At 36.1% G+C, this 144,179-nt stretch overlaps 1 protein-coding gene, 2 long non-coding RNA genes and 2 pseudogenes across 16 annotated transcripts, besides 4 other annotated features; 3 read left to right on the top strand and 2 right to left on the bottom strand.

Annotated features, from left to right (window-relative positions):
• Positions 6,439-7,638: an enhancer, noted in NCBI's record as "MED14-independent group 3 enhancer chr11:104839101-104840300 (GRCh37/hg19 assembly coordinates)". NCBI's record gives its function as "activates an origin of replication core promoter dependent on BRD2, BRD4, P300/CBP and CDK7 cofactors, and independent of MED14, by STARR-seq in HCT116 cells {active_cell/tissue: HCT116}" and the evidence as "EXISTENCE:reporter gene assay evidence [ECO:0000049][PMID:35650434]".
• LOC124902813 (uncharacterized) lies at positions 7,432-15,569 on the bottom strand. Its single transcript, XR_007062986.1, has 2 exons — positions 7,852-15,569; positions 7,432-7,727 (listed from the first exon to the last, which is right to left on the bottom strand). It is a non-coding gene; the product is annotated as an uncharacterized LOC124902813 (long non-coding RNA).
• CASP4 (caspase 4) lies at positions 7,438-33,146 on the top strand. Of its 3 annotated transcripts, NM_033306.3 has the most exons (10): positions 7,438-7,493; positions 19,317-19,415; positions 21,011-21,265; positions 24,007-24,116; positions 24,914-25,087; positions 26,235-26,469; positions 27,336-27,479; positions 28,820-28,929; positions 31,161-31,264; positions 33,039-33,146. In NM_033306.3, the coding sequence occupies exons 3-9, from the start codon at positions 21,172-21,174 to the stop codon at positions 31,257-31,259; spliced, it is 966 nt and encodes a 321-aa protein (NP_150649.1). In that variant the 5' UTR covers positions 7,438-7,493; positions 19,317-19,415; positions 21,011-21,171; the 3' UTR covers positions 31,260-31,264; positions 33,039-33,146. The 3 variants fall into 3 exon arrangements, with proteins under 3 accessions (NP_150649.1, NP_001216.1, XP_011541321.1); NM_001225.4 differs by lacking the exon at positions 19,317-19,415; XM_011543019.2 differs by lacking the exons at positions 7,438-7,493; positions 19,317-19,415 and having other exon boundaries at positions 21,188-21,265; positions 23,949-24,116.
• A 24,690-nt stretch (positions 33,147-57,836) lies between these two features.
• Positions 57,837-74,463, top strand: CASP4LP (caspase 4 like, pseudogene; annotated as a pseudogene). 2 transcript variants are annotated; one of them, NR_034079.1, is made up of 5 exons: positions 57,837-57,899; positions 67,004-67,177; positions 70,455-70,564; positions 72,461-72,621; positions 74,356-74,463. The product of NR_034079.1 is annotated as a caspase 4 like, pseudogene, transcript variant 2 (transcript). The 2 variants fall into 2 exon arrangements; NR_034078.1 differs by having other exon boundaries at positions 74,353-74,463.
• Positions 77,552-92,726, top strand: CASP12 (caspase 12 (gene/pseudogene); annotated as a pseudogene). Of its 9 annotated transcripts, NR_034070.4 has the most exons (9): positions 77,552-77,604; positions 78,544-78,795; positions 83,021-83,115; positions 83,509-83,681; positions 84,608-84,842; positions 85,489-85,638; positions 88,707-88,816; positions 89,200-89,319; positions 89,910-92,726. The product of NR_034070.4 is annotated as a caspase 12 (gene/pseudogene), transcript variant 9 (transcript). The 9 variants fall into 9 exon arrangements; NR_034061.4 differs by lacking the exon at positions 83,021-83,115; NR_034071.4 differs by lacking the exon at positions 84,608-84,842.
• Positions 80,792-81,320: an enhancer, noted in NCBI's record as "NANOG hESC enhancer chr11:104765419-104765947 (GRCh37/hg19 assembly coordinates)". NCBI's record gives its function as "activates a minimal SCP1, AML or CMV promoter by ChIP-STARR-seq in naive H9 embryonic stem cells {active_cell/tissue: H9 hESC(naive)}" and the evidence as "EXISTENCE:reporter gene assay evidence [ECO:0000049][PMID:30033119]".
• Positions 94,417-94,486: an enhancer, noted in NCBI's record as "active region_5459". NCBI's record gives its function as "activates an Ori minimal core promoter by ATAC-STARR-seq in GM12878 lymphoblastoid cells {active_cell/tissue: GM12878}" and the evidence as "EXISTENCE:reporter gene assay evidence [ECO:0000049][PMID:35858748]".
• Positions 98,687-98,776: a silencer, noted in NCBI's record as "silent region_3867". NCBI's record gives its function as "represses an Ori minimal core promoter by ATAC-STARR-seq in GM12878 lymphoblastoid cells {active_cell/tissue: GM12878}" and the evidence as "EXISTENCE:reporter gene assay evidence [ECO:0000049][PMID:35858748]".
• LOC107984380 (uncharacterized) lies at positions 100,444-102,797 on the bottom strand. The gene is made up of 3 exons (XR_007062985.1): positions 102,597-102,797; positions 101,831-102,039; positions 100,444-100,737 (listed from the first exon to the last, which is right to left on the bottom strand). It is a non-coding gene; the product is annotated as an uncharacterized LOC107984380 (long non-coding RNA).
• Positions 102,798-144,179: the final 41,382 nt, after the last annotated feature.

Here is a 144,179-nt window from a genome sequence, read left to right as displayed (position 1 = left end):
AAGTTTTATCATACACAGAGACAATGGTAATGGCTTTCATATTCCTAAATTATGTTAGAAAGCTTAGTTGTAGGACCAGAGAATATAATCTCTTCATAATCTAAAATCCAAATTTGCCATTGGAGGATGCCGGATGCTACATGTTCTCTTATAACATAAGGATTATTCAGCTAAAGCCTGGTATAACTTAATTGGGGAGTGTTTTATTAACTCAATAATGCTTCCTTCTCTCTATATCTCTGGATGATTTCCTATAACACTTTCTTCCCTTTTCTCCAAACTAAGACTAAAATTTTTCTTGCCTCTCCATTGTTCATCATAAAATTCCTTAAGAAATCCCTTATGTATTTATTTATTTGATTTCTAAGGTGCCATGATAGTGAATTACACAGTCCAAAATCAGTGGTATAGTGCCTTTTAGGAGATGACTACAGAGCTGAAGGCATTTGCTCATTGCCCAGAGCACAGGACCTCTGACAGCACTTTCCTGGTGTTCACGTCTCATGGTATTTGGGAAGGCATTTGTAGGAAAAAATACTCTGAGTAACTCCCAAATATATTAGAAGTCAATGAAATTTTCCAAATGTTGAATACCAGGAACTGTCCAAGTTTGAAGGACAAACCCAAGGTGATCTTCATCCAGGCCTGCTGCGGTGGTGAGTGCTAATGTCTTTAAGAACACCAGACATTCAACCACTGACTTCATCTGTATGCATCCAGGATTTTTCAGTTTCTTTATGTCTGTCTTTTAATGTCAAAGAACTCATACTGTCAGTACTGAAGATTGTGGCTTCTGTGAATTAGATGGCTGGCTGGTAGATATTCGTTCTGATGACTTTATCTTGCCCAAATTCCTATCTAAGGGGTCTGGGGAGCCAGGCCCTACAAACCATAAATTCTCATCAGATGGATTTTCTTTAACCCTGTGTATCGTGACTTTAGAATCTCACCCTGGCATATCATTATGTGACAAGGAGGAAAGTCAAAATATTTTACCCCAAAACATGTTTCTTTGCTATATTTTGAAATGGCCCTGCAAAGTTGTCCTTTGTGCCGGAAAATTTGCATCTGTAAAGAATCTCTGTTAACATAGCTAGATCATTTTCTTCCAGGCTTTCCTAATCCTGAAGAGATTAACTAAGAGTCTAGCACCTTTTAAAGGTCTGAATAGGAAACATTTGTCATCTGTTTTCTCTAAGGCCCGTCACTACAAGACTTCAAAAGAACCTTGGTCTCCACAATCTTTTATCTTAACCTGAGCATTTTCTTTCTATCGATTTTAAGTCTTTAGGCAAACTCAACCAATTATCAACCAGAAAATGTCTAAATTTACCTGTAGCCTGTAGTCCCACACTTTGAGTTGCCCCAACTTTTTGGACCAAATGAATGTATTTCTTAAATGTATTTAATTGATATCTCATGCCTCCCTAAAATGTATAAAACCAAGCTGTACCCCAACTACCTTGGGCATATGTTCTCAGGACCTCCTTGAGGGCCTGTGTCATGGGCCATGGTCACTCATATTTGGCTAAGAATAAATTTGTTCAAACATTTTACAGAGTTTTACTCTTTTCATTGACAATAATTTGGTGATCAAACATGTGGCACCTCAGAGAAGACTCAGGACCCGGAAGGAGTTGCCCAAATATGGAGCTATGGTAGTAGCAGGGCCCATTGAAGCCTACATGACTTCAAGCTTCTCATCTGGTGGAACTGGTAAGTCCTCCTGAGCCCCCGACTTCTCTTTGGTTGATGGTCTTTGATTTATCTTAGCTGGTTTTTCTCCTAGAAAGTTGTAGTTTCAGGATTTTAATTATAGTTTGGAGATGATTTTCAAGGAATTCTCTCTATTGCTTTGTCTCCCAAAATTAATCTTAATTCACTTTGCACATTTGCATGAGGAACTGAATTGTTGATTTCACCGGTTAATGAGAAACTGAGTTTTCTCAACTTTTTTTGAAGAGAAAGGGCATTTGCTCCTCCTAGCCAAAAGGCACCCCTGGGTATGTCTGGGGGTTGACCCCCTTGTGACATGCAGTAGCCCTGTAGGAAAATCCCCAACAAAAATTAATTATAAAAATGGCTTGTCCAGGAAATGAATATCAGGCTGATTACCCAGTGTTTTGAGCCCTCTCAGAGTTTGTAGAACTCTGGAGAGAGAAACTGAGACATGTACAAGGGTAGACCTGACTCAATGGTGACACACTGTAGAGTCCTGCCCACGAGCAGTACAAATCGATCCACCACACAAAAACCCTAGGCCACAGCTCAGTTTCTCCTTTTAAGAAAAAAAAAAAAAAGCAGGAAACAAATAATCTAAGAATGAGTAGAAAACAAGGAGGAAAAGCCTATTTTGAGCACTTTGTAGGTTTTTTTGGCACCTCTACTTGCCAGAGCATTGGGGGAAACCCATCCCTGATAATTCTTTGTGGGCACTTATCTATTTCCCTAAGTGTCGGCCAGTCTGAGAAATAAAGGGAAAGAGTACAAAAGAGAGAAATTTTAAAGCTGGGTGTCCGGGGTAGACATCACATGTCGGCAGGTTCCATGATGCCCCCTGAGCCACAAAACCAGCAAGTTTTTGTTAGTGATTTTCAAAAGGGGAGGGAGTGTACGAATAGGGTGTGGGTCACAGAGATCACGTGCTTCACAAGGTAGTAAAATATCACAAGGCAAATGGAGGCAGGGTGAGATCACAGAACCAGGGTGAAATTAAAATTGCTAATGAAGCTTTGGGCACGCATTGTCATTGATAACATCTTATCATGAGACAGGGTTTGAGAGCAGACAACCAGTCTGACCAAAATTTATTAGGTGGGAATTTCCTCATCCTAATAAGCCTGGGAGCACTATAGGAGACCGGGGCTTATTTCATTCCTTATGACAACCGTAAAAGACAGACATCCCTAGAGCAGCCATTTTAGAGACCTCCCCCTAGGAACGCATTCTGTTCCTTGCTGAGAAAAAGAATTCAGCAATATTTCTCCTATTTGCTTTTGAAAGAAGAGAAATACGGCTCTGTTCCGCCCAGCTCTCAGGCAGCCAGACCTAATGGTTATCTCCCTTGTTCCCTGAACGTCGCTCTTATCTTGTTCTTTTTTCAAGGTGCCCAGATTTCATATTGTTTAAACAATTTGTGCAGTTAACGCAATTATCACAGGGTCCTAAGGCGACATACACCCTCAGCTTACAAAGATGATGGGATGAAGAGATTAAAGTAAAGACAGGCATAGGAAATCACAAGAATATTGATTGGGGAAGTGATAAGTGTCCATGAAATCTCCACAATTTATGTTCAGAGATTGCAGTAAAGACAGGCATAAGAAATTATAAAAGTATTAATTTGGGGAACTAATAAGTGTCCATGAAATCTTCACAATTTATGTTCTTCTGCCATGGCTTTAGCCGGTCCCTCTGTTCAGGGTCCCTGACTTCCCACAACACCAGAGTTTATGTGAAATGGAAGTAAATCATCTTTGTGCACATTTACATTAAGAAGAAAGAGCCCAAAGGTTGAACCACAAACTATAGAGTTCCTAGGTCCTATTATCTTTTCTGCCTGCTTTAAATCTACCATTACTTTTCTTCTGAGATAAAAACCACTCTTTGTCTTTGTTTCTGTTAGACCGCTTTTCATTTCTGTATTGAGTATCTTAAGTACTGTAGAAAAGATGTCACTTCTTCCTTTAAGGCTGTCTTGTAATATATATAAGGACTGGAATTGTGTTTCTAAAGAAAAGCATTCAAGTATGACAATATACTACCTGTGTTTTCACCATTAAAAGTGCTGTTTAGTAGTTTAAACTTAAACTATTTAATGTCATTTAATAAAGTGACCAAAATGTGTTCTTTATTGTATTTTCACAGCTTTGAAAAAATAAATAATTCAACCATATATCCCTAATATTTCACAGCCTCCTTAAGAATGTATAACAGTCAACAAACATAAAAGAAATAGCAGACAGAGTATGAGATGCTGAAGAAACACTACAGTGCACTGAATGCAAAATTATGCACTTGTGTTGTGCAGGGGAAATAGTTTGGGGTTAAATCAGTCACTCAGTGATGTGAAGATTTTGAAGAACTGGAAGAACTACAAATTCAGTTGCAATCATGAGCCTTTTCTAATCCCAAACTCATTAAAAGTGAAGGCGAATTTCTGACCTCTTGCAATCCTTCAATGTTAAGCTTCATACTGCCATTTTATTTTAATATTTTTTTAAGTTCTGGAATACATGTGCAGGATGCGCAGTTTGTTACATAGGTAAACGTGTGCCATGGTGGTTTGCTGCACAGATCAACCCATCACCTAGTTATTAAGCCAAGCATGCATTATCTCTTTTCCTTAATGCTCTCTCGCATCCCCCATCCTCTTATCTGGCCTCCATGTGTGTTGTTCCCTTCCCTGAGTCCATGTGTTCTTATTGTTCAGCTCCCACTTATAAGTGAGAACATGCAGTGTTTGGTTTTCTGTTCCTGCATTAGTCTGCTGCGGATAACATCTTCCAGCTTCATTCTTGTCCTTGCAAAGGACATGATCTCATTCATTTTTATGGCTGCATTGTATTCCATGGTGTATATGTGTCACATTTTCTCTATCCAGCCTACCATTGATGGGCATTTTGATTGATTTCATGTCTTTGCTATTGTGAATAGTGCTGCAATGAACATATGCATGTATGTAATGTATCTTTATAATAGAATGATTTATATTCTTCTGGGTGTATACCCAGTAATGGTATTTCTTGGTCAAATGGTATTTCTGTTCTAAATGACTCACCACACACTCTTCCACAATCATTGACCTAATTTACATTCTCACCAACAGTGTCTCTTGAATACAGCACACTGATGAGTCCTGTCTTTTTGTCCAGCTTGCCATTGTGTGTCTTTTAATTGGGGAATTTGGCCCATTTATTTTAAGGTTAATATTGGTATGTGTGAATTTGATTCTGTCATCATGATGTTGCCTGGTTAATTTTGCAGACTTGTTAATGTAGTTGCTTCATAGTGTCATGGGCCTGTGTATTTTAGTGTGTTTTTATAGTGGCTGCTAACAGATTTTCCTTTCCATGACTACTGTTTCCTACAGGATGTCTTTCAAGGCAAGCCTGGTGGTGACAAAATCCCTCAGCATTTGCTTGTCTGAAAAGGATTTTATTTCTCCTTCACTTATGAAGCTTAGTTTGGCCAGACATTAAATTCTGGGTTGGAAATTATTTTCTTTATTAATGTTGAATATTGGTCTCCAGTCTTTTCTGGCTTGTAGGATTTCTGCTGAGAATTCCACTGCTAGTCTGATGGGCTTCCCTCTGTAGGTGACCTGGCCTCTCTCTCTGGCTGCCCTTAACATTTTTTCCTTTCATTTCAACCTTGGAGAATCTGACGATTATGTGTCTTGGGATTGATCTTCTTGTGGAGTATCTTACTGGGACTGTCTGAATTTCCTGAATTTGAATGTTGACCTGTCTTGCTAGGTTGGGGATGTTCTCCTGGATGATATCCTGAAGTGTGTTTTTTGACTTGGCTCCATTCTCCACATCTCTTTCAGGTACTTCAATCAGTCATAGGTTTGGTCTTTTTACATAGTCCCATAGTTCTGGAAGGTATTGTTCATTGCTTTTTATTTTTTTCTGTAATCTTTTCTACCTGCCTTATTTTAGCAAGATAGTCTTCAAGCTCTGATACTCTTTCTTCTGCCTGGTTGATTTGGCTATTGATACTTGTGTTTGAATCATGAAGCTCTCACGCTGTGTTTCTCAGCTCCATCATGTCATTTGTATTCCTCTCTAAACTGGTTATTCTAATTAACAGTTCCTGTAATCTTTTATCACGGTTCTTAGCTTCTTTGCCTTGGGTTAGAATATAATCCTTTAGCTCAGCAAAGTTTGTCATTACACACTTTCTGATACCTACTTCTGTCAGTTCATCCATCTCAGCTTCAGCCCTGTTTTGTGCCCTTGCTGGAGAAGTGTTGAAATCATTTGAGGAGAAAAGGCATTCCAGCTTTTGGAATTTTCAGCGGTTTTGCGTTGGTTTTTCGTCATCTTTGTGGATTTATCTACCTTTAATCTTTAAAGCTGTTGACCTTTGGATGGGATTTTTGTAGGGTCTTTTTTGTTGATGCTGTGTTATTGTTGTTTTATTTTTTTTTGTTTTTCTTCCAACATTCAGGCCCTTCCTCTGCAGGTCTGCTGCAGTGTGCTGAGGATCTACTCCAGACACTGTTCACCTATGTATCACCAATGGAGGCTGCAGAACAGCAAAGAGTGCTGCCTCCTCCTTCCTCCGGAAGCTTCTTCCCAGAGGATCACTGACCTGACGCCTGTTGGAACTCTCCTGTATGAGGTGTCTGGCAACCCCTGTTGAATGGTCTAACCCAGTCAGGAGGCCCAGGATCAGGAACTCACTTAAGGAAAGAGTCTGGCTATCCCTTAGCAGAGATGGTGCACTGGGCTGGGGGAATCCCCCTTGTCTGGATCGCTGATACTCTTCAGAGCCAGCAGGCAGGAAAGATTAAGTTGGCTGAACCTGAGACCGCAGCTGCCCCTCTCCGCAGGTGCTCTGTACCAGGGAAATGAGAGCTCTGTCTGTAAACTCTAGGTGGAGTTGCTGAAATTCCTGCAAGCATTTCTTGCCGGGAGAGGAGGGATGGATCCCGGTCCCACCTAAAGAAGCAGTCTGGCCATGATCTGCCACAGCGGCTGTGCTGCACTGTGAAGACTGCTGCCCAGTCCAATCTGCCCAGCCTCCCTAGCACTGGTAGGGAAAAACCGCTGACTAGAGCTGCAGTAATGGCAGTCGCCCCTCCCCTGGGGAACTCGGTCATCTCTGGCGTACTCCAGGCTGCTATGCTGGCTAGTGGGGATTCTAATCCAGCGGATCTAAGCTTGCAGGCTTCTGTGAGAATGGACCTGCTGCAAGGCCATTTTGCTCCCTGGCTTCAGCCCCCTTTCCATGGGAGTGGACGGGACTCCTGCCTCACTAGAGTTCCGGGAGCTGCTGGACTATGTAAAAACTCCTGCAGCTCAGTGCCTGCCCAAAAAGCTGGAAATATGAACTATTGGGTTAATTCTTATCAGGAAATGAAAAAGAGTTGTTAGATTAAACTTCTTCAGTCATTGTCGTTCTTTGTAATCAGAGAAAGAAAAACTGAGAGATCAGGAAGAGAAGAGACAGATGGATAGAAGAAGTTTGGGTGGCCACAGGAAACAAGAAAAGAAACAAGCTGAGGTGTCAACCCACAGGATAATATTTTGTCATTTTCATTTTTTTCCCCCAAGTCAGAAACTAAATTCCAGTAATTGGATGCCAATTTGCTGATGACAAGGCACTTCCTGATAATGAGTCTGGAATTCTGAGCAGCAGTTTCACAATCTGTAATTACACGTTTCCGCCCTTTGCAATAAGGAAATACATAGTTTACTTTCATTTTTGACTCTGAGGCTCTTTCCAACGCTGTAAAAAAGGACAGAGGCTGTTCCCTATGGCAGGTGAGTCCTTTTCTGACTAGGAGTTTGGGAGTAGGAACTTAGAAAACACTTGATTTATTGCTCTGAAATAAACACAAGAAAGGAAGTGAGCCGATAGCACACATGTTGAATTCCTTTTCTTACTGATTGTGTGTAGTTTGAATCATGGGACCTGGTGTTAGAGATATTGACGGAGGTCATATGTTTTCCAGATGTCTTTGAGCCAGAAAGAAGTTAATTCCTTTCTTTCAGCTTCTGGTAATCAAAGGGAGGGTAAAGAAAGCCAGAGGAAGTTATTTGTGTGAGACAATTCTAGAAGTTTCGAAATGCACTCTGAAATCTTTCTTTTGATTCCAAATTAATTGCCCAGATCACAAACCTTTTTCGCAGAATCAGATCTGAGAGCCTCTGAATTGTTATCTTCTTCGACATCTCTTATTGTGAATTACATTCTTGGTCTGTTTAAAGTGATTCAATTTTTTCCTCTTTCTCGTTGGTCCTGATACTGACTACTTTAATATAATATTTCATGGGTTAATATCACAGTTGTTTTGTTTTGCCGTTGTTATTGTTTTTAACTGGTATCCTTCCCTCCAGGACTTAACTCTCCAATCCATTCTGCACACAACTTTTAGGTCACCTGTCTTATACACAGAAGCTGAAAAAGCCTAAGGGATAGAGTTACTTAGGCAGCTAGTATTCCAGCAGGTCATAACGCTTCTTTGGCTTCATTCTCCTCACAGGAAAAGGAAGAAATTGGACTAGATCAGTGAATTCTAAACCTTATAACATATCGCAGCAATCTGTAGTCATATAAAAAAAGTCAGATGACTACCCCCTTCCTCACCGCGAATAGCTCAATCTTAAATACCCTGCAGGCATTTATTACCTTTGAAGATCGTCACATAATTCTTATGAAACTGACTTGACATAGGTTTGTTCTATTAGGAAAGTTGACCAGTTAGTTAACACTCTCTGCTTATCTGCTAGTGATCTATTAATGTAATTAACTTTGCTCAGGGACATACAGTGGCTCCCTATTGCCTTTTCTCTTTTTTACTATCTGAACTTTCAGACAATTTTTTCTACCTTTTGAAACATGTGTATCCAGTTTTTCCATTAATCTTTGTAAAGCATGATTTCAACTTCATAAAAAAATACTGTATTTACTTCACTCATATTACCTTGTTGTTGTTTCTTTACTCCTTTGATTCTCCCTATAGAACAATTCTCTCCGGGGTTTATGTCTAACTTCACAACATTTAACTTAAGCTCTGGAATCAAGGGATCATTAGATAAAGATAGGGTAAATTGAAAGCCACTAGTCAAAAACAAGTCGTGGTTTGATAATTATAAACAACCAAATGTAGACAGCTATTATTACCTTAAACTCTTGAGGAATTGTATCCTGTAATGTGTTTAAGCATTACATCACTTTGCCTGGAACCAAAACTGTGGTCCTGATAAGTTTTTTCCTCTAATTGATTCCTGCCATTTTTATTATCACTGCAGCTTTCATTCAGTGATTATTATAATAACAAAAAATAATCTATAGTAACCATTTCTTTAAAAAATACTTACCATATGATAGCTAATTCATGCACTCTCTCTGATTTAATATTTAACATCAATCAATACAGTTGTGCTATTATTTCCATATTGTAGTTGAAGGGGATACTTAGAGAATGCCTCCAAAATATGCTTTAGGTCAAAAGTCTGTTGAGAGGAGTGGTCTCAGGTTGGCATGACTCTCAAACTCTGCCATTAATCTAACTTTCTGCAAACATCTTCAAATACTTGCCCTGTCTCTGATCACTGCCACTTCAGTCCTGGCCTCACATTTCTATTCCTTCTAAAGCCCAGCTCTCCCAGTTTTCTGGTTACACGAGACACCCTCAAGCCTTTGTGCTTTTTTCCTTACTGCTCTCTGCCAAAAGACCAGCTCCTAGTTTTCCAGGGGACAAATTCCTACCAGTCCTTCAGGTCTCAGTGCCAAGCCCTCCCTTCTCTGGACAGCTGTACCTGAGACACACTTTGCTTATGCTTTTCTTGAGCTTCTGCTAATTATTTACATTCTTATAATATTTTTCATTTTACTTATTTGCATATGTATTTTTCCACTTGACTGCAAACTTCAAAGTGTACAGACATGCTGCCAAAGTGGTACCCCCAATAACAGCAGAGTAAGTTTCAAGAATTTATGCTCATTAAATATACCTGAATGGATAGGGGAATGAACATGCCTTCCTTCTGTTGAAATATCCAACATGCAACTATCATCTATTAAATGAAATCAAACTTACCTGGTTTGCTATTAAGAATTTGTAATCACCAGGTGGGTTCACCTTGCCCACTGCTTAGACAGAGCCAATTTATCAAGACAGGGGAATTGCAATGGCGTAAGAGTAATTCACGCAGATCCGGCTGTTCTGGAGAGGGTAGTGTTATTATTACTTAAATCAGTCTCCCCGAGCATTCAGAAATAAGAACGTTTAAAGATAATTTGGCAGCTAGGGGCTTGGGAAGTAGGAAGTGCTGATTACTCAGGTGGGAGATGGAATCATAGGGTGTCAAAGTGAGGTTTTCTTGCTGTGTTCTCTTCCTGGGTGTGATGGCAGAACTGGTTGGGTTAGATTACTGGTTTGGGTGGTGTCAGCTGATCCATTGAGTGCAGCGTCTGAAAAATATCTTAAGTGCTGATATTAGATTTTATAAAGTGATATTATCCCTGGGAGCACAATGGGGACATTCCAATTCTAGGAGCCAGAGGCTGCATGTCCCTTACATTGTAATTTTTAGTCTTGTAGCTAATTTGTTAGTCCTGCAAAGGGAGACTGGACCCCAGGCAAGAAGAGGGTCTTTTCGAGAAAAGGCTGTTACCGGTTTTGTTTCAGTCAAACCATGAACTGAATTCCTTCCCAAAGTCAGTTCGGCCTATGCCCAGGAATGAATAAGAACAGCTTAAGGGATAGAAGCAAGATAGAGTTGGTTAGGTCTTATTTCTTTCACTGTCGTAATTACCTCAGTTATAATATTGCAAAGGCAGTTTCAATCCCTCTGTTTGGGTTTTCTAATAGCTTAATCTTAAGGTGTAGGCTATGAAGATGGGAAAAGGCTGTCGATCACTCTGGCTTCTTCCTGCTGACAGGAGACATAGTGGAAATTAGAGTGAACCCCAAGGTGAGAAGAATGTAACCACTTTGCAACTGTCTGAGCATACTCATGCAGGACTGGCTGGGCTTCCAATGCTTGCAATGCAAAAACATTAGTACTCTCCTCTGTAGTTTTGCTATAATATTTAAGCCAACAGCCTCCTGTAAGGTAAATAACAAATCCTAGGATGAGGAGTACAATTCTCAATTTTAAAAGCAAAGATTGGAAAGCATTAATTTGGGGACTTCTAATCCACAAAGAATTTAGGATTTAGTCCAAACTGTAGGAAAAAACTCAAACAAAACTAACAATGGGTATATTATATGTTTTCTTTTGAAGCATAATTTTTCTCTCCAGACCCTATTTTTATTAAAAGTAAATTATAATAGAACTAATCTGTTTACCAAAATAAGCTTTAGTCTTACTGTACTTGGCCTGATTATTTGCATGAAGTGCAACAAGAATAATTATTTTTTATTTAGGCTGTTTTTTGTTTAAATTGGCTTTGATGGAACTCTGTTCCATGAGGAATCTCAGATAAGACTTTTTAAGAGCCAATCCCAGCCATGCATTTGTACCCTTAAATACCTATGAGTTGGGTAAATTCCTCTCCTCTCAAGGTCCCAAGATAACTTGGAGCTCATGAACCTGTTAGAAAGTGATATTCTTTACTTACTACAGATCAAGAACCTTGTACAAGGACTCTGTGTAGACAAGGTATGAAGCCAGATTCCCCAAGGGGCTTTTATTGGCTCTGTAAGTCAACTTCGATTCTTTAAGGGAAGAGTGCCATTCCAGTCAAAGCCTTGGTAAAATAACCAATTTCTCCAATTGTGTCATGTTACAAAAGAAAACAGATTTTTATTGTGCTTATGGAATTAACCATGCTGCCATAAATTGAGAATACTTACAAAGAGTTTCCAAATTCTGGAGAAATCAGGTAGAGAGAAACAAATATGCTTCAAAATTTTTTCACAGGAGTGTATTTTACCTACTTGTTAAAAGTTGCAAATATCTCTAAAGAAATAAGTTATCTTGACTGTGAAAACTGAAGGATTGGTGACATTTAAGACATCAGCTCTTCATGAGAGTCCTGGAAGTTTTGTTTTTTTCCTCTATTCCAATAGCACAATTTTTAAAGTTATCTGAGACCTGCACTCAGAGTCCTATACCTGATTATAAACTGCCTTTTGAAAACGACCAAAGCAAGACAAAATGTCTGTGGATGACAAAAGTCTATAGACACTATTAAAGCTATAATTGACTAGGAATTTTGCTTACTTCTGTGGCATCCAACAATTTTGTATAACAATTATAATTACTAATAATGTACAGTAAATTTTATCAGAATTATAGAAGTTTATATAAATACACAGACAGACAGAAAATTCAGCACTTGTAAGATTTTTTATTTGCCAGTTGTTAACTGGACTACTGGCTTCAGAGTGGAGCCCTTGGAGGAACAGGGCCAGGAAAGCATGCATTTTTTTTCCAAGCTAAATAAGCAGGCACAGCTGAAGGCAAAGACAGATCTCCAAAATGAAGGATGCCATTTTATACTGGATCCCAGATCCCCAAAAGGAAGGAAATACTACTGGAGAAGAGAGTGCAGTGCTTCTAACCTGCATTTTATTGCAAGGCAACCTAAAGCCAATCAACCCATTTTGAAATCAGCCCATCCCCCATGGAAGTCTCATCTCTCAGTCAGGCATGGGGATGTTTCCGTATCTTCCAGGTGGCCCAGAGCATGCTTCTCTGACCCAAGTGTGCGAAGAGCCAAGTTTCCCTCTGAAAATACTATTAGCCATCCCTTAAAGTATATTTCCTACCTAGTTATTACATACCAAAGCTATCTCATAATGCAAAGTAATTTCTGATATCCCCAAAATTCAAACTGTCAGATAACACAATGCAAAACAGAACAGAGCCTTTGATTTTGAGAGTGATCCATCTACTTTTAATTCCTTGGTTGTCATGAAGAAAACAGAGGGTTTTTTGTTTGTTTCTTGTTGTTTGTTTTTCCCAAAATGGGGTCTGTGGTGCTTCCTCTGTTTTTCTCAAGGAGTCTCAGGCTACCAAAAGTTATCTTAGTGCCTCTTATGTGTGCATTAAGAGTGGCAAGACAAAAAATGGAGAAAAATAATTCAGTTTACTAAGAAGAAAAAACCCTCTTTTACAGAAAAACGAGATCCAAGAAGAGAAAAACATAAAGGTCTTTTAAATGTATCCATAACTTGTTTATTCACTTTTAATTAAGCTGACTTTTAACCTTAGTGCTCTTAACAAAATCCTTTTAAATTTCGTATTACCCAACTTTAGCCATGCGGCCAACATTTCTGGCTTTTGAACTTTATCAAAAGTAACTTCCCAGGTGCTTCAAAGGTGTGGTAAGCAGTTTCTTTTTACAAGATTTAGAATTTCCCCAAGGTAGTCCAGAGAAAGGAAAATTCAAGAGAGGAAATCAGAAGCTATCCATGGGGTTGTGGGGGAACCTCATTAAATGGCAAAGTTATGCAAATAGCAAACCAGAAGGAAATTGTTCCAGAAGCCAAGAATAGAGCCTGAGCCTCTATGTCAAAAGGCAAAGTCTTAGCTACTGAATTACAGCATTGAGCAGTTTCTATTGCTATTCCAAGAAGGAGACTAGAGAAGCCACTTTTAACCTTGCCAAGGCTTTTAACTGCTCAAGAAAAATTTTTAGGGCTGGATGGTATAAACCAAAAGGAAGTATCCACATATGGTCACAAGATTAAGCTCTTAAGGAGGCCAAACAAGACAGAGAAATTTCATACAGTATTGGTTTCAGGGACCCATTATAATTGGCCAGCCTGCTGAGCTGGCTTGAAAAGCAGGCTTATAGGGGTCCTAAACCCATGTTCTATCTTGTGATACCCCTCTTTCCATTACAGAACACTGAAAGACAAATTCTTAGCAAAAATACACCAGATTTGCTATAGGCTAAGACTAGTCTTGTAAATTCTTTTTTCTATTAATCAAAACTTTACAGAGAAACATATAGTGATGTTTACTGTTTACACAGATGGAGAAAGAGAGAGAGACCAGAAACCTAGCTGGTAAGAATTTCTTACACTTTTTGCTGGCATACCAGATTTCTGGGTGCCTTTTCTCTGTAACTTCCAGAAGAACGGAACGGCTTCTGATCAGCCTGCTCACCTCACCATAGTTGTGGGGTTCAAGCCACTTTACAAGAAAAAAGTCACCATTTTCTGTTTTATGGAAACATAGGCAAGATTCTTAAAATGCAAGATGCTGCCCAACCAGCTGCATGGGGAACCATTTAACATTTTCTATCCCAGCAGAATTCACATAACAAAACAGACACTAGTCACCTCGTTCAGCACCCAATATCAACCTGGCAAAGCTCAGACTTTTTTCTGTTCGTCCCTGTTGTCTTTGATCCACTCCAGGTGGGGAGGGACGACCTCAGAACAGTAATTCACAATGGGGTCTCTGGGTAAGGCAAAGAGCAGATAGTCACCATGAGACAGGCCTATTGAACTTTCTCCAGGGCTCATCGAATGTAACCAAATAAGAAGAGTCCTCTGAGTTAGGCCTGCTGGACTTCCTTCAGCAATTCCTTCTGAGATTCCCTCCACATATACAAACACACACGAAGATGAGACAGACAGAAGGCCTTCCAAATCAGATGATCCCTAAACAGGAACTCCAAGAGTATCCCTTCCAAACTATCCTCCTATTCTCTGTCTGAGAAATCTCAAAATTGTCCTGATTGAGGACAAGTCTCGTGAACCAAGACTCTTCCTACTAGTTAGAGCCAACCAAGACCCCAGTGGAGCCGAACAGATACCCCGTGGTGGAGCTACAAACAGACACCCTGCAATGGGGCTACAGACACCCTGCAATGGGGCTACAGACACCCCATCATAGAGCTACAGACAAGTCGAGAGAAGGAAGGAGGCATTAGCAGTGCCTAGTAGATTCACCAATCCTAACACCCTGCAATGGGGCTACAGACAGACACCCCACTATGGGGCCACAGAACCAGTCAGGAGAAGGAAGGAGGCATTGGCAGCACCTAGGATACTCACCAATCCAGACACCCTTCAATGCAGCTACAGACGGAAACCCTGTGATAGGGCCACAGTTAGAGGACATCTCTCCAGGATTATTTCTCCGTTGCAATTAAATGCATGCACATTGGGTTGGCAGTGCCTGCCAGTGGAGAGAGTACCAGAGCCAGCCCCCAGTCCAAGAGAACTAGGCGGCTACTTGGGCTACCTTCTGGATCCATCGCTGGAGCGGGGGCACCAAACCACAAGCAGGTAGCCACAAAGGCTTTCCCAGTCTGATTTCGTTCATTGTTGTAATTTCCTCAGTTATAATTTTGCAAAGGTGGTTTCATATTCCTTAAGAGTTGAGCCACACATAAGTTTTATTCATTTGTTCCTACATGGACTTGACTACTGATTCAGTAAATAATTAGTAAATATTCAGTAAATAACTAGTAAAAAGAATGCCAAAAATAGTGCAGATGTAGTTCATGGCCCCTGTCCTCACAGAGCATAAATTCTAACAGTGGATAGAGATAAGTAGGCTGGGAATCACAATTAAATGGAAAAATAAAAAAAAAGGCTGGATGTGGTGGCTCAGGCCTGTAATCCAATAGCAGCAATTTGGGAGACCAAGATGGGTGGATCACCTGAGGTCAGGAGTTCGAGATCAGCCTGGCCAACATGGTGAATCCCCATCTCTACTAAAAATACAAAAATTAGCCAGGCGTGGTTGTGTGCACCTGTAGTCCTAGCTACTCAGAAGGCTGAGGCAGGAGAATCGCTTGAATCCGGGAGGCAGAGATTGCAGTGAGCCAAGATAGCACCACTGCACTTCAGCCTGGGTGACAGAGTGAGACTCTGTCTCACAAAAATATATAAATACATAAATAAATAAATGGAAAAAAAATGCTACTCTAAGGAGATACAAGGTGCCCTAGGAGCATATATCTCTGATGCTGTCTCCTCTGGAAGAATCAGAGAGGATTCCCTTAAGAAAATACCATCTAATCTGATACTTGAAGGATAGACAGATAGACAGATAGACAGAGAACAGTTCAAAAACCAGAAGAAATTAGAAGCGGGGGTGCTGAAACTATACAGATCCCTAAGTAGAGACTTGATTCCCTGAGAAAGGTGCCATCTAATCTGAGACTTGAAGGTTAGACAGACAGCAGTAGGAAAACAAGAATGAATGAGAAGGTAGGGGCTGGAAATACAGAGACCCCTAAATAGAATCTTTCCAGAAATTAAATGAAGGCAGAACGTTTTGAATGTAATGAGCAAGGTGGGAACAGTATCAGAAAATGAGTGAATGAGAAGGCCTAGATTAGAATAGGCTGAAAGTTTTCATGGTCAAATCTAGATATTGGAACACTCTTCGTTGCAAAGAGTAGAATAGAGGGACGGAGAGTAGATTGATAAAGTTCTTATGAATTTATTTCTTAAGAAAGAAAGGATGTTGGCCCGAATAGAAGTAATGAACAATTAGAATTGAGAGAAGTGGTCAGATTCTGAAAATGTTTAGCAAATAAAATCGATGCAATGTGAATTAAGAAGGGAAATAAGACATAGAGAAGGCCAAAGAGGTTGAATATCACCAGGTATTGCTGCTCTTTTGTACTTGGAGTATAGGTATTATTTACTAGTATATGGAAAAGAGAATGAAGGATGGAAATGAAAAAATGAACAGTTCATCTTTGTAAGTTGAGTTAAATGAGGTTGTGAGATGTAGTTGAGATATCTCATTGTCTATTGAATGTATAGGTTTCAATACCGACATCCACATCTGGGCTGAATCCATAAATTTGAGAATGATTTATTTATTCTTTTAAGCATATAATGGATGCCATCAGAATGTGTAGATTATACCTCAGGCCATACTTTTAATTTACTTATTTATTTATTTGACAAATAAACATTGTACATATTTTCTATGTACAACCTTCTGCTTTTATGAGTTTAACCTGTTTAGAGTCTATGTATAAGTGAGATAATGTGATATTTTGTGTTTTGGTGCCTGGCCTGGCTTATTTTACTTAATATAATGTTCTTCATGTTCATCAATATTGTCAGAAACGATAGGATTTACTTCCATTTAAAAGCTGAATAGTGTTGCATTTTGTATATAATCCACATTTTCTTCATCTATTAATCTGTCCACAGACATTTAGGTTGATTTTATATCTTGGCTATTGTGAATAATGCTGCAATGGAAATAGAAGTTCAGATATCTCCTCGAGACACTGATTTTCCAATTTTTGATATATACTTAATAGTGGGATTGCTTGATCATATCTTTAGCTCTATTTTTAACTTTCAGAGGTGTCTCCATATAGGTTTCCATAAAGACCATGCTAATTTACTCTTTTTTTTTTTTTTTTTTTTTTTTTTTGAGACAGAGTCTCACTCTGTTGCCTAGGCTGGAGGGCAGTCATGGAATCTAGGCTCACTGCAACCTCCGCCTCTAGGGTTCCAGCAATTCTACTGCCTCTGCCTCATGAGTAGCTAAGATTACAGGCGCCCACCACCACGCTCGGCTAATTTTTGTATTTTTACTAGAAGCAGGGTTTTACCATGTTGTCCAGCCTGGTCTAGAACTACTGACCTCAGGTGATCTGCCCGCCTTAACCTCACAAAGTGCTGGGATTACAGTCGTGAGCCACTGCGCAGGGCCTAATTTACGTTTTACCAACAGTGTACAAGAGTTTCTTTTTTTCTACATCCTCTCCACCATTTGTTATCTTTTGTCTTTTTGGTAATAGCCATTCCAACAGGTGCAAAGTGATATTTCATTGTGACTTCAATTTCCCTGGTGGCTAGAGAGGTTGATCATTTTTCATATACATATTCTCTGTATGTCTTCTTTTGAAAAGTGTTTATTCTGGTCCTTTGCTTATTTCTAAATCAGTTTATTTTCTTTCTATTGAATTGTTTGTGTTCTTTGTATTTTGCATATTAATTCTTTATCAGATGTATGGTTTGCAAATCTTCTCTACCATACTGTTGATTATCTCTTTAATCTTTTGATTGTTTCTTTGACTGTGTAAAAGCTTTTTAGTTTGATGTAATTTCATTTGCATATTTTAGCTTTTGTTTCCTGTCCTTTTCTGTCATATCCAAAAATCACTGTCTAGACCAATGTTATGAAGCTGTTCCCCTCTGTTTTCTTCTAGTAGTTTCACAGTTTTGGTTCTTACATTTACATATTTAACTCATTTTGAGTTTATTTTTGTATATGTTTAGAGATTTTTATTCTTCTGCATGTGGTTTTACAATTTTCCCAATATCATTTATTGAAGAATTTGTTCTTTCCCAGTTGTGTGTTCATGAAACCTTTGTTGAAAAGTCAAATTAATGTAAATAATTGGGTTTATTTCTGGGTTTTCTGTCCTGTTCATTTGCTCTCTGTTTCTATTTTTATGCAACTATTGTGCTATTTTGATGACTGTAGTACTTTGTAGTCTATTTTGAACTCAGATAGTGCGATGCCTGCAGCTTTGTTCCCTTTACTCAAAATTGCTTTGCCTATTCAGGGTTTGTTTTTTTGTGTGTGATTCCATATAAATTTTAGGATTTGTTTCTATTTTTGTAAAAGCTGCCATTAGAATTTTGATAGGAATTGCATTGTATCTTTAGATTTCTTTGGGTATTAGGGACATTTTAATAATAGTAATTTTCCAGTCCATCAACTCAAAATACATTTCTACTTATTTTTGTCTTCTTCAGTTTTCCCTATCAATATTTTATAGTTTTGAGATTTGTTATTATTGCTGTTATTTTTGAGACAGGATCTCATTCTGTAGCCAAGACTGGAGTATAGTGTCACAATTATAGCTCACTATAATCTCAAATTCCTGGGCTTAAGCAATCCTCCTACCTCAGACTTCCAAGAAGCAAGGACTATAGACACATGCTACTATGGCCAGCCAACTTTTTAAATTTCTTGTAGAGACATAGTCTCACCATGTTGATCGGGTTGAAGTTTTATACTTTTACGTGTACTTGTTTTTTACCTACTCGGTTAAATTGATTTCTAAGTATTTTTGCAGCAATTTTAAATGGAAATTTATTTATTTTTTAAAGATGGTTTATTGTTATACAGAAACACTACAGATTTTTGTATGTTGATTTTTTTTATCCTGCAATTTTCTTGAATCTGTTTATTTGTTCTAAAAGATTTTTGGTGGATCCTTTAGGGTTTTCCGTATATAAGACCATTTCATCTTTAAACAGGCACAATTAAACTTCTTCCTTTCCAATTTTGATGCCTTTTATTTCTTTTTGTTGGCGAATTGCTCTGGTCAGAACTACGTTGAATGGAAGTGGTAAATGTGAATATCTTTGTCTTCTTCCTGATCTTAGAGAAAGGGTTTTCAACTTTTCACCATTGAGTATGATGTTAGCTGTGTGTTTGTCATATGTGACTTTTTTTGTTAAAAACTCTTCAATTTTATTGCTTATTATATTTCTTCACATATCATTTATTCAGTCAACACTATATTAGTTTACTGAGCACACAAATAAATAAAACAGAAGCCCAGAACTCAGGTAGTTTGGATATCCCACACACTAATCTGTGTACTGTTTGCAAATCACACTGTGTTGCAACATCTGTACCTGATGTTGCAAGACTAACATTTTTGCTACCTCTTCTCAGAAGCCTTTGTGATCTCACCTGTTGGAATGCACTAATGTTTTCTGAGCCCCTTAAATATCTTGTCTACATTCTTTTAAGAAGCTCTTCACCAACTGTCAGGTAATGTAGTTTGATGAATTAAGAATGGGGGCTCTGGATTCTGAACCCCTAGATTTCAATTCTTGTTCCCAGTTACTATATACTCGGTGTTCTTTTACATTATTTGAGTCAATTACTTATTATCTTCCATTTTCCATATAAGAGAGGTTAATATATGTTTTATATGGAATTTTTGTGAAATTTCAGTAATGCACTTGGCATGATGAGGGCTCAATGAATATTAACTATTTTAACTGAACCATATCATGATTAACTATATAGACTATGGTGAAAAAAACAAGATTTGAATCCTAATTCATGTGATGTGACATAAGTTATTATTTAAATGGTGAATATAAAATAGGGAATATAATAACTACCCCACTGGCTTATTGTGAGGGTCCAGTATATTAACATTTGTAAAACCTTTGGTACAGTGATATGTAAATGATAATGATGATTATAATAATGATTTAAATTGTTTTATATGCATTCATTTTTTATTTATAATAAGTACATGGGAGATATTACCCTTTACTAAGTTAATTTATATTATGTAACTTTTTTCCTGGTTTGTAATGTCTAATGTTTTTCTCATAATAGCTGCCCAATAAGCACGTATGAAAATATTAATTCAAGATAACCCAGACAATGAGGCTGGTGCTTCTGTGCCAAAGCTTTTGTGCAATGTCCTGACATGATTTCTTTAGATGTCATTTTCTGTCAGCACTATCCTTACATCTACATGGATTGTATAATTATCTTTGTAGCATTGATTGAGAATTGATAAGATATCCAGCATTTCTGTGTACAATCTGCCGAAATCATATCTGTTGTATTGAAACAAAGGATGTATTACTTTGGTATCTATATTTCCTTATAAATATTCAAATTACTCTAAGGAGTAATACATTAACATGGTGTCAAATTAAACTAATCCACCACACTGGAAGATTAGGAATCAGGTTACTTTCAATTTTAAATTTTCATTGAGAACAAGATTTGAAAGAATTATAAATATGGATGCACTCATCCATTTATTCTTTAATTTATGTATTTAGCAAGCATATTAAGTACTTTTAAACATTTTGAATACAAAGATGTGGGTATAGGATGTAAGTTAAAAAAATGCAAATTCAAAGATATAGTTCTTTCACCAAGAAAACTAAATACAGAAAAGAGTAAAAATCATATAGGAAGTAAAAATCTAGTAGGAAGAATTTATATTCTAGACAAGAGCATTGACTTTCCCGGGAATATATATTTTAGGCAGATCATTATCACTATGGGCCGTGAACCAGTAAAAGAGAAAAATGAATACAGTGGATGACCAGGAAGTTTGCATTAGGTCCAATGCCACAGAAGGAAGTTGAGAAGCTAAAAGAAAAGAAAAGAAAAAAGAACAAAAAAGAAAATAAAAAGTATTTAGTGGCAATAAATTGTTAAACAACCTGGTAGGAATATGATGAATGACAGAACTCTATAGGTACAAGAAGACAGATGGTGAAGTAGGACATACTTTCAGAAGTATTTCACATTATAGAACTATATCTAAAGTGAGGGTGAAACTCTTTAAGCTGTGCCCATAGTTAAAGGAATCTTTCTATTTCTAACAGAAGGCAACCACAGAAAAAAGCCACTTAAGGTGTTGGAATCCCTGGGCAAAGATTTCCTCACTGGTGTTTTGGATAACTTGGTGGAACAAAATGTACTGAACTGGAAGGAAGAGGAAAAAAAGAAATATTACGATGCTAAAACTGAAGACAAAGTTCGGGTCATGGCAGACTCTATGCAAGAGAAGCAACGTATGGCAGGACAAATGCTTCTTCAAACCTTTTTTAACATAGACCAAATATCCCCCAATAAAAAAGGTAAGACTGGATTTTTTACAATGAATGTCTCAATTTTCCCTAAATCTGTTTAACTCCAAGGCCTAAGCAGTGTCTTCTGTGATTCCCCTATCTTTCCCTTCCTAAACTATCATTTTCACTAAACCTATCTTTGTCCTTTTAGAGACCACTTCCCTTTTGTGGGGTGGAATCCAGTTTACAATCAGCTAAAAGGCTGAGTCCTTGTGTTCAGACTGTGTACAAAAATAGTTAATAGTTCACACCTTGTAGTAAGGGACACATAGAACTAAACCTAGATTCTGTCACCTGTGACCTATGTGACATCCTGTAAGTTGCTTAACTTCCCTAGATCCTTAGTTATTAGTCTTACCATCTGTGAAATGAAGACAATTCCAGTACTTTCTCACAAGATCGTCTAAGCCTAGAAACATTATAATGACAGGCACCACACGCCAACAACTCTCAAGATATTAGCTCTCATCCGGAACTCTCTCCTCTGAACTCCAGGATCATTTAGCTCTAGCAACATATTCAACAGGTCTACTTGAGTGTTTTGCTGGCATCACAATACAAATACAGCTAAAATATACACTTTGTTCCCCAGAACAAAACTGTTGCATTTTTATTCCCTTTTCATCTCAGTAGACCGAAACAACATCTACCAAGTTTCTCCCACCAGAATGCAACTGGTTTCTTCACCAATTAATAACAGTAATCAGTAGTTTTCTTGGCACATAGCAGATGCCTAAATAATGTAGGATGAGTAAATAAATAAAGTATATGCATTCAATAAATACTAGTTTTCATAATTATTATGTGGATGCTATGAACTAGACTTTTCCAGTGCTTACTTACTTCTGCGAATTACAAAATATGATAAGGAGAATCTCCATAAAATGTCTAAAATTTTAAAACTTCTTTTTGGAACTTTTGACCCAGATTGAATTACGTATTATTAAAGGTTAAATATTCTCATATTGAAGTTCACCAGAGACAGACTCAATACCCCCCAGAATTTAAGCTGAAATCTTGAGCCATGAAGTATTACAGATTACCAATAATGATAAATAGTGATAAACAAAAGGAAATATAAATTGTTGAGACCTCACTATATCAAATGAGCTTTTTCAATCAGCACTCCTCTATGAAGAAGGGGTGTTCCTACCAACAGGGAGCACATGATAGTATGATAGTTGTCCAAGATTATAAGAAGGTAGCATTCTCATTAATATTTAAACTGGTCCCTTTGCAGGTTTTTAGTTTTTTCTCAAACCTGGATGGCATGGAAACAATCTCCATTTTCAAAAAGTCAGTGATAGTGCAACTAATGGGAATTAGAATAGAAGTAATAGAGGCTTCAGAATGGTTTTAGCAAACCCAGATATCACAATGAGCATTCAAGTCTAAACTGAAGTAATCTATCTGATTAGCAGAGGCTGTGGCAGGAATAAGGCAGCGGCAACCCCTCACAGGAGGGGTCTAGTGTCTCCCTGGGCTCTATCTGCAGTTGGAGTCTCCAGAGCAATCCCAGGAAACTTTAGGTACACTGCCAGTGTACCTAGAGTGTATCCAGCTCTCTTTGGGCAGCAGTCTGCAGTATAATATGTACTATCTTCTAATGAAATGATTTGCTTTCATGCTAATTTTATTATTGGATGTAAGATAGAAATTCTATCTAATTTCTAATTTTACCTGAAAACACTGTATCTCACACACACACATAATGATCATTAGGAGATGACTAAGTTATGAAGTTCTCTAAACCTGTAAGTGAAGTGGAAACAGGAAACTTTGGATTAGAAAACATACCCTCTGACCAGGGAATATCCAGGATCCAGCATGTCTTCACATTGGCAGAATTTTCTGAAATAGGACCGAAGGTCATATATCACTGTGTAATCTATGAAAAGAGATGCTCAGAAGGTTTGATATTCATACACACTCTTACAACTTGTTACATCTCCAGAGCTCAGACTGGCTGGCTTTACAAATAGCTGGCTTTACAATTTGCACAGGGATAATTGAAGTTCATTTCTTCTAGAATCATTAAAAATTAACAGTAAAGTTGCTAAAAAAATAATGCCTTGAAAGTACAAGATTCAATATTCTGTGCTTTGGTGTATGTATGTATTTATCTGTATGTGTAGTGGGGATTAGGAGGGGACGATTACTCCAAAATAGGATTTTGTTCCATCCTGTATGGGATAACTATTAAGCATTTGGCTTGTGGCTAAAAATACATGTTAAAATAATACTTTTTGTATGTTATGTTAAATAAATGTTATTAGAATTAATTTTACCTGTTTAATTTTACTTTTTACATGTGATAGTAGAAATTAAATATTGGACATGGAACACACATTAAATTTGTAGTAGATAGTGTTCTGACAACTATTTACTCAGTATACTCTTGCACAGACACAATAGAAAGTCCACACAGATAAATGAGTATCCTGGAGTAAAACCTTTGGAAAAATCAAATTCTTTTGACGGTATAAGGAAAGGCCAAATTTAACCCCAACATCATTGACATGTTTTCCCCAGAATGATCAGAATATATGATTACATGTTTGGGTGGATCTGCTTTTCTATCTTTTCCAGTAACAATACATCTCCTGATGTAGAATACTAGATATGAGATACAACTAAAACCCCTATATGTGAAGAAATCTTCCCAGGACGTCTTCTCTCTCGATCTTCTTAGGTGATAAATTGGGTCACAGAGGCAGAAATCACAATTTATGTTCTGCAATATCCTGCAGCTCATCCGAATATGGAGGCTGGACCACCTGAGTCAGGAGAATCTACAGATGCCCTCAAGCTTTGTCCTCATGAAGAATTCCTGAGACTATGTAAAGAAAGAGCTGAAGAGGTGCTATGCTATCTATATGAAATAGAAAAAAAAGAAGAGATATCATTGCTTTCCTTCAGTGCACCATTTCTTACAGCACTAAATGATTGGGGGTGGGGATGACAGTAACCATTTTCAATAATGCTTTTACTAAGGGAAAGATTATGTGACTTCACAATGATACCAATCCTTTCTCAATCCATGATGCAGATCATTTTATCATGAGTTGAAAGAAAATTGGTATTTCTATTGCTCCTGTATTTATTCTTGTAATTATTTGGATTTTATGGCAATTGTAGCATTAGCCATGGAATAAACATATTTGGAGGATAATATAGCTGACTTGTAATTGGTTGCACTCTACTTGAAAAGTCTAGACATGAAGGATACTTGGGAAATATAATTAAAGCTTGAAAAACATTATAAATTTATGTGTTAAAAATAGTAACAAAATAGCTATGCTTCCGAAGGCAAAGACTTTTGCTGTATTCATTTTTCACTGGAGTCAACGACAACATCTCGTTTTGTATGAAATTTGACCTGAACTTTGAATGCTAAGAAAGATTGGAGTAGGTGAAGAAGAAAAGGGAGAAGAAAAGGCATAGGAATTATCTAGTTTCCTCAAGATTCTTAATAACAATTTCAGATATGTCCGGTTCTTTCCCTGGGTTCTTGAGAGAGAGAAAGTCAGTGTCTTTTGATACAAGTTAGAGCAGAGAGGAGCTGCATGAAGACTTGAAAAAGCAACACTGATAGGCATAAGGAGGCTGAAAGGAGACTTGAGTAAATTAAATTTATTGCATCTCCATATCCTGCAGATCTATCCAATAAAGGAGAGAAACAACCGCACACGCCTGGCTCTCATCATATGCAATACAGAGTTTGACCATCTGCCTCCGAGGAATGGAGCTGACTTTGACATCACAGGGATGAAGGAGCTACTTGAGGGTCTGGACTATAGTGTAGATGTAGAAGAGAATCTGACAGCCAGGGTAAGAATCCCTCAGCCGCCACAAACACATACATATTCAAGACACATCCTTCTAATAACTACCTAGCTTCAAAGAGCTCAACAAGGTTTAACAACCTTTGGGTGTGTGTGTGTGTGTGTGTGTGTGTATACAAAATAAGAGTACTAGACTGGTAAATCTATGTCTCTTTGGTCCTCCAAATATCCTCAATTCTGGAAAACTAGACTAAACATGATTGACACGTGTTTTCACATTTCTTATTGAATTCCAAAATCATGTGATTGGGATGCAGCCCCGAAAATCCCCAGAAAATTGTAGAGTAATGAATGTTAAATGGCAGTATACTTATAAAACAAATATTGAATCCTAAACTTGGTGCTAAGAGCTATTCCTAACGTTGGGAATAGGTCTGTAAATGAGACAGGAAGTTCCCAGCCAGCATTCATCTAGGTTACAGTAGAGAGAAACAGTGAAATTGTAAGAAAAAAGACAACTTCAAGCACCAGGTGTGCATATGTGTGTCTACAAAACAGCGACAAGACAGCCAAAAGTAAGTAAAAAGAAAATAAAAAGGAAATATGAGACAGAATTGTAGGGTGGGGAGCAACGTTTTTGGGTTGGTTGGAGATGGCTCTGGAAAGACATGAATGCAGCGCCTTCAAAGTAGGAGACGCCACCTGTGAAAGAGCTGAGCTGAAAATGAACCTGGCACACGAGAAGCACAAAGAGAAGACCAGTGTGACTAGAGGTTGAAGGAGAAGGAACATAGTATGAGGGTGGTGTATGGTCAGGCCAGAAGTTTGATTCTATTCTAAGCATAGTGGGATGGATTTTACAAAGAACATGGTGTGTTGCATTTATAACACATGACTTGCTAGGTAAGGAGATAGAAGATTGAGATGGAAAAGAAAAAGTAACATGAGTAACACATAGCAATATACAATATACTAAGAAGACAGTATGTCAGCAGGAAGAGAAAATGGGAATCCACGGCCCCATAAAGAAGGAAAAATAAAACCATTAAACAGCTGTCATGACTGAGTAAGCACTAAGTGAAGCACCACGACCTGGATGTTACATATGTTTCTTGTTTCGCTCATGGTAAATCTAGGAGTCCCCTTTAATTGTGATGCTTCTCTGACTGAAGTTAGACATTGCTCTTTTACAGGATATGGAGTCAGCGCTGAGGGCATTTGCTACCAGACCAGAGCACAAGTCCTCTGACAGCACATTCTTGGTACTCATGTCTCATGGCATCCTGGAGGGAATCTGCGGAACTGTGCATGATGAGAAAAAACCAGATGTGCTGCTTTATGACACCATCTTCCAGATATTCAACAACCGCAACTGCCTCAGTCTGAAGGACAAACCCAAGGTCATCATTGTCCAGGCCTGCAGAGGTGGTGAGTGCTGAGACTGAACATCTAACAGTTATGAAGGTGTATGCAGAGGATTGTGATGTTTGGTTTATATTTAGGGGCAACATTCTTAAACCTCATCCAGTGTAAATAAAGTACATTGAATTCTAAAGAAACTCTACCTAAGGGTCTGGTATAACAAGAAATTGTCTCATCAAAATTAGTGGAGAAATTTCTGTTCAATTTTATCCACAGTAAGTGGTGAAGGAGATCATCAGAATCCCTAAATCAAAGTTAAACAGAAATACTCAAACTTTGGAATGGAATCATTTTCATGATAGCTTGATTTGTAAATGTTTTACAGAAATTTTGACATTGTGTGGTTTGAGAAGAATTTCATTTGAAACTGGGGCCATTATGTAAAACAGCATCCCTTTTTCTTATAATTATTGAGGGGGAAATTAGTAAAGAGATCAGGGGACTGTAGAATGTTGCAGTGCCACTTTGCTCCAAAGATTCAATTGCCTCATGGCTGGCTGAGGATGGTGGCTCATGCCTATAATCCCAACACTTTGGGAGGCCAAGACAGGAGGATGGCTTGAGGCCAGGAATTTGAGACCAATTGTCTGATAGCTCTTGGGAGCTATTTTTCAAAAGAAAACAGATTTTTTTTCTAGAAAATGGTAAATTCAAGATGATTTCACTATCAGTAGGCACATTGTTGAATGACACTGGAGAGAAAGAAAAGTGGTGTGTGTGTGTGTGTGTCTCTCTCTGTGTGTGTTTGTATGTGTGTGGGTCTGTATGTATGAAACTAGTAAGAATGAACATTCAAAAAGAACAAGGTGGGCAACTGTGACAGCCATTCTGTGGGAGGCACAGCAGTGTGCAGAAAGTTAATGTCTCCATAGCAAACCGTGGGGAACTGTGGGTCAGAGACTCTCCAGCATCCTTGGAAGTGGCCTCTTCACAGTCATCTGAGAACCTAGAGGAAGATGCTGTTTACAAGACCCACGTGGAGAAGGACTTCATTGCTTTCTGCTCTTCAACGCCACGTATGTATCTTTCAGTGGCAGTAAGGGATTTGTGGGCCTGAGGCCATCTTTGAATGAATCTAGAAAATCAAGAATCCCTATGAAACAATGATCTGATAGAATGTTGTGTGCTCTCCACATATTTTACATGATCTTATGTGTGCCGTGAGAACAGATTCCTAAAGCAACCCGATACATGGAAACCCATTCACCACTCACCATTTAAACAGATGATGAATTCTGTTTTTTTTATTAAGCCCATTTAACATTTTACATAGTGTTTTTATGGATTCCAGGAATGGCTTCTCTTTCTCAAATGATCAACTTCAAGTCTTCTTTCCATATTTCACATCTGATTCTACAATGAGCAGTGCCATTGCATGCCCTGCTAGAACTGTGGATACCCTTTAAAACAAGTAGAAAATGATAGGGTGGGGCTGATTAGGTCTAATCTCAGGGAACACTGGTTAGTATTTCATGTCTAGGTAATTATCTTAAGGAGCGTACATTTAACTGTTTTTGATTTGTATATTTTTAAATCTTATTTTTTAAAACCACTTTATTGAGGTATGATTGACATACATAATGTTACATATTTAATGTATACAACTTAATGAGTTTGGAGATTTCTATGTACTCCTGAAATCATCACCACTATCTATGCCATAAACATATCTCTCTTCTCCAAAAGATTCTTACACTTCTCTGTTTATTATTATCATCATTCCGTGACTGCGTGTGAGAAGTATACTTAGCATAAAATCTACTCTCTTAACAAATTTCAAGTACATAACACAATGTTGGTTACTACTGGCACCACCCTGTACAATAGATTTTTATCACTTTTTTCAGCTTCTATCACTGAAACTTGTCATGTGTTCATCTATTTCTATTATACGGTGAAAGACAGTGTGGCATAATCTGCAAACAACTTTGGAGCCTGGTGGCAATTTTTTGTTGCTTACTCACTGTGTGAACATGGGGAAGTTCCTTCATCTTTCTGTGCTTCTATTTCTTCCTCTGTAAAGTGGGATAATTCTAGTTATTTCTCAAGCCCCTATAAAAGCTGAGAGAATGAACATGAGTTTTGTAGTAGAAAGCCAATCCCAAGAATCAAAATTTCTTCAATACACAATCTCTTGCAATGCTTACCAACTGCAACTTTTGATCACCTTTTGCTAGGTTTTCTGTTTACGTTCTGTGGAAAGTAGGTAAATGTCAGGTTGTAAGTGCTTCCTACAAATCTGTAAAGATAATTCCCAAGCTATGCTTTTCTTTTTAAAAACATTCTCAAAACAAAAATATGAACAAAAACATAGTGAAAGTCATAGCCCAAGGCATACCCATCTGTATCATTATAGACAACGTGTCCTGGAGAGACAGCACAATGGGCTCTATCTTCATCACACAACTCATCACATGCTTCCAGAAATATTCTTGGTGCTGCCACCTAGAGGAAGTATTTCGGAAGGTAAGTGTCTCTTTTCTAGTTACTCATTTATTTCTTCAGGAAGAATTTGTCATGATTCACTTTTTACTTCACAATGACAATTTTTGTCAGGGAAGTGAAAGTAGAGAGGTACCCAGTTTCTGTCATTCAGTTGTTTAAAATATGGCTAAGGAAAAGACAATTCCAATATATCCCAGCAGAAGATCAAAGTAAAATAAAATAATATCAACCATAAGCTTTATGTTATGGAGCGTAAGTTCTTAAGTTTTAGAGAAGGAAAAATATTTTGAAATAATTTTTATTTCTTAATTTATTAAATGAATAAAATCTGGGTGGTCTGCTAGGTCATGGATTTCCTCCTGGTGACAGAGGGGTAAATGAGGCCTACATGACGTAATCCTATCTAGGACTCACATTTTCGTGGGAGATATGGATACTGAAAATGTGGGTTAACAAACAAATATGTGCTTACAGATTGTGATAGGATCCATAAAGACATGTGAGAGGGAACAAAAAAGAAGTCATTCTTTCAATAAAAAAGTGCAGAAGGAAAGGTTTGCTACTTCTTGCCCAACTTGGGACATTCCTTATTCCCACTACTTCCTATGTTATTTTTCTCCATAGCTCGTACATCTACCCACTCAGCAAATATTAATAGTTTATTTATGTGTCTGGTTTTTTACTTGTATTTACTCACTAACATGCAAACTTCGTGATGGCAGGGATTTGCTCAGCAATTCAACAAACCTGGCACGTAGCAGATATTCAATTAATAATTATTGAATAAATACATGCATAAATACACAGATAAATGCACCCTCTTGTTTAAAGAGAAAATGGGATTGGTATTAACACAGAATAGTATAATTATTAATAAAGTAAAAATTGTAGAGAACAGTAAAACTCCTGCGGGAAAAGAAAGATACACCTCTGGCGTTTATAGAAGAAAGCCATCCAGAACCAGCACAGTCACTCATTCCTGTAATCCCAGCACTCTGGGAGTCCGAAGGAGGGTGGAGTGGCTTGAACCCAGGAATTTGAGGCCAACCTGGGCAACATGGCAAAACCCATCTCTACAAAAAATACAAAAATTAGCCGGGCATATTGACTGGAACCTGTAATCCGAGCTACCTGAGAGCTGAGATGGGAGAATCGCTTGAGCTCAGGAAGCGGAGGTTGCAATGAGCTGAGATTTCACCACTACCCTCTAGCCTGGATGACAGAGTAAGACCCTGTCTTAAAAAAAGAAAAAGAAAGAAAAGTAGTGAAATAAGAAGAAGGAGGAGGAGAAGGAGGAGGAAATGCAGCATAAATTGAGACAGAGCTCCTGTGAATAGAGATCTGGGAAGTTAAATCTTTTAAATCTTCTTGGATAAGTGGGAGTTAGACATTGTACTTTCAAGGATGTTCATAGAAAAAGGAACTAAAAATTCTGGATTTAGGATAAGTAGACTTACCAATTAGTTGATGCAAAAAAACTACAAGATCAGCTTGGTGGTGGAGATATGAAAGTTGTTCAGTGTTTGGGTCTTAAAGATAAGATACTGGGGCTGGGCACGGTGGCTCACGCCTGTAATCCCAGCACTTTGGGAGGCAGAGGCAGGAGGATCATGAGGTCAGGAGTTTGAGACCAGCCTGGACAACATAGTGAAACCACGTCTCTACTAAAAATACAAAAAACCAATTAGCTAGGCGTGGTGGTGGGCACCTGTAACCTCAGCTACTTGGGAGGCTGAGGCAGGAGAATTGCTTGAACTCTGGAGGCGGAGGTTGCAGTGAGCCGAGGTTGCACCATTGCACTCCAGCCTAGGCAACAGTGCAAGACTCCATCTTAAAAAAAAAAAAAAAAAAGAAAGATAAGATACTGGGATTAAATTCTCCTTCAATTGAGGAATCAGCCTTGGTGAGTGTTGAAAGTACAGAGTCCTTCCTTATCTGGTTTTCATGAATAGTTTTCAAGGGATAACTTATTGTCAGATCTGTAGGTCAGAAATGGAAAATAGAGGAAATGAATGTTGAAAGACCTTGGATTAGACATGAGGTGTTTATTTTGATGTAAAGCATACAGTCTGACATGGAGTGGCAATTCTAAGAGGTAGGGTACAATGTTGAGGAGTTAGAATGCCCATGGGCTTGGTTCTATGAAACCTGCAAGCTCACTTCATTCCAGGTGTTGTCTGGTACATGGTGAAAGATGCTTTCTGAGACTTGAAAAGAGTCGTATCTCATCTACAGCCTATTTTCTTTTTCAGGTACAGCAATCATTTGAAACTCCAAGGGCCAAAGCTCAAATGCCCACCATAGAACGACTGTCCATGACAAGATATTTCTACCTCTTTCCTGGCAATTGAAAATGGTTAAGTATTGAGAGTTGTTGGTGGTATGTGAAATAAATAAGAGAGTGATATTGGTGGTTAAGTTCAATGACAAATGACAGCTGAGTACTTGGATGGTCAAATTGGTGTTTTTGTTGATATAGTCTGGTGATTATCTGCTACTTCTTTCCGACTTACATGTATTTGGATTCCTCCAACTCTACAATTAATCAGGCAATCAATCAATCAATCAAGGAGGTAAGGAAAACCGCAGCAGAATGTGATGATGAAAAACCAAGGATAGTAATTATTAAAATAGAAACATGCTCATGCTTCCATTACTATTTATATTCATTTATCTCTCATAGTCTTTCTCTTTTATTCCCCTTTCTTACACACACACACACACACACACACACAGAGAGAGAGAGAGAGAGAGAGAGACACTAAGTAGCCAAACATTGCATCAAACCCTAAACAAAACAGAGTAAACAAAGGAGCTAACTCTGGAGAAAGCAGCATTTTGATCCTCTGAGTGAGGATGTCACAGCAAATACCACATTACTGACATCCAGATACCATTACCAGATGGTACAGAATACATCCTACACTGTAGAGTTTGTGTTGATCCAGGCTCTGGTTCTCAGACTGTTCTCACAATGCAGATCACCAATCACTCAGGGTTGGCTTTTGAATCTTCAATCACAGTCCAGAAGTTCCTTCAAGCTCCCATGTAACTTTTGTTATTATTTTGACCAAAATATTATAGAATGGGTACATTGAGTCTGGACTAAATGATGACTTTCTTCACTCATAATAGCTTTATTTAACACTAGACTATAAGACTATTATCAATCTCCCTCTAAGATACATACTTAAAATTATATTTTATAGTGAAATGTATAAAGTTGTTCTCAATACTTCCAACATTTACCACATAATTTTTACTCTTGGTTTCTGACACTTCAGTCACAATATTGCATCATTTCAGCATAACAGCTTTCAGTGCCTAATCCATCCAGTGGGGCTGCATTTGGACATTGAATTGTTTGTTGACTAATATTTGCCAACACTAACTGTGCACCAGGTTTTGTTCTAGATGCTTGGAATATGCCAATTAACAACGTAAATAGATTTCTTACACTCTGAAAGCTTATATTCTAGTGAGTAGAAACAGACTCTGAAGACATAAAGTGGTAAATATATCACAGGCCGGAGAGCAAAAAAAGATAAAAGGAAAAATAAAGGAAGACAAAGGAAAACACAGAATGATGGATGCTGTACTCCTATAGATATTTCACTCAAAAGCTTTTCTTGAAATAATGAAATCAGAACAAAGAATGGACAGAGTTGGGGAGTGAATAATGTGGTTCTTATGCAGGAAAAGTGTTCCAGCACAGAATACAGCCAGTGCAAATGCCCTGGGATAGCAATGCACTAAACATGTTTAAAGAACTGCAATGAGACAGTGTGACCAAAAGAGAACGTGAGTGGAGAAAATGGCAGAGACAAATTAGGAGAAGCAGTGAGAAGCCAGATCGCGTGGTTCTATGTTATCACATGGTAAACCTTTAAAAATTATTATCTGAGCGAGACAGGAAGCCTTTCTAGTGCTTTAGAAAAAAGAAGTAATATGCTTTAAATTAGGTTTTACAAAGATCACATTTTGGTGAATAGACTAAGATGTCACAGATGGAAGTCAAGGGAAGTGGCAAGAGCACATGGAAGAGGATGCAAGAAGAATCATGATGAGGGATGGGATGAAGGCAGCAAGGGGTAACCATCTTGACCTTCTGTTTTTTCTCTCCCCTGCAGGAAGCCACAAGCAGCCCAGCCCTCCTTAATCAACTTCAAGGAGCACCTTCATTAGTACAGCTTGCATATTTAACATTTTGTATTTCAATAAAAGTGAAGACAAACGAACTGTGTCTTTTTCTAATAGAGAATATAATCTCAATGAAAATGGTGGGTGAGTGGAAATGAAGTGGAGGAAGCTAACTGGATTTTCGAGCTTTATGGCTCATGAAATATCTATACTTGGCTGATGAAGAAAACTGACTGATTTATCCCCAACAATAGGATGAAAGATGTTGCCGAAAACTATAGTGAGATACTGCCTCATACCCATTTGAATGACTCCCATCAAAAAAAGCCCCAAAAAACAGAAAATAACAAGGGTTTGAAGGGATGTAGAATAATTGGAATCCTGTGCTCTATTGGTGAGAATTTCAAATGGTACAGCCACCTTGGAAAACAGTATGGTATTGCCTCATAAAATTAGAAGTAGACTTACCATATGCTCCAGAAACTCCACCTATGGGTACATAACTAAAGTAATTGAAAGCAGGGTCTCAAAGATATATTTATACACCCACATTTATAGCAGCATTGTTCACAATATCTAAAATGTGGAACTATCTGATAACTGATAAATGGATAAGCAAAATGTGGTGTATACACATAATGGAATTTTATTCAGCCTTTAACGAGAAGGAAGTTCTGACATTTGTTACAATATGGATGAACCTTGACATTATGCTATGTGAAATAAGGCAGCAATAGAAAAACACATACTGCATGATTTCACTTACATGAGGTACCTAGGGTATAAAATTCATAGAGACAGAATGTAGAATGGTGATGGCCAGGGACTGTGGGGAGGAGGAAATGGGGAGTTATTAGTTAATGATATAGAATTTGAGCTTTGCCAGACAAAGAGGAATTCTGAAGGTAAATGGGGGTGACACTTATATGACTTTATGAATGGATTTAGTATCAAACACTACATTTAAAAATGTTAAGATGGTCAATTTTGTGGTATGTATTTTTACCACAATAAGACATTGGGGACAAAAGGGATAACTGGAGGTGAGAAAAGATGGAGTAAATTGCACCCGGGAAACTCTGATCAACTTACACAGAAGAGAATTAAGCTACTGTGCAAAACTGATGAAAGAAGAAATGAGAGTAAAGTATATTACTTATTATTTCAAAATGAATCAAGGAAATAATCGGAAATCTCACCACCATCAAATATTATGTAGAACAAGAGAGAGATCTGGCAGTGTGAATGAGCTATATTTCATTTTTCATATAAGACAGTTAACCACTTTTCTACTGTGATAAATCTTAGCAAAACTAGGGGTCCAAGCATATACGTCTTTTTCTCCCCCATATGGTTCATCAAACTGAGTTAGGCAACTTTACTTTCACACACCTGTGATGCCTCAGGAGCCACCTTGACATACACATGTCAAGAAAATTATTAATTCTATATCTGATGATGTCTTGATTCCACTTTCACCATACAAAGCAGAGACCAAAGGTGTCACTCACAGATACTCATCTATTCTGCCTTAGTTGTTAAATAACTGTCTAGTCATTCATGTGAAGACCCTCTTGTTTCCCAAGTGATGTGCATGGTTTCAGGTGACTTACATCTTTAACAGGACTTATTATCAATCAGTCAAGCATGTGGAAAAAAAATTCAGTAAAGAGTATCCAACACATTGGGGTAAAGTTCTCCAGAGAAGGTGAGGCTTTTTCAATGTCCATCTTTCTTTAGGTTCACTATTTGGAAGTTACCTTAACACAGAAGACTCTCAAGCAGTGTATTCTCCCTTCCTAGGTAACAGTGCTTCTAAAAAAATAGCATTGTTTGAATCCCATCTTCCTTGGTATTAATTACATAGGATAAACCCAGGGTGGGAGGGCTATGGGTAATTCTCATAGATTATTAAATCTATGAGAGTATATATAATAGAGTAACCTATGAGTGTATATATAATATATATACACTGAATTAGTAATCATTGAATTCCTCTATAGTACAAAATATTTTCCTTAAACTGTGAGCAATAATAGAGAATTCAGTGGAAAATGATCTATGCTGGAGTACATTAGAATTTGACTCCACATAGAAAAGGTCTGCAATGTTGGGATCATTCAGCAGTCCAATTTGCCCAGACATCAAGTATTTATAGAATAGTGGAAGCAGAGGGCAGAGAAGCAGAAAAACAAGCAAGGCACATTTGGGTCCTACCTTAAAGTGGGTTTTACCTAGAAGTATGAAGTACATAAAACAGAATATATCTGAATAATTGTAAATGTAAGCTTTGGTGTAAGATCCTTGCTTTTATAGACTGACACAGCCACTTAGTACTTGGTAAATTAATTTCATTTATTTAGCTTCTCTGGGCTTTCTTTGAGTTCCTTACTAATAGATGTGAATATAAATATCATTGTTCTAAGGATGTAATGAGTTAATATAGGCAAAATATTTAGCATAGTCCAGAATAAAGAAGGTGTTAAACAACTGCTATCATTAAAGATATTTCTACTTTGTAACTTAACTCAGTTAACTTCCTTATCAAGGTTTAAATAAAAGTCATTTGAATCTTTTCATTCACCATGTTTGGCAGTTTCCTGGGACTTGCATTCTCTTGGTCACCTATGGCCTGAAGGTCTTGGCTCTGCTCATATAGTTAAATTACATATTGTCTATAATGAGATGCCCTCCCTCAGGAGACAGACTGGTTCCACATTGTGCTGACCATATCCTAAGGTAGAATTAACTTTTTCCATGATCAAAAACGATGATACCACACAAAAGACCCAAACATTTCTAGCTTCAGTGTAATTAGTAGACTTTAATATTAGATGGAATTGTTCTTTAAAATCATTTGATCCCAGCCTTCTGCATGACTTTTGCCTCTGTCTTTGCAGCCCTTTGTCGGTCCACTGTTTTCTCAACATCAGTCTTGCTGGTTTCTGTCTCTTTCTTTTCTTTCACTACTTTTTACTCCTCCTTTCCAGATGACTATCAGAAACTCCAATTTAGTTATCTATGACTCCAATATTACACCTAGCTCCACATTCCACTGTGTAAATTCCAATCATATCATGGTGCTCTCCTGAAGAAAAATAACCATCTACTTCCTTAATTTCACAAAATATTTGCAGAGACACCTGTCTCCATCTCATCTCTTACCTACTTTATTTAACTGGAACAAGACTTAGTTAAAAACCTTCCTTTAATTGTGATAGACATGGTTCTATATAGAATTTTAATTTATTATTCAATATATTTTATTACCATTACCATTGACTAAAAGATTGGATTAAAGAAAGTGTCCATGGTTATATACAGAGCTATTTCCATTATTTTTCCCTCACACCTTCCTTTGTATAATATTTATATGTCTTCATTACTTCTGTGTCAACTATGTAATAAATTAATTCTTCTTCAATATTTCTGTTGTCCATAAGAACTTTTTTCCTCCAATATTATGTATTTCTTCCGTAATCAACCCTTTCTAGATTTTCACTTTTGTTCTGTTGTACCATTTTTGTATTTAGTTAAAATTTTGTGTAAATATTTTTGGTGAATATTGTTTAATTCTAATTAAAATTATTTTTGAAGTTGATAAATTGAGAAGCTATTAATAGAATTATACTGTAGAGATTGAGTATTACATATCCTATATTATTCCATACACTTGTGATGCTTCAGATATCTTTTGTGTATGAATTATTATCCTCCCCTTTATAGATGAGGCAATTGCATTTCAGAGCTCATGATTAACTTAAATCAGTTAGTAAATATCACTCTTGAAATGCACATATAGGTATGTCTTTTCCATGGACCAGTCACTTTCCTCTGCCCCATTTTACCTTTCTCTTACTCTCTACTAAATTGATGACTTCTTGAACTCAGGGAATACGCTGCTCTAATATCTGCACCACATACAGCACACTTGTCAAATATCAGTAACAATATACTCACTGAATTTTGAATATATTCACTAGAAATATAATCCAGTGTATAGAAAACAAAGTGAATTCCATTGCATGCCTTAGCTGACTTAGAAAAAAAACAATATTTCTTCTTTTTCTTCAGGCAAGAGCCAGTCTTGGGATTTGTGAGGTGGTTTATTCACAGATGTTTCTTGCCAACATTTCACAAGTGGCTTTTTACTCTGACACTTATCAAACATTGGCAAGAATATCCCTTATCCAGTGAAAAGGAGGATATTTTCTGAAAGGTGGGCTAAAGATGCTTCTACCACTTGACTACCCTGGATGCTAGACTATTGCAGTTGGAAACATAGAAAGCAGATCTGGCCTGCCCTGAAGAGATGGAATGAATGGACTCGAATTTACCTGTATCCTTCATGGCTATCAGATCCAGAGCAGATTTTAAAAACCCCGGGGAGGGTCATTCAATGCTTAGATATGCATGTTGCTATGCTTGTTGCAGGTGAAAGTACTTTTTTATTTTTGTTATTCATTTCGCTGTATTTGTCGCAGTTTTTCTGGCTAAAGATTCTACATCAGAGCAAAGGTCTACAGACTTTCTCTTTTTAGGTCTGATTTTCATTTGAGCTTCCAGATTATAGGGCACAGATGCTCATCACTGAGTGACATTGACAAGATGTTTTTATCTCTTCCTAGGACATTAAAAGAAGTAGGCTGTATGAATGCCTGTGGGCCGATGTGTATGTGTGTTGCGGGGTTGAAGAGGTTGGAGAGGAGTACTGAAACTCCATTCTGGTCAAGGTATCTAGCCCTAAATGTGGTTATTCCTCATCCAAAAATTCAAAATCCAAAATTCTCCCAAACCTAAATTTTTTCCCATTACCTCCCACATTTTTAAATTGAAAAGTTACATTAAGAGGTACATGTGCACTTTTGTGACCTAAGAATATTGCATGATGCTGGGGTTTTGGTGACAATTGGTCCTGTCATCCAAGTCGTGAGCATAGTACACAATAGGTAGTTTTTCAACCCTTGTCTTTCTATCTCCTTCCTTCCTCTAGTAGAACCCAGTGTCCATTGTTTCCCATCTTTCTATCCACGTGTACCTAGCGTTTAGCTCCCACTTATAAATGAGAATACACAGTATTTGGTTTTCTGTTTCTGAGTAAATTTGCTTAGGATAATGTCCTCCAGAAGCATTCATGCCACTCCAAAGGATATGATTTCGTTCTTTTTATAACTGTGTAGTATTCCATGTCGTATATGCACCACATTTTCTTATCCAATCCACCCTTAATGACACCTAGATTGATTCACTGTCTTTGCTATTATGAATAGTGCTGTGATGAATATATGAGTGCATGTGTCTTTTTGAAAGAATGAGTTATTTTCTTTTGGATATATGTTCCATAAGAGGATTCCTAGATTAAATGATAGTCCAGTTTGTTTTTTCTCTCTTTCTTTAATTTTCAATTTTAGGTATATATTTATGTGTATACACATAACATATTTATGGGTTACATGAGATATGTTGATACAGGCATGCAATACATAATAATTACATTGTGAAAAGTGAGGCATCCATACCTCAAGTATTTCTCTTTTGTATTACAAATAATTCAGTTATGCTCTTTTAGTTATTTTTAAATGTACAATTAAATTATTATTGACTTTAGTCACCCTGTTTTGCTAGAAAATACTAGGTCTTAATCCTTCTTTTTAACAGTTTTTGGGGGAAATAACCCTCCCCAATTTCCCTGCACCCCACAGTATGCTTCCTAGCCTCTGGTAACCATTCTTCTTCTCTATATTTCACTGAGTTCAATTATTTTAATTTTCAGTTCCTACAAATAAGTGAGAACACGTGATCTTAGTCCTTCGGTGCCTCACATATTTTACTTAACCTAATGACTTCTAGTTCTATCCATGTTGTTGCCAATGACTGAATCTCATTTTTTTTATGGCTGAATAGTATTCCACTATGAATAAGTACCACATTTTCTTTATTCATTTATCTGTTCATGAACACTTAGTTGGCTTCCAAATCTTGGCTATTGTGAATAGTGCTGCAATATTCATAGGAATGCAGATATCTCTTTGATATACTGATTTCCTTTCTTTTGAGTGTATGCCCAGCAGTGGAATTGCTAGATCACATGGCAGCTTATTTTTAGTTTTCTAAAGAACCTCTAAACTGTTCTTTATAGTGGTTGTACTAACTTACATTATCCCCAACAGTGTATGAGGGTTCCCTTTTTCCACATCCTCGCTAGCACTTGTATTCCCTATCAGATAAAAGCCATTTTAGCTAGCATGAGATAATACCTTATTGTAGTTTTGATTTGCATTTCTCTAATGTTGTGCGCCTTTTCATGTACCTGTTTGCCATTTGTATGTCTTCTTTTAAGAAATGGCTATTCAGAACTTTTGCCCATTTTTAAATCAGATTATTAAAATTTTCTCCTATAGAGTTGTTTTAGCTCCTTATATATTCTGGTTTTTAATCCCTTGTCAGATGAATAGTTTGCAAATTTTTTGCCCATTCTGTGGGTTTTGTCTTTACATTGTTGATTGTTTCCTTTGCTGTGCAGAAGGTATTTAACTTGATATAATTCCATTTGTCCATTTTTGCTTTGGTTGTCTATGCTTCCGTAGTGTTACTCAAAAAATCTTTGCCCAGTCCAAAGGACTGGGGAGTTTCTCCATTTTTTGTTATAGTTCCATAGTTTGAGGTGTTTAAGTCTCTGATTCATTTTGATTTGATTTTTGTATATGGCAAGAGTTGGGGGTCTAGGTTCATTCTTTTTCACATGGATATCTAGTTTCATTTTTCAGCACCATTTATTGAGGAGACTGTCCTCTCACCAACGTATGAATATTCTTGGCACCATTGTCAAAAATGAGTTCACTGTGGATGTATGAATTTATCTCTGAGTTTTGTAATCTGTTCCATTTATTTACATGTCGGTTTTTATGCCAGTACTACGACATTTTGATAACTACAGTGTAATTTAAAGTCAGGTATTGTGATTCCTACAGTTTTGTTATTTTTGCTCAAGATAGCTTTGGCTATTTCAGGTCTTTTGTGGTTTCATACACATTTTAGAATTTTTTTTTGATTCTGTGAAGAATGTCAATGGTATCTTGATAAGGACTGCATTGAATCTGGAGATTGCTTTGGGTAGTACGAACATATTAAAAATATTGATTCTTCCAACCCACGAACAAGGAATTTTTACATTTTTTTCACATCCTCTTTAATTTATTGCATTGATGTTTTATAGTTTTCATTGTGAGGGTCTTCTACTTCTTTGGTTAACGTAATTCCTAGGTATTTAATTTTATTTGTAGCTATTGTAAATGAAATTTTTAAATTTCTTTTTCATATTGTTTACCATTGGCAGATAGAAATGCTACCAATTTTTGTAGATTGATTTTTGTATCCTGCAATCTTACTGAATTTGTCTATCAGCTATTATAGTTTTTTGGTGGAGTCTTCAGGTTTTTCCAAATATAAGAACACATAATATGCAAACAAGGATAATTTGAGTTTTTCCTCTCCCATCTGGATGCCCTTTATTTCTTTATCTTGTCTAATTGCTCTTCCTAGAACTTCCAACGCTATGTTGAATAACAGTGTTGAAAGTGGGCATCCTTGCCATGTTTCTGATCTTAGAGGAGAGGTTTTCAGTTTTTCCAGACTCAGTATAATACTATGTGTGGGTCTGTTGTATATGGTTTTTATTATGCTGAAGTGTTTCTTCTTTACCTGTTTTTTTTGAGAATTTTCATGATGACGGCATTTTTAATCTTGTCAATTGATTTTTCAGAATCAGTTGAAATGATTATATGTTTTTCGTTCTTTCTTCTGTTGATACAGTGTGTTACATTACATTGATTTGCATATGTTGAAGCATTTTTGCATCCCTAGGATAAATCTGACTTGGTCATGATGAACAATTTTTTAATGTGTTGTTGAATTTTGTTTGCTAGTATTTGCATCAATATTCATCAATCATATTGGCCAATAGTTTTCTTTCTTTTTTTTAATGTATCTTGGTTTGGTTTTGGTATCAGAGTAATGCTGTACTTGTAGAGTGAGTTTGGAAGTATTTTTGGCTTCCCTGGCAGTTCTGTTTTAAGTTCTTTTTTTTTTTTTTTCAAGCTATTTTAAGTTCTGGGGTACATGTGCAGGATGTTCACATTTGTTACAAAGGAAATGGTGGTTTCCTGCTGAGATCAACCCATCACATAGGTATTAAGCCCAGCATCCACTAGCTATTCTTCCTGATGCTATCCCTTCCCCTGAGCCCCTCACAAGCCCCAATGTGTCTTGTTTCCCTCCCTGTTGTCCATGTGTTCTTATTGTTCAGATCCCACTTACAAGTGAGAACATACCGTTTTTGGTTGGTTGTTCCTGCATTAGTTTGCTGAGGATAATGACTTCCAGCTCCACCCACGTCCATGTCCCTGCAAAGAACATGATCTCATTCCTGTTTAGGGCTGAAAGTATTCCATGGTGTATATGTACCACCTTTTCTTTATCCATTCTATTATTGATGGGCATTTGGGTTGATTCCATGTCTTTGCTAGTGTGAATAGTGCTGCAATGAACATATGCTTGCATGTATCTTTATAATAGAATGATTTATATTTCTTTGGATATAAAAATCTCCAAACTACTTTCCACATTAGCTGAATTAATTTATGTTCCCACCAACAATGTATAGGCATTCCTTATTTATTTATTTATTTATTTATTTATTTATTTATTTATTTATTTTTGAGATGGAGTCTTACTCTCTCACACAGGCTGGAATGCAGTGGCGCAATCTCGGCTCACTGCAACCTCCATCTCCCAGGTTCAAGTGATTATCCTGCCTCAGCCTCCTGGGTAGCTGGGTCTACAGGCATGTGTCACCACACCCGGCTAAATTTTGTATTTTTAGTAGAGATGGGGTTTCACCATGTTGGCCAGGCTGGTCTTGCACTCCTGACCTCAAGTGATCCACCTGCCTCAGCCTCTCAAAGTGCTGGGATTACAGGCATGAGCCATCGTGCTGGACAGCATTCCTTTTTCTTCACAGCCTTGCCACCATTCATTATGTTTTGACTTTTATTTTCACAAAAATTATAAGAGGAGAAAACACTTCTCAATTTACTTTATGAGACTAATATTATCTTGGTATCAGAACCAGATGAAAATACCACATGTAAAGAATAGTATGGATGATTACTGGGTATATATACCCAAAGGAATATAAATCATTCTATTATAAAGATACATTACATGCATGCTACCAAATTTTGTATACTGGAGGATAGTTTGACTTCTTCTTTTCCTATTTGGATGCCTTTTATTTTCTTCTGTTGCCTGATCACTCTGGCTAGGACTTCCAGTTCTATGTGGAATAGCTGTAGTGAGAGAAGGCATCCTTGTCTTGTGCTGGTTTTCAGAAGGAATGCTTCCACCTTTTCCCCATTCACTATGATTGGCTATGAATTTGGTTATGAGTTTGTCATAGAGGGCTCTTTTTTTCTTTTTTTTGAGACGGAGTCTCGCTCTTTCGCCCAGGTCGGACTGCAGTGGCGCTATCGCGGCTCACTGCAAGCTCCACCTCCCGGGTTCACTCCATTCTCCTGCCTCAGCCTCTCGAGTAGCTGGGACTACAGGCATCCGCCACCGCGCCCGACTAATTTTTTGTATTTTTAGTAGAGATGGGGTTTCACCGTGTTAGCCAAGATGGTCTCGATCTCCTGACCTCGTGATCCACCTGCCTCGGCCTCCCAAAGTGCTGGGATTACAGGAGTGAGCCACCGCGCCCGGCCAGAGGGCTGTTTTAAAATTTTACTTTAAGTTCTCGGGTACATGTACAGTACATGCAGTTTTGTTACATAGGTATACATGTACCATAGTGGTTTGCTGCACATATTGACTTGTCTTCTATGTTCTCTCCCTTTCCCCTTCATGCCCCAAAAGGCCCTGGTGTGTGTTGTTCCCCTCCCTGTGTCCATGTGTTCTCATTGTTCAACTTCCACTTTTGATTGAGAACATGCAGTGTTTGGTTTTCTGTTCTTGTTTTAGTTTGCTGAGGACAATGACTTTCAGCTTCATCCATGTAAAGGGCATGATCTCATTCCTTTTTATGGCTGCATAGTATTCCACGGTGTATGTGTACCACATTTTCTTTATCCAGTCTATCATTGCTGAGCATTTTGGGTTGGTTCCATGACTTTGCTATCATAAATAGTGCTGCAATAAACATATGTGTGCATATGTCTTTATAGTAGATTGATTTATATTCATTTGGGTATATACCCAGTAATGGGATTGCCTGGTCAAATGGTATTTCTGCCTCCAGATCCTTGAGGAATTGCCATACTGTCCTCCACAATGGTTGAACTAATTTACATTCCCACTGGAAAAGCGTTCCTATTTCTCCACAGCCTCACCAGCATCTATTGTTTCTTGACTTTTTAATAATCGCCTTTCTGACTGGCATGAGATTGTATCTCATTGTGGTTTTGATTTGTATTTCTCTAATGATCAGTGATGTTGAGTTTTTTTTCATGCTTGTTGGCTGCATAAATGTCTTCTTTTGAGAAGTGTCTGTTTATATTTTTTGCTCACTTTTTGATGGGGTTGTTTGGTTTTTTCCTTGTAAATTTGTGTAAGTTCCTTGTAAATTCTGGATATTAGACCTTTCTCAGGTGGGTAAATTGCAAAAATTTTCTCCAGTTCTGTAGTTTGCCTGTTCACTCTGTTGATAGTTTCTGTTGCTGTGCAGAAGCTCTTTAGTGTAATTAGATCCCATTTGTCAATTTTGGCTTTTGTTGCAATTGTTTTTTTGGCATTTGCAGCATGAAGTCTTTGCCCGTGTCTATGTCCTGAATGATATTGCCTAGGTTTTCTTCTAAGGTCTTTATGGTTTTGGGTATTACATTTAAGCCTTTAATCCATATTGAGTTAATTTTTGTATAAAGGGTAAGGGACAGGTCCAGTTTCAGTTTTCTGCATATGGCTAGCCAGTTTTCCCAGAACCATTTACTGAACAGGAGATCTTTTCCCCATTCCTTGTTTTTATGAGGTTTGTAGAAGATCAGATGATTGTAGATGTGTGGTATTATTTCTGAGGTCTCTGTTCTGTTGCAGTGGTCTATAAATCTTTTATGGTATGAGTACCATGCTGTTTTGGTTACTGTAGTCTTATAGGATAGTTTGAATTCAGGTAGCATGATGCCTCCAGCTTTGTTCTTTTTGCTTAGGATTGTCTTGGCTATACGGGTCTTCTTTGATTCCATATGAAATTAAAGTAGTATTTTTCTAATTCTGTGAAGAATGTCAATGGTAGTTTGATGGAAATTGCACTGAATCTATAAATTACTTTGGGTAGTATGGCAATTTTCACAATAGTGATTCTTCCTATCCATGAAGATGAAATGTTTTTCCATTTGTTTCTGTCTTCTCTGATTTTCTTGAGCAGGGGTTTGTAGTTCTCCTTGAAGAGGTCCTGAACATCCCTAGTTAGCTTTATTCCTAGGTATTTTATTCTTTTTGTAGCAGTTGTGAATGGGAGTTCATTCACAATTTTGCTCTCTGCTTGTATACTGTTGGTGTAAAGGAATGTTTATGATTTTTCCACATTGGTTTTTGTATCCTGAGACTTTGTTGAAGTTGCTTATCAGCTTAAGGAGTTTTGGGGCTGAGATGATGCGTTTTTCTAAATATAGAATCATGTGATTTGCAAACAGAGATAATTTGACTTTCTGTCTCCCTATTTGAATATCTTTATTTTTTTCTCTTGCCTGACTGCACTTGCCAGAACTTCCAATACTATGTTGAATTGGAGTGGTGAGAGAGGGCATCCTTTCCTTGTACCAGTTTTCAGTGGTAATTCTTCCAGCTTTTGCCCATTTAATATGATACTGGCTGTGGGTTAGTCATGAATAGCTCTTATTATTTTGAGATATGTTCCATCAATACCTACTTTATTGACAGTTTTTAAAATAAAGGGATGTTGAATTTTGTTGAAGGCTATTTCTGCATCTATTGAGATAATCATGTGTTTTTTGTCTTTGTTTCTGTTTATGTGATGGATTTAATTTATTGATTCACATAGGTTGAACAAGCTTTGCATCTCAAGGATGAAGTTGACTTGATATGGTGGATACATTTTTTTATATGCTACTTGATTTGGCTTACCAGTATTTTATTGAGGATTTTTGCATTGATGTTCATCAGGGATATTAGCCTGAAGTTTTCTTTTTTTGTTGTGTCTCTGTCAGGTTTTGGTATCAGGATGATACTGGCTTTATAAAGTGAGTTAGGGAAGAGTCCCTCTTTTTGCAATAGTTTCGGAAGGAATGTTACCAGCTTTTCTTTGTACCTCTGGTAGAATTAGGTTGTGAATCCGTCTGGTCCTGGGCTTTTTTTTGGTTGGTAGGCTATTGATTACTGCCTCAATTTCAGAACTTGTTATTGGTCTATTCTGGAATTCGACTTCTTTCTGGTTTAGTCTTGTGAGAGTGTATGAGTCCAGAAATTTATTCATTTCTTCTTGATTCTAGTTTATTTGCATAGAGGTGTTTATAGTATTCTCTGATGGTACTTTGTATGTCTGTGGGGTCAGTGGTGATATCCCTTTTAACATTTTTTATTGTGTCTATTTGATTCTTCTCTATTTTCTTCTTTATTCTTCCAGCTAGTGGTCTATTTTGTTATTTTTTTCAAAAGAACTAGCTCCTGGATTCATTGACTTTGGGGAAGATTTTTCATGTCTCTATCTCCTTCAATTCTGCTCTGGTCTTAGTTATTTCTAGTCTTCTGCTAACTTTTGGATTAGTTTGCTCTCGCCTCTCTAGCTCTTTTAATTGTGCTATTATGCAGTCATTTTCAGATCTTTCTAGAATTCTGACATGGATATTTAGTGCTACAAATTTTCCTGTTAACACTGCTTTAGCTGTTTCCCAGAGATTCTGATATGCTGTCTCTTTGTCCTCATTAGTTTCAAAGGACTTCTTGTTTCTCCCCTAATTTCATTATTTACCTAGGAGCCATTCAGGAGCAGGTTGTTCAGTTTCCATGAAATTGTGTGGTTTAGAGTGAATGTCTTAATCCTGAGTTCTAATTTGATTGCACTGTGGTCTGAGAGACTGTTTGTTAGATTTCCACTCTTTTGCATTTGCTGAGGAGTATTTTACTTCCAATTATATGGTTGATTTTAGAATAAATGCCATGTGGTGCTGAAAATAATGTATATTCTGTGGATTTGGGGTGAAGAGTTCTACAGATGTCTATTAGGTCCATTTAATCCAGAGCTGAGTTCAAGTCCTGAATATCCTTGTTGATTTTCTATCTTGTTGATTTGTCTAATATTGACAATGGAGTGTTAAAATCTCCCACTATTACTGTGTGGGAGTCTAAGTCTCTTTGTAGGTCTTTAAGAACTTGTTTTATGAATCTGGGTGCTCCTGTATTGGGTGCATATATATTTAGGATAGTTAGCTCTTCTTGTTGAATTGATCCATTTACTACTGTGTAATGTCCTTCTTTGTCTCTTTTGATCTTTGTTGGTTTAAAGTCTGTTTTATCAGAGACTAGCATTGCAACCCCTGCTTTTTGTTTTTTGTTTGTTTGTTTTTTGCTTTCCATTTGCTTGATAAATTTTCTTCCATCCCTTTATTCTGAGCCTATGTGTATCTTTGCATGTGAGATGGGTCTCCTGAATACAGCACACCAATGGGTCTTGACCCTTTATCCAATTTGCCATTCGGTGTCTTTTAATTGGGGCATTTAGCCCATTTACATTTAAGGTTATTATTGTTATGTGTGAATTTGATCCTGTCATCATGATGCTATCTGGCTATTTTGCAAACTAGTTGGTGCACTTTCTTCATAGTGTCATTGTTCTTTATAATTTGCTGTGCTTTTTGCAGTGACTGGTACTGGTTTTTACTTTCCATATTTAGTGCTTCCTTCATAAGCTGTTTTAAGGCAGGCCTGGTGGTGAAGAAATCCCTCAGCATTTGCTTGTCTGGAAAGGATTATGAAGCTTAGTTTGGCTAGATAAGAAATTCTGGGTTGAAAATTCTTTTCTTTAAGAATATTGAATATTTGCCTCTAATCTCTTCTGGCTGGTAGAGTTTCTGCTGAGAGGTCTGCTGTTAGTCTGATGGGCTTCCCTTGGTAGGTTGGCTGGCCTTTTTCTCTAGCTGCCCTTAACATTTTTTCTTTCATTTCGACCTTGGAGAATCTGATGATTATGTGTCTTGGGGTTGATCTTCTCATGGAGTATCTTAATGGTGTTCCCTGTATTTCCTGAATTTGTGTGCTGGCCTGTCTTGTTAGATTAGGGAAGTTCTCCTGGATAATATCCTGAAGTATATTTTCTAGCATGTTTCCATTCTTCTCGTCTCCTTCAGGTACTCCACTCAATCATAGGCTTGGTCTTTTTACTTGGTCCCATATTTCTTGGAGGCTTTGTTCATTCCTTTTCATTTTTTTTTCCTCTAATATTGTCTGGATGCCTTATTTCAGCAAGGTAGTTTTCAAACTCTGATAACCTTTCTTCTTCTAGGTCAATTCAGCTATTGATACTTGTGTATTGTTCACGAAGTTTTCGTGCTGTTTTTCAGCTCCATCAGGTCATTTATGTTCCTCTCTAAACTGGTTATTCTAGTTAGCAGCTCCTCTAACCTTTTATCAAGATTCTTAGCTTCTTTGCATTGGGTTAGAACATGTTCATTTACCTCGGCAGAGTTTTATGTTACCTACCTTCTGAAGCTTACTGCTGTCAATTTGACCATCTTATCTTCCATCCAGTTCTGTGCCCTTGCTGGAGAGGCACTACAATCATTTGGAGGAGAAGAGGCACTTTGACCTTTTGCGTTTTCAGCATTTTTTCATTGATTATTTCTCATCTTCATGAGTTTATCTAGTTTCAATCTTTGAGGCTGCTGACCCTTGGATATGGTTTTTGTGGAGACTTCTGTTTTTCTTGTTGATGCTGTTGTTGTTGCTTTCTGCTATTTGTTTGTTTTTCTTTCAATGGTCAGGTCCTTCTTCTGTAGGGCTGCTGTGATTTGCTGGGGGTTTGGGACCTATTCATCTAGTTTGTCCCCACACCTGATGATGTCACTCAAGGAGGCTGGAGAACAGCAAAGATGGGTGCCTGTTCCTTCTTCTGGGATCTTCTGACCTTGAGGGGCAACAACCTGATAACCGTAGGATTGCTCCTGTATAAAGTGTTGGAGAGTCTCACCCTGATGGAGGGTCTCACCCTGTTGGGTAGCACAGGGAATAGGACCCATTTAACAAAGCACTTTGACTGTCTTTTGGTGGAGGGAGTCTGCTTTGCTGGGGGGAACCGACTCATCTGGGCTGCCTGGATTCCTCAGAACTACCAGTAAAAAAGGCTAAGTCTGCTGGTCCACGGAGACTGCAGCCAGCCTTCCCCCTAGGGGCTCAGGCTCAGGGAGATCAGGGTTCTGTCCCTGAGCCTCTAGCTGGAGTTGTTGGAGTTCTTGCAGGGAGGCCCCTCCCAGTGAGGTGGGATGGGTCAGGGTAAGCCCTGAAGAGGCACTCTGTCCACAGTCTGCCACAGCTGGTGTGTGGGGCTGTGGGAGACACCTATTGGGACTAAGCTGTCCAGCCTCCCTGGCTCCAGCGGGGGGAAAAGCATGGCCTGGAGCTATAGAGATAGATGTGGTCCTTCCCCTGCCTAGGGAGCTGAGCATGTTAGGCAGTTATGAGTCTCAGTGCTGGCTGCCGACCCTCCCCCAAGGAATTCAAATGGCTTAGATAGCAGGCAGCCACAGCTGTGGTGCTAGTCGCCCCTCCCGCTGGAAACTAGGCAAGCTTAAGTTGATTCTAGCTGAGAGGCTTTGAAAATCTGCCCGCTCCAGGTTTGGGACCCTAGGCCCTGGTGGCATGAGTTCATGAGTGAGATCTTTTGACCCATGCGTTGCGCAGGTCCATGGAAAAAACATGGTTACCCTGGCTGTGTAGCATGCTCACTCACCACCTCCCTTGGCTGGGATGTGGGGCTCCCCTGCCCCTTGTGGCTCTCAGGTAGCCTGCCAGACCACATTGGTCTTCCTTCCTCTCTGGGAATCCCGCCAGCCACCTAGTCAGTTCTGATGAGAGAACCTGGATACCTTGGTTGCTGTTGAAGGATTCACATGATAATATGGCTCTTTTCTATGTGAGCCTCTGATTTGCTGCTGCTTCTAGTTGGCCATCTTGGCCCTGCCCACCTAGATGGCTCTTATTATTTTGATATATGTTCTTTGCTGCCTAATTTGTTAACAGTTTTTATCATGAAGGGATATTGGATTTTATCAGCAGCTTTTTCTGTGTCTGGTTTTTGTTTTAAATCCTGTTTATGTGGTGAATCTTATTTATTGACTTGTGTATGCTGAATTAACCTTGCATTCGGGGAATGAAGAGCACTGGACTGTGGTGAACTACCTTTTGAAGTGCTGTTGTATTCAGTTTGCTAGTATTTTGTTGAGCAAAGTAAAACTTTTTTAGTGTTGACATGATATTCAAAGAAAATGCTTATTGAAGATGGCTGAATAGGAACAGCTCCAGTCTGCAGCTCCCAGAGTGATCGATGCAGAAGACAGGTGACTTCTGCATTTCCAACTGAGGTACCTGATTCATCTCACTGGGACAGGTTGGACAGTGGGTGCAGCCCACAGAGGGCAAGCTGAAGCAGGGCAGGACATCGCCTCACCCGGCAAGCACAAGAGTTCAGGGGATTTCCCTTTCCTAGCCAAGGGAAGCCATGACAGACTGTACCTGGAAAAACAGGACACTCCCACCCAAATACTGAGTTTTTCCCATGATCTTAGCAAGCGGCAGACCAGGAGACTCTTTCCCGTGCCTGGGTTGGTATGTTCCACGCCCATGGAGCCTTGCTCACTACTAGCACAGCTGTCTGAGATCGAACTACGAGGCGGAAGCCTGGCTGGGGGAGGGGCATCCACCATTACTGAGGCTTGAGTAGGTAAACAAAGCAGCCAGGAAGCTCAAACTGAACAGAGCCCAGCACAGCTCAGCAAGGCCTACTGGTCTATAGACTCCACCTCTGTGGGGAGGACATAGCTGAACAAAAGGCAGCAGACAACTTCTGCAGACTTAAACATCCCTGGTTGACAGATCTGAAGAGAGCAGTGATTCTCCCAGCATGGCGTCTGAGCTCTGAGAATGGACACACAGACTCCTCAAGTGGGTCCCTGACCCCTGTGTAGCCTAACTGGGAGACACCTCCCAGTAGGGGCCGACAGACACTTCATATAGGCAGGTGCTCCTCTGGGACAAAGCTTCCAGAGGAAGGATCAGGCAACAATATTTGCTGTTCTGCAGCCTCCGCTGGTGATACCCAGGCAAACAGGGTCTGGAGTGGACCTCCAGCAAACTCCAATAGATCTGCAGCTGAAGGACCTGACTGTTACAAGGAAAACTGACTGACAGAGAGGAATAGCATCAACATCAACAAAAAGGACATCTACACCAAAACACCATCTGTAGGTCACCAACATCAAAGACCAGAGGTAGATAAAACCACCAAGATGGGGAGAAGCCAGAGCAGGAAAGCTGAAAATTCTAAAAACCAAAGCGCCTCTTCTCCTCCAAAGGATTGCAGCTCTTTGCCAGCAACAGAACAAAGCTGGATGGAGAATGACTTTCACAAGTTGACAGAACTAGGTTTCAGATGGTCGGTAATAACAACCTTCTCCGAGCTAAAGGAGCACGTTCGAACCCATCAAAAGGAAGCTAAAAACCTTGAAAAAAGGTTAGACAAATGGCTAACTAGAATAAATAGTGTAGAGAAGACCTTAAATGACCTGATGGAGCTGAAAACCATGGCACAAGAACTTCGTGAGGCATGCATAAGCTTCAATAGCCGATTTGATCAAGTGGAAGAAAGGGTATCAGTGATTGAAGATCAAATTAATGAAATAAAGCAAGAAGACAAGGTTAGAGAAAAAAGAGTAAAAAGAAAGAAACAAAGCCTCTAAGAAATATGGGACTATGTTTGATCAAGTGGAAGAAAGGGTATCAGTGATTGAAGATCAAATTAATGAAATAAAGCAAGAAGACAAGGTTAGAGAAAAAAGAGTAAAAAGAAAGAAACAAAGCCTCTAAGAAATATGGGACTATGTGAAAAGACCAAATCTACATTTGATTCATGTACCTGAAAGTGATGGGGAGAATGGAACCAAGTTGGAAAACGCTCTTCAGGATATTATCTAGGAGAACTTCACCAACCTAGCAAAGCAGGCCAACATTCAAATTCAGGAAATGTAGAGAATGCCACAAAGATACTCCTTGAGAAGAGCAACCCCAAGACACATAATTGTCAGATTCACCAATGTGGAAATGAAGGAAAAAATGTTAAGGGCAGCCAGAGAGAAAGGTCAAGTTACCCACAAAGGGAAGCCCATCAGACTAACAGTGTATTTCTTGGCAGAAACCCTACAAGCCAGAAGAGAGTAGGGGCCAATATTCCACATTCTTAAAGAAAAGAATTTTCATCCCAGAATTTCATATCCAGCTAAACTAAGCTTTATAAGTAAAGGAGCAATAAAATTCTTTACAGATAAGCAAATGCTGAGAGATTTTGTCACCACGAGGTCTGCCTTACAAGAGCTCCTAAAGGAAGCACTAAACATGGAAAGAAACAATCAGTATCAGCTACTGCAAAAACATGCCAAATTGTAAAGACCATTGATACTATGAAGCAACTGCATCAATTAATGGGCAAAATAGCCAGCTAACATCATAATGACAGGATCAAATTCACACATAACGATATTAACCTTAAATGTAAATGGGCTGAATGGCCCAATTAAAAGACACAGACTGGCAAATTGGATAAAGAGTCAAGACCCATCAGTGTGCTGTATTCAGGAGACCCATCTCATGTGCAGAGACACACATAGTCTCAAAATAAAGGAATGGAAGAAGATCTACCAAGCAAATGGAAAGCCAAAAAAAAAAAAAAAAAAAAAAAAAAAAAAGCAGGGTTTGCAATCCTAGTCTCTGATAAAACAGACTTTAAACAAACAAAGATCAAAAGAGACAAAGAAGGCCATTACATAATGGTAAAGGGATCAATTCAACAAGAAGAGTTAACTACTGTAAATATATATGCACCCAATACAGGAGCACCCAGATTCAAAAAGCAAGTCCTTAGAGACCTACAAAGAGACTTAGACTCCCACACAATAATAATGGGAGACTTTAACACCCCACTGTCAATATTAGACAGATCAACAAGACAGAAGGTTAACAAGGATATCCAGGACTTGAACTCAGCTCTACACCAAGTGGACCTAATAGACATCTATGGAACTCTCCACCCCAAATCAACAGAATATACATTCTTCTCAGTACTACGTCACACTTATTCTAAAATTGACCACATAATTGGAAGTAAAGCACTCCTCAGCAAATGTAAAAGAACAGAAATTGCAATAAACTGTCTCTCAGACCACAGTGTAATCAAAATAGATCTTAGGATTAAGAAGTTCACTCAAAACTGCACAACCACATAAAAACTGAAAACCTGCTCCTGAATGACTACTGGGTAAATAACTAAATGAAGGCAGAAATAAAGACACTCTTTGAAACCAATGAGAACAAAGACACAATGTACCAGAATCTCTGGGACACATTTAAAGCAGTGTATAGAGAGAAATTTATAGCACTAAATGCCCACAGAGAAAACAGGAAAGATCTAAAATCAACACACTAACATCACAATTAAAAGAACTAGAGAAGCAACAAATTCAAAAGCTAGCAGAAGGCAAGAAATAACTAAGATCAGAGCAGAACTGAAAGAGATAGAGACAGAAAAAAAACCTTCAAAAAATCACTGAATCCAGGATCTGGTTTTTTGAAAAGATCAACCAAATTGATAGACCACTAGCAAGACTAATAAAGAAGAAAGGAGAGAATAATCAAATAGACGCAATAAAAAATGATAAAGGGGATATCACCACCGATCCCACAGAAATACAAACTACCATCAGAGAATACTATAAACACCTCTATGCAAATAAACTAGAAAATCTAGAAGAAATGGATAAATTCCTGGACACATACACCCTCCCAAGACCAAACCAGGAAGAAGTTGAATCTCTGAATAGACCAATAACAGGTTCTGAAATTGAGGCAATAATTAATAGCCTACCAACCAAAAAAAGTCCAGGACCAGACAGATTCACAGCCGAATTCTACCAGAGGTACAAAGAGGAGCTGGTACTATTCCTTCTGAAAATTTCCAATCAATAGAAAAAGGGGGAATCCTCCCTACCTCATTTTATGAGGCCAGCATCATCCTAATACCAAAGCCTGGGAGAGACACAACAAAAAAAGATAATTTTAGACCAATATCCCTGATGTACATCGATGCGAAAATCCTCAGTAAAATACTGGCAAAACGAATCCAGCAGCACGTCAAAAAGCTTATCCACTATGTTCAATCGGCTTCATCCCTGGGATGCAAGGCTAGTTCAACACATGCAAATCAATAAACGTAATCCATCACATAAACAGAACTACTGACAGAAACCACATGATTATCTCAATAGATGCAGAAAAGGCCTTCAACAAAATTCAACACCCCTTCATGCTAAAAACTCTGAATAAACTAGGTATTGATAGAACACATCTCAAAATAATAAGAGCTGTTTATGACAAACCCACAGCCAATATCATACTGAATGGGCAAAAACTGGAAGCATTCCCTTTGAAAACTGGCACAAGACAGGGATGCCCTCTCTCACCACTACTATTCAACATAGTGTTGGAAGTTCTGGCCAGGGCAATCAGGCAAGAGAAGGAAATAAAGGTATTCAATTAGGAAAAGAGGAAGTCAAATTGTCTCTGTTTTCAGATGACATGATTGTATATTTAGAAACCTCATCGTCTCAGCCCAAAATCTCCTTAAGCTGATAAGCAACTTCAGCGAAGTCTCAGGATACAAAATCAATGTGCAAAAATCACAAGCATTCCTATACACCAATAAGAGACAAACAGAGAGCCAAATCATGAGTGAACTCCCATTCACAATTGCTACAAAGAGAATAAAATACCTAGGGATCCAACTTACAAGGGAAGTGAAGGACCTTCCTTCAAGTGAAGGAGCTGCTCAACGAAATAAAAGAGGACACAAACAAATGGAAGAACATTCCACGCTCATGGATAGGAAGAATCCATATCATGAAAATGGCCATACTGCCCAAGATAATTTATAGATTCAATGCAATCCCCATTAAACTACCAATGACTTTCTTCACGGAATTGGAAAAAACTACTTTAAAGTTCATATGGAACTAAAAAAGATTCCACATTGCCAAGAAAATCCTAAGCAAAAAGAACAAAGCTGGAGGCATCACGCTACCTGATTTCAAAGTATCCTACAAGGCTACAGTAACCAAAACAGCACGGTTCTGGTATCAAAACAGATATATACACCGATGGAACAGAACAGAGCCCTCAGAAATAATACCACACATCTATAACCATCTGATCTTTGACAAACCTGACAGAAACAAGAAATGGGGAAAGGATTCCCTATTTAATAAATGGTGCTGGGAAAACTGGCTAGCCATATGTAGAAAACTGAAACTGGATCTCTTCCTTACACCTTATACAAAAATTAATTCAAGATGGATTAAAGATTTAATGTTAGTCCTAAAACCATTAAAACCCTAGAAGAAAACCTAGGCAATACCATTCAGGACATAGTCAAGGGCAAGGACTTCATGACTAAAACACCAAAAGCAATAGCAATGAAAGCCGAAATAGACAAATGGGATCTAATTAAACTAAAGAGCTTCTGCATGGCAAAATAAACTACCATCAGAGTAAACAGGCAACCTATAGAATGGGAGAAAATTTTTGCAATCTACCCATCTGACAAAGGGCTAATATCCAGAATCTACAAAGAACTCAAACAAATTAACAAGGAAAAAAAAAACCCATCAAAAAGTGGGCTAAAGATATGAGCAGACACTTCTCAAAAGAAGCCGTTTATTGCAGCCAACAGACACAACATAAAATGCTTATCATCACTGATCATCAGAGAAATGCAAATCAAAACCCCTTTGAGATACCATCTCACACCAATTAGAATGGTGATCATTAAAACGTCAGGAAACAACAGATGCTGGAGAGTATGTGGAGAAATAGGAACACTTTTACACTGTTGGTGGGAGTGTAAATTAGTTCAACCATTGTGGAAGACAGTGTGGCGATTCCTCAAGGATCTAGAACTAGAAATACCATTTGACTCAGCAATCCCCTTACCAGGTGTATACCCAAAGGATTATGTATCATGTTACTGTAAAGACACATGCACACGTATGTTTATTGTGGCACTATTCACAATAGCAAAGACTTGGAACCAACCCAAATGTCCATCAATGATAGACTGGATTAAGAAAATGTTGCACGTATACACCATGGAATACTATGCAGCCATAAAAAATGATGGGTTCGTGGCCTTTGCAGGGACATGGATTAAGCTGGAAACCATCATTCTGAGCAAACTATCACAAGGACAGAAAACCAAACACCGTATGTTCTCACTTATAGGTGGCAACTGAACAATGAGAACACTTGCACACAGAGCAGGGAACATCACACACTGGGGCCTGTCAGGAGGTGGAGGGCTGGGGGAGGGATAGCATTAGGAGAAATACCTAATGTAAATGAAGAGTTGATGGGTGCAGCAAACCAACATGGCACATATATACCTATATATCAAGCCTGCACGTTGTGCACATGTACCCTAGAACTTAAAGTATAATAATAATAATAATAATAATAATAATAACAACAACAATAAATAACCATTTTCCTCTTTAAAAAAAAGAAAATGCTTATTGAAGAATTTCAGATTTCAGGTTTTTGGATTTGGGATGATCACCTGGTAATTATAATGTGGATATTCCAAAATTCAGAAAGTTCTGAAATCCAAAACACTTTTTGTTCTCAGCATTTTGGAATAGCAGTACTCTACCTGTAATATAATAAACAGTGAATACTGAAGGAATATTTTCCTTCTGATCAGTGCAGTGTACATTGCTCTTCTCTCAAAGTTCTGTTCTTAGTGCCCTCTTTCTGTGGGTCAGTTGATTATTTTTGAGGTGACCATAAGATTATGAATGCTCACTTTTAGGTGTTTCTCTCTAATTTCAGCAGGGGAATATTTACACACAGCGTGGACACTTTCCTTTTCAGAGTGTGTATATTACCACTGGTGGTGTGACTTTATAACTTGCATATCTTTTAGTGGGGCCATTTTTTAAATGTTTATTTTTTTCTCATAGGAAGTCAGGAATTCCCTCATTGTGCACCTGTTTTTAGAGTCATGTCTGTTAAAAAAACAAACATTTACTTAAGCATTCCATTAAGTCTGATATAAAAACAAAAGGGTGTCCTGTTTTTGTTGTTGTTTTTCACCCCATTGAAAAAACAGGAGCTGAATGTAGAAAAGGTTATGGATTTAGTCTTTAGACTTGACTCATAAGACCTGAACTGGCTAATAGCACCATTTTTTTTCTTTAATAAACCATTTTCTGGGCTTTCTCCTTTAGGAACACAGATATAAATTACAGCAGGTACCCGACTTCAAAGAATTTAGAACTTAGCAGGAGAGATGGGGAGAAGAAAGGCAGTTATGACAGTGACAGAATGGTGTGCAAAGGGGATCTTTTTTCCCAAATCCCAGAGCTTACTATTGAAAAATCCATGAACAAGATCTGCATATTTGTACCTTTAGCTAAGAGAATTGAGAAATACAAAGTAAATTTTGATTAACGCTTTCATCCCTAATAGCTCAGTCTCCTTGAGAAGGTATGACAGTCAACAAACATAAAAGTATTAGCAGACAGAACATACAACTATGAAGAAACACTACAGTGCACTGAATGCAAAATTATGCACCTGCATCACCTGCATTGTGCAAGGAAAAAGAGTTTAGGGTCAAATCAGTCACTCAGTGCTGTGAAGATTTTGAAGGACTGGAAGAACAACCAGTTGGGTTGTAATCATGAGCCTCTTCTAATCCTAAACTCAAAAAAGGTAAGATGAATTTCTGACCTCTTGAAAACTTTCAAAGTTCAACACCTCACTGTCTTTTACTTTCTCCTTTTACTAACTATTCTTCTGGGCATCTCTCTTTTGTACAATCACACATTAATTGTACTACAGCCTGAGACTGCTTCTACAATCAGCCTTTGTTCAGGGAATATCAAAAAGCAGAGGTAAACTTTCACTTTTGGTAAAAATTAAATATTATGGCCATATTAGGTAGCTAAAGGAAAGCATGCCATGGAGTAGAGAAGAGGGTTTCTTCAGCACTATTTCCACCAAAGGTTAAGACAACAATGAGACAGAAAAGCGAAGGCACCTTCAGGATCCAATAACACAGTTTAAACAGGAAATATAAACTATCTGGTTAATTCTTATGAGGAAATAAAAGGAGGCTTGTTAGATTAAACTCCTTCAGAATTTGTGTTTTTATGTGATTAGAGAAACAAAAACTGAGCGATCAAAAAGAGGAGACAGATGGATAGAAGAAGGTGTGGGGACTACAGAGCAGGAAAAGGAAAAGGAGGGAAAAAAACAGGCTGAAGTGTCAACGCACATAACAATGTTGGTCGTTTCCATTCTTTGTTTCTTCCCACGGGAAGAAACTAGAGTCCAGTACTTGGATGCCAATTTGCTGATGACAAGGAATTTCTTGACAATGAGCCTAGAATTTCTAAGCAGCAGTCTCTCAATCTGTGATTACATATTTCCATTCTTTGCAATAAGTACATACACAGTTTACTTTCATTTTTCAGTCTGAGCCTTTTTTCAGTGCTGTAAGAAAGGACGGAGGCTGTTATCTATGGCAGGTGAGTCCTCTTCTGAATAGGAGTTTGGGACTGGGATCTTAGAAAATACTTTATTTATTGCTGTGTAATGAACACAAAACATGAAATGGGCCAATAGAGTGCATGCTGAATCTTTTTTCTTACTGGTTGTGTGTAGTTTGAATCACGGGAGCTAGTATTAGACACTGAAGGAGAGAATATGTTCTCCAGATGTCTTCTAGCTAGAAAGAAGTTAATTCCCTGCTTTCAGCTTCTGGTAATCAAAGGGAGAGTGAAGAAAGCAGAGGAAGTTATTATTTGTGTGAGAAAATTCTAGAAGTTTCCAAATGCACTCTGAAATTTTCTCTGTTTTCTATTGTTTCCAAATTATTGCCCAGATTATAAACCTTTCTCCCAGAATCAGATATGAGAGCTTCTGAGTTGTCGTCACCCTCTTTGCCATCTCTTATTGTGAATTACATTCTTGGTCTGTTTAAAGTTATTCCATTTTTCTCCCTTTCTCTTTAGTCCTTGTACTGACTACGTTACTGCAATATTTCACTGGTTGCTATCACAGTTGTTTTATTTTGTTTTGTTGTTAATTGATCTCCCTCTCTCCAGGACTTAACCTTCCAATTCTTCCTGCACACAACTTTCAGGTCTCCTGTCTTATACATAGAAGCTGAAAAAGCCTAAGGGATAGAGTCATGAGCTATTTAGACAGATAGTATTCCAGCAGGTCATATCGCTTCTTTGGCTTCATTCTCCTCACTGAAAAATAAATGGGACTAGATCAGTGGATTCTAAACCTTATATCACAGTAATGTGTAGTCACATAAAAAAAATTAGATGACTACCCATTTCCTTACCCTGAATAGATCAATCTTAAATAGCCTGCAGACATTTATTAATTTCTGTATATCTGCAGATAATCCCTATAAAGCTGATCTGGAATAGGTTTTTCTGCAGATTAGTATTATTAGGAAAGTCAGTCAGTTAGTTACCTGTCTCTGCTTACCTGCTAGTGATCTATTAATGTAATTCTTTTTGCTCAGGAACATATGGTTGCTCCCTATTGCGTTTTTAAAAATATGATTTTTCAGTCAAGTTTTTCTACCTTTTGAAATATGTGTATCCATTTTTTTCCATTAATCCCTGTAAAGTATGATTTCAGCTTCATAAAACAATTACTGTATTTACTTCACTCCTACTTCCTCGTCGTTGAGTTTATTTTCTCCTTTGATTCTCCCTGTAGTATAATTCTCTCTGGGGTTTATGTTTCACCTCACAATATTTAACTTAAGCTCCCAAAATATAGAGGTTGGTGGTTTTCTTCACTTGTCTTCTTCATGAAACTAATAAAGCATTTGGCTAGGCATCAGTTAGTCAAATTCATAAACATGGCTACCTCTTCAGCCAAGCAGGCTGATGTTACAGGTCATTGGATTTGAATCAAGGCATTAAAAAATAGACAGTAGAAATTGAAAGCCAGTAGTCAAAAACAAGTTGTGGTTTGATAATTATAAACAACCAACTTTAGTCAGCTATTGTTAACTAAAACTTCTGAGGAAGAGTATCCTTTAAAGTGTTTAAGCATTACATCACTGCCTGGAATCAAAACTGTGGTGCTGGTGAGTTGTTTCCTCTAATTGATTCTCTCCATTTTTACTATCACTGCAGCTTTCATTCAGTGATTATTACAATAACAAAAAAATACATATAATAATGGTTTCTTTAAAAAATACTTACCATATGACAGCTATTTCATGCAGTCTCTCTGATTTAATATTTTAAACCAAGCAATACAGTTGTGCTATTATTGCCATATTATAGTTGAAGGGGATTCTGAGAGAATGCCTTCAGAGCATGCTTTAGGTCAAAAGTCAGTTGAGAGGAGTGATCTCAGGTCGGCATGACTCTCAAACTCTGCCACTACTCTAATTTTCTGAAAATATCCGCTGAGGTTGTGGGGTGATGCTGAGGTTGTGAAAATATCTTCAAATACCTGCCCTGTCTCTGATCACTGCCACTTCAGCCTCGGATGCACACTTCTTTTCCTTCTAAAGCCAAGCTCTCCTAACTTTCTGGTTACATCAGACACCCTCAAGCCTTTTTGCTTCTTCTCACACTGCTCCTTGACAGGAGACCAGCCGCCAGTTGTCCAAGGGGCAAATTCCTACCAGTTCTTCAGGTCTCAGTGCCAAGCCATCCCTCATCTGGACAGCTATCGTCTACCTGAGACACACTTTGCTTATGCTTTTCTTGAGCATCTGCTCAATATTTAAATTCTTAAAAGGTGTTTCATTATACTTATTTGCATGTCAATCTTTCCTCTTGACTGTAAGCATGTTTCCAAAATGGTACTCCCAATACTAGCAGTTTCAAGAGCTGCTGCTCCTTAAATAATCCTGAATGAATAGGAGAATGAATATGACTTCCCTCTGCTTGAAACTTCCAATGTGCACTTTTTGTCTGTTAAATGTAATTGAACTTACCTGGTTTGCTGTTAATAGAAAACAGTATTCCACAAGGGTTGAGCCACACCTAATTTTTTTTTTTCATTTCTTCCTACATTCGCTTGACTGGTGATTTAGAATATAATTAATAAATATCCCTCGAATGCCAAAATTAGCACAGGCATAGATCATGGTCCCTGTCCTCACAGAGCATAAAATCTAGTAGTGAATACTGAAAAGTAGGCTGGGAATCACAAATAAAGGGAAAAAGATATGCTATCCTAAGGAGAAGCAACATGCCCTGTGGGCATGTGACTCTGACACTGTCTCTCCTCAGAAAATCAGACAGGATTCCATGAAAAAAGTGCTGTCTAATCTGAGACTTGAAGGATACACAGACAGTAGTAGACAAACAAGAAGGAATGAGAAGGTGGGGTCTAGAAATACAGAGATCCCAATGTAGAGGATTTCTAGAAATTAAATGAAGGGCAGAGTGTTTTGAATATAAGGCACAAGGTCAGAACAGTATCAGAAGATGAGGGTGAATGAGTAGGCCTAGATTAGAATGAGCTGAGAGGTTTCATGGTCAAATATAGATATTGGAACACTCTTCATTGTGAAGAATAGAATAGAAAGGAAAATCAGTTTACAAGGTTCTTATCAACTTATTTATTAAGAAAGAAAGGATGTTGGCCTGGATAGAAGTAATGAACAATTAGAATTGAGGGAAGTGGTCAGAATCTGAAAATGTTTAGCAAATAAAATCAATGCAATGTGAATTGAGACTGGAAATAAGACATAAGGAAGGCTGAAGAGGTTTAATATCAGCAGGATTTGCTGCTTTCTTGTAGTTGGAGTATAGGCATTTACCAGTAAATGGAAAAGGGAATGAATGCTGGAAATGAATAAATGAGCAGTTCATCTGTAAAAGTTGAGTTGAATGAGGTTGTGGGATATAGTTAAGAGATGTCTTATTGTCTATCACATGTATGGGTTTCAATAGCGAGATCTACATCTAGGTCCAATCTATAAATTTGAGAGTGATTTATTTATTATTTTAAACTTATAATTGATGGCATGAGAATGTATAGATTATAAAATGAGGATCTCAGACCACATTTTTTTAAAATTATAAGTTCTTTATGTTTTTGACAAATGAAGAGTATATATATTTTCCATGTATAACATAATGTTTTGCAGTATGTATATATTCTGGAATGCCTGAATTCATCTAATCAGCATATGGATTATCTCATATGTTTATCTTTTTGTGATTAGAACACTTAAATTTTACTCTCTTAAATAATTGTCAAGAATACAATACATTGTTATTAACTTAAGTCACCCTGTTGCACAATATATCTCTTTAACTTATTCTTCTTATCTAATTGAAATTTTGTTTAATTTTACCTACATCTCCCAAACTCCCTACCTTCCCCTGGTACCCACCATTCTACCTTCTGCTTTTACAAGTTTAACTTTTTTAGATTCTACATTCGAGTGAGATCATGTGGTGTTTGTCTTTTGCTGCCTGGTCTGGCTTATTTCACTTAACATAATGTCCGTCATGTGCATCAATACTGTCAGAAATGACAGGATTTAGTTCCTTTTAAAAGCTGAATAATGTTGCATTGTGTATATAAACCACATTTTCTTTATCTGTTCGTCCATCTACAGACACTTAGATTGATTTTGGATCTTGGCTATTGTGAATAATGCTGCAATGAAAATAGAAGTTCAGATATCTCTTTGAAACACGGATTTCCATTTTTTTTAATACCTGCTTAATAGTGGGATTGCTGGATCATATGTTTAGCTCTATTTTTAACTTCCTGAGGAGTCTCCGTATAGTTTTCCATAATGACCATGCTAAATTGCATTTTACCAACAGTGTATAAGGGTTTATTTTATCCATAACCTCTCCAACATTTGTTATCTTTTGTCTTTTTGATAGTAGCCATTCTAAAAGGTGTGAAGTGATATCACATTGTGGTTTCAATTTTCCTGGTGATTACAGAGGCTGATCATTTTTCATATACATATTGTTTCTATATCTTCTTCTGAAAAATGGCTCTTCTGGTCCTTTATTTTTAAATCAGTTTGTTTTCTATTAATTGTTTGTGTTCCTTATATTTTCCATATTAACTCCTTATCAGATGCATGGTTTGCAAATAATTTCCCAATTCTGTTGATATCTCTTTAATCTTTTGATGTTTCTTTGGCTGCGTAAAAGCTTTTTAGTTTGGGCCGGACACAGCGGCTCACACCTGTAATCCCAGCACTTTGGGAGGCTGAGGCTGGCGGATCATCTGAGGTTCAAGACTAGTCTGGCCAACATGGTGAAACCCCGTCTCTACTAAAAATACAAAAATTAGCCAGGCAAGGTGGCAGGCGCCTGTAGTCTCATATGCTTCAGAGGCTGAGGCAAGAGAATCGCTTGAACCCTGGACATGGAGGTTGCAGTGAGCCGAGACTGTGCTACTGCACTCCAGCCTGGGTGACAGAGCAAGACACTGTATCAAAAAAACAAAAAACAAAACAAAACAAAACAAAAAAACTTTTTTTAGTTTGATGTAATTTAATTTCATTTGTGTATTTTAGCTTTTGCTTCCTGTACTTCTGCATCATATCCAGAAATCATTGTCTAGACTAACGTCATGAAGCTATTCTCCTCTGTTTTCTTCTAATAGTTTCAATTCTTACATTTACATAGTTAACCCATTTTAAGTTTATTTTTGTGTATGGTGAGACATAAGCATCCAATTTCATTCTTTTGTATGTGGTTATCCAATTTTCCCAATATCACTTATTGAAGAGTTTGTCCTTTCCTCATTGTGTGTTTATGAAACCTTTGTAGAAAAGTCTAAATGAATGTAAATAATTGGGTTTATTTTTGGGCTTGCTGTCCTGTTCCATTGCTGTCTATGTCTGTTTCTATGCCACTCTTGTGCTATTTTACTTACTGTAGCTTTGTACTATATATATATATATATATTTTTTTTTTAAGTCAGGTAGTTGATGTCTGCAGCTTTCTTCCCTTTACTCAAGATTGCTTTGTCTATTCATGGTTTTTTGTGATTTCATATAAATTTTAGGATTTGTTTTTATTTTTATAACAAGTGCCACTGTAATTTTGATAGGGATTGCATTATATATTTAGATTTCTTTGGGTATTAGGGACTTGTTAATAATGGTAATTTTTGCAGTACATCAACTCAAAATATCTATTTATTTGTGTCTTCTTCAATTTCTTCTATCAATGTTTTATAGTTTTGGGGTTTTTGTTATTGTTGTTAATTTTGAGACAGGGTATTTTTCTGTAGCCAAGGCTAGAGTGCAGTGTCACAATTATAGCTCACTGTAACCTCAAACTCCTGGGCTTAAGCAATCCTCCCACATCAGACTTCCAAGTAGCAAGGACTATAGACACCTGCTACCATGCCCAGCCAATTTTTTAAATTCTTTTGTAGAGACAGAGTCTTACTATGTTGATAACTTTCGAGTTTTATATTTTTAAGTGCGCATGTTTTTCACCCACGTTGTTAAATGTATTTCTAATTATTTTTGTAGCTATTTTAAATGGAAGTTCTTATATTTTTTAAAGATAGTTTATTGTTATATAGAAACACTACAGATTTTTATATGTTGATTTTGTATTCTTCAATTTTACTGAATTTGTTTATTTGTTCTAAAAAATTTTTGGTGGAGCCTTTAAGGTTTTCTCTATATAAAACCATTTCTTTTTAAACAGGCAGAATTAAACCTCTTCCTTTCCAATTTTGATGCCTTTTATTTCTTTTTGTTGTCGAATTGCTTTGGCTAGGACTAGCAGTACTATGTTGAATAGAAGTGGTTAACATGAGTATCTTTGTCTTCTTCCTGATGTTGGAGAAAAGATTTTCAACTTTTCACCTTTGAGTATGATGTTAGCTGTGTGTTTGCTACATGTGGCATTTGTTGTGCTGTAAACTCTTCCATATTTTTAATTATCATATTTCTTCACATATCATTCTTTCAATCAACACTATATTAGTTTACTGAGCACACAAATAAATAGAACAGAAACCCAGAACTCAGGCAGATTGGATATCCCACAAACTAATCTGCTTACTGTTTGCAAATCTTCATATTTTGTTCCAACATCTGTACCTGATATTGCAAAACCAATATTTTTGCTACCTCTTCTAAGAAGCCTTTGTGATCTTACCTGTGGGAATGTATTAATCTTTTCTGAGCCCCTTGAATATCTTGTCTGCATTCTCTTAAGAAGCTCTTCACCAACAGTCAGGCAATGTAGCTTGATGAATTAAGAATGGGAGCTCTGGATTCTCAACCCCTACATTACAATTCTTGTTCCGCATATACTATATATTCTTAGTTCTTTTCATGTTATTTGAATCAATTACTTACTACCTTCCCATTTCCATGTAAGATAAGTTAATATACATTTCAAATGAATTTTTTTGTGAAATTTCAGTAATGCACTGGGCATGATGGAGGCTCAAATATATTAATTATTTCAACTGAAGCCATGTCATGTTTAACAATATAGAATATGGTGAAAAAAACAAGATGTGAATCCTAATGTGTTATATAAAGAAAATTGTTAAGTTAAATATAATATATAAATATATAATATGTATTAGATATAATGTGATATGTTATAATATATTATTGATAAAATATTATATATCATAACAATACAATATATAATATATATAATAACATAATAAATATACTATAGGGAATGTAATAACCATCCCAATGGCTGATTGTGAGGGTCTACTATATTAACATTTATAAAATCATTGGTACAGTGACTTGCAAATAATAATGATAATGATGATTTATATTGCATTATATGCATTCATTTTTTATTTATAATAAGTGGGTGGGACATATAACCTTTTATTAAGTTAGTTTATATTAGGTAACTTTTTGGACACACCATTATGGTTACAAGGCAGCATTTTTCCATTAAATAGTTGGCTTTACAATTTGCATAGGGATAATAGAAGTTCACTTCTTTTAGAATCATTAAAAATTTAGAGTAAGGTTGTTGAAAATATAATTCCTGGAATGTACAAGATTCAATATTCTTTGGATTGGTAGATATATGGATCGGCAGGTGTAGTGGGGGTTAGGAGGGGACTATTAATCCAAAACGGAATGCTGTCCATCCTGTATGGTAGCCACTCGCAACATGTAGCTATGAAGCACTTGGCTTGTGGCTAATGAAACATGTTGAAATAATACCTCCTATATGTTATATTAAATAAATATGTAATAAAAATTAAATTTATTTGTTTAGTTTTCCTTTTTAAATGCGATAGTAAAAAATTGAGTATTGGAAATGGAACACACATTAAATTTGTAGTAGATAGCGCTCTGACAACTACTTACTCAGTATACTCTTGCACAGACACAATAGAAAGTCCACATGAATAAATGAGTAAAACCTTTATCCTAGAGTAAAACATTTGGAAAAATCAAATTCTTTTGACTGTATAAGGAAAGGCCAAATTTAACACCAACATCGTCAAAATATTTTTCCCAGAATGATCAGAATCTATGATTGCATTTTTGGGTGGATCTGCTTTTCTCTCTTTTCCAGTAACAATGCATCTCCCGATATAGAATATCTCCTAGATATGAGATATAACTATAACCCCTACATGTGACGAAATCTTCTTCCCAGGACATCTTCTCTCTCGATCTTCTTAGGTGATAAATTGGGTCACAGAAGCAGAAATCACAACTTATATTATGTAATATTCTCCACCTCATTCGAATATGGAGGTTGGACCACCTGAGGCAAGAGAATCTACAGATGCCCTCAAGCTTTGCCCTCATGAATAACTCCTGAGACTATGTAAAGAAAGAGCTGAAAAGGTGTTATACTGTCTGCATGAAACAGAAAAAAAGAAGAGAAATCGTTGCTTTCATTAAGTGCACCATTTTTTACAGCACTAAATGATTGGGGGTGGGGATGGCAGTAACTATTTCATGAATGTTTTCAGCGAGGAAAAGATTATGTGACTTCACACAGACACCAATTCTCTCTCAACCCATGATCTAGATCATTTTATCATGGGTTGAAAGAGAATTGGTTTTCCTATGGCTCAAGTATTTATTTTTGTAATCATTTGGAATTTATGACAATTGTAACTTTAGCCATGGAATAAAAATGTTTATAAGATAATACAGCTGAGTAGTAACTGTTTGCACTCTAGTTGAAAAGTCTAGACATGAAGGATACTTGAAAATATAATTAAGGCTTGAAAAACATTACAAGTTGATGTGTTAAAAATGGTATCAAAATAACTATGCTTCCAAAGGCAAAGACCTTTGCTATATTCATTTTTTACTGGAGCCAATGACCACATCTCTTGATTTTAATGAAATTTGACCCGAATCTTAAATACTAGGAAAGATTTGCGTAGGTGTAGAAAAAAAGGGATGAGAAAAGGGGTAGCCATTATTTTAGTTTCCTCAAGAGTATTGAATAACCATTCCAGATATGTCGTTGTCTTTCTCTGGGTTCTTGAGAAAGAAGAAGTCAATGTCTTTTGATACAAGTTACAGCAGAGAGCAGCTGCATGAAGACTTAAAAAAGCAACATTGATAGGCATAAGGGGGTAGAAAAGAAACCTGAATAAATTAAATTCACTGCATCTCCACCTCCTGCAGATCTATCCAATAAAGGAGAGAAAGGACCGCATACGCCTGGTTCTCATCATATGCAATAAAGAGTTTGACCATCTGCCTCCAAGAAATGGGGCTGACTTTGCCATCATGGAGATGAAGAAGCTGCTTGAGGATCTGGGTTACAGTGTGGATGTAGAAGAGAATCTGACAGCCAGGGTAACAACCCCTCAGCCACCCCAAACTCATACATATTGAACACGCATCCTTCTAATAACTAGTTAGCTTTATAGAAGCTCAACAAAGTTTAACAATCTCTGCTACCTTGTGTGTGTGTGTGTGTGTGTGTGTGTGTGTGTGTGTGTGATGCAAAAAATGAAAGCATTAGATTGGTAAATTTATGTCTCTTTTTTGCTCCAAATGTCCTCAATTCCATAAAACTAGACAAAATATGATTGGCACGAGTTTTCACATTTCTGATTGAGATTCAAAGTCTGGTGATTGGGATGCAGCCCCAAGATTCTCCATAAAATTATATAGTAATAAGTGTTAAACAGGAGTACAGTCTTAAAACAAATATTGAGTACTAAATTGGTGACCAAAGCTATTCCTAGCATTGGGAGTAGGTCTGTAAATGAGACAGGAAGTTCCCAGTCGGCATCCATCTAGGTTACAGTAGAGAGAAACAGTGAAGTTATAAGCAAAACGGACAGCTTCAGAGAACAGGTGTGCATATATGTGTGTCTACATAAGAGTGACAAGAAAGCCAAGAGTAAGAAAAAAGAAAAAGGAAACATGACAGAGAATTGTAGGGTAAGGAAAAATGTTCTTGGGTTGGCTGAAAAAGCCTCCGTGGGGAGATAACACAGGGGTTGGACTGGACTACCAGAAGGAGACAACCTTGGAGAGACATGAATGCAGTGCCTTCAAAGTACGAGAAGCTACCTGTGAAAGAGCTGAGCTGAAAATGAAACTGGCACATGAGAAGCACAAAGAGAAGACCAGTATGACTCAAGTTTGGAGGAGAAGGGACATAGTATGTGGGTGGAGTATGGTCAGACCAGAAGTTTGATTTGATTCTAAGCAAACTGGGATGGGTTTTACAAAGAAAGTGGTGTGATGCATTTATAACACATGACTCTTGGTAGGTAAGGAGAAAGATTGAGATGGAAAAGAAAAAGGGAAATGAGTAACATATAAAAATATACAATATATAAAGAAGACGGTGTGTCAGCCAGAGAAGAAAATGGCAACCCATAGCCCCATTAAGAAGGAAATATGAAACCATAAAACAGCTGTCATCACTGAGTAAGCACTATGTGAAGCGCCATGACCCAGATGTTACATATGTTTCTTGTTTCGCTCATGGTAAATCTAGGAGGCCCCATTAATTGTGATGCTTCTCCGACTAAAGTTAGACATTGCTCTTTTCCAGAATATGAAGTCATTGCTGTGGGCATTTGCTGCCTGACCAGAGCACAAGTCCTCCGACAGCACGTTCTTGGTGCTCATGTCTCATGGCATCCTGGGGGGAATGTGTGGAACTGAACATGATGAGGCAAACCCAGATGGGCTGCTTTCCTTCAGGCCAAAGCTGAAGGAACACTTGAAGCCAGGATTTTGAGACCAATTGATTCATAGCTCTTGGGAGCTATTTTTCAAATGAAAGAGAAAACAGAAATAATTTTTCTAAAAACTGGTAACTACAAGATGATTTCATTATCACTAGGCACACTGTTGAATGACACTTGAGAGAAAACAAAGTGGTATGTATGTGTGTGTGTGTGTGTGTTTGTGTGTGTGTGTCTGTGTGTTTGTATGTGTATGGGTCTATGTGTATGAAACTAGTTAGAAAGAACATTAAAAAAGAACAAGGGGATTCTGATAGCCATACTGTAGGAGGCACAGTAGTGTGTAGAAAATTGTTGTCTCTGCAGCAAACCATGGGGAACAGTGGGTCAGAGACTGTCCAGCATCTTTGGGAGTCATGTCTTCACAGTCACCTAAGAACCTGGAGGATGCAGTTTGCAAGACATACCAGAGAAGGACTTCATTGTTTTCTGCTCTTCAACCTCATGTATACGTCTTTTGGTGGTATTAAGTGATTTGTGGGCCTGAGGCTACCTTTGAATGATTCTACCAAATCAAGAATCCCTAAGAAACAATGATCCGAGGGAATGTTGTGTGCTCTCCCATATTTTACATGATCTTAGATGTGATGTGAAAACAGATTCCTTCCCCCTCCCACACCCACGTTTTTAAAAATTGTACTTTTCTTATAAGTGTTACAATTTAAAGCCAAAGGCATACCAAATATTAAAGCAACACAACATAAGGAATCCCATTCACCACACACCATTTAAACACAAATGATGGATTCTGTTATTTATCAAACCCATTTAATGTTTTGTGTAGTGTTTTCATGGATTCCAGGAATGGCTTCCCTTTCTCAAATGATCAATTTCAAGTCTTATTCTCCATATTTCCCATCTGATTCCACTATGAGCAGTGCCATTGCATGCCCTACTAGAACTGTGGATACCCTTTAAAACAAGTAGAAGATGATAGGGTGGGACTCATTACGTCTAATCTTGGGGAACACTGGTTAGTATTTCACTTCTAGGTAATTATCTTAAGGAGTATACATTTAACCATTTTTAATTTGTATATTTTTAAGTCTTATTTTTTAAAACCAGTTTACTGAGGTATGATTGACATATATAATGTTACATATATAATGTATACAACTTAATGAGTTACAGATAAGTATGCACTCCTGAAATCGTCACCACAATCTGTGCCACAAATATATCTCTCTCCTCCAAAAGATCCTTCCACTTCTCTGTTTATTATTATAATTCCACGAGTGCATGTGAAAATAACACTTAACATAAAATCTACCCTCTTAGCATATTTTAAGTTTACAATACAGTATTGGTTACTATTGGCACCATCCTGTACAGTAGATTTTTATCACTTTTTTCATCTTCTATCACTGAAACTTGGTGTGTGTTCATCTATTTTGTTTATTATATGGTGAAAGACAGCATGGCATAATCTGCAAACAACTTGGGAGCCTAGTGGCCATTTTTTGTTGCTTACTCACTGTGGTAATATGAGGGAGTTTCTTCATCTTTTGGAGCCTCTATTCCTTCCTCTGTAAAGTGGGATAATTCCAGTTATTTCTCAAGCCCCTATAAAAGCCAAGAGAATAAACACAATGTTTGTAGTAGAAAGTCAGTCCCAAGAATCAAAATACAATCACTACACAATCTCTTGCAATGCTTACAAACTGCACCTTTTGATCAACTGTTGCTAGGTTTTTTGTTGACTTTATGCGGAAAGTGGTTAAATGTAAGGTTGTAAACATGTCGTCTAAATCTGTAAAGATAATTCCCAAGCTATGCTTTTATTAAAAAAAAATCCTCAAAACAAAAATGTAAACAAAAAATAGTGAAGGTCATAGCCCAAGGCATACCCATCTGTATCATCATAGATAACGTGTCCAGGAGAGACAGCACAAGGGGCTCCATCTTCATCACACAACTCATCGCATGCTTCCAGAGATATTCCTGGCGCTGCCACCTAGAGGAAGTATTTTGGAAGGTCAGTGTCTCTTTCTTTTCTAGTCATTCACTCATTTGTTCAAGAAGAATTTGTCATGATTCACCTTTCACTTCGCAATTACAATCTTTGTCAGTCAAGTGAAGGTTGAGAGATACCTAGTTTCTGTCATTCAAGTGTTTAAAATATGCTTTAGGGAAAAACAGTTCCAGGAGATCAAAGTAAAACAAAATAATGTCAACCATAATCTTTACGTATTAGGCTATAAGTTCTTAAGTTTTAGAGAATGAAAAATATTTTGAAATAATTTTTATTACTTCATTTATGAAATGAATAAAAACTGGGTGGTCTACTAGGTCATTGGGTCCATCCTGGTGACAGAGGGGTACATGAGGCATGCATGCCGTTAGCCTATCTAGGACTCACATTTTCGTGGGAGATACAGATACTGAAAATGTGGGTTAATCAACAAATAAGTGTTTACAGACTGTGATACGATCCATAAAGGAATGTGAGAGGGAATAAAGAAGTCGATCTTTCAATGGAGAATTGCAGAAGGAAAGGCTTGCTCCTCCTTGCCCAATTTGGGACATTCCTTATTCCCACTTCTTCCTATGTTATTTTTCTCCATAGTTCTTACCTTCCTGCACTCGGCATATATTAATAGTTTACGTATTTGTCTGTTATTTTACCCATATTTACTTTCTAACATGAAAACTTCAGGATGATGGGGATTTGCTCAGCACCCCAACAAACCTGGCATACAGTAAATATTCAATTAATCTTTGAATAAATAGATGCATAAATGAATAAAGAGAGAATCTATTCTATTTAATCTAAATATATTCTATTTTTTAAAGAGAAAACAGGATTGGTATTAACACAGTATAGTGTGGTTGTTTATAAAGTAAAACCTGTAGAGAACAGTATGACTCCTGTGGGAAAAGAAGAATACACCTTTATTCTGGCATTTAAAGAAGAAAGCCATCCAGGACTGGCGCCGCGGCTCATACCTGCAACCCCAGCAGTTTGAGAGGCCGAAGAGGGCCAATTGCTTGAGTCCAGGAATTTGAGACCAGCCTGGGCAACATGGAGATACCCCGTCTCTACATAAAATACAAAATTTTGGTGGGCGTGATGGCAGGTGCCTGTAATCCCAGCTATTTGGGAGCTAAGGTGAGAGGATTGCTTTAGCAATGGAAGACAAGGTTGCAGTGAGTGGAGATCATGCCACTGCACTCCAGGGCAGGTGACAGAATGAGACCCTATCTCAAAAAATAAAAAAAGAAAAAAGAAGGAGTATGAGAAGATTGCAGCATAAATTGAGACAGAGTTTCTGTGAATAGAGACCTAAGAAGATAATTTTTTTAGGATAATTAGGAATTAGACATTGTACTTTCAAGGGTATTCTTAGAAAAAAGAGCTAAAAATTCTGGATTTAGGGTAAGTAGCATCTCAGCATCTCATCAATTGGTTCATCCAAAAGACTACAAGATCAGCTTGGTGGTGAAGTGAAAGTTGTTCAGTGTTCAAGTCTCAAAGTTAAGGTAATGAGACTTAATTCTCATTCAGTGGAGGAATCAGTCTTGGTGGGAGTTGTAAGTATAGAGCCATTCCCTATCCTGGTCTCATGAACAATTTCCAAGGGATAACTGATTGTCTGATCTGTAGGTCAGAAATGGAAAACAGAGGAAATGAATGTTGAAAGGCTTTGGATTAGACATGAGGTATTTATCTTGATGTAAAGGGTACAGTCTGACATGGAGTGTCAATTCTAAGAGGTAGTGTACAACGTTGAGAAGACAGAATACCCATGGGCTTGGTCCTATGAAACCTGCAAACTCTCTTCATTCCAGGACTTTCCTGGTTCATGGTGGAAGATGCTTTCTGAGACTTGAAAAGAGTCGTATCTCATCTATAGCCTACTTTCTTTTTCAGGTTCAGCAAGCATTTGAAAGTCCGGAGGCAACAGTCCAAATGCCCACCATAGAACGAGTGTCCATGACAAGATATTTCTACCTCTTTCCTGGCAATTGAAAATGGTTAAGCATTGAGAGTTGTTGGTGGTGTATGAAATAAATGAAAGTGTGATATTGGAGGTGAGTTCCGATGACCAATGACAGTTGAGTACTTGGATGGCCAAATTAGTGTACTTTGTTGATGTAGTCTGGTGATTGATTATCTGTTATCTTTTATTCGATTTTTTTTGCATTTGGGTTCCCCCAACTCTATAATTAATCAGGCAATCAATCAATCAAGGACGTAAGGAAAACCAAGGCCAAATGAGATAATAAAAAACCCAGGGTAGCACTTATTAAAATAGAAACATACTCCTGCATCCATTACTATTTATATTCATTTACATCTCATACTCTACCTTTTTCTCTCCTTTTCTTACACACACACACACACACACACACAAACACATACTGAGTTACCAAACATTGCATCAATCTGAACAAAAATGAGAAAACAGAGGCACTAACTCTGCAGAAAGCAGTACTTTGATTTTCTGAGTGAGGATTTCACAGCAAATACCACATTACTGGTGTTCAGGTACCCTTATCAGACAGTAGAAAATAAACCCTACAGTGTAGAGTTTGTGTTGATCCAGTCTCTCGTTCTCAGAATGTTCTCATAATGCAGATCACAAATCACTGAGAGACTGTTTTCAGACCCTCAACCCTTTCCAGAAGTTCCTTCAAGCTCTCGTGTTAATAGATATACTTTTATTTTCGTTCTTTTGATAAAAATGTTATAGATTGGGTACATTCAATCTGGACCAAATGACTACATTCTTCACTCATAGCATCTTCATTTAACGCTATATTATAATCCTATTATTAATCTCCATCTCAGATACATAATTAAAATTATATTCTATACTCAACTGTGTAAAGGTTATCTCAATACTTCCAATATTTGCCACATCATCTTTTACTCTTGGTTTCTGACACTACACTCCAGTCACAATATTGTATCATTTCAGCATAACAGCTTTCAGTGCCTAATCCATCCAATGGGGCTATATTTGGGCATTGAGTTGTTTGTTTGACTAACATTTGCAACATTAACCATGCACCAGGTTCTGTTCTAATTGGAGTATGCCAATTAACAAAGTAGATAGATTCCTTACACTCAGAAAGTTTATATACTAGTGAGGAGAAGCATTCTCTGAATACACAAATAGGTAAATATATCACAAGCCGAAACACAAAAAATAAAATAAAATAAAAGGCTAAGAGGAAAAATAAATGATGATAAAGGAACACACAAAATGATGGATGCTGTACTCCTATAGATATTTCACTCAGGAAAGACTTCCTTGAAATAATGAAATGAGAACAAAGAATGGACAGAGTTGGAAAGTGAACCATATGGTTCTTATGCAGGAAAAGTGTCCCAGCACAGAATACAGCCAGTGCAAATGCCCTGGGATAGCAATGCACTAAACATGTTTAAAGAACTGCAATGAGACAGTGTGACCAAAAGAGAACATGAGTGGGGAAAATGGCAGAGACAAATTAGGAGAAGCAGTGGGAAGCCAGATCTCATGGTTCTTGGTTATCACATGGTAAACCTTTAAAAATTACTGTCTCACTGAGACAAGAAGCCTTTCTAGTGCTTTAGAAAAGAGAAGTAACATAATTTTACTTAGGTTTTAGGTTTTACAAAGATCACATTTCAGTGAAAAGATTAACAGATCACAGATGGAAGTCAAGGGAAGTGTCAAGAGCAAATGGAAGAGGATGGAAGAAGAATCATGATGAGGGATGGGATGAAGGCAGCAAGGGGTAACCATCTTGACCTTCTGTTCTTTCTCTCCCCAGCAGGAAACCACAAGCAGCCCAGCCCTCCTTTATCAACTTCAAGAAACACCTTTACTAGTACAGATTGAATGCTTAACATTTTGTATTTCAATAAAGGTGAAGACAAATGAACTGTGTCTTTTTCTTTTTTTAATAGAGAATATAATTTCACTGAAAATGGTGGGTGAGTCTAAATGAAGTGGAAGAAGCTAACTGGATTTTTGATCTTTATACCTCATGTAATATCTGATGAAGAAAACTGACTGTGACTTAGCCCCAACAATAGGATGAAAGAAGATGATGCCGAAAACTATAGTGACGTAGTGCGCCTCATACCCATTAGAATGATTCCCATCAAAACAAACAAACAAACAAACAGAAAATAACAAGTGTTTGCAGGGATGTAGAATAATTAGAACCCTGTGATCTGTCGTTGAGAATTTCAATTGGTACAGCTACTGAGGAAAGCTGCATGAAAGTTCTGCACAAATTAGAAGTGGAGTTACCATATGATCCAGAAATTCCATCTATGGGTACGTACCTAAAATAATTGAATGCAGGGTCTCAAAGATTTATTTATACACCCACATTCATAGAAGCATTGTTCACAATATCTAAAATGTGGAAGCCACACAACTAACCAATAAATGATAAATGGATAAACAAAATGTGGTATACACTCATAATGGAATTTTAGCCTTAAAAACAAAGTTCTGACATTTGTTACAATATGAATGAACCTTCAGAACATTAGGCTATGTGAAATAAGGCAGCAACAGAAAAACCAACACTGTATGATTTCACTTACATATGAGGTACCTAGGGTCTCAAATTCATAAAGACAGAAAGTAGAATGGTGATGGTCAGGGACAGTGGGTAGGAGGAAATGGGGAGTTACTATTTAATGATCTAGAATCTCAGTTTTACAAGATAAAGAAGAATTCTGGAGGTAGATTGGGGTGACTGTTATGACATTATGAATGTATTTATTATCACCAAACACCACATGTAAAAATGTTAAGATGGTCAATTTGGGGGTATGTTTTTGTTTTGGGTTTTTTTTTTTTTTTTGGAGACAGAGTCTCCCTCTGTCACCCAGGCTGGAGTACAGTGGCCCAATCTCACTGCAAGCTCTGCCTCCCAGGTTCAAGCCATTCTCCTGCCTCAGCCTCCCGATAAGCTGGGACTACAGGCACCTGCCACTACACCCAGCTAATCTTTTTGTATTTTTAGTAGAGACGGGTTTTCACCGTGTTAGCCAGGATGGTCTCCATCTCCTGACCTCGTGATCTGCCCACCTTGGTCTCCCAAAGTGCTGGGATTACAGGCGTGAGCCACTGTGCCTGGCCGGGGGTATGTATTTTTACCACAATAGGAAATTGGGAAAAAATGGTATTAATTGGAGGTGAGAAGAGATGGAGTAAATTGCACCCAGGAAACTCTGATCAACTTACACAGAGGAGAATTAAGCTACTATGCAAAATTGATGAAAGAAGAAGTGAGAGTTAGGTATATTATTATTTCAAAATGAATCAAGGAAATAATTGGAAATCACACTATTATCAAATATAAGATAGAATAGGAGAGAGAATTCGCAGTGTGAATGAGCTACATCTCATTTTTCATATGAGACAGTTAATAGCATTGTTTGTAATTTTTGTATCATGAAATAGATAAAACAGGCATCACTGGGTGTTCCAAAGATTGTTAGCAAAAAATAAAGCAAATAACAGAGAAATTACACCTAGTTTGTGGGACCAAAGATGAAAAGCATAAAAATCTGATTTTTATTGTAGTGTTTTCTGTACTACTGACAAAACTTTTAAAAATTGTAATCTATCCACATTTTAAATAGTATACAGCCATCAAAAATCAGATAGTGTTTCATGTGTTGATTTTTTAAAATGTTTGTCACACATTGTGAAGTTAAATAAAGCAAATTATCAATAATATAATTTTAAGATACTGCCACTATAGAAAAAACAAAAAACAATCTGTAGGTAATTATGTGTCTGTTAGTTATCTATTGTTGAGTATCAAAACACCCCAAAATACAGTGGCTTCACACAAGAAGCATTTATTATTATTACAAGGTGGCCAGTCAGCTGAATGTTTCTTTTTGTCACTGCTAGGATTGTGTCTGAGATCATCTGTGTGTAGGGTAGGCATCTCTGCTGACAAGGCTGGGATACCCCATAGGTTGGGAAAACACTTGGCTGGAGGCTGGCCTAGGTTGGCCTTGGCTGGGATGACTGGGCTCTTCTCCACATGAGGTCTCTATTCAGCTAGCAATCTAGCCCAGGCTTATCCTCATTTAGCTTCAGGTGTTCAAGAGGAAGAAGGGCACAAGGATTTGTAAAACTCAGACTGGAAACTCCTTCAGATCCCTCTGCTCCATCATGCTGGCCAAAACCAACCTATAAGGCCAGTTCAGAATAAAGTAAAGGCCAAAAAATGCTAGGAGGCCATTGATTAGAGCCATGGATAAGATCAGTATTGCATTAAGTGTTTTGTAAAATTATTTAAAATATTACACACAGATACAAGCTAAACGTATCGTTGTGATTACCTTGCCATGTGAAATTAAATAATCTACATTTTTCCATTTTATAAACTTTTCTGTTGTTTGATTTTAATGGCACACATATATCTGTTTCAAAAATAAGTGAAAGAGCCTCTTGTTCATTTAATGAACAAAAATACATTGATCTTGTGGAAAAACAACATCCCAATTTAAAAATGAGTGGATCAGGAAAGAGAAGAAAAGAGATCACTTATGTGAGTTTCTCAAATAGTGAAGGGAGTATCACCATTTGGCAGTCTTCAGTTAGCCTCTTTCCCTTAACTTCCAAAATCACACTTCCGGGGTTGAGTAAGTATCAGTGAAGTAAAGACTCCTGACCATTTAGAGGCTGATGGCATCAGACAGACAAACAGAGATTTAACTTAATTTATTAACAGTGTTAAAAATAGACAGGAAAACAGAACACAGAGACGGGTTCTCATGCAAGTGTACATGATTTCATTCTGTTCACTTTGTTATGTCAAAAAGAAGAAAACACCTTCTGCTTCCTATTTTCCAAAGGAAAGCAGTTATACACGAGATCAGAGTCTAATTTTATCTTGGCAAAGAAAAAGAGAATTTGAGGACTGGGAATTTTCCATTCAGGGTAATATCAACAAGCTGGTCCACTGAGAGGAGAGCAAGCCTGTTGAAATTGTTTTTGCTTTCACAGCTTTTTCCTGTCCGGGGAGCAGGAGAAGCCATGGCTGGTGAGTGGCTTCAGTTTTTCTGTTGTTTATGGCTGTCCTTTGAGAACGTTATATTCAAGGGAAAGAAGAAGGCAGAGTGGAGGGGGTCTCCCAAAAGCTAACTATTTTACTCTGGGTATGGAGGGAGATATGTCAGCTTCCGGCACAGCACTAAAAATGCAAACCAAGTGTCTTCATTAATATGTTACAACTTCTCAAATGAAAGAGAAATGTAGAAACACCTGGATTTCTGTTCTTAAACTTTTCCTTTGATTTTAGACTCTTCTTTTAACTCATACTGACCCGAAATTCTCACCCATTTTATAAGTGTTCTGTTACGGTGAGGGTGAGAAGCCAGGCGGTTGAACAGGTAACTTGCATTTCCTCCACATTTCTGCTCTCTGTGTGAACTTTCAATTACAGCAGCAAATGGGTCAGCTACAACATGTGTGCTCAATCTGCGCATACCGAGCTTCCCTGCCAGCCTTGATAAGGGAAACAAAAAAGGTGTTATTTTACAGATGAATGCATTTATGCTACACATATTGAATGTAATGTCTTTTCAAACTAGTTATTGATAAAAGTGAAAGAAAATGAAGAGATCGTAGGAGATGTAAAGACTAAACTGAGTCAGCTGTCACTAAGTTCCTTAGTGAATTCACTTTGCTTCCCTGAATCTATTTCACCATCTATGAAAATGGAGAGAATTGAACAAGACAGGAGCTTCTCCACGTGTGGTCCTTGCACCAGAGGCTTTGGCATCACCTGAGAAATTGTTATAAATGAAAATTCATGGGCCCATTCTCACCTATCAAATAAAAATTATTTGGACTAGGATGCAGGAAGCTCTGCTTACTAAGCTTTCTAGGTGATTCTTATGCACGTTAAAATTTGGGAACCACTACCCTAGAATGGGGATCTAAAGTTCTGTCCATATCTAAGATTCTATCATTTTCACAGATGAGAAACCATCCAACGGTGTTCTGGTCCACATGGTGAAGTTGCTGATCAAGACCTTTCTAGATGGCATTTTTGATGATTTGATGGAAAATAATGTGTTAAATACAGATGAGATACACCTTATAGGAAAATGTCTAAAGTTTGTGGTGAGCAATGCTGAAAACCTGGTTGATGATATCACTGAGACAGCTCAAATTGCAGGCAAAATATTTAGGGAACACCTGTGGAATTCCAAAAAACAGCTGAGTTCAGGTGAGTATTGTGGGGCTAACAGCTAGTAATTCATTCTTATTCTTTCTCTACTCTTCTTATTCAGTTTTTGTCTTCTTTATTTTTCCTTTCTCCAAGTGGAGAATAAACTATGCCCATCTTAGGACCTTCTTCACCAATCTTTTTTTTTTTTTCTTTTTTTTTTAAGACAGAGTATTTTGCTTGCTGTTGTCATCCAGGCTGGATGGAGTGCAATGGTGCAATCTTAACTCATTGCAATCTCCACCTCCCCAGTTCAAGCAATTCTTCTGTCTCATCCTCCTAAGTAGCTGATTTTATGGGCATCCTCCACCATGCCTGGCTAATTTTATTTATTTATTTATTTATTTATTTATTTATTTATTTATTTATTTATTTATTTTTTAGTAGACACAGGGTTTCACCATGTTGCCCAGACTGGTCTCAAACTGCTGATCTCAGGTGATCCTCCTGTCTCAGCCTCCCAAAGTGCTGGGATTACAGGCATGAGTCACTGGGCCTGACCTCCTGTCTATCTTATTTAATGTCACAAAATACCTTGATCATCCCCAATTACTTTTACACTGCTGTATACTTTTTTCTTTAACAATACTCACCATATCACTCCATACAATTTACTTATTCATTATATTATTATGTCTCCCTCTGCTGAAATGTAGACTCCACCATGTGGGGGGTCTTTGTCTGCTTTGTTCATGAATATATCCCAAACACATGGAAATGATACCTGAAACATAATAGGTGCTCAGTAAATATCTGTTAAATAAAGGAATGGTGTTGGATACATTAAATTCAGTGATAGCCTTTAGCTATTCTGGGCTACTCTGGTTGCACAAAGTGGACGTTAGAGTCATTCCCAGATACAGAATGTACAATAGGGGATATCTATTATCTTTTGCTTAGCTGTGGCTTTGCCCCAGAAAGAAATGTCTGGAAATCTAGATTTCTATTTAAGGAAGGAATAGGGAATTCATGGGTCAGTGGGGTATAGATGTTTCCTTCTCTCTGGAACATGGGTTGCTACACTTTTTCTTTGAAAGATAATTAATATTTTAATCTTTCTGGACCATGTGGCCCCTGTCATGACTCAAATCATCTATTGTAGCTCACAAACAGCAATAGACCATAAGTGCATGATGGGTGTGTTGATGTGTATCCCAGTATAACATTATTTATAAAACTGGGTGTTGGGCTGAATCTGACCCATAGGCCATGGTTTGCTGATTCCTACTCCAGACTGTAATACATAAATAAGTATATTCCCAATTCTTGGATATGCATCAAGAAAAGGCCAGTGAGCCAGGATGTTTAGCCATAACTTCTCCCCAGAGGTGGCATTTCAGTACATACTTGAACTGTGGGGAAGGAGTTGTGCCAAACTCTGAAACAAAAGTGTTCTCTAGAAAGGGGAAACAAGAGCAAGGACCCTGAGACAGTAATGCTCTTGCTGTGTAAGAGGGTCACAGCCAATCTGACTGGAGAGTAGGAAATTAGAGGGAGTATAAATGGAGCTATTAAAGAGACAGGCCGGGATTTTATTTGCAATATAAAACGTTGCAGGGTTTTGTTTTTGCTTTTTTTTTTCTTTTTTTGGAATCTTTTTTAGACAACTGTTTATTAGCAGTCGAGGATCCTTACAAATTCCAGGAGTGTTGCATAGCCTCTGTTCTTCCTGGCCATCTATTACAGTTAACATCTATTTCTAAAACAAGTGCTTAAACTTGTGTGAGTATTAAAGAATGTTTTTATGGAAGCTAAGTTTTATCTTAGTTTACATAAAATAAGTTGACATTAAAAAGCAGAAGTAATATGACATATGATAAATTGCCCTGAGTAAGAACTTGGTACTCCCTTTTACCAAAATGTAAATAAGGTGTTTCCAACTGAGAGTTTTTTAAAAAATAAAGGAGCTTTTAATCTCCCACTTTTCTTTCTCCATCTCTTTCATTTTTCCTTTCTTATCATCTGTTTTATTTTCTTTCCCATTGACATTCTTTTTCTTGTTTCTGTTTTTTCCTTCTCTCTTTTTTTCCTCTGTTCTTTTTCTCCTTCTTTCCTTTTACTTTCTTCCCTCCGTACTCTCAATTCTCCCTTTAATTTCACTGCCAATTTTGAAATCATTACATGCTAATTGAGCCAAGTAGGTTGTAACTGCAAGGGCATGTCCTAATGTCTACAGCAGAAAAATGATAAATGATGCATCCTGCCTTCATTTACACTACCTTAGAAGCTGTTAAACGAGGAGTGATAGGATAAGCGTCGCATCACAAAGGCCAGTTGAAAGCGGTTTAAATATTTCAGTTAGAAAAACAATAGCTTTTAGACTGGGTTTATGGCAATAGAGCTGATGAAAAGTTGTTAAATTTGAGACCTAGTTTTGGCAGCAGAATCAATGCAAATTGACTAATGGATTGGATATGGGATGTGAAAGAAAGGAAAGAATTAATAATGACTAGGTTTTTGGCTTGGCAACTGGGGTGTATGGTGCCATTTACTGAGTCAGAGAAAACAGGTGTGCAGGGGACACAGATTTGAAGGAATGCACAATATCAGGGTCCTGTTTTGTATGCTTACTTTGGAACATGTGGTACCTCCAGTGGTGGATGTTGAATAGGCAAATGGATGGGCTCACAGAGAAATCTGGACTGGGAAAAATCTGGAGATTCGTCAGTATGTAGATAGTTTTTAAGATATTGAGACTGGAAGATGCCACATGGGAAAGAGCATTGATAGAGAATAACAGAGTGTCTGGCATAGAAAAGCACAACTTTTGGAGGCATTGTGGAAGAGGAAGAACCAACAACTAAGACAGACAGAGTTAGGAAGAATGGCTGGAAAATGCAGCATTACAGAAGCCTAGAGAATGCCATGTGAATGCTAAGAAATCAACATATAATCAGTGGTAGTTTGATAACTATATTTTATTTAAGGATTGAGGATAACAGCTGGATTGGATTGCATACAAAAATCATAAGACAGAAAAATTGGAAATAGCAAAAAACAAAATGATTTTCAGGCATTGTGTAGAGAAGTAAAGTAGTGATATGGGCCAATAATTGGCAAGGAAACAGGAAGGTTTTTTTTAAAAAAATGATATATATTAAGTCATGCTGCTGTCAATAGGAATAAGTCTGTGGGAAAAGAGGAAGAGAATGAATGATGTCATAGAACCTGAAGCTGAATAAATACCTGAGAAAAACCCTTGTTGGTGGGAGGGGATGGATTTGAGAGCTCAGGTAGAGGCGGTGATCTTAGATAGGAGGAAGGACACATGTTTTATGTAGCCAAAGAGAAAGTAGAGGAGGTGAGCAGAGATGTAGGCAAATTAATGGATTTGGTGGTTAAAAGATGAAATATTTCTTACCCAAAACTATGAAAAGAAATAGAAGGTTTGTTGCCCTAAGGGAACAAAGAACCAGGGGATACCTTGTAGCTATTTTCAAGTATTTGAGGATAACTATTCACTAACAGAATTTATAAACTAGCAATCTTGGTAGATACTATTCTAATATACTGGAAATACAAAGATAGAAGACCACCTTTTCTATCCTAATTAAGGTTATAGTACAGTAAACACAATTAAAGTACAATGCAATAGTTGTTTATGTTGAAGGTATTTTCATGTAAGAATGAAAAAATAGGGAAAGACATGTTGGTCATGGAAGAATTCATGGGCTTTTACAGGGAAATGAATTAAATGTTTTCTGTATGATTCTGAGGTGGGAAATACCTATCAATACCTAGAAGGTACACAGATTGTAATACACATAACTGTTCAAGAATGCCTTGGAATGTTTTGAGTTCCATGAAAGGGGAGATGTCTCAGAGAATGGTAATAATAAAGAAGGGATATTTCAAGTGACATGAAATAGCTGAGTACTGATTCCACTAGGCTAGATAAACATTACACTTCCTTCTGAATCTTAGTTTCTGTGTTTATACGATGCTAATGTGTTGGGTCTGAAAGATAAGTTCATGCTGTGAGCACTAACAAAAACACACAAATTGATAACCAGGTCAGTAAGAAGCAGAAGGAAAATAGGGATGTACTCAATATTTTTGCTTTAGGCATTTTAAATATGAAGCAATTTTCTCATTTTATGAAACTTTTTCATGGACTGGCAGTAAGCAGTTTTGAGGAATGAGAGCCTAGCAAAAGGATCTGCAGTGTTGCAAGGCAGCAGACATTACTGCTTACTATGCCACAGAATTTTTTTCTCTCTTTCAGCTTTTCTGGAAATCCAGGGTGCCCAACCCAGTGGCAAGTTAAAGCTTTGTCCTCATGCTCACTTCCATGAACTAAAGACAAAAAGGGCAGATGAGGTGATATGCTTTGAAATACGGAGACACAAGATTACTCATTCAGACAAGACACTGGGGACTTACTGGAATGGTTTAGCTCTCGTCACAAAGGCCTTAAGATCAGGAAATTATCTAACCAATTGGTCTTCACATTACATTTTCTGTTTCTTCCATCTTATTTTGGGACACAGTCTAAACTCTCCACCACCTAACTTAAGCCAACTTCATACAGTGAACACTTACACCACATACATGCTTTCAGTCTGGTTTTCTGCCTCTTTCCTCACGAGGGTGTATTTTCATGCAGAAACTTTGTGTCACTTACTCTATATTTATATTGGCCTGTTGTGTATGAACTTTGCAGGCAAAAGAGAAAAGTCCTGGGGAAAGTCATTCTGTGTGTATTAATTGCAGATATATCCAGTGATGGAGAAAGAGAGGCGAACATGCCTGGCCTCAACATCCGCAACAAAGAATTCAACTATCTTCATAATCGAAATGGTTCTGAACTTGACCTTTTGGGGATGTGAGATCTACTTGAAAACCTTGGATACTCAGTGGTTATAAAAGAGAATCTCACAGCTCAGGTAATGGCTCCAGAGAGAAGAACAAGCTGCTTCCCCTCCACCTCCACCTTTAGACACTTTTCAACCTCTTACCTCTTAATTGGCAGCTGAAAGAGCAAGATGTATGATATTATAGGAATTATATTTTCTCCAGAATAGGATCCCCTGGATTTTAGCCTTCTCTAATGCACAGTCTTATAGCATATGAGTATGCGTATGTGTGTGTGTGTGTGTGTGTGTATTTACAGAAATTCTACGTAGCAGAGTTTTAGTAAAAATATTGGGTCTTTCGATGTTCACAATCTGGGAGACAGCTACTACTTGATGGTCTGCATAAGACAAAAGCTCTGCACCCTGAAATGTCTGATACCTACAGAATTATCTTGTGAGATTTTTACAATGGCATGAGCAAGTGTCTTAATGTAAAGGCAGGTATAGGGGGAACAAATCACACACACACAAATATGTAATGAAACAGTTGTGTTTCTAGCTCTATTTTGCAAAACTTTAGAGAGACCATTTTAAACTAACTTTCTGCTGCTCCATAGTGAATGAATTTCATATTTTTAATATTTGTCAGTTTTATCTTTTAAATAAAAACTTACAAGAGTTCCATCATTAAACATATTATAGCAAAATGGTCCTATTGGTGTATTGTCATCTCACTTGGCCTTCATTTTATTCCATCTCCCAGCATCTTCAGAAACCTAAGGTTTTACTAAAAACCACTGGGCAAGATACTACATAAAAACCCTACTAACTTTAATATTCTATACAGCTAAATTTTCTAGTTTTATGTCAGAACACTGTTTATCTTATAATCCTATTCAGTCTAAACCATCTGATTCCTCAGTGCTGGCTCCTTTTTGTGAACCCTACCCATTATTTGATTACAAACTACATACACATGGAGACTTCCTCGATAGTGACTCAAGGGTCTCTTTCAGGAAATGGAAACAGCACTAAGGCAGTTTGCTGCTCACCCAGAGCACCAGTCCTCAGACAGCACATTCCTGGTGTTTATGTCACATAGCATCCTGAATGGAATCTGTGGGACCAAGCACTGGGATCAAGAGCCAGATGTTCTTCACGATGACACCATCTTTGAAATTTTCAACAACCGTAACTGCCAGAGTCTGAAAGACAAACCCAAGGTCATCATCATGCAAGCCTGCCGAGGCAGTGAGTCCCCAATTAGAAAGCTGTAAATCTTGATTTTGAGACCCCAGGGAGTGGCTGTGCACTTTTAAAAATTAGCCTGGTGTTCATTTTCTTAGGGATGGGCAAGAGAAACAACATTTCAGTACTACTAGGTCCAGTGCACTTCGAAATTGTATTAAGTCCCTACCATTTTTTAAAGAAACTATAAGTACAATGATTGGAAACATCCCAATCATCTGGGACTATGTTGTCAACATGGTTGTTCTAAACTCAAGTGGGGTCTGTTTTGTTCCCAGTAAGTGAGGCGGTATTTCTAGTAGTAAGGTACTTGCATTTTTAAGTAATGCCATGATAAAATATACTTAAGTAAAGATATCAGTGTAAAAGAGAGAGTCTGTGTGTATGCATATGTATATGCGTATGTGTGTATGTGTGTATGCATATGTGTGTATGTGTGTGCATATGTATGTGTATGTGTGTAAATATGTGTGTGCATTTGTGTGTATGTCTATGCATATGTGTATGTGCGTGTGTATGTGTATGTGTGTGCATATGTGGATGTTTGTGCATATGAGTATGTGTGTGCATATGTGTATGTGTGTGTGTATGTGTATGTGTGTGTATTTATAAATATCTCTTCTTTAATTAGACATAATGTCTCTCCCAGATGGTGCTGGGATTGTTTGGTTCACCACTGACAGTGGAAAAGCCAGTGCAGATACTCATGGTCGGCTCTTGCAAGGTAACATCTGTAATGATGCTGTTACAAAGGCTCATGTGGAAAAGGACTTCATTGCTTTCAAATCTTCCACACCACGTAAGTGATTTCAGAGAGAATAATTTCTAAATTTCTTAGTAGGTTTCTAGATAGTAGGCTTGGCTATGATCATATCTTATCACCGAAAAGAGCATTTCTTCTCTAATTACCAGGATATTTTAGGTGGAGAAAAGATTTAAAATGCTGAGACTTTCATAATTAGAAAGCTATAAATCTTGATTTGGGAAGAAACGTTCAAAGTTAACAGGACTTTGGAAGGACTTTGGTGAGCATCAAGACTTGGAATAATCTAACTACAAAAAGTGAGGCATTATTTGATTTTGTTTTTAGAATGTAGCAATGGCACAGAAAGGTATCATTTTCTCACAGTGTAGCTCCACAGCCACTTCCCAGCAATTAAAGAAGCCAACCACTAAAACCATTATACTTGCTCCACACATCCCAGTAACTCTTGACCTATTATTATTAATCTAGTTTCAGGAAACTAGTTAACATTTAAATGCCTAAATGTTAACTAATTTAGGATAGTGAAGTCACTGAATAAAAAATCAGTCCTTTGGCAGGAAAGTCATAATACAATGGAAAAATAGAGAATATTCTTGACCGCTCATGGTCAGAATTGCAGGAAATCTCTTTAACGATCATCCACAATATTATTCTATCAATGATTTGGAGAACAGGAGCAATTTTTAAATACCTCCTTTGCACAGTTCACAGTTCTAAATGCTCAATTTAGGGATTTCAAATTTTAATCAACATAGAAATCACTTGATTTCTTATTCAGTAGTTTGCTTATTCAGTAGATTTCTTATTCAGTAGGTCTGGGGTGGGGCCTGACTTTCTGCCTTTCTTAAAAGCTTTGTTGTGATTAGGGCTGTTGTTTGTGGCTGCATGTGAGCACTGAGGGACTAGAGGACACTCTGAGTCCAGCCTGGGGAATAAATAACTAGAGTAGCTTCCCTTCTATTCATGTAATGTATTCGAGTTTTAATAAGTTTTATTTGAATAATAAGTTCTACACTTACAGCTGTTGAAGGAAGTTAAAGAGGTATATAAGGCCTGGTACAAATTTTGAAAGTATACTTAATTTAGTTTGGGAAATACAATATAATATGCAAAATTGTTTCTTTCTCCTTCCTTTCTTCCTTCCTTCCTTCCTTTCTTCCTCCCTCCCTCCCTCTCTCGATCCCTCCCTCCCTCCCTCTCTCTCTCTCTTTCTTTCTTTCTTTTCTTTCTCTTTCCCTCTTTCTTTCTCTCTCTCTCTCTCTCTTTCTCTCTTTTCCTTCCTCCCTTCCTTACTCCCTTCCTTCCTTCTTTCCTTCTTTCTTTTACATGTAATTGTGTGCTAGGCCTGGGCTTGGTGCAGGACATAGGATGCACAATTAAAGCAGGTATGGTTACTGAACTTCATGGAGTTTGCAGTCAGAAAGGCAGGCACTAACTGTGGGAAAAACACAGTTACAATATAAGAAGAATAAATAATAATTGTCAACTCTGGTAAAAGCCTTAAAAAATATGTGTTCACATTTGAGAAATGAAGGAGTTAACAAATGAAGGGTAAGAGCAGAACTTTTTAGTCAGGAAAGGCAGTGCATATGGAGAACTTACAGACAAAAAAGGAGCTTAGGAGAGGAGGCTGAGTGGCTGGAACACAGCATCAGGAGAGATGCTAGTGGAGAGGCTGGAGAGTGAGGCAGGCACTGAAACACCTGAGGCCTTACATGGTCCTTCATACTAATAGTAACAGGAAATTCTAGTAGGCTGTAAGCAATTAAATGATAAGATTTTTGTTTTTGAAGACCATTCTGGAGGTTCAGTGTGGAATAAATTATAGTACAGCAAGAGTCGATACATGAGGACAGGTTAAATGCTAGCACAATATTGCAAGCCATAGATGATACTGATAGTCTTGGGATGTAATAAGTTGTATCTAAGAAACAATTAGTATACAAAAATAATATGACTAACCACCCAGTGGTTTGGTGAATATATGTCAGGTGAACAAGAAGGTGTGATAGAAGTGACTCCAGCATGCAAGTAAATGGTGGGGCATCAATTAAAACGTGAGTTTTGCAGTAAGTTTTGAAGTGCTTTGGCATATTTTAAGATGAAATGAAGAGTAGAGAGTGGCACAGTTGTATATTTCAGAGGAGAGATTTGCATTCAGGATAAAATTTTGAGAGATGCTGCCCTAAGGATAATATTTAATATCTTAAAAATGGATGAAATCATCTAAGAATTGAGAATCGCATGAGAAGAGGCCTTGAAATGGAGGTTAAAATTACCCTAGAGTTCAATATTAGAGAAATAGGAACCAGCAAATTTGACTCACAAAGTAGAATCAGAGAATAAGAAAGTACACAAGGAGTATGCGTTGTCAGACTTTAATGTGAATGAAAGATCAGGTGAAGGTGAGGCTTGATGAATGACTATTCGATTTAGTAACTTGGAGGTAATGGTTACCTTGGGGAAAGCCATTTGGCAAAGCTGATGTTAGGTATAGGAAGGAGAAGCCTGATAGGAGTGAGCAGGATAAGGGAAATGGAATGGTGAATATAGACCGAATTGGAATTTTGACTTTAAAAAGTAAGAAGAAATCAGCAGCTGGCGGCAAATAAAGTAGTAGTTAGAGAAGTATTGCCTTTTTTTCTAAATTATAGGAGCAACTTGGTCATCTTGAAATGGTAAACAGAAGCAGTCCTTGAAAATATTTTTATACAACATAACAAAAAGTGCAAAAAAAATATAGTATGAAACAACTCAGGATGACATTCCCAGAATCAAGGAATGTCAAGGCTGTATTATTTTTCTGTTATGTAGTTAGTGCTGAAAGGACTTACACTCTTTTCCACTACTTGCAAACCCAGAGGATATCACTTCGGTCTAGCCTACTAGAAAATCAAGGTGATTTATGAGTGAGGAAGGTCCATGATGGCTTTTTCTGGGCCTGGTATGGAAGTTGGAGGTCCATCTTTATTTAGCATTGGTTTCCCTCTCTTCTCCAAAGAAACAAAATCAGATTTTTTTTCCCAAAGTTATGTCTCCAGGAGTCTTCCACATGTATAAAAGATCACATCCTCCAATATTTTGATGCCTTTTATTTGCAGATAATGTTTCTTGGAGACATGAAACAAATGGCTCTGTCTTCATTTCCCAAATTATCTACTACTTCAGAGAGTATTCTTGGAGTCATCATCTAGAGGAAATTTTTCAAAAGGTAGGGTCTTCTTTTATTTTCAATGTTATGCCCCAGAAAACTTTGGAGAACCATTTGTGAATTTTTATAAGAAATCCCAAAGCTCTAATTCATCTTGACAATCCTTCCTGTACTCCAAGTTTATTCAAAGATGGGGTCTTCCAAAATGCTACATAGAACCATTGTGGGTTTTCCCAATAACCTGACTCTGATAGCTTTGTTCACCCAGGGAATTCTTTTTAGAGTAACAATTCATTTGTGAATGTGCTATACCTAAGGAAAAGCTAAAAATATCTTCTGTTTACATTACTTAGCTACAACCTTAATACACACCATGACTTTTCTCACTCCTGAGTCAGGTTTTCCTTTTAGAACATCTCTAAAGGCTTTCTTTACCATTTTAGGTTCAACATTCATTTGAGACCCCAAATATACTGACCCAGCTGCCCACCATTGAAAGACTATCCATGACACGATATTTCTATCTCTTTCCTGGGAATTAAAACTCATAAGAAGCAACTCAGGTAAATATATTCTAGAAGTGGATTTGGGTGCTCCCTGCTTAGTCTATTCAGAAAGTCTGGATAGAATGGAGAATAATGATGGCATGTCAGCTGCCCACTAGTTATAGAGGCTCGTGTTATTTGCCTTTTCTTAGTGACCCCCAGCGAAACCCTGGTTTTATATGACATCAGTCATAGTACAATGGTTGTATAACTAATGGTAGCCCAATAGTGGTCAGCTAGAAAATCCTTTATGTCTAATTTCCCTCAAGGAACTACTCAGAGAATGGGGAATATTGGATTCTGATGTATGCAGAAAGTAAAGTCATTGGAAATGTGATGTATAGCCAATGTTTGTCTCTCTTCACCCAAAAGTCAGTTTTTGTGAGTCATGTTCTCCTCTCTTTGTGATGAGGCTTTCCTGTACCATATGTCCCACTAGCTGCTAAATCTATGCTGAGGCAATGAGACCCTAGTACAGGTCTTCCCATTTGGGGATGACAGATCCGTAGCCCTTTTGTAAAAGTATTTCTCACAGTAGACATTAGTTATATTTACATCTTACCGATAATAGCCAGATTACTCATGTTCTTTTCTTCTACTTTCTCTAGGAAAATGAAGGCATTATGGTGTCTATGAATCTGCTATTAGAAAAGGTCAATTTTTGATTAAGAATATTTTTATACCAAACTGCTCAGCTGTCCACCTTTTCAAATACCAGGCTAAAATCAATCTCATATTTTTGCTAAATTAATGCTTAATAAATTTTTATTATAAAATTGTGCTTGTTTTCTAATTTTGTCATAAATTAAGTCATGCTTATAGGAGAAAAAATTAAGTATTAAAAATCATAAAAAATGAAGAAATAATCATCATCAACCTTTTTAAAACTATTCATAAAAACTCAAGTTTTTTATATAGCTTATTTATTTTGTATATCCAATTTTGTGTGCTTTTATTATATTGTTATAACATTACTACTAGTAATAAAACTATCCTAAATATAACTTTTAAGTTTATAATATTCGTCAGGTATATATAGGGCATACTATTTAACTTTCACCTGACTTTTAGATGTTGATTTCAATATTCATTTATTTTATTTTACTTTTTTTTTATTTCAATAAGTTTTGGGGAACAGATTGTGTTTGGTTACATGAATAAGTTCTTTTGTGGTGATTTATGGTGCACCCATCACCCGAGCAGTGTACACTGTATCTAATGTGTAGTCTTTTATCCCTCAACCCACTCCCACCCTTTCCCCTAAGTCCCCAGAGACAATTGTGTCATTCTTACGGTTTTGTGTCCCCACAGCTTAGCTCCACCTGCTGCTCTGTCTGTCCAGGTGCGAGCTGCAAGTTAGGCCTGATTCTTATCTGTTATTTTCTCTGAAGTCTCCTATTTATTTTCTTTCTTTCTTTCTTTCTTTCTTTCTTTCTTTCTTTCTTTCTTTCTTTCTTTCTTTCTCTTTCTTTTTCTTTCTTTCTTTCTCTCTTTCTTTCTTTCTTTCTTTTCTTTCTTTCTTCTTTCTTTTCTTTTTTTCTCTCTCTTTCTTTTTCTTTTTTTAAAATTTATTTTAAGTTCTGGGATACATGTGCTGAATGTGCAGGTTTGTTACATAGGTATGCATGTGCCATGGTGGTTTGCTGCACCCATCGACCCATCATCTAGGTTTTAAGCCCCGTGTGCATTAGGTATTTGTCCTAATGCCCTCCCCCAACTTAGCCCCCACCCCTGGACAGGCCCTGGTATGTGATGTTCCTCTCCCTGTGTCTATATGTTCTCATTGTTCAACTCCCCCTTATGAATGAGAATATATGGTGTTTGGTTTTCTGTTCCTGTGTTAGTTTGCTGAGGATGATGATTTCCAGCTTCATCCATGTCCCTGCAAAGGACATGAACTCATTCTTTTTATGACTACATAGTATTCCATGGTGTATATGTGCCACATTTTCTTCCAGTCTATCATTGATGGGCACTTAGGTTGATATGATTATGAATATGTTTAACTTTTACTTTTGTCTAGAAAGAGGTTTATATTCTTAGAATGTATTACTAAAAAGTAGAATTACTGGATCCATACACTTAAACTGTTTGATAAATTATTGCCAAAATTTTTTGCCAAATTATATGCATAGAAGAAATTCAAGATAATGACTGGTAGGTAGAGGAATTTTTTTTTAAAAAAATCATTACTGATATAATAGGTAAAAATAGTCAGTTTCATTGACATGTCTTTTGTTATCGACATTATTTGACATTCTAACCACTTTATTTGCTGTGTTTTAGTGAACTGTTAATTTATTTTTTAAATTTTATTTCAAATTTTATATGTGTTTTCCTTATCAATTTGTATAAATCCTTTATATATGACAGTGTATTAGCTCATATAACATTAGGTCATATAATATTTTTAGTTAGTTCTTTGATATTATATTTTCTGTATGATATGTGATGTGGAATACTCACATTTTCAGTAATAGAATCCATTTATATTTTCTTCTGTGTTTGTTTTTATATTTTCAAGCTTAAATATTGTATCACTACCTATAATTTCTTACAATTATATTAAAGATATATTTAAATATCTTATTCTCCTTTAAATTTTATGAATTCATTCTCTAAACAATATGATTTTGCAGTGAAATGTGACATGGGGATATTATTGATTTTTTCCAATGAATTACCAGTTGTCAATGATACACCACTTGAATCATATATATATAATCATATATATATATATATACACCAATTGTAACATTGTCTTTAATATTAATTTATAATGTGTTATGGAATGGGTGTCTTGGACGATATTTAAGAAAAATACTGGACATTGGTATCTACTTTAGAGAAACTTTTACTACGAGGGATTAAAACTCACTCAAACTAGCTTAAAGAAAAAGTTTCGACATAAGCATACAACAGGTAATCTCATATTCCTCCATTATAAAAAGCAAACCACAATTAGGTCTCTGGAGATATGGTCTAGAACATTGAAAATCAGGTAATCATTCTCTTTGATTAGCATCTTCATTGTGTAATGACTCCTTCTGAATCATAAATTTTCAGATTACTAATTATGGTACTTTTAATAAATTAGCTTATCTGACACCAGTTTCCAGGTATGAAGTGGGCGTGCTAGTATCTGACTCATATTGAGCAGGTATAATATTATGTGCATGTAGCACCTCCCTGTTGCACTGCCTGCCACACAGTGGGCAATTGTTTATGGTAGAGATAATTAGTGTTACATTCACCGATTCATCTTTCAGGACTTATGCTGTATTACATTGCTAATTACTGTTTGATCATCCTCTTTAGCCCTTTCTTGTTCTTACTGTCCTTAGTCACATACTGTGTGTGTTTCCAGGTAAATTTTATAATGACTGTATAAGTTTTCTGATAATTAAAATAGGGTTCTAATGGAATTTAAATGTGTACATTTGTTTATCTAGAGCTATGGTTTTCAAATTTATTGTCATGCATTTTTTAATTTTTGAGCAAATGTTTATATTTTTCTTTGTATAACTTCCTCAAATTTCTGAATCAGGATATACCTAGACATTTTGTATTTTGTTACTATTTTGAATAAGAATGTTTTCCTCCAACATTTCTAACTGATCAATGCTGTGGATGTAAAGGAAAAAAAAATGACAGATTCCCTAGATTCTTAAATATATATGTCCGTTTTCACGCTGCTGATAAAGACATACCCAAGACTGGGGAATTAACCACAGAAAGAGGTTTAATGGACTTACAGTTCTAGTTCTACATGGCTGGGGAGGCTGCGGAGGAACAATCATGGCAGAAGGCAAGGAGGAGCAAGTCATTTCTTACCTGGATGTGGGCAGGCAAAGAGAGAGAGCTTGTGCAGGGAACTCCTCTTTAAAAAACCATCAGATTTCATGAGACTCATTAACTATCATGAAAACAGCACAGGAAAGACCCACCTCCATGATTTGACCACTTCCCACCAGGTTCCTCCCACGACACGTGGGAATTGTGGGAGTTACAATTCAAGATAAGATTTAGGTGGGGACACAGGAAAACCATATCAATATGTAAATTATATATATATACATATATGCAGTTTTTGTAAATATCAAATTATATATCCATATTAGCAGCTTTATTGAGCATTCAATTCATGGATCTAGATAATTTTTTGTTTTATCCTTTGAAAATTAATTACGTAAAATTTTATTATCCACAAATTCTAGATTTCTTTCTCACCAATATCCACAGTTTTTATTTTATTTTCATAAAGTTTTATATTTATTATATGTCTAGATTATATAGCCAATTAAAATAATGATAGCGAATATTCTGAATTATTATCTTAATAGGAATTCTTCCAGTTTCCTGATTAAATATATTTCCTGTTGATTTTTAGCTAGCTTTTATATAATTAAATGTATATTTACATTGCTATTTTTCATATGATTCATCTCTCAGTGTTATTTGAAGTCCTCATGTAGAATAGATAGAATAAATGGAAAGTATAATCTTTGTATTTAGAATACTTATATGATCATACTAGCCAGTGGTCTAATATGAAGCAGTGATTGCTTTCTTAGTATGACATCTTTGTAATGTAGGTTTATTTATTTCTTCTACACTTAAAATAATTTTGCTAATAGTTGATTTTGAAATCCCATATTTATATTTATAGAAGGGATTCTCATCTTTCTTGATTTATTTTTCATTATTTCATAGGATATTTTTAATAATACATATTTTTTAGGGAGCTACAAATGATATTTTTTAATAAACCAATAATACTTGAACATGTTTTATACCTGAGTTCACCTATAAGTTAACCTATAAGCACATATAAAGGCCAGCCTGTTTAATCCTTAATAGTTACTATTAAAAACTATCAAAATGATGTAAATTTTTAAAATAAATTACCAATATATGTTTGCATGTGTGTAGTGATTATTTTAACTTTTCATCTAGATGAAGGCTTAGTTATGCAAACTAAAAACTCTTTATTTTGTTTTAATCTTGAGAACACTGGCAATTTTGTAAAACTATCCAAACAGAACTAAAAATTATAAAGAGGGAAGTGAAAATCATCTATGTTCCACAAGATGCCATATGTTCTCTCATTTTCACCTTTCTGTCTTTCTTTGTCTCCTCACATACAAAGACATATACAATGAGAAGCATACTGTACAAGCCACTCTATGACCTGCTTTTCAATTTTCCTTAAAAATAATCACCTAGAATTAAATTGAGTAACAGATATGTGAAGAATAGGTGACATAAATGGAATAAATTCAGAAATCTTCGGGATGACAATCTATGGTGCAACTTTAGGGTGCCATATTTACATAATTTTCTGATTTTTCTCATCCTTTGTCCGTCCCACCTGCCCACTGCCACCAGCTGTCTTTTCTGTCACTCCTCTGTGAGTGCCTGCCTTTCAAAGGTCACCTCTTGGTTCAAGGTGGCTACCGGAACTACAGCCATTACTACTATTAAAAGCATACTCCAGCCAACAAGGAGGAAGAGAGGAAAAAAACACATTTGCCCTCCCTTTCAGGGAATCATTTATGCTTATAAGCCATCAACCAGAATTTAGTAACAGAGCAACCCTTAGCAATGAGATGAAAAGTGACATATTCATTGCATGTTACCACATGATTAGCTAAATACTGGGGATTCTATTAGGAAAGGAAAAAACAATATTGGGTCTCAACTGGCTGCCTCTGCTGTGCATTGTTTCCACATTTAATAGCTACCCAATATTCCTTTTAATAGGTGTACTAGAATTTATTTTATGAATTTAGGTAATTTCTAAATTTGTTATCTTAAGAATTTCTGTAATAAAACTTCCCTTGTACATATATCTTTAAGTTTCTGTCTGATAAAATTATTGGAATAAACTCTCAGAACTGAAAAGAGTCAAAAGCATTAAATTTTAACTTTTCTGTGTAAGGTATTGTTAAGAAAATTGTCCAAATGGGTACTATCTGTGAGCAGAAAGTGACAGGGCCCATTTATCTATAGTTTCACCAATGTGATATATAGTTAATCCTGTTGATTTGTCAAGCCACAAATAAAATCACTTTAAATTTTAGGTATTTCCTTTATAAATTGGTTAAGCATCCTTCCATATGCATATTGGTCACTATACACAAGTTACATGTTAGCTGGTGTCTCCTATTGCCCACAGGTTCTACACATGTTTGCTTTGCACTTAAAGGAACTATCTTCTGGGCTACCTCTCCAAATTCAAACCCCACCAAGCTTTTCCTCTTACCTGCTAGGCACATTCTCACTTTAGAATTTGCTACCATTACCATCACTGCCCAAAATAATACCCCTTCTCATCACCATACTCATATGGTATGCCACTGCACTTATTTCAGCCCTTATTGGCAAAATCTAATAAAAAGCTATCCGACCAAGGAAAAGTAGGGTTTGCAGAATTCCAAACCTGAGATCATAGAGCAAAGTATGAAAGGATGAAATTAAAGTTGATAAATAATTGTTTAATGACTGGTACAGTGCACTGCTGTGTCCTATGTAACTTATCAAAATCATTCTGCTCTTCTTAGTGTTACAGTAGCATTACCACAAAAGCAGAATCAGATTGTTTGTACCTGTATCATTCAGAATTTGATCAGAGAAGCAGAATCCTCTGAAAGCTGTTTCAATGGTCTATGTGAAGCTGATGCTTCTTTGTCTATGACTGGAACCTGTAGGGTACCTGGCAGGGTAAGCAAGAGGTGAGTGAAAATAGACTTGATGGTAAAGAAGCAAGACAACCTAAAACCTGTATGAATCAGCTAAAAACTGAAAGACTGGACTAAACTCATTCCAGTCTCTCACTGTTGCTATGCTTCCAACTTTGGAGATGGGTGTGTTCTGCAGAAGGAGCTAATGTTAAACTCATACCTGGATCTAAGTAATCATCTGATTGAAGAATTGAGGAAGCTGAAGGAGAAAACTGACTGGACCCGCAGGAACGGTGGGCCTGGCTGTTTCTCCAACCAACCACAAGAGTGGCGACAGACCTAAGTTGCAACGTGGCTCGTGTTTTTCACCAGGCTTCCATGTCTAATAAATTATGGTTGCTGCTTTACTCTCATCTTCCAAATCTCAGGAAAAAACAGCTCCTGTGGCCTAAGCTAACCTGGAACTACATATGGAGAGGAATTCTGAGAAACTTAGTTTCAGCTTAGTTAAGTTGACACAATAAAAAACTAAAACATTGGCCTGCATGTAGTACACTATAAATATGTATGTATAAATAGTCATATATATTGATCCACTGACTTCTCTTATCACTTCTACATTTTCTCCTTAGATGAAATCATGTAATTTCATTGTATTCAATGTCATCTATATGTTGCTATATTCCCAACTTTGTATATACTCAATAGATTTGTCTTCTAAGTTTCACATCAATATTTAACAAATTGACAACTGGTATATTTTTGGGACATAATTCCAAAACTGGATTTATATTTATCACGTCTTTCTACTCCTCAATTAACTCTTCCTTCATTCTTCCCACACTTCTTAGTGAGTGATACTTATACAGAACCAAAAAACTTGGAGTTATCCTTGATATCTTTTTCTCCTGCAAATCCCACATAAAATCAGTCACCTAGTTCTGCTAATTTTCTCTCAGTTTCATCCATTTTTCCACATCTGGTGTGGTAGGCCCAGGCTAAGGCAAAAATCATCTCTCAATTGAAGTATGACAAATGTCTCTTAATTCCTTTAAAAAATGCAAGCTCTCTTTTTTTGGTCTGGAAAAATATTGGGGAATACAATGAACAAATTTTGTGATTATAACAGTAATCAAATTAGAGGGATTGGCTAATGGCATTATGTAATGGGATTTTGCTGTACTGTTGAGAATATTCAGTTCTGCTATAGAAGATTAAAAAACAAATAGGATGGATGGAATTCATAAGAAGTGCTAAACATGGACAACAATATGCTGGAAAATAAGCATGTGAGATATAGGCAAAACCCACAGGATAGGTTTATTATATATAATGAAAAAGAAGTAATTTGTGAGACATAGGTAGAATTCAGATGATCTGGTAAAACAGATAGTAAGTTAGTAACCTGTATGACAACCAGAGATAGAATAAATAGAAAATGTGATGGAACAAAAATATGCTGCTTAGATGCAAAGGATGAAAAGACCCACATCTTGAGGATGCCACTTCTTCTTGATCAAGAACTTTATTAAACCTCAATTAGCCACCACTTGTTGACACACAGCATGGTTCTATTCTAGTCCTACCCAAGAAGTTCAATAAGATACCAAGTATGGTTCTATTCTGATCCTGCCCAAAAGTGCAAATAAAACCAAAGGCTGTTCAACAAATGAATTGATGCTACTCTTGCATCAAGCACACTTCTCCTGCATCTCTCTGAAAGAGGAGGTTTGTGTCCTTGGTTCAGGATATCTTCCCTTGGGGCCCTTCTCTGTTCAGACATTAACTCTGGCCCTCATCATTGAACCAGCACCCATGAAGGCTGATGTTTCAAAAGAGAAGCAAGATTTATGCACATTGTGAACCCTAGGACTCAGGGAGTGTAGTCCTTTCACCCTGTTTGCACCTCTCTAAGTGAATTACCTTACCCCAATTCATTCTCCTTGTTTTTTGCTCAGTATTTTAATCAATTTAATAAGCCATGTGGTTTGGTCATTTTAATTTGGTCTGAAAGCCTTTCTGTTCCTCGACCTCTGGGATAGCTCACCAGTTAGTGCTTCCACTGCATCAAGGCAATTTCCCACATATTGCATTCTCAGCTAATGTAGTGTCTTTCTGTATTGAAAGAAGACTTGGGAAGGAGGCAAATGCTTCTCAGCATCATAATACTAAGGCTATCATTTTTCAAGTCAGGTCAAAGTCTAATTGATGGGATAAATTTATATTCCTTAATGAGACTAAACTATGTGTGCTTTAGAGAAAATGTAATATACTTAGAACTGGTGTGTCTGCCCTTAAGTAATTTAGGAAGAAATTCATCTTTTATGTTTACTGTTGGAGAGAATAGGGAATATTCCCCAACCCAAAGGAATAGATTCCCCAGGTTTCATCAGTGTGAGCATAGTCTGGGCAGAAGAAGAAAGTCTAAGGCACCAGACTTTGAATAATTCAAGAAGGAAAAGAGAAATGACTTTTATGATAGTTTAAGTTTCTAAAGAAAGGCAAGTAGAAGTGTTTTTGTTATTGAAAGTGGACCTCTGGAAGAAGACATGGATTTTGAAGACAAACTGAAAATTAAAATTAATTGAAACATACTAGATTCTTAAACTAGTGCATATATGAGCACGCACATACACTCCCACCCCACCCCCCCCACACACACACACTGAGGCATGAGAATAGGAAGTCACACTTTTTTCCTTCCTCTCTGTCTTATTTTCGTTTTACTTTCATAGCCCTTGATTCTCAGAACTGCTTAATCTTTTTCTGAAGTTCAGTGTATTTTTGGTCTGAAACGGCAATTCTCAGCAAAATGACACTCCTATTTTCTGATTATTTCAGAACTAGAAAAGCAAAGTGTTGGCCTTCTGAGATTTAAGAAAAAATCATATTGTTTATTTCTAGTCTCATGCACTCAACCAATCACTCACCTCCACATTTCTGACACTAGATGTATGGGAGTCTTGCCCCACACACCAAATAATTCTCCGGCAGACACTAGCTGGGTTTCCTATAATTCAATTTAATTCTGACACTATCTAGATAGATAATGGGATCTGGATAGTGTCTGATATGGTTTGGCTGTGTTCCCATGCAAATCTCATCTTGAATTGTAGTTCCCATAATTTCCATATGTCCTGCGAGAAACCTGATGGGAGGTAATTGAATCATGGGGGCTATTTTACCCATGCTATTCTTGTGATAGTAAGTTCTCATGAGATCTGATGGTTTATAAGGGGCTTCTCCCTTCACTTGGTTCTCATTCTCTCTCCTGCTGCCATGTGAAAAAACACATGTTTGCTTCCCTGTCTGCCAGGATTGTAAGTTGTCTGAGGTCTCCCCAGAGATGCTAAACTGTGAGTCAATTAAACCTCTTTCCTTTATAAATTACCCAGTCTTGGGTATGTCTTTATTAGCAACATGAGAATGGACTAATATGGTGTCAGATCCCACAAGTTAAAGGCTTATTACCATAAAAATTTCCCCCACTTCAAAGGCCAATTGCAAGTAGTAGGTTATCAACAATACTTCCTCTTAACCAGCTATAAATCATGTTTTGCATTAGTGGCTCACAGAAGTCAGAGAAACAGTTTACTTAGAATTACTGGCTTATTAATCATGGATATAACCAAGGATACAGATGAACAGCCAGAGGAAGAGGTACATAGGGTGAGGTCTGGAAGGATAGCTTCTGTCCCTATGGAGTTGAGGTGCACCATCCTCCCAGCACTCAGATGTGTTCACCAACTCAGAAGCTCCTGAACCCCATAGTTCAAAGATTTTTAGGGAGGCTTCATCATGTAGCCATGACTGATTATAAACTCCATTTGCAGCCCTTCTCTTCTCTTTGAGGAATGGGGGGTGGGGATGAGAGCTCCAAGCATATAACCACGGTTTAGTCTTTCTGGTGACCAGCCCCATCCTAAAACCCACCAAGTCACCTCATTACAACCAAAGATACTTCTATTACCCAGGAAATTCAAAAGGATTTAGGACCTCTGTGCCAAGACCCTACATCAAAGACCAAATATTAGAACAAACAATTAACCTACCACCTTTATCTACAATGTTACTAGGAGCTTTGTCTCAGGAATCAGGGCAGAGACTAAACATTAGAACAAAAGATTCTTTTAGCACCTCTATTGCTCAGAAAATTGCAATAGTTTTAGGAGTTCTGTGCTAGGGACTGGGGTTAGAGACCAATATGTGTATTTCTTATTACTTCACTGATCTTCCCTGTCTGAAGAAAAGTACAGAAAAGAAGATGTTCCCTGAGCATGAGAAAACAGGAGACCAATTTTCCTAATTTTTATTCATTGGGCAGCAAGTGATATCTTCACAGGATAACAAGTGACAGAAAGGAGAGAGTCTGCTAAAGTAATATTAGATATCCCCATCTCTTTTGCATCCTCGCCAACCCTACTCCTGCCTCTGATTCATTCTCGAAACAATAGCCTGAGTGGTCTTACAAAATCTTAAAACAAAAAATCCTTAACAAACCTTTCCGACGCTGCTAACTTCGTTTTATATAATTTGTTTTCTCTGAACCACATGCAGACAAGCAGTTTCTCACCTAAGGGCCTCAGGGCCTCCAGGCATTCACATGTTGTTTTTTTCTGCTTGTAATACAGTAATTTTCCTTTCATTGTCCATTGGGCTAACTCATATGCCTTCTTCAGCCATCATCTTAAGAGGCACTTCCTCAGAGAGGACTTCTCTGATCCTCAGTCTAAACTGGATATCCTGTTATTTACTGGCATAAAAATGAGATTTTAAAAAATCCTTCAATGTACTTGTCACAAATTGTAATTATATATTTACCAATTTTTTTGTTTAATGTCTATCCTTTCCTAAAACTATAAGCATTTATTAGGGTAAACGATCCCCCTTTTATTCTCATCTGCACAGAACCTACCAAATTATATAAAATAGAATTTGTGCTCAGAAATACTTAGGGAATGGAATAAATTCTCAAATAAAGCATATGTTCCCAAAATGTATATGGATTCATCATGTTAAATATACCAGAGATTAGGCTAGATGGGAAAGAAATCACATCATTTATAGATAAGAATTTAAATATCTTTTAGGATTCAAGTTCAAAGTGTTTTATTGTCATGGCAAAAGAGTAAATGACCATGATTAGATGCATTTACTCCATTATATTTTCAAGAGTGTTAAACATTAATCAGAACTTCCAAATAATCATGTTTCTCTCCCTTCTATTTAATTGTGAACAAACTAAGAAGTCCACACCCTATTCAGATAGTTAGAAATAAGCAAAACTCCTTTACCATTAAGTTGGTGTCCTAAGATTATTGTGAATATCTTTTGCCTGAAAGTGAGGCACTCTCCCATAATAGCACCCTTCCCCTGGCTGCATTCACAGACCCTAATGTGGTAAAATTATTTCATAGCAGAGAAGAGCATGAATACGATAGTCCCACCTTATCCGTGTTTTGTCTTCTGTGGTTTCATTTACCTGCAGTCAATTATGGTCTGAGTATTACAGGATTTTGAGAGGGAGAGAAAGACTATATCTACGTAACATTTTTACAGTATCTTCTTATATTTTTTATTTTACTATTAGATATTATTATCAATCTCTTACTATACCTAATAAATTAAACTTTATCATAGTATATGTACAGGAACGAGCACCGTAAATTTAGTGTTCAGTCCTATCATACATTTCAGGCATGCACTGACAATCGTGGAACATGTCTCCCAAGAAAGGTAAGAGGGGAAAACTGTGTTTTCTAAGCATATGCCCCTCCAAAAAGACGAAGAAGAGGCCAAACTGGTTATATGCAACATATTCTTATTTCACAGATTAGATAACTTACTTTCTTTCCCATTATGAGGAGTGAAAAGAAGGAGAGGACAAAGTGCAGAAGGCCTCCTCCGAGTGTTGACTCTTCCTGTGTAGTAGGACTGATGCTTTCTTTGTAGGCCAAGTTACAAATTCAGGAAGAAGGAGACCATGGTTTTGCCAACTTTCTTCTCTTTTCCTAGATATTTTCTCCTCCTCAGTTTATAGTTTAAACACTTCTTCCTGTGAAAGAAGTGACATAGGAAAGTCTATGTCACTTCACCTAAATCCACAAATTGCTACCCACTACCATTTACAAAGAAAGAAAATGAGAAAAACGTAACTTTTAAAATCTAAAGGATTGTAAATTATATGAAGAGGAAAAAAATTGCATAACACTCTACACACAGAGTTAAGAAAAGTAAAATAACGGCATTCAAACATTTTATCCAATTTTATATTAAAGGAAAACATAAAGAAGCAAAAAACCAATACAAGCAGCTTCCTTATGTTTAAGAAAGTAAGTGTGTGTGTGTGTGTGTGTGTGTGTGTACAGCAAGGTTTCTGATTTAGTAAATACTAAGAAAAGCAAGTTAGTCTTTCATTCTTTTTTAAACAATACCATCACGAAATTCTTGTTTTTCATCCCAGTTATCAACGGTTTGAAAGTAGCTATGTTTGGACCTGGACCATTCTCCAGCTCTTTTTGTTTGTATTACCCGTGCCCACCTAAAGGGCGAGCACAGGTCAGAGGACAGCCCCTGCTCCCAGGCCACACCCGCTCCCAGCTGCACCCTTACCTATGGCCTCGCTTGATGATGATGCCATTCTCAGTAGAGAAGGCGTCTAAGGGCAACCCTTGGATGTTCCAGTTCCAGACTTTGGTAGGATTGGACAGGAAGTTATCAACGGCAAAGCCAAGGGAGCAAGGAACCTGAAGCTCCCAGATCTTGAAAGTATCTGGTTAGATAGAAAGAAGTCCAGCTGAGAGAGCAAGTTGTTGCAGGAAAAAGAAAAGTGCACTCATTGGTTAACAAGCTAAAATTAATACCTTACATACACCCTGAAACACAACATTATAATTTCTATTTCTAATAAACTTAAAATCAAAACCACAATGAAAAAAAGTAAATACTACAAATTAAGAAATAAGAAAAAACTACTATTTAGAAATTATTTGCTTCTGGATCCTTCCAACAATCAAAACAATAAACTAGAAGTATTTTGTCCCTTTTCTCAAAACACTTAATATGGTATGGTAGCATAAATACATTAATTATGTTATTATTAATTTAATATGGATTTATTCTACTTTTTCCTTGATATCATGAGACATGAAGTATCAGTTATTATTTTTAAAGTAGGTGAGCATGGCTTTAATTCAAGTGCAAAAATTATAGTTTTTCATCTCTGCAGATGGTAATAAAAGAGTAGGGCATACATTTTTAAAGGTAAAAATAGATAGGATAATTTGAACACAGCAATTAACTCAGCAGCTTATCAGTACGTTTTTATTTTATTTCCTTTTAAGACAACGTTGTTTTCTATATTTGTATGAGAAATATTTAAATTGTAGTTTGTTTAAAGAGGCATTTATTTCAAGTGTGTAGTAAGCGCTGATTCTGCAATTATTGCTAATTAGAGAATTTCCAAATTGCCTGAAGTGTTGAGAACCTCATCATTTTATCATTATTCCTTTCTACTTTTACTTCAAATTTATGAAATGAAAAATATACTAAACTAAAATTAAACTTTCAAATACATAATATTGCTAAACTTTGTCTTTTAGCCACAATATATTACCACATTATAACCTTTCTATGTTTACAGTAGAGTTGGTACAAACTCAATAGTGACAGCTTTTACCTCAGTGACTCATCTATGCTAGTTCATTGGAAACATGTAAAGGTTATTTGTGCTACTAAATTTTGCATCCCCCAAACAAACAAACAAACAAAAAACAGTTTTCACTTCAAATATGAATTTAAAATATATGTTTGAAAATTAAACCACAATCTATATTGTAGCAGGGAGAAGATATTTACTTTAGATAGGACTTTCATTTTTATTTTCACAGATTGTGTTTCATTGTAAAATAACAGTGAAAGTAAATGGTAATAATTATTATTGTCCTTTCTGTAACTTCATGGAGAATCACATAAGGAAAAGTGGTACTAATCAGGGTCAACTTATGGTAAAGTGCTTTCCTTAAAATTTCTAAAAATAGGAAAAATAAGTCAAAATGGTTGAATCAAAGATGGGGAATTAATAAAGATTACTGCGTTCTCCCTTAGAGGATCTCTGAGATTTTGTCCTTATTATCACAAATTGGGCCAGCTCAACTTACATAAAATATAGTCAGATGATATGGCTACTTCATATTTGAAACCAATCCAATTCTCATATTAGTAAATATCTTTAATTATTTAATTCCCAATATTTTAGTAAATGTGGTAATAATTAAGTAGGTCATTTTAATATTAATTCCATTTACTCAGAGAACTGTATGAGATATTGAGGGTTAGGGAAAAGAATAAGAAATGACAGGTCTCATCACATAACATGAAATTTAATGGATTTGTTTATGAAACTACATGAAATTTAAGGTAAACATAAAATTTTATAAGTGAAGGTTGTATGTTAACACCATGGGGCAGTTTTTTATTTGTTTGTTTAGTTTTTAAAAAATGCTTTATTTTCTTCTATGTGTTCAGTACCTGGCATTTAGCAGTCACTCAATACATGTTTGTTTAATCAGTGAGGTTTCACGTTGGAAACAGTTAACTGTATCCATTTAGATTCTTAAAAGACTATTTGGTAAAAGTTTTATTTTCCACATGTCTTATAAAATTAAATTATACTCCCAAATAAAATGTGAAGGCTGGTCAATAATACAGAAAAAGGAGCCATGCTCTTACAAATATCACATAAGGACAAGACACTAAACATTAGTAAGGATGTACTATGTGACTTTCAATGATAATTGTAGAAAGCAACAGGAGTTTTTGAATATTGCATGCCATTCCTCCACTTTTCCCTCATTTTCTATTTAATAAGAGCCAGCTGGCCTTTGTATAACTGTTGTATAACTATTTTGCATAACCACAGATTCTTCTCTTCTGATATCTCTTAACTGTGGTCAGCATTTCTTTGACTTTAAAATTCTAAGATTCCTGTCCATTCAATAGCTTGTTGCATTTTACAGCCTTCATTTTCTAATTCTCACATATTTCTGGAACTACTGTTGTGTGACTTCTCTCATAATTAATTCATGGGAAATGCTCTTGACAGGGACACCAATTATTCATAAGCCAAAGTAAAAGTTAACTTGTTTCAAGCAAATATCACTGCAGACGTTTCCCTCCTATAGTCTCTGTATTCTGAGGCACTTTATTCACAGATTCTTCAAAAGCAGGCTCTTCTCCTGCAACTCACTTTACATTTGGCATTCTCAATTCCTCATTTCTAGCCTCACTTGCGATGCTTTACACGCTTTATCTGGAATATCTTATTTATTTCTAAGGATTCAGTGTTCTTGTATAAGGCTAAGACTCCAAAATCTGTATTTCCTGAGCTCTATAACCATAAACCCAACCCTTCATTCAATGTCACCAGTGGATGTATTACACAAACAACAGGTTCAAATGTGATGTCAACCCGTTCCTGTGTAGCTAATTTGTAATACATATTGATTTCTCCTTGTAGTGAAGGGTACTAGCATCCAGCTCATTGTCAAAGCCAGAAACAGGGAGCTCCCCTTGACTTCTCTCTTATTTTGTATATCCACATCAAGTCAACCTGTAAATCCTATATCTCTCAAAACTCCATGATTTTCATCTTCTTTTTTTTTTTCTAGCTTTATTGGGTATAATTGACAAAAAACTGTATCTATTTAATGTGTATAATAGAATGGTTTGATACAAGTGTACATTATGAAATGATTACCAGAACCAAATTGATTAATATATCCATTATCTAAGATCCTTACCATTGAGTGTGTGTGGGGATCTGGAGAACATTTAAGATCCACTCCTTTAGCAAATTTTAAACATATAATAGTGTATTAACTATATTCATCAAGTTATAGATTAGGTCTCCAGGATTTACTCACTCTGCATAACTGACACTTTGTACCCTTTGACCAACATCACTTTATTTTCCCACACCCCAGACCATGAAGACCACCATTCTACTCTGCTTCTGTAAGTTTGACTTTTTTTAGTTCCACATATGAGTGAGATCATGCAGTATTTGCTTTTTGAGCCTGGCTTACTTCACCTAACAAAAATGTTCTCCAGGTACATCCATGCTGTCACAAATGACAAGATTTCCTTGTGTTTAAGACTTCTTTGTGTTTAAGATTAAGCATGTAAAGCATGGTATTCTGTTGTGTTATATATATATACACACACACATATATATGCACACATATATACACACACACACACACACACACACACACAGCCTATATACAAAGGGTCATTTAACTGGCCAAAAAAAGGCACTTTTGACACTCAGTGTACATTGACCCAGGTTTCTGTATACATACATACACATTTACACACATGTATATATCTTAGCCATTCTAACAGTTGCAAAGTAATATCTCATTGTGGTTTTAATTTGCATTTCCCTAATTAGTAAGGCCGAGCATTTTTTCATACACCAGTTGTCCATTTGTATGTCTTCTTTTGAAAAATGTCTATTCTGCTCCTTTGCCCATTTTTTAATCAGTGTATTTGCTTTCTTGCTATTGAAATTTTTAAGTTACTTATACATTTTGTATAGTAAACCCTCATCAAACGCATGGTTTGCAAATATTTTCTGCAGTTCCATTGGTTGTGTTTTCACTCTGTTGTTTCCTTTATTGTATAGAAGATTTTTGGTTTGATATAATCCCATTTGTCCATTTTCACTTTTGCTGCCTGTACGTTGAGGTCATATCCAAAAAAACATTTCCCAGATCAATATCCTGAAGCTTTTTCCCTAAGGTTTCTTCTAGTATTGTTACAGTTTTGGGCCTTCAATCCATTTTGCAATGATTTTTTAAATAGTGTGTGATAAAGATCCAATTTCATTATTTTTGTATGTGAATATACAGTTTTTCCAGCAGGATTTATTGAAGAGACTATCCTTTCCTCACTGTGTGTTCTTGGTACCTTTGCCAAAAATGAATTAACCATAAATGTGTGGATTTATTTCTAGGCTTTCTGTTTTATTCCATTAGTGTATATCCCCATATGTATGGCAGCACCATACTGCTTCAATTACTTTAGCTTTGTAGTATATTTAAAAATCAAGCAGTTTGATATCTCCAGCTTTGTTTTTCTTGCCATTCTTACGACTTTGGCTATTTAGTTTTTTGTGGTTCCATGTGACTTTTAGGATTTGGTTTTTTTTTTTATTTCAGTGAAAAATGCCCTTGAAATTTTGATAGAGATTACATTTCTGGGTAGTATGAACACTTTAACAATATTGATTCCTCTGATCTATGAACAGAGGATATCTTTGCATTTATTTTTGTCTTCCTAAATCTTCATCAATATCAGAATTTTCAATATACAGATATGTCATTCATTTTATTAAATTTATTGCTATGTATTTTATTCTTTTTGAGTGGTATTTTCAATGAATTTTTTTCTTAATTTATTTTTTGGATAGTTTGTTTTTAGTACATAGGAATGCAATCGATTTTTATATGTTGATTTGTATCCTGTGACTTCACTGAATTCATTTATTAGTTCTAACAGTGTTTTGGTGAAGTCTTTAGGATTTTCTTAGTATAAAATCATGTTATCTGCAAACAGAAAAAATTTACTCTATCGTTTCCATTTTGGATGCCTTTTATTTCCTTGTCTTACCTAATTCCTCTAACTAGGACTTCCAGAACAATGTTGAATTGAAGTTGCAAGTGGGGAAATTCTTGTCTTGTTTTTTGATCTTAGAAAAAAAGCTTTCAACATTCAACATTGAGTATGATATTAGCTGTGGGCTTGTTGTGTTGAGGTACATTTCTCCTGTACATAATGTGTTGATAATTTTTTACATGAAAGGATGTTGCTTTTTATCAAATACTTTCTCTGCATATATTGAGATGATCACATGATTTTCATCCTTCATTCTATTAATGTGGTGTATTACATTTATTAATTTGTGTATATTGAACCATCCATGAATTTCAGGAATCAATCCCACTTGATGACAGTATATCAGCCTTTTAATAGTTTGTTGAATTCAGTTTGCTGGTATTCTGTTAAAATTTTTGTATCTATGTTCATGACAGATATTGGCCTGTAAGTGTTTTTAAATTATTTATCTGTCTGGCTTTAGTATCAGGGTAATACTAGCCTTGTGAAATGAGTTTGAAAGTCTTCTTTCCTTTCTTTTTATTTTTGGAAGACTTTGAAAAAAGATTGATATTAATTCTTTATTAAATATCTGGTAGAATTCATCAGTGAAGCTATCAGGTCCCAGGGCAGGGAAAAAAGAAGAGAAAAGAAAAGAAAAGAAAAGAAAAGAAAAGAAAAGAAAAGAAAAGAAAAGAAAAGAAAAGAAAAGAAAAAAGAAAAGAAAAAAAACTCTCAGCTTCCTTCTCAGGCAGGGAAAAGAGGCAAGCAGGGAAAGTCACTCAGCTGTGCTGCTTCATCTGGGATTTAACTGCTTCCTGTTCCTACTTTCAGGACTAATATCTTTCTCTCCTGGCCAGGTTTATTATCCATTTCTCATTTTATTTATTTGTGTCTTCTCTATTTTTTCTTAGTCTAACTAAATGTTTTAAAATTTTACTCATGTTTTCAACAAACTAGCTCTTAGTTTGGTTCATCTTTTCTGTTATTATTCTAATCTCTATTTAACTTATTTCTACTGTAATCTATCTTATTTGCTTCCTTCTGCTAACTTGGGCTTAGTTTTTTTTTTTTTTTTTTTGGTTTCTTCTTTGATCCATTAATTGTTCACGAATGTTCAATTTATTTCTACTTATTTATACATTTTCCTATTTTCCATTTTCATTGCCAACATTTCCATTAAAGCTAATATTATTTAACTCAAGAATATTCTCATATATTCTTACTGGACACCCTGTCTCTATATGTTTTTCTGCTTTTATACTCTAATCTTTGTCCACTTTCCTTAGGGTAAAATATTTACTTCCAGATTTGATTATAGAGTCTGTCATAGTCAAGCCATGACTTGCCCAGTGTCTAGCCACCTCTTTCTCTCTGATCTCGTCACACTCAATCCCCTTCATCTCTTCATTGTTCTTTCTTTTTCGTGTGCATTCAACATATCTCTATGTGGGATGGCCATTTGATGTGCTTCTCTGCTACCTTTTAGTTTGGGTAACTTCTTACTATCATTTTGTTCTTAATGTCAACTTATTATTTCCTGGTAAAAACCTTCTCTGAAACTCCAAATTAACCTATAGGGCTTTTGGGTATCAGCACCTGTTTTTTCCCTATTATAGCATTTATCACTCTCTGTTTTAATAGTTGCTTAATGGTATATCTGTGGTTATACTAAAAACACAAGGAAGACAATGTCCATTCCTGCATTCATTACTATTATAATGTCTGGAACAATATAGTTTCAATAAACATTTGTTGAACAGATGGATACCTTAGTCACAAGTGGATGAATAAATAAATGTTTTCTTTTCATTAATCTGTACAGAATTATCTAAAATACACATATAAGTATACATGTGAGATTAGTGTAATGAGTATTATACTGATTTATGTATTAAAATGAAATGGAAAACCTTATATGTCTGAGGTATTCTTCTATGTGCTGCAGAAAAAAAAATGAGAGAGGTAATTTATCTCCTCCCAGAATATAAATATTGATTATTAAATGCTGATCAATAACATGCTTATGAAACAGTATATTTTACTCTTCCAAGACTGAGCCAGGAAAAAATTGAATTCCTGAACAGACCAATAACAAACTCCAAAACTCAATTAGTAATAAAAAGCTTAGCATCCAAAAAAAGCACAGAACCAGAAAAATTCAGAGATGAATTCTATCAGACATACAAAGAAGAGCTGGTACCATTCCTGCTGAAACTATTCCAAAAAACTGAGGAGGAAGCTTTCCTCTCTAACTCATTTTATGAGGCCAGCATAATACTGATACCAAAACTTGGCCAAGACACACACAAAAAAGAAAACTTCAGGCCAATTTCCTTGATGAACATCAATGCAAAAATCCTCAAAATAATACTGGCAAACCGAATCCAGCAGTATATCAAAAAGCTTATCCACCACAATCAAGTGGGCTTTATCCATGGGATGAAAGATTGGTTCAATATACGTCAATCAATAAATGTGATTTATCACATAAACAGAACTAAAGACAAAAACCACATGATTATCTCAATAAATGCAGAAGAGACTTTCAATACAATTCAACATCCCTTCATGTTAAAAATTCTCAAAAACTAAGTATTAAAGGGACGTAATACAAAGTAATAAGAGTCATCTATGACAAAACCACAGCCAACATCATACTGAAAGGGAAAAAGCTGGAAGCATTCCTCTTGAAAACCAACACAAGACAAGGATGCCCTCTTGGAAGTCCTAGCCAAAGCAATCAGGCAAGAGAAAGAAATAAAGGGTATCCAAATAAGAACAGAGGAAGTCAAAGTATCCTTGTTTGAAGACCACATGACTCTCTATCTAGAAAACTTCATAGTCTCCGCCCAAAATTTTTTCAGCTGATAAACAATCAACAGTTTCAGGATACAAAATCAATGTACAAAAATCACTAGCATTCTTATACACTAACAACAGCCAAGCCAAGAAAAAATCAAGAAGGCAGTCCTATTCACAATTGCCACAGAAAGAATAAAATACGGAGGCATACAGCTAACCAGGGAGGTGAAAGATATCTACAATGAGAATTACAGAACACTGCTCAAAGAAATGAGAGAAGACACAAACAAATGGAAAAACACTCCATGCACATGGATAAGAAGAATCAATATCATGAAAATGCCCATACTGCCCAAAGCATTCTATAGATCCAGTGCTGCTCCTTTCAAACTACCAACAACATTCTTCACAAAACTAGAAAAATAAAAACTATTTTAAAATAGTTTGGAACCAAAAAAGAGCCTGAATAGCCATGACTATACTAAGCAAAAACAACAAAACTGGAGGCATCATGTTACTTGACTTCAAACTATATTACAAGACTACCATAACCAAAGCAGCATGGTACTTGTACTAAAACAGGGACATGGATAAATGGAACAGAATAGAGAGCTGATATATAAGATGATATACCTATGACCATGTAATCTTTGACAAAGCTGACAAAAACAACCAATGGGGAAAAGACTCCCTATTCCATAAATGGTGCTGGGAAAACTGGCTAGCCATATGCAGAAAATGTTCGTTGCAGCACTATTCACAATAGCAAACACATGGAATCAACTTAAATGCCCATCAATGGTACGCTGGATAAAGAAAACATGGTATACATACACTATGAAATACTATGCAGCCATAACAAAGAATGAGATCATGTCCTTTGCAGGTACATGGATGGAGCTGGTTGCCATTATCCTTAGCAAACTAATGCAAGAACGGAAAACCAAATACAACATGTTCTCACTTATAAGTAGGAATTAAATAATGAGAACACATGGATACATAGAGGGGAACAGACACTGGGTTCTATTGTAGTGTGGAGAGTGGGAGGAGGGAGAGACTCAGGAAAGATAACTAATGAAGTACTGGGCCTAATACCTGGGTAAAGAAGTAGTCTGTACAACAAACCCCCACGACATGAGTTTGACTATTTCATGGGAGTTTCCATGGTTGGTAACTCCTTTCTGTTAACCACTGAATAATAGTCTATTGTTGGAATGTACTAAGGCATGTTATCCATTCCCTTGATTAAGCACATTTTGGTTGCTTCCAGGTTTTGGCAATTATGTTGCCAAACATCTGTCAACATCAGTTTGCATGTTTTTGCATGGATATAAGTTTTCTACTCTTTTGGGTAAATGCAAAGGAGCACATTTGCTGTACTGTATGGTAGAAATATATTTAGTTCTGTAAGAAAGTGTTTTGTCTTCCAAAGTAGCCACACAATTTTGCATTCCCACCATCAGTGAATGAAGCTTGCTATTTCTCCACATCCTTGCCAGCATCTGACACTGTTTGTGTTTTGAATTTAGACAATTATTATAGGTATGTAGTGGTATCTCATTGTTTTAATTTATAATCTCCTAATGATATATGATGTTGAAAACACAGAAGCATCTTTTCACATGTTTATTTTTCATCTGTGTGTCTTTTTGGTGAAGTGTTTTTTTATGTCTTCAGCCCATTTTTTAATCAGTTTGTTTTTACATTGATGAGATGCAAGAATTCTTTGTATACTTTGGATAGCAGCCCTTCGCCAGTCATGTTTCTTGCAATCATTTTCTCTCAGTCTATTGCTTTCCTTCTCATTCTGCTGACAGTGTGTTTCAAAGACTAGAAGTTTTAATTTTAATAAAGTTCAATTTTTCAATTATTTCTTTCATGTATCCTACCTTTAGTGTTGTATCTAAAAAGTTATCAGCATATTCATCATTTAAATTTTCTCCATGTTATCTCCTAGGAGCTTTACATTTACGTTTTATATTTAGGTATGAGATCCCTTTTGAGTTAATTTTTTTGTGAAGTGTGTAAGGTCTGTATCTAGATTTATTTCTTTTTCTGCATGTGCATATCCAGTTGTTTCAGCACCATTTGTTGAAAGGCCCATCTTCTCTCCATTACATTGCCTTTGATCCTTGTCAAAAATAAGTTGATTATATTTGTGCAGATCTATTTCTAAACTCTCTAATATTTTCCACTGATCTTTCTGTCAATTATTTTGCCAATGTTACACTGTTTAATTACTGTAGGTTTCTTTTATTTTTTGAGATGGAGTCTCGCTGTGTCACCCCAGGCTGGAGTGCAGTGGTGTGATTTCGGCTCACTGCAAGCTCTGCCTCGTGGGTTCACACCACTCCTGCCTCAGCCTCCTGAGTAGCTGGGACTACAGGCCCCCACCACCATGCCCGGCTATTTTTTTTTTTTTTTTTGTATTTTTAGTAGAGATGGTGTTTCACCGTGTTAGCCAGGATGGTCTCGATCTTCTGACCTCATGATCCGCCCGCCTCAGCCTCCCAAAGTGCTGGGATTACAGGCGTGAGCCACCATGCCTGGCCTAATTACTGTAGGTTTCTAATAAGCCTTTAAGTAAAATAATGTCAGTCCTTCAAATTTGTTCTCCTTCAATATTGCATTTCTGTTCTGGTACTTTTACTTGTATGTTAACTTTAGAATCAGCTTATTGATATCCACAAAATAACTTGCTGGAATTTTTATTTGGATTGTTTTGAATCTAAAATTCAAATTAGAAAAAAGTGACATACTGAAAACATTGAGTTTTTCTATCCACTAACATGAAATGCCTCTCCATTTAATTTTTCTTTAGTTTTTAAAATCAGAGTTCTGTAAATTTTCTCACATAGACTTTGCACACATTTTTAGATTTATATTAAGTACTTCATTTTGAGAGAGCAGGTATTTTCAATGGTAATGTGTTTTTAATTTCAAATCCCATTTGTTTATTATTGTTATATAGGAAAGCAGTTGACTAATTTTTATTGTGGTAATAAAACACATAACATTACATTATTAAATGTATTTTGTTAATATTTTTAGTATATAGTTCAATAGTGTTTATTATTACATGGTTGCATAGCAAATTGCTACAACTTTTTCATCTTACAAAACTGAAACTCTATACCCACTAAATACTAATTCCTCTTACACCCTCCATCACCCAGTTCCCACTCATGACAAAAACCTTTCCACTTTCTGCCTCTGTGATCTTTATTTCTTTCAATACTTCATATGAATGGAATCATTCAGTACTTGACTTTTTGTGACTGGCTTATTTCACTTAGCATAACGTTCTGGAGGTTCATCCATATGGTAGTATGTGACAGAATTTTTTTCTTTTTTAGGGCTGAATAACATAACTTTGTGTGTATATATCATGTTTCTTCATCTATTCATCTGTCAGTGAACATTTGGGTTGCTTCTACCTCTTGGCCATTGTGAATAATGCTGAGATGAACATGAGTGTGCAAATATTTCTGTGAGATCCTACTTTAAATTCTTTTGGATATATGACTAGAAGTGGGATTTCCATATCACATGCTAATTCCATTTTCTAATTTTTTGAGGAAACTTCATATTCTTTTCATAGTACTTGAATTAATTTAAATTCCCACCAACAGTGTGCAAGTGTTTCAATTTCTCCACGTTTTAACACTTGTAATTTTCTGTAATTTTTATACTGACAATTTATTTCTAAAATTGGTATTTTCTTAATTTCTTTTGCTGATTGGTCTTTGTTAGTGTACAGAAACACTTAATATTTCGTCTGTTAATTTTGTATCCTGAAACATTGCTGAAATTGTTTGTTGTAACAGTTTTTCGTGGATTTTTTTTAGGTTTTTCTACATACTAAATTATATCATCTGCACACAGATATAATTTTACATTTCCTTGTCCAATTTGTATGCTTTTTATTTATTTTCCTTTTTCTTTATTTTTCTTCTCTGCATAGGATTGATAGTTTGCAATGTTTTTATCATGAATAGTGTGGATTTTGTGAAATGGTTTTTCTGTGTCTATTAATATGATCATATGATTTTTTTTCTTTGGCCTGTTGATGTGATGAATTAAATGAATTCGTTTTCAAATGTTGAAATTTCCTCGCATACCTGAGAAAAATTCCATTTGGTCATGGTTTTCAATTATGTATACATTATTAGATTTGATTTACTAAAATGTTGTTGACAATTTTGCATCTATGTACGGGAGATATTAGTCTCTAATTTCCTTTTTTTAAGAATGTCTTCATCTGATTTTGGTATTACGGTGATCCTCTTCTTATAGAATGGGTTAAGAAGTGCTCTCTCTGCTTTTATCTTCTGAACAAGATTGCAGAGAATTAGTAAAATTTCTTCCCTAAATGTTTCCTGGAATGCACCTGTGAATCCGTATGAGCCTGGTGATTTCTGTTTTGAAGGGCATTTATTATTGATTCTATTTCATTAGTAGATATAGGCTATCCAGAGTGTCTACTTCTTTTTGTGTCACTTTTGGTAGATTGTGTCTTTCAGGGAATAGGTAGATGTCATCTAGGTTAACGAATGTGTTGACACAGTACAGCTATTTCAAATATTCTTTTATTATCTTTTTAATATCCATGAGATCTTCAGTAATATACCCTCTTTCATTTATGATATTGGTAATTGCTCCCTTCTCTTTTTATCTTAGTTAGCCTGGCTAGAGATTTATTAATTTTATTGATCTTAATGAATCAGACTTTAGTGTCATTGATTTTCTCTATTGATTTTTTAATTTTCATTTTTATTGATTTCTGATCTACAGTTTATTATGTCTTTCATTCTGCATACTTTAGATCTAATTTGTTCTTTTTCTTTCCAGTTTTCTACGGTGTAACCTTAGACTGTTAATTTAAGATCATTCTTCTTTTATAAATTCTTCTTTTATAAATCTACAAATTCCCTCTAAGTATGCTTTTGTTATTTCCCATGAATTTAGTTGTGTTTTCATTTTGATTTAATTCAAAATATGTATTAATTTGTCCTGAGATTTCTTCTTTGACTCATGTGTTATTTAGAAGTGTGTTGCTTAATCTCTAAGTATTTTGGAATTTTCCAACTATCATTTTTATTGATTTCTAGTTTAATTCCATTGTGATTTCAGAGTAGGCATTGAATAATTTATATTATTTTAATTCTGTGAAGCTGTTTCCATGGTCCAGAATATGGTCTATTTTGATGATTATTTAATGTGACCTTGAGAATAATATGTATTCTACTGTGTTAGATAAAGTAGTCTACAGATATCAATTTTATCGAGTTGGTTTATCATGCTATTGAGTTCAACCATGTTGTTACTGAAAGTCTGACTATGTTACACCTTTTAAAGTTGTCTATGGTTCTTAGATACTTTGTTCTTTTTTTCTTCTTTGCTTTTCAATTTTGGAAGTTCCTACTGACATCTTCAAGTTCAGAGATTCCTTCCTCACTCATGTTCAGTGTACTAATGCCCATCAAAGGCTTTCTTTGTTTCTGTGTTTTTTATCTCTAGCCGTTTTTTAAAATTCTTTCTTAGAGTTTTCATTTCTCTTTCTGCACTATTTATCTGTTATCACGTTGTCTACTTTGTACATTAGAGCCCTTATTAATCTTAGTATTTTTAAATTGATGGTCTGATAATTCCGACATCCCTGCCATTTTTGAGACTGGTTCTGAATCTTGCTCTTTCTTTAAACTGTGTTTAAATTGCCTTGCAATTTTTTTCTGGATATCCTGACATGAAGGAGGGCACAGGGAACTGCAGTAAATAAGTCTTTAGGGATGTGGTGGTGAAGTGGAGAGAAGGGGCTGTTTTGTAGTCCTATAATTAACTTGCAGTCTTTTTAGTGAGCCTATGCCCCTGAACCATAAAATTCATCAGTGCTTCTCAGTCCTCCTCCCACTCAAAAGTAGGACCAGATGGCTGAGGCGGAGGGGGTGGCTAGAGTTGTGTATTTCCCTTCTCTCATTTGAAAGGCTAGAACAGGCTGAATTTGACTATTTCCTTTCACCCATGTGAAAGCTAGAGAGGGCTGGATTTGCTTTATGTACTTCCTCAGGTCAGCTGGGCTCTGATAAAATCGCAATAGGTTACGCTCTGGTGAAATATTTTCTCTTGAGGGCAGGCCTCGTTAAGAAGAATAGAATGCTCTGGGGTATTTAAAAGTGAGTACATTTTTACCATGCTGGAAACACCAGGGAATTTTCTCGCATCTGCACTGTAAAAACCTGATAGAGAGCTCTAAGAAGTAAAGCTCACAAAAGTGTCAGGGCCCTCCTATTACTTGGTTCCATAGAGTTTTCAACTCTCCAACTTTTCCAATCTAAGCCTCCAGCAACTCATCAATTACAGTTCAGTTTTCCCTACTATGTCATTGGTTTCTAAGGATGTTTTTGATTATGGGTTTCTGTCCTGGTAAGTTGTAATTTTTTGCATCCACTTGTCTGTCTCTCCATTTTGGGGTTTAGTGGTTTGCCCTGTGACCTCATTTCTGTGATGACTCTAAGAAGAGTTGTTGCTTTTACGGTTTGTTCCGTTTTTTACTTACTGTTAGAACAAAGACTTTCAAATTTCCTACATGCTAAACTGAAAACTAGAAGTCCATATTGTTATTTGAAAGGAAAAAAAAAATTTCATATCCAAGTAGGAGAATAAAACTTTGAAAGCAATTCTGAATCCAATTCTACAGTGTACTATTGGCTTCTCTCAGTTCAGACTAGAACCTTTTTCATGAAATTTTTTATTTCACTGGTTTTCTTTTCCATTTCCATGACCTCCACAAGGCACCTTGTTTTTGCTGGGTTCTATTACCTGTTATTGCCTCTTCACTTCTTGAGTGAACAGGGTAGACTTCAGTCGCCTGCTTAAATATTAATTTCTCCAGTCTTTGAGCCAGTTTACATATTGATGCATCTTGCCCTCTCTACCATTATGAAGATACCTGAAATTACTGTGAGCTTGCTGAAAATTTCAGCTTAAAATAATTTTTCTTTAGCAATTGCCTGTTTTTCTGAGTTAGAATGAACAGCATGAATCTTTGAAATTGAAGAACATGACATGCATACTTTATAGTGTTTTGGTAAAGCTCTCTAACTCATCTTCATTTTGTCTACATGACAGGCTTTTACCTTGAAAAGATGTCCACAAACTCTGCTTGTTCACAAAAATTCAGTAAAATCTTGACATCAAGTTTATTTCTTTCTATGTAAGTACATATCTCAAGAAGAAGTCCCTAAGGAGCGCATTACCCCATTTCTCACCAGATCTCCTTTAAACTGGAGTCTCTCTCTCTCTCTCTGTCTCTCTCTCTCTCTCCAGTTAATGATACAATTATTCTATTTTGCTTTGCAAGGCATAGCCTATTATCAAACAACAACAACAAAAAAAGTGACTACTCTCTCTTACCTTGTTTAGGCATCTCCTATAGGACCTCTGAATGATTTGCTTGTGCTTATTTATATGCTTTTCTCTCAATAAATTTTGAATTACAGAGAGAACAGCAAATATCACTTTCTAATCATTTTTATTTTAATGGTCTCTGGCATAATTTTGTTGAATGAAGGACTTGAGTAACAGTTTTGTGACTTTGAGCAGGATATTTCACCATATCAATCCTTATTTTTTTTCATTGTCAACTAAGGACAAAAATGCCTCCTTGTCTTATCTCATAGAGTTTAAGGATTAAATAAAATAAATCATGGGAAGATACTATGTGAACTATAAACTGTCATACAGATGTGAGTGTTATAAGAATAAGAGAAGCATGTACATATATTCAAATTATCTATCTCCTTACTTTCCCTTTCTTTGCCAGGAGGACGCATAACTAAGCTGTCAAAATTGAAATAAATACAAAAAGTTTAACTAGGAAGATTAAGTGATGAAACAAAATTAAGTTACGTACCTAATAGTAGGTAGATACATTATGGTTCCATTATTTTAAGTTATATGCATTTAGAGGAATGTATGGAAAGATGTTCAAGTCAGTATACTTTCAGAAGAGCTTTGCATTCTTTTTTTACTTTTTTGTATTTTTTTACAGTGAGCATTTATTATTTTTACAGATACAGAAGAGTAAGTTTCAGAAAAAGAAAAGTTAAAGAAAAGGTAGGCTTGCTTTGATGCTTTCCTTTGCCACTTCTCACCTGCTCATCTAAAGTCTGCATTGTACTTAACCTCAATATGTTATAAAATACTCTTGTAAAGATACCAATGGTTACTTGGTTGCTAAATGCAATACATTCTTAACCTCTTTCAATTTACCAGACACCCCTGAGCTATTTCTCCAAATCGTTTTTCTCCTTTGTTCTCAGGGACATGTCTTTTTCTTTGTAGTTTTGCTTGTTCATATGATAATTGACTGCCCTCTCTTTCGCTGACATTTCTTCCTTGGTGCTGTTAAAATATAATTTTCAGAAAAGGAAAAAATTGTAACTCTCATACAGATTTAAAATAAACACATTTTAATATCTACTCATTTAATGTGGTTGCCAGACACATGTTATAACTGGTTCAAAGAGGACTGTATAAGCAGGCACATTTATAGATCAGGAATGTTGAAAGAAATATGTAAAGGGTGGCAAAACTGGTCTTAATACAGACTGGAAAGGAAGTGTGTTGAACCTCTACTATGCAAGACATAATTCAAAGGTCTACTAGAGACCTACCACTTATAGAGTTGAAAATTAGCTCAGTCAATAAAAAGCTAGAATTAAGTAATGCTTGGAAGACTTTCCTGTATGGGGCAATGCAGTTTTCTGCTGAGAAGTGCTCCCCCACCCACACATATACAGTCTCCATTCAAATAGCATTGTTTCCCTAAATTCTGATCTTTTCTTCAGTCATTCTACATACACCCTCTGCTTATTAATACTTACTTTAGATATGTTGATAAATTGCCCAGATTTTTTTTAGAAGCACATAAGGACTGGCTTAGTAGTCATTCAATTTCTTACGTTAATTTTAATTACAATAATAAGACCTTACACTTGCATAGCAATTTGTGCTTTTTCAAGTTCTGTCACATCCCTTACCTCATTTAATCCTCACATAAACCTATCCCTATAAGAAGTTAGCATTTGGCAAGTTAGGAAACCCATTTTACAGATTAATGTTTTGCTTAAAATATTAAGTGACTTATCCTTGGTATTAGTAATATATTGAGGTTTTAACTCAGATCTTATTTTTTGTATCTTTTGTTTTCTAATATTCTGAGAAATGAACATTAAGTGAGATTGGGTTGTAGGTATTTAAAGAATTTTTTTTCCAGATTATACTAATATGGTTGGCAGCTATAGCTGAGAGCTACTTCTCATAAAGACTTGAGAATTAAGGAGTCAGTGAAAGATTCGTAACAACCTCTTTCTCTGAACTGAACCCAGTTCAGTGTTCCACTGAACTATTTCATAACAACCCATTTATTCATAACAATTCTTTGTAGTATTGCACAGTGACATCAACAAAGACTATAATTCAAAGAACAATAGTGCAGCTATTTCATTAGGAAATTTGAATAAGTGAAAGAAGCCAAGCACAGGATGACTAATGTCATATAATTTCACTTATATGTGGATTTTTAAAAAGTCGACCTCATAGAAGCAGAGAGTAGAATGGTGGGGTGGGATTATGGTGTTGGAGAGATGCTGGCGAAATAATATAAACCTTCAGTTAAGACAGGAAGAATACGTTCAATAGATATACAACATAATGGCTATAGTTAGTAGCAATGTATTGTATTCTTGAAAATTGCTAAGAGAGTAGGTTTTAAGTGAGCTCACCACACACACACACAAAGATAAGTATATAAGGTAATGCATATGTAAATTATCTCAGTTTAGCATTCCACAATGCATGCATATTTCAAAACCATATGTTGTACATGGTAAATATGTACAATTTTTATTTTTCAATGAAAAATAATTAAATATTATCTTATAAAAAGAGTACATGCCCTGTAGTTTAGAAAAAAATGTATTATTCTGCATCTGTGATTTATAAAAACGCAGTAGTAATGTCTGTCTGTGTTTTACAAAGCATTGCAAGGCCATTCACATATCAAAATGAAACTACCTAATTATCTTGTATCATTTGTATTCTTAATATAAATGTTAATATAGTGGTCTTTGGATGGTAGCCATTATCCCTACACATTGATTTATTTAAACAGTATTTTAGCAAGAAGAATCAGTGCCAGAAAATAAACCTTTTATATATACAGTAAAAAAAAGTAATATTCATTTGTTTTCTATCTCTAAATAACCACTACAAGGGGATATGTATGCTCTGCTTCATCATTTCAATGGTTTAGCATATTAATCTTGAAAATCCCATTATCGCCTATTATTGCAAATTAGAGGAAGTTTTTAAATAATACCTGATGTGTTCAGTTGCTATTAGAAAGTGTGTTGTATGCACACAAAATATGCATATTTTATTTTTTGACAATGTGAAAATACACTGTGTTCAATATTTAAGACAATAATAACATCTTCCTTTCCTATTTTCTAGGCACGTAAAGCCGTAATCTCTTATCTTTTCTAAGATGGTGGTATCAGAATGCATTACCCTCCTTCTGAAAAGTCATGATATCCTAAAACTGCATGAATACACTTTAGAAAAACGCTGCAGTTCTCGATAGCTGCTTGCCTTGTGTCTAGAATGTAACAGTATGCTGCCTGTTTACCTCAGGCCAAAGTTGTCATTTTCACTATCTGGGCCACTACATTTCCTCTGGCTAGAGGCCTGTCTTGTATGTACTAGGGACTTCTGTTAATGCTGGTGTGTGCAGTTACTCTACACTGAATTGGATTTTTGTCATCTATTTGAGGATTACATGCATGATATGCCTAGTCATTTTTTTCTTCATTATGTTACACCAAATCTGAACTGAAAACCCTCCACATTGTAATGTGTGAGGCCCAATTATTCAGATAGCAAACAGCAATTATATATAGATGTAGGTATTGATAAGGAAATGTAAAATTCAGGGAACTTTCAGGCTAGGTCACAAATTAATAAATTCCAGGGAATTCAAGATCAATGAGAGATTAATATTTACATGAATAGTATTGTTTTTTGGAAACAAACATGTTTCACCTTGATTTATGTTGCTAAAATGTGCCTATGGACTTGAAGATTATACAATGGCTAAGTTGAGTTAGGTGAAGCACCATGCATTTGGCAAAGTGTGCTCATTAACGTCCTCATCCTGAATTGCTTGTAACACTGTCACTCTCTGGATAAGTAAATGGAAGCACAGGCAGGCAAGCAATGGCTAAGAAGCAGGATGCCCATGTCAAACTCTCTCCCTCAAAGTAAAGGGGAAGCAAGTGGTTTAAGTAAGGAGTCCAAATGAAGACAGATTTACTTAAGTGTAAAATGTGAATTCTGAACTAGATGAACATAAAGCCCTGTTCAGCTTTGTGAATCTACGTTTCTATGATTATCTTGAGTTATTAAAAGTAAATTATGGTAGATCATAATTAATAAAGGGCCATCTGTAACACGAAATCCTCCTTTTTAATTGGGCTGGGTGAGTTGCCCAAGATATTTATTTTAGGGGAGATAGGAGATGTGGAAGAAACTGAAAACTGCTCTATCCCCTCTCCAGGCACAGTTTCTCAAACTTAGCTGCAAATAAAAAATAGAAGGCCTGATTTTATTCAGTGCTAAATTAGGGTGTTGATATAAGATTAGGTGACTAGTAATGCAAAAGTGTGAATAAAGTAAAAGACCTTCCTAATTGTATGATTTACAATATTTAACAATCAAATTACCAGCAAGTAATTTTTCTGGAGGAGATTAAAAGCTAATTCTATTTGCCATTACTGAATGAGTGCTGATACAGGCCAACCACTATTTTAATATTTTACAAGACTTACTTATTTAATCTTCATAACAATCTGATAGAATAGACATAATTATTATTCCCATTTTATAAATGAGCAAAGTTTTGCCCAGAAAGATAACATTACCAAGATCGCACAAGCAGAAGTGAGAGAGTCAGGTATTACAAGCAGATGCATTGCTTAAATATTAGCTCCTCACTTCTGACAGTTGATCTGATACCCTTTGGATGGCCTAGCATCTGGTGGACCAGGCATATCAATTCAGCGAGTGCGGTTTTCTGCCTAGATATTGTCTGTAGTGTAGAGGAGAAGACAAACTTGCCTGGAGGCTTTCTTCTAGAATCAGTAGCAATTTCTTATCCACAAAAAAGAGAGACTACTCATTCCTGGCCATGGAGATGAGAAAGTGTGCATCTTAGCCTCTACCACTGACAGTAAAAGATAACCCGATATCCAGAAACATGAGAAAAACAACCTTGAGCATATTCCATCATAAACATTTCACTGCCTTTAATTTGAAACTTTTTAAGCTACTTGAGTATTGTCATCACCCTTTCAACCCCACTTCCTCCACCTTAGTGGGAACTACATAGTCTAGCATGGCATAAAAATCAAGTTTTAATAGCAGGTAGAATTGCAGATTCCAGATTTGCCCATCAACTTGCCAGAGCTGCTGAATAGTTTATGACTCACACTGAGTTACACATCTTGGCCACCGCTTTATATATTCTAATCTTGAATCTATTAACATTCTCTTTTTCTGGACTGGCCTAAAATGCCTGCCATCTGAATTATATTTTTAGGTTCAACAGCAAAGTTTTACTCTGTTAAAAAAATACTTATTGAGAACCCATGGCTTGTGTAAAACAATGCTTAATGAAAAGGTATATAGAGATAAATAACTACATTTAAGTTCTCAGTGAATTTACAGTACAATGTCTTATCTCCACTCTACCACTGTTAACACACATCCATTATTTGGGGACAATAACAACAGCAGCCACAACACAACAGTAACTGTTAAGTATGTATTAAGAATTTACTATGAGCTAGATATTATTACAAATATTTTGCAAAATTTATCTTGATAAATTTTCATAATAACCAAATAAATATGTTGTATTACCCTGATTTTATAAATGAGGCATCAGAAAGATGTGGCTATAAGTAAATAAAATAAATTTAAATAAATAAAATTTAAAATAATAAATGAGGAAACTCAGGAACAGAAAAATTGGATAATTTGGCCAAGATCACCAGCCCAAACTCCTAAACACTGAGGAAAATAGTAGCATGGCCAGGGAGAGAGGAGTATGTTTTCATAATCTTAGAATCACGTAGAAACCAAGATTCAGTTTTTAAATATGAGAACGCTCACTTTGGAAATTCTAAGAGAGTGGTGTGGAGGGCTAGAGATATAGCGTAACCATGTCTTAGCTAAGTAAAGGGGTTAGTTCAGACTTGAGTATCATGAAAGGAATAAACTGCAAGGTGCACTGAAGACTTGCCTGTGTGGGCAAGTGGAATGAGCACGTAGCTAGTTTTTTGGACAGTCCAAGGCACCTTGGGAGCAATTGACAAAGATTACTTTTCTATACACACCTAATGTTTTAGCTTATTTGTAATGCTGTCTTTTAACATTTCTCCTGTACTGCCTCTCGGGACTACATTTTAAAATTTAGAAAATAAAATAAATCACTATTCACAATGAACAGCCCTATAAAATCCACTCTTTGAGTTCACTTTTTCCTCTGATTGTTCTTGCTGACCTTGGGATACTCTTACATGACTAGTTTTGAGTTTGATGGTTGGGTCCGTAAATGCACCACGAAGTCAGTTCTTGCACATTGTACACATTTTCAAATAAAATGTTCAGCTCTGCTTGGCAGTGCTGTTGTTTCTGGTGTGCTTATCTCCTTCAGCAAGAAACAGGTGAGTTTGCATTTACCCCTATGTCAGGAATTACATGTGGATGTTTGAGATAAATGGCACCATAGCTTTGATCTCCACCTCCTTCCAGTGGCAGACTGAGCAACTGGCTAACCTCTATCTGCACCCGGTTCCTTACCCTGTGAATTTCTAACAAACACTAAAGCCTTATTTTATAGAGGTTCATGTGCTCTACTTTGTACAACATATGTGGCAAATAGTTTTTTGTTTTACTAATAACTTTACTCAACTTATTAGTTTTAAGTAGATGGAAAGCAACATGTCAATCATGTGGAAATAGTCATGTGATTTGATAAGTCAACCAGTCATGTTGACCTGCTGAATCATTTTTTTAGGATATTTTATTAAATTATAGTACAAGTGGTTCTCATTTTTCCACTGTTTTTAATCAGGTCAAACCCCAAAATCTTTTAAGAAACATAAAAAATAAGTATACACATTTAATTATCATTTTATGTCACCTGAGACCTGCAATTTTTTAAATTTCCCAGTATTCATTGAATGTGTCACCATGGAATCAGAGAAAATTATTAAATTAAGCATCTTATTAGTTACAAATGTGTCTAGAATTCACGGCAAATATAATTTTAGGTTTGAAATCACAGTGATGCTGAAGACAGCATTATTCCTCCTTCACCTTCATCTGAAAATAGATTGCTTCAGGGAGTTTGAAGAATAAAATATGGAAAAATGTGTTGTGTCAATTTCCACAAGATAAGCAAGGATATTAAATGTAGCCTGATTTGAGTAATAAATCTTTTTTGTACTTAACAAAATGCATCTTCCTTGTTAGGATCCTTCAAGTTTTCTTCTGGCCATTTCCTAAATCTACTTCTTATAATGTATGAATTGAGAATGCTGAAATCTCCAAATAGACCATTAAAAGACATACATTGAAAATAAATGGCCTTGAAATATTTGGATTAAAACTTAAATCTCCCATAGTAAATTAAATTATTCCTCCGATCTTCACATTGCTTTCGGTAATTGAATCTCATAGAATAGAAGTTGATTGTGGCAATATATGGGCATTGGAACAATATGTAAAAAGCAATAAAACTAAAAATTAATCCACCTTCATATTTGGAAGTCTGTAGAAACAGACAAGGAGTTCGCTAAGTCACAAAAATTAACTCAAATGAGTCAGAGACAAATATTATGTTCCAAGAATAATACCACGATGCAGAGGAAAATATAGATAGAAACTCTGTCAGAAACAAACTTTTAAATTCTTGTTATTTACAGTGTTTCCTGTGAACTAAGAATCAAAGATGTAGTGTTTCTAAATGTTCTCCATCCCTCCAGATACCAATCTTCAGGACTGGGAACAAGAAATTAGACAGAAATTGGGAATTTCTGCAACCATGTTATTCTGAAAATACGCCCAAGATTTCTCAGATTCTTTACAAATTGTTATGAATATCTTTTTTCAATGTCTAATAAATACAAAATTTTGAGTGTAGTGGTATTTACAAGGACCTGTAGTGTAGGGTGAATATTTAAATACTGGAAATCACCAGTAATCCTTATTGGGCAGTATTTGCATAATGTAACATTAGGATCATCTAAGCAAGTTAAACGGCTCTAACACAGTATCACGTGTTTAACTCGCTATATTAAGGTCTTATTTTGTTTCCTAAACTTGCATTTTTGGTCACCTTATGTGCAAGAATTACTCATTAGCTGAAGATAGGACCATAAACATCTGCTTATAACATGGCAAGAGCTACAGGTAAGACTGAGGAAATCATGATCATTTCTCTCCTGCCAACTCACGAAAATGGTCACTTTAACCTTAGACCTTGCATGTCAGCTTTGCTTCCTCCAAACCAGTTAAGTCTCTGTTAATATTCAAGCTTTAATGCTCGCAGAATAATCATTGTCCTGATTTCTCAACTAATTTTTTCTTGACATCAAAAATTGAGAAAAAAATACAAATTTCCTAAAAAATAGAAAAATCTACATGGAGATATTAAAAGATAATATACATTTTTTACAGTATAACTCTGATATTAGGATTGTTGGGATTATGGGTTTAGTTTTTATTTAATATTATTTGGTAATATTATATCAACTTTGCAATAGTAAAGGCTTGCCCTTACTGAGATACTCTTAAAAATTGTTTAAAAAACTATAAGGCTATTTATTGAGATAGTAAATTATAAATATTGATATATGCTGCATGAAATGAGGTTCAGGCAAAATTTAAGTGAGTGATTACATTACCTCAAACATAGCTCTTTCTTACATTAAAGATCTTTCTTACATTAAAGATCTCCCAGCCAATCAATCCTTGTGGCTCTGTCCTTTTACCCTTTAAGAACTGCCATAAAGGATAAGAGGAAGCCTGAATTTACTGCTTCAACCTGTAGTGATTTTCTACCCTAAATCTTATATCCTTTTGGGACTCATATCTTTAGCCATTAAAACAACAACAACAACAACAACAAAAACCTCAGAATGTCCACTTTTTCAGACGATTTTAACTAACCAATAACCTACCAAGATATTACAAAATGGCAGGGACCTACATTAAACTCCTGTGATGTTTTGCTGCATGTGCTGCAATCCCCTAATGTAGATGTAAAATAAAAACTCAGTAAGGATTAGTCAATAGAGTCAGATTGTCTGATAAAATAGACTATAGTTTTCTTGATAATTTGCACAGTGTTTTTAATGATTTCATAAAATTTTGACTTAGAAAAAAATAAGGGCTCTACTTACTGAATTAAACAGAATCTCAATTTAATTGGCTGCCCATCAGATGACCTCCTTCTTAGTCTCATCCTTGTTCCTGTTCTAATATGAAATTCCTGCCAGTATTTTCTTGAACATGTTCTTTTTTATCCTCTGAAATCTGTATGCCTCCACCTTTAAACTGGAGATTTCAAAAAAAGTCTTCCTTTCTCTGTTATCATAAGTTTTTAAGAATTGCAAAGTACCCAGATTGCCTCTATATTAAAGTAAAATATAAATTTCATGTCATAGAGCCATACAAAAATGACAGTCATTTAGTTGTTTAGTTGCTCTGGTAGCTTACAATGCGTTGGTTCTCACTGTATCTCAATGAGTTACATAGGCTTCACTTTTAGTATACATGATTGACTGTGGGGCTTAATATTGAATAAAATAGCTGCTATAGATGCTCAAAATAGGCATAATCAAAGGTTTTTACTCTCTGTGGCATGTGTCATGTTAGAACGGAATTTTCACTGGAAGGTAGTATGCCCTTGCAGAGAAATCTTAGTCCCGGGTAAAAAGTGGGAAGAAACACCAATGGATCTATAGCACATCTCTAGCCATAAGCATTTCTCTCCTTTTTTTGGAATCAGGACATAAATTGTCAATTTATGTTGTCTAAACTAATGTATTCTTCTTTCTCAATCATGTATTCACTTAAAAAATACACAAGGACATAATGACCAGTCTTTTTTCACCCATTATGTAAATGTAGACATAATTTTTATAGGGACAACTGGAAGATCATCTTTGTGAGAGACAGAGACAGACCTTGGAGCAAAACCTCAAGATAATGTTCCTCCAACAGCACCATAAAACAGCTATCTATCTGACCTACTCACAAAAGAGGTCTTTTACTGCATCCTTTGCCAAACTGTATACTCTCACCTAGGTTTTTAAAACTTTCCTGAAATTGAATAGCTACGATTATATTTACACTATTTACCTCACATTGTTGTTAGAATCGAATCATCCAATAAGTAGGGAGGTGTTTTAAGAATAATGCTATCCAAATGTATTATAACAAAGGATGCTCTTAAATGCCACATTTTCCAAAAGAATAGAAAAATTAAAAAACTTTTAAAACACAGGAAATACAGCAACTTATATAAAACCTTCAGGGATATGTAGGAAATGTAATGAGGATACATCTCTAAGAACAAAACAAAGGTAAGCAAAGCAAACTTAAAAAAAATAGGGTCAGATCCACAAAATATCTATGAAACGATCATCAGAAAAGAACACTGCTATATTTTCCATCTGTCATCTCAGACTACCTATGTCTCCAATCAGACATTAGGCTCTGTTTTACAGATGAACCAAATTCTACAGTTAGAATGTTTGCTCCAAACACAGCTGGATTAAGGAAGTGTCACAAAATATTAGATTATTTTAGAGCCAAGGGAAGTCTTTCCTCTTTACACATAGTATGAGATTGCCCTAGGCTGGGTGCCATGGCTCAGGCCTGTAATCCCAGCACTTTGGGAGGCCAAGACAGGTGGATCACTTGACGTTAGGAGTTAGAGACCAGCCTGGCCAACGTGGCATAATCCCATCTCTAGTAAAAATACAAAAAAAGAAAAAATTAGCTGGGTGTGGTGGTGGGAGCCTGTAACCCCAGCTACTTGGGAGGCTGAGGCACAAGAATCGCTTGAACCCAGGAGGCAGAGATTGCAGTGAGCTGAAATCATGCCACTGCACTCCAGCCTAGGTGACAGGTGAGACTCTGTCTCAAAAAAAAAAAAAAAAAAAAATTTGCATACGGCTAAGCAGTTTTCCCAACACCATTTATTAAATAGGGAATCCTTTTCATACTGCTTGTTTTTGTCAGGTTTGTCAAAGATCAGGTGGTTGTAGCTGTGCTATCTTATTTCTGAGATCTCTATTCTGTTCCATTGGTTTATGTGTCTGTTTTGGTACCATTACCATGCTATTTTGTTTACTGTAGACTTGTAGTATAGTTTAAAGTCATGTAGCATGAGGTCTCCAGCTTTGTTCTTTTTACTTAGGATTGTCTTAGTTAGACAGGCTCTTTTTTGATTCCATATACAATTTAAAGTAATTTTTTCTAATTCTGTGAATAATGTCAATAGTAGTTTAATGGGAATATCATTTCTTTGGGCAGTATGGCCATTTTCATGATATTGATTTTTCCTATCCATGAGCATGGAATATTTTTCCATTTGTTTGTGCCCTCTCTTATTTCCTTGAGCAGTGGTTTGTAGTTCTCCTTGAAAAGGTCGTTCACGTCCCTTGTTAGCTGTATTCTTAGGTATTTTATTCTCTTTGTAGCAATTGTGAATGAGAGTTCATTCATGATTTGGCTCTCTGCTTGTCTATCGTTGGTGTATAGGAATGCTTGTGATTTTTGCACATTGATTTTTGTATCCTGAGACTTTGCTCAATTTGCTTATCAGCTTGAGGAGCTTTTGGGCTGAGTAGATGGGGTTTTCTAGATGTAGGATCATGTTGTCTGCAAACAGAGACCATTTGATTCCCTATTTGAATACTCTTTATTTATTTCTCTTGCCTGATTGCCCTGGCCAGAACTTCCAATACTATGTCGAATAGGAGTGGAGAAAGAGGGTATCTTTGTCTTGTGCTGGTTTTCAAAGGGAATGCTTCCAACCTTTGTCCGTTCAGTGTGATATTGTCTGTGGGTTTGTCATAAATGGGTCTCATTATTTTGAGATATATTCCATCAATGCCTAGTTTATTGAGAGTTTTTAAAATGAAGGGATATTGAATTTCGTCAAAAGCTTTTTCTGCATCTATTGAGATAATCATGTGGCTTTTGTCATTAGTTCTGTTTATGTGATGAATTACGTTTATTGATTTACACATGTTGAACCAGCCTTGAATCCCAGGGATGAAGCCAACTTGGAAAAAAAAAAAAAAAGATTGCTCTTCTGATTCACTGAAATTGAAACAGAAAGAAAGAAAAACACAACTTATTAGTCAATAATTTGAACTCCTCCTCTTAGCAGCATCTCCTGGTCAGCATTATAATAATTATTCAAAAGCAGTGATTCTGAATATGCAAAAGCAGTGATTCTGCAAATACTCTCAGAAATTCTCAGATCATTTGAAACATCTACTATAAGTTCTCAAAATAAATGAGAAAATATTACTGTATTATTTAAACAAAGTCCATTTCTTTGTTATAAACCACTGACTACACCCCAGGAATACTTCAAGGAAGAAAGGACACAAGAAGATTTCGGGGTAAGAGCTAAACAACTAGAAGTTTGAGGAAATCGATTTATTTAGTGGAAATGATTTTCATTTACTGATAGATAACATGGCAAAGCTTAGAAATTCCTATATCTTTATTATCTAGGAATTCATCCTCACATACTAAATTGGAGACACACGCACATGCAATAGAAAGCCTCAATTTTCTTTCAGAGACCTATGAGATGTAATGTCTTAGAATCCTGGTTTATTAACACTAACGCCATTAAAACTTTTGTAATATTTTGAAACTTGAATTTTAAAAAAAGGATTAAGTTATGAAGACGAGTAAAATTTTTCTGTATCCTGGTAATTAACTTGATGTAAATGAAGAGATGCAATTTAAAATTGTATATACTAGGATAATGATTTAAATGAATCTTAGCTAATACAGCTTATGAACTGAAAAAAAAATTAACAAGTTTGAAACTTAGCAAATGCAGAAAGTAACAGAAAGAAAAGCAAAACTTATTCATAATTACATCATTCATAGATAACCACAATTAGCTTTGAAGGTGTAGCCTTCCAGTTTCTTTAGCAAATATATGTTTTACGAGTGTATGGGTGTATAGTTCAGTTTACACTTGGGAATTTTTTTCCTTTTAAAAGCATATTGAAACTTTTGTCATGAGGTTAAATAATTTTTTCTAAAACAGTAATTTGAATAAATTATTAGTATTAATTATACAGCTATCCCGTAACGCTGTACTTAATGAATTTTCAATTATTAAAGTTTATTTTATTTTTAATGTTTCTATTGAATAAACAATGCTAAAATAAATATAATTCTAGATTAACCTTTGCCAATGTCTGGTTATGTCTCAGAGTATAAATGATTCAAAGTTATTTAGCCATTGAAATCACCCATTAATATTTTTAATATATTTTCTTTAAACTGATCTTCAAAAGTCTCTACCACTTTACAATTCCAGCTGACAATGTAAAAGAAAAGTCTGTTTTAAAATATTTTTGCCAATTTTGAACACAATCAATTCTTTATTCTTTGCCAATTTGCCAGACATATTTTTAAGATATCTTATGAGTTAAATCATATTTTCTTAGTGCAGTGGCTTAAGAACATGTGTATAGGAATTTGTCAGTCATAAACTTGTGATTCAACTCTACCACTAAGTAAATTTCGACAACATAACTTCCCTTTTTATTTCCCCATTTCCTCATCTGAAAAGCAGGTTTTATAATAATAATAATATTTTTATATACTTTTAAAATAATACTTTTATAATAATAATAATACTTATCTCCTACATTTGCTATCATGTTTAAATGGTTTAATTTAGCTCAGTGCTTGGCACATGGTAAATGCTTAATAAATAGTAGACATAATTTTGTTGTTACTAATAAAAGCACTACTGATCTAAAATTAATTTGAACTCTTTACATTAATTGAAAATGTTTATTTTTCTGAAATTCCACATTTACTTTTAAGACACTTCAAAATTATTGGAGTTTTATTTTTATTGGTTTATTAAAGTTCTTTAGTTTTAAGCTGCATCATTTTCTTCAACATAATATCTGAAATAAATACGTTATTGCTATTTGTCTTTATCCTTTTAATATGGTTTATGACATTTTCTGAACTTTGAAATTTTATAATTTTCTTTAGTGAAATAGTATGCATTTTCCTATTTAATTTTGCCTTTGCTTGTACACTTACAAAGGTTTTGCCATACTAAGATAAGTAATGGATATTAACATCAAAACACAATATCTAATTAAAGGATTATATGTGCTAAGAAATCTGGGCACCAGCAATATGCCATGACTGAGAATCTACATAGTTAACATTAGAATTTCTGAACAAGGTCACAAAACACATTTGATTATTTAATATTGTCGTGCATGAAAACAATGTATCAATAAAAACATATGCCAATGTCTGTTGAACAGTAAAACTAAAAGAACATGCTAATAGGAAATAAGGATTAGGCCAAATGTCAAAGGATATGCTTTGAAAGATTCATAAATAGTGATTAAAAATGTAGATTAAAATAAAACTATCTGAGTGTAATGTTCCTGTGTTAAATTATCCAAGAAAATTTGGTCACCATTACTCTCTACAATTTAAATTGATTGTTGTCAACATGTTTGCATAACATTAGAATACCCACAAAATGTTGAATTACTCTGTTTTAGAGGTTAGTGTTTCAGTTCCTTTTCTCTAAGAACATGCATTAAAAGACTTAAGTTTTTATTGTTTCTGAATGACTAATTTTTATTTTGATGAGCAGATTTCTAAAGCAATAAATTCCTCATGGCATATCTTAATTTTTTCTTTGTGTGTATTGGAGACATAGGAAATATGTTTTTTCCAGTTACTAGTTATAGATTCAACAATGCCAGAGAGACACTTCGGAAAACACTATAACAGACCTCAGGAGACAGCTGGGTCATTGAACATCATTATTTCAGAATCGTGGTCATACCTAGACCTTCAGACATTTGCATTTCAGTTAGCCTCGACACACTACACAGAAATCATTTCTTATATAGTCCTAAACAAGAAGACTCAACTACAATCTTTTCGTTATTTTTAATAAAATTCATGTAAATATTTAAGAAGAAAATACAGGCTTTTCTTCTTCTACAATGTGCTTAATGAAGTGATTGTGATTATTGAATAGACTTCATGTGAATACTATTTCATGAATAATACTTCCCAAAGTTATAAAGGGTCAGATGAGAGCATATATTACTTGAAAAGAACTTGGCTCCATCTCTGTTAATTACAAAGACTTCCTGGGATTACTGTTGAATAGTTATTATGATAATGATCTTTCTCTATATAGATGTAAGGTAATTACGTAATTAGCAGATGGCAATAAAATAATTGTGGTAATATTAAAATGCTGATAGGTTTATCTAGGAAAAATTAACTACTTTGCAACTAACAAAATGAGAGTAGCCAAACATTCTTACATACTATGTAAGTATTTTTCTAAATGTTCCAGATGTATTAAATCATTTAATCTTCACAACCATTCCATGAGATAGATAATGATGTCAAACAAGGAAAATGAAACAAAGAGGAATTATGTAGCAGGTCTGAATTCACATAGCAAATACAAAAGAGCTTTGTTTAAAATTTAGGCATAATTACTCCAAGATTTACACTCTTAGCCACTTACCATCCTAACTCAAAAGAAGAAAACCCATAATATTATTTATTTGAATCAGATTTTCAAATTACTTTAACACAATGCATCTTCAAACTGAGAATCAGCACCACCTGTCTTAGTCTGCAGACACAATTCCAACTTTGAACATGAGATTCAAGTATGTAACCTGGGTATATTCTTCTAGCACTCTGAAGATGTTCTATATTTGAAAATGTAAGAAAGAAATAAGGCAATTGTTGAGGAAAAGAGAGAATAAGGGAGGATAGATTAATCACCTTCCAGAAATCTCTTTCTTCATAAGTTTATGACTAAATCTTGGCATACAGGGAAACTCAGACGAATACAGTCACCATGCCATGGCAATTTTATGTAACCTTAAAAAATCAACTTCAAATATTATCCTTTCTAGTTTTTCTATTCCCACTTTTATTAAACATACTCAAAAGTATGTAAATTTAGATTATACAATATTGTGCAATCATATACATTATGAAGAAATGACAAATCCCTAATTTGTTTCACAACCTCTATCTTTCATCCTCAAATCCTCGTGAGGCAGTACCAAAAGCTTTTCATTTCTGACAGTATAAATCTGAACATTTTTAGAAAGGTTTTTGATTGGCTCTCAAATGATTATAGGAAAAAAGTCTATATCCAGTCACATAGTGTAGAAGGATTTTAGGATTTTCAGCATATTGTACAGTCAAATATTTAAAAGAGTAAAATAATTCTACTTCTAGCCAATGTGGAGAAACAGGAACTTGATTTACTATTCTTCCCAAAACAACCAAAATAAAAGACACATAAAAATACAAAACTGTATGTTATGATACTATATATCAGGTAATAAAAGATATTTATCTCTGAGAGATGAGAAGTAAAGTAGGTGAATCTCAGGATTATTTCACTTTATTGCCTGGAGAGATATTCAAGGCTACAGTAAAATGAGGAAGAATCTGGGCAGAATCTAGTGATTTCCTTCTAGGAGAAGGAGCCGGTAATGTAGCTCCTTCCATAAGAGAAATGAGTGGCTAGCATTTTCACCAGAGAGTTAGTGCCAGAGAGAATAAAGCTGGGGAGGGTAGGGGGAGGGCAGGAAGAGATATATTCAAGGCTATAGTACAATGAGGAAAAATCTGGGCAGAATCTTGTGATTTCCTGAGCTGAGGAGAAGAAGCCAGTAATATAGCTCCTTCCATAAGAGAAAAGGGTGGCTAGAATTCGCAGGGGTTAGTGCCACAGAAAATAAAGCTGCAGAGAGTTGGGGGAAGACAGTAGGGGGAGAAGCTGTCTGGAGAAATGCAGGTTTCTTCAAGCCTTCACTCATACTGATCAGTTCATGCCATATGATGTTACCACCAGAAACCAGAGATTAAACAGCCAAAAGAATTAGAGGAATAATGCCTATTCCCATCAGCCAGAGTGGGAACTTAAAATTCATGAAACATTGGGTGTATAGGTAGGTAACTCAGAAGTGAATTGCTTCACAAGTGAAGTCAAATTAACTGTAAACAAAAACTCCTCTGGTCCTGATTAAAACAATCTTAAAAGCCAGACCAAAAGGATCAAATTATTTTCACATAAATTAACTGCTCAAGAATATATGTAGAAATACAAAAATATCCAGCGCCCAAAAAGATAAAGTTAGCAGTATCTGGTATCTAGTATAAATTACCAGATATGAAAAGAAACAATAAAATACAATATATGCAAGAAAAAAATTAATCAATTAAACTGACCCTGAAAAATACAGAAAATAGAATAGATGAAGCTATCACAATAGTTATTAAACTTTATTCCATACGTTGAATTAGCTAAATTGAACTTGTTCAGCAGAGAAGTGCTAAGACCTAACTCAAACTTCTAGAGTTGAAAGCAGTGTCTCAAATGCAAAATACACTAGATGGGATTAATAATAGTAATTTATACCTTATATAAGAAAAGATAGAAGAGATGGCAACATAAACAATTCAAAAATGAAGCAGAGAAGAATAAAATGATGAGAAAAACATTAACTGAGCATAAATCAGCTGTGGGACAATTTGAGTCCTGGTGTAATTTGAGTCCTGAAGCATAAAAGACAGAGGAAAAGCAGAAAATACATTTGCAAAAAATAATGACCATTTTTTCCAAATTTTTGGTTCACGAAAAATCTCAATCAAGCACAAGCAAAATTAAGGAAACTGTAGTAAAATATATCTTAACCAACTACTTAAATCCAATGATAAAAAGAGCCAGAGAAAAAGGCACAGTATATTCAGAGGAAAAAAAAGATGAAAAATTACAACAGACTTCTCATTAGAAAACTGAACATCAGACATCAGTTGAGGAGTAACTTTAATGTAGTGAAGTAAAAATGCTATCATTCCAGAATTCTGTACCCAGCAAAATGTATTTTTAAATGCTGAAGAAATAATAGCTGAACATACAGAAGCTAAAATACTTCATCATCAGTATGTCTGAACTAAAAGAAATGTGTTACCGGAGGAGTAACTAATAACAGATGAAAGTATAATCTACACAATTGAATAAAGAGCGCCAGAAATATAACTACATAAAATATATCTTTCTTATTTAAAATTTTTAAAAGATAATTAACTGTTTAAGTAAAAATAATAACACTATATTGTTGGATTTGGAGCTCATGTAGAAGTAAAACGTTTGACAACACCACCACAAAGGCCAGGAAAGAAAAGATGAAAATGTAAGGTTTTTATACTAAAAGTGAAATGGTATTATATTTGTGGAAGGTAGACTATGATAAGGTAGACATGTATACTATAACCATTAAAACAACAACTACAATAACACCACAAATAATTATAGCTAATAAACAATCATGAAAGAAAAAAGAAAAACACATAAATTTACCAATAAATCAAAAAAAAGGTAGAAAGAGGGAGAAATAAGTTAAACAGAACAGGAGGACAAGAAATACCGGCCAGGCGCAGTGGCTCACACCTGTAATCTCAGCACTTTGGGAGGCTGAGGCAAGTGGATCACCTGAAGTCAGGAATTCAAGACCAGCCTGGCCAACATGAAGAAACCCTGTCTCTACTAAAAATACAAAAATCAGCCAGGCATGGTGGTGGGCACCTGTAATCTCAGCTACTTTGGAGACTGAGGCAGAAGAGTCGCGTGAACCCGGGAGATGGAGGTTGCAGTGAGCCAAGTTCGCATCACTGCACTCCAGCCTGGGTGACAGAAATAGCAAGATGCTGTATTTAAACCAAACCGTGGCAATAATTATATTAAATGTAAATGATCAAAATGCTCCAATTAAAAGACAGAGACTGTGAGTGTCTAATTAATATTGAAATGGACAAGAATGAAAATAAAGTAATACTCTTACTATTCCAAAGAAATTCAGTCTAAAAATAAATTAATGAAAGAATAAAACATTACTTGGTCCTAACTAAGCAAGATGTATATCTCTGGTGGAAGTTGAGGAGCCGTGGTAATCCAGCAAGTCATGTCAGAACCCGAATAGAGAGTGTTTGTCCATCACATGTCAAACTTCATGGTGAAGAGTGGGATTCAGGAGGATAGTTGAGTGCAGGATGTTGGGGCCCATAAGGCTTCCATGTATGGGAGTGAGAGTGTGGCCAAGCACTGAATGTCAAAGGACTAACCATTATAAAGAGGGCATGGTGCGTGGCTTAGAATATGGTACTGAAGCCCAGGCAAAATGAGGAAGGTAACCAAATGAGGGAAGCTATGGAAGCCCTGGGTAGCGTATCTGAGCTGGAGTAGGGTTAGGAATGTGTTAGTAACATTTGAAACAACCAATTGAGTAAATATCTTCAGGCTAATGGAAGGCAGGTTTCTCCATTTTAGAGAAGAAAGAGACACTTATAGAAAGAGAAAAACCTAGAACAAATCTTATGGTATTGATTGGTTTGGAGATATTGTGAACATGTGATTTTTAACTGACATGATATTGGTAGACATGAGATAGAGATAGTAATATCCTAGCTCTATCATATGAGAGGATTTTGAACAACATACCTTAATAACAATAAACAAATATAGTTCGCAGTTTTCGTTTTCCAAATTTCATTGACAAAATGAACCAGAACATCCTTAGAACAGGTGTCCCCAAATCGCTAGCCACAGAATGGTACTGGTCTGTGTCCTGTTAGAAGTGGGGCCACACAGCAGGAGTTAAGCGTCAGCCAAGCATTACCTCCTGAGATCTGCCTCCTGTCAGATCAGCTGTGGTATTAGATTCTCATGGGAGCTCAAACCCAGTGGTGAACCATGCATGCAAGAGACATGGGTTGTGTGCTCCTCATGAGACTCTACTAACTAATGCCTGATGATCTGAAGTGGAACAGTTTAATCCCAAAACCATCCCTCCACCTCCTACCCATGGAAAAATTGTCTTCCACAAAACCCGTCCTTGGTGCCAAAAAGGTTGAGGACTGCTGCTTTAGAGAAATGACTGATTCCAGTTCCAGGACAGAGGAAGTATAAAACTAACCTTACTTTTTTCATGCCAGACAGTAAGGGAGTGTTCAAAAACCACAGACACACTCCCAAAAGATACACAAAATATCTTGAAAGTGCTTCTATTAACCAAATCTTGGGGAATTTGAGATATAAATAATGAGCATAAAGATTTTTAACCCAAATATTAAAATAAGAATATGTGAGTACATACTAATATAAATAAGTGAATAAAATTAAAGTTTGAAGAGAAATTTAAAGTTTGAAGTAAACTAATATCTAGTTTCAAAGTACCTTCACAAAATTACAGTGAGAAAAAAGAGAAATCTTATTCATAGGAGTCTAGCCAACACCTCTTAATTAAAGGATTAAAGTTACTATCACCAATGGTGGAATGAATGGAAACCACATAGTATCTTATATGTAATGTAAGAATGCATAGGTAAAAAACACATTCATGCTTCTGTGATATCCCTGCCAAAGAAGCATAATCTATTGATGAAGAACCATCAAGCAAACAGAAACTGAGGGGCTTTCTATAAAATAAGTGGCTTCCAATCTTCAAAAGTATCAAAATCACATGCGTTAAAAAAAGTTGAGGAAGTATTTCAGATTTGAGTAGACTTAAGAATAATCAAGTAAATGTAACATACATTTATAGACTAGAATCTTCTGCTTTAAAGGACATTTTGGAGGACAATTGGTGAATATTAAATAAATTTTGAGAATTAGTTCCCATAATCTATCAGTGTTCATTATCTGATTTTGATGGTTATACTATGTACAAGGATATTAGAAAATTGTCTTTGCTTATAGAAGTATGCCAACGTGTTCATTGGTAATGAAGCATCAGTTTGTCTAATTTATTTTAAATGCTTCAGGCTAAAAAAAATATAGTTTTGTACTATATGGGTAACATTTTTTGAGATTTTTTAATTTAAAAATTAAATTAAAAATGTGTTAAGTATTTACACATGTAAATACTACAACTTTCTTAAAATTATTAACAAAATGTAAAAGTTAAAATATAAGTTAGAAAACATTTGAGATAAATATTAATACATATCACTAAGATTTCATGTGGGGAAATATAAAGCTAAGATCTAATTCAGATACGGTAGGATTTAATAAAAAATTTGAGAGGCTAGGGAAGTGAAAGTCAGAACTGGCAGTACTTAGGAAATCAGGAAGCGCAGGGATTGCAAAATATCATCAATTTTAATATTAGTTGCTTACAGAATCAAAATGGGTAATTTGCAAAAGAATATTCAGAAACATTTGGTAACATTTCTTACACATCATCTGTCAGACCATATTCCTATTATGCTACTGCAGCAGAAGGAACAATGGTTTCTCTTTCTATTGCACTTTCCAAGTCTTGTGTAGATGCTTTATATTGCTAGAATCAAATCCAAAAACATGCTGGCAAGCATTTTGGAAAATGTAATTCCCAGGCTTTCAACTCTCAGTATATAGAGGAGCCCATAGAAGAGGGAAAATGGCATTTAGTTGGCAGTAGATAATTCTGCACATGATAATTGTATTAATATATAAGGATCTTATTAAAAGTTAATGGATTGATTAATTTAGAAAACCTTAATTGAAATTTTATTGCAGGACATACACGGAAAAATCACAGGAAAAAATATACATTTTTAATAAGTATGACAAATATGTAAAATGTACTTTTTCTTCTTCATTAAGCAAAATTAAATTTATGCCTGTTTTTTTTCTGGGAAAGATGTAGTAAGTTGGGCAAGCTCATATATAAATAATAATATACACCACCATAAACTTTAGGACACAGATTTGCAAAATGTATTAAGTGGCCTAAAATATGTAGTCTGTCTCTGTGATTGGACTTCATAGAATGCATTTTTAAAAATATTCAGGCAACAAATATTTATATAAGTGGATACCTTTTTCTTATTAAAGAATGGAATCAACATAAGAGCCAAACAATAGGGGAATTCCTAAAAAAAAAAATCATTCCACAGGATAAAATGTTATGTAACTATTAAAGATCATGACCTTAACAAATATTTACTTAAAACTAGAATTAGTAAGAAGAAAGAAATAATAAAGATTACTGCAGAAATAAATGAAATAGAGACTAAAAAACACAAAAGATCAACAAAATGAAAACTGGGTTTTTCAAAAGATAGACAAAATTGACAAATAGTTAGCTAGAATAATTAAAAAAGGAAAGAAGATCCAAGTAAATAAAATCACAAATGAAAAAGGAGACATTTCAACTAATAACACAGAGATACAAAATATCATTAAATTATATTATGAAAAAGTGTAAGCCAACAGACGAGAAACCTAGAGAAAATGGATAAATTCCTTGACACAAACAAGCTACTAAGAATGAAGCAGGAAGAAATAAAAAACCTAAACAGACCAATAACTACTAAGATTGAAGCAGTAATAAAAAGTCTCCCAACAAAGAAAAGCCCGGGACTAGATAGATTCACTGCTGAATATTACCAAACACTAAAGAACTAAAACCAGCCGGGTGCCGTGGCTCAGGCCTGTAATTCCAACATTAGGAGGCCAAAGCAGGTGGATCACTTGAAGCCAGGAGTTCCAGACCAGTCTGGCTAATATAAAAATCAGCCAGGTGTGGTGGTAGGTGCCTGTAATCCCAGATACTCAGGAGGCTGGGGCATGAGAATCACTTGAACACCGGAGGCAGAGGTTGAAGTGAGCCAACATCACACCACTGCACTCCAGCCTGAGTGACAGAGTGAGCCTCGGTCTCAAAAAAAGAAAGAAAAGAAAGAAATACAACCAATTATTTGTAAACTATTGTATAAAACTGAAGGGGAGAGAATTTTTCATTCTGTGAAGCCAGCATCACTCTGATACCAAAACCAGACAAGGGCGTAACAAAAATGAAAAGTACAAGCCAATATCCCTGATTAACATAGATGCAAAAATCCTTAAGAAAATACCAGCAAACTGAATCCAACAGCACATAAAAAAGATTATACACCGTATTTCAGTGTAATTTATCCAGGGATGCAAGGTTGATCACACATACACAATTGAAGAAATGTAATACAGCACATCAACAGAATAAAGGAAAAAACCATGTGAGTATCTTAATAAATGCAGAAAGAAACATTTGATAAAATTCAACATTCCTGCATGATAAAAGCTCTCAAAGAATTAGATTTAGAAGAAACATATCTAGACACAATAAAGACCATATATAGCAAACCCACAGCCAACATCATACTGAATAGGGAAAAATTGAAAACTTTTCTCAAATAACTGGAACAAGACAAAAATGCTCACTTTCACCACTTTTATTCAACACAGTACTGGTAGCCCTGACCAGAGCAATTAGCCAAGAGAAAGAAATAAAAGACATCCAAAATGGAAAGGAAGAAGGCCAATTGTCCCTCTTTTCAGATGACGTGATCTTGTATATCGAACAACTTAAAAACGTTACCAAAAATCTTTTAGAACTGATAAATTCAGTAAAGTTACAGGATAGAAAAATCAATGTACAAAAAAATCAGTAGCATTTCTATACACCAATAACAAACTAGCTGAAAAAGAAATCAGGAAAGCAATCTCATTCACAATAGCAAAAAAAAAAATAATAATAGAAATAAATATAACCAAACAGATGACAAGTCTTCTCGATACAATTATAAAACTCTAGTGAAAGAAAATGAAGAGGATGTAATCAAATGGAAAGACATCCCATGCTCATGAATCAAAAGAATTAATATTGTTAAAATGAGCACACTATCCAAAGCAATGTAAATATTCCATACAATTCTTATCAATATATGAATTACATTCTTTGCAAATATAGAATAAACAATCCTAAAATTGATATGGAGCCACGAAAGATTCTGAATAGCCAAAGCAATCTTGAATAAAAAGTACAAAGCTGAAATCTTCAGAGTATCTAACTTCAAAATACACTAGAAAGCTACAAAACATACTATTAATAGGAAGAAAACCAAACAGTGTGGTAACTGGCATAAAAACACACACATGACCAATGGAAAATAATAGATATTTTAGACATAAATCTTCATATTTATAGCTAACTGATTTTTCACACCAGTGTCAAGAACATACAATGGGGACAACATAGTCTCTTCAATAAATGGTCCTGTACAACCTGGATATCCATACGAAAAAAAGAAAAACTAAATCCCTATTTCTCACCATATACAAAAATTAACTCAAAATGAATTAAAGACCTAAGGGTAGGACCGGAAACTACTGAAAGAAAACATAGGGAAATTCTTCAAGACATTCATTCTGGCAAAGATTTTATGGATAAGACCACAAAATTATAGGCAACAAAAGCAAAAATAGACATATATTATATCAAACTAAAAAGCATCTGTACAGCAAAGGAAAAATATCAGAAGAGTGAAGAGATAACTTATAGAATGCGAGAAAATATGTGCAAATCATTCCTCTAAAAAGAGATTAACATTCAGAATATAGAGGAACTCAAGTCAACAGCAAAAATAAAATAATTCAATTTAAAATGGGCAAATTATCTGAATAGACGTTTCTCAAAAGAAGACATACAAATAGACAACACATATGAAAAAATGCTCAACATCGCTAATCAGCAGGGAAATGCAAATCAAAACCATAATGAGATGTCACTGTAACCCAGTTAAAATGGCTACTATCAAAAAGACAAAAAATAACAAATGCTAGTAAGGGTGCAGAGAAAGGGGAACTCTCATACAGTGTTGGTGGGCGGAATGCAAATCAGTACAGCCATTATGCAAAACAGTTTGTAGACTCCCCCCTACAAAAAAAACTACAAACAGAATTACCATATGATCCAGCAATCCCACAACTAGGTATATATCCGAACAAAAGCACATCATTATGTCTAAGAAATACCTGCACTTCCATATTGCTGCACTAGTCACAATAGTCAAGATACAGAATAAATGTAAGCATCTATCAACAGATGAATGGACAAAGAAAACGTGGTATATATTCACAATGGAAGACTATTTGGCCATAAAAATGAATGAAATACTGCCATTTGTGGCAATATGGATGAACCTGAAAGACATTATGCTAAGTGAAATAAGCCAGGTACAAAAAGAGAAATAACACATATTCTCATTCACATGTGAAAACTAAATAATTTGATCTCATAGAAGTAGAAAGTAAGAATAGAATAGTGGTAGCTAGAAGCTAGGATGGGTAGGGAGCGGGGGGATAGAGACAGGTTGATTGCTTAAGGAATACAGCTAAGTAAGAGGAATCAGTTCTAGTGTTCTACAGCACTGTACAATGAATATAGTTCACAGTAATTTATTCCATATTTTTAAGTATCTAGAAGAGAGAATTTTGAATGTTCCCAACACAAAGAGATGATAAATAGAGGGGCTAGATATGCTAATTACTCTGGTTTGTTTATTACACATTGTATACAGGTATAGAAACATTGCACTGTACCTGATAAATATGTGCAATTATTATGTATCAATCAAAATTATAATAAAGTAATAAATTTAGATGGTAAAAATAAATAAAAGAGAAAAAATTCTTAGTATGCACTTAATTTTTAAAACCATGGTAAATAAAAAACAGTATCAGTGTCAAATAGGCATATATACATAAAGACTGACAGATATTATTAATACTGTATTTTCTTTCTTCCTTATTCTGTTAAAATATTTCCCAAAATTTCCACAATTCGTTTATGACAAATAAAATTAAAAAAATAACATTTTTACATGAAATATATTTCTAAAGCCCCCCCCCGCCCTTTTTTTTTTTTTTTTTTTTTTTTTTTTTTTTTTTTGAGACGGAGTCTCACTCTGTCACCAGGCTGGAGTGCAGTGGCTCCATCTTGGCTCACTGTACCCTCTGCCTCCCAGGTTCGAGCGATTCTCCTGCCTCAGCCTCCCAAGTCACCGGGACCCAGCTAATTTTTGTATTTTTAGTAGAGATGGGGTTTCACCATATTGGCCAGGATGGTCTCGACCTCTTGACCTCGTGATCTACCCACCTCACCTTCCCTAAGTGCTGGGATTACAGGCGTGAACCACTGCGCCCGGCCTACTAAAGCCCTTTTAAGAAACTAACGAAAAAAATGCAGATAGGGCAGAGCAAGAGATTTAAATATTATATTTATTGGCATGTAGGAAATAAGTGAAGTCTACGTACATAAAAAGAAAAGAAGTCGAATGTTAAGACTGGAGAGAATGACTACATTATAGTCCTTGTCCTGTTGTAACTCTTCTAGACATCCTAATTTGAAACTACTGATAAAATATATGTGCTAATATATCATTCCATTTACTGTTGAGTATCAACTCTGTATTGATGACCAATATGATTGTAGTTTAGAAATG

This window comes from Homo sapiens, chromosome 11, assembly GCF_000001405.40.
Source record: "Homo sapiens chromosome 11, GRCh38.p14 Primary Assembly".
NCBI classification, from domain to species: domain Eukaryota; kingdom Metazoa; phylum Chordata; class Mammalia; order Primates; family Hominidae; genus Homo; species Homo sapiens.
The sequence above is the reverse complement of the archived record's forward strand: the minus strand, read 5'-3'. Positions and strand labels throughout refer to the sequence as shown.

Coding starts and splice junctions, on each gene's coding strand:
- CASP4 (NM_001225.4), top strand. Junction 26,470..27,335: donor TGTCCAGGCCTGCAGAGGTG/GTGAGTGCTGAG, acceptor ATGTCTCCATAG/CAAACCGTGGGGAACTGTGG. Junction 28,930..31,160: donor TAGAGGAAGTATTTCGGAAG/GTAAGTGTCTCT, acceptor TTTCTTTTTCAG/GTACAGCAATCATTTGAAAC.